Source organism: Eschscholzia californica, unplaced genomic scaffold, assembly GCF_041429995.1.
Source record: "Eschscholzia californica isolate CP2 unplaced genomic scaffold, dmEscCali1.0.p SCAF_4, whole genome shotgun sequence".
NCBI lineage: Eukaryota > Viridiplantae > Streptophyta > Magnoliopsida > Ranunculales > Papaveraceae > Eschscholzia > Eschscholzia californica.
In genome coordinates this window covers 50,788,869-50,930,139 of record NW_028238461.1, presented here as the reverse complement: position 1 = coordinate 50,930,139, position 141,271 = coordinate 50,788,869, and the positions used below count along the sequence as shown (strand labels likewise).

Genomic DNA, 141,271 nt, shown 5'->3' with positions numbered 1-141,271 from the left:
TTTCCATGGCAAGTTATATTAGAAAAGTGTTTCAACAAAAAAAAAAAAAAAATTATATGAGTCTGTATAATGAATTTTAAAAATTGTTTTAAGGGGCAAAAACAACTAAACTGAGATAAAAAGGAAAAAAACCCTACTGCTTTATTCTCATAGTAGGGTTTGAAATTGTCAGTGAGAGAGAGTAATGGATGTCAGAGAGAGAGAAAGTGAGAGAGGAGAAAGATCATGATTGCATAAACGCACCAAATCAATGAAACAGTTGTTGTCTGCTTCTATCACTTCTTCGTTGCTTCTTCTATATAAGAGAGAGAGAGAGAGAACAGTAACCCAGAGCACCCTTTCCTTCAAAATGCATCCTTCCCTGATCTCTTTTTTTGACTTTTGTAAAACCAGGCTTTTCAATCGGAAACCTAACCGAGTTAGTTTCCCCAGACGTGATGCATCTTCTTACCCCTCTCTTCAGATAAGCAAGTTCGACAAGAGACCCAAAGTAGTGTACAAGAAGAAAGTGGAAGAGAGAGAGAGAGAACAGTAACCCAGAGCACCCTTTCCTTCAAAATGCATCCTTCCCTGATCTCTTTTTTGACTTTTGTAAAACCAGGCTTTTCAATCGGAAACCTAACCGAGTGACTTTCCCCAGACGTGATGCATCGTCTTACCCCTCTCTTCAGATAAAAAACACTGACAAAAGACCCAAAGTAGTGTACAAGAAGAAAGTTGAAGAGATAGAGGAAGAAGAAGCTACTGAAATGAGATTGGTGTATGTAGTTGTTATGAAGGATTTAGTAGGTAACCGAAGGATGAACTACTTCCTAAAATCCGACCCGTTAGCAGCTGTTGAAATGAAGAGTTTGGGTGGAGATGTGTGGACATCTCCACCCATCTCACTTCCTGTTGGTGATACGGTGGTAGTGTGCTACATCACGGCGGAAGATGGCAGTCTTGTTTCTAAGTTCGTCGAGTTCATCATCTCCCTAACTGATGAATCAGGTGGCGTATTAATAGCAACCATCTCCGTTTTTGTTTCTCTCTCAAATGCTGACTTCCTTGATATGCCACAAAGTAGGAACTCACCCAATTACTACCCGGGGCGATATTTTTTTTACTTTTTTTTTTCCATGGCAAGTTATATTAGAAAAGTGTTTCAACAAAAAAAAAATTATATGAGTCTGTATAATGAATTTTACAAATTGTTTTAAGGGGCAAAAACAACTAAACTGAGTTAAAAAAGAAAAAAACCCTACTGCTTTATTCTCATAGTAGGGTTTGAAATTGTCAGTGAGAGAGAGTAATGGATGTCAGAGAGAGAGAGAGAGAGAAAGTGAGAGAGGAGAAAGATCATGATTGCATAAACGCACCAAATCAATGAAACAGTTGTTGTCTGCTTCTATCACTTCTTCGTTGCTTCTTCTATATAAGAGAGAACAGTAACCCAGAGCACCCTTTCCTTCAAAATGCATCCTTCCATGATCTCTTTTTTTTACTTTTGTAAAACCAGGCTTTTCAATCGGAAACCTAACCGAGTGACTTTCCCCAGACGTGATGCATCGTCTTACCCCTCTCTTCAGATAAAAAACACTGACAAAAGACCTAAAGTAGTGTACAAGAAGAAAGTTGAAGAGATAGAGGAAGAAGAAGCTACTGAAATGAGATTGGTGTATGTAGTTGTTATGAAGGATTTAGTAGGTAACCGAAGGATGAACTACTTCCTAAAATCCGACCCGTTAGCAGCTGTTGAAATGAAGAGTTTGGGTGGAGATGTGTGGACATCTCCACCCATCTCACTTCCTGTTGGTGATACGGTGGTAGTGTGCTACATCACGGCGGAAGACGGCAGTCTTGTTTCTGAGTTCGTCGAGTTCATCATCTCCCTAACTGATGAATCAGGTGGCGTATTAATCGCAACCATCTCCGTTTTTGTTTCTCTCTCAAATGCTGACTTCCTTGATATGCCACAAAGTAGGAACTCACCCAATTACTACCCTGGGCGATATTTTTTTTACTTTTTTTTTCCATGGCAAGTTATATTAGAAAAGTGTTTCAACAAAAAAAAAATTATATGAGTCTGTATAATGAATTTTAAAAATTGTTTTAAGGGGCAAAAACAACTAAACTGAGTTAAAAAAGAAAAAAACCCTACTGCTTTATTCTCATAGTAGGGTTTGAAATTGTCAGTGAGAGAGAGTAATGGATGTAGGAGAGAGAGAGAGAGAGAGAAAGTGAGAGAGGAGAAAGATCATGATTGCATAAACGCACCAAATCAATGAAACAGTTGTTGTCTGCTTCTATCACTTCTTCGTTGCTTCTTCTATATAAGAGAGAACAGTAACCCAGAGCACCCTTTCCTTCAAAATGCATCCTTCCATGATCTCTTTTTTTTACTTTTGTAAAACCAGGCTTTTCAATCGGAAACCTAACCGAGTGACTTTCCCCAGACGTGATGCATCGTCTTACCCCTCTCTTCAGATAAAAAACACTGACAAAAGACCTAAAGTAGTGTACAAGAAGAAAGTTGAAGAGATAGAGGAAGAAGAAGCTACTGAAATGAGATTGGTGTATGTAGTTGTTATGAAGGATTTAGTAGGTAACCGAAGGATGAACTACTTCCTAAAATCCGACCCGTTAGCAGCTGTTGAAATGAAGAGTTTGGGTGGAGATGTGTGGACATCTCCACCCATCTCACTTCCTGTTGGTGATACGGTGGTAGTGTGCTACATCACGGCGGAAGACGGCAGTCTTGTTTCTGAGTTCGTCGAGTTCATCATCTCCCTAACTGATGAATCAGGTGGCGTATTAATCGCAACCATCTCCGTTTTTGTTTCTCTCTCAAATGCTGACTTCCTTGATATGCCACAAAGTAGGAACTCACCCAATTACTACCCTGGGCGATATTTTTTTTACTTTTTTTTTCCATGGCAAGTTATATTAGAAAAGTGTTTCAACAAAAAAAAAATTATATGAGTCTGTATAATGAATTTTAAAAATTGTTTTAAGGGGCAAAAACAACTAAACTGAGTTAAAAAAGAAAAAAACCCTACTGCTTTATTCTCATAGTAGGGTTTGAAATTGTCAGTGAGAGAGAGTAATGGATGTAGGAGAGAGAGAGAGAGAGAGAGAGAAAGTGAGAGAGGAGAAAGATCATGATTGCATAAACGCACCAAATCAATGAAACAGTTGTTGTCTGCTTCTATCACTTCTTCGTTGCTTCTTCTATATAAGAGAGAACAGTAACCCAGAGCACCCTTTCCTTCAAAATGCATCCTTCCATGATCTCTTTTTTTTACTTTTGTAAAACCAGGCTTTTCAATCGGAAACCTAACCGAGTGACTTTCCCCAGACGTGATGCATCGTCTTACCCCTCTCTTCAGATAAAAAACACTGACAAAAGACCTAAAGTAGTGTACAAGAAGAAAGTTGAAGAGATAGAGGAAGAAGAAGCTACTGAAATGAGATTGGTGTATGTAGTTGTTATGAAGGATTTAGTAGGTAACCGAAGGATGAACTACTTCCTAAAATCCGACCCGTTAGCAGCTGTTGAAATGAAGAGTTTGGGTGGAGATGTGTGGATATCTCCACCCATCTCACTTCCTTTTGGTGATACGGTGGTAGTGTGCTACATCACGGCGGAAGATGGCAGTCTTGTTTCTGAGTTCGTCGAGTTCATCATCTCCCTAACTGATGAATCAGGTGGCGTATTAATCGCAACCATCTCCGTTTTTGTTTCTCTCTCAAATGCTGACTTCCTTGATATGCCACAAAGTAGGAACTCACCCAATTACTACCCTGGGCGTTATTTTTTTACTTTTTTTTTTTCCATGGCAAGTTATATTAGAAAAGTGTTTCAACAAAAAAAAAAAATTATATGAGTCTGTATAATGAATTTTAAAAATTGTTTTAAGGGGCAAAAACAACTAAACTGAGATAAAAAGGAAAAAAACCCTACTGCTTTATTCTCATAGTAGGGTTTGAAATTGTCAGTGAGAGAGAGTAATGGATGTCAGAGAGAGAGAGAGAAAGTGAGAGAGGAGAAAGATCATGATTGCATAAACGCACCAAATCAATTAAACAATTGTTGTCTGCTTCTATCACTTCTTCGTTGCTTCTTCTATATAAGAGAAAGAGAGAGAGAACAGTACCCCAGAGCACCCTTTCCTTCAAAATGCATCCTTCCCTGATCTCTTTTTTTGACTTTTGTAAAACCAGGCTTTTCAATCGGAAACATAACCGAGTTAGTTTCCCCAGACGTGATGCATCTTCTTACCCCTCTCTTCAGATAAGCAAGTTCGACAAGAGACCCAAAGTAGTGTACAAGAAGAAAGTGGAAGAGAGAGAGAGAGAGAGAGAACAGTAACCCAGAGCACCCTTTCCTTCAAAATGCATCCTTCCATGATCTCTTTTTTTGACTTTTGTAAAACCAGGCTTTTCAATCGGAAACCTAACCGAGTGACTTTCCCTAGACGTGATGCATCGTCTTACCCCTCTCTTCAGATAAAAAACACTGACAAAAGACCCAAAGTATTGTACAAGAAGAAAGTTGAAGAGATAGAGGAAGAAGAAGCTACTGAAATGAGATTGGTGTATGTAGTTGTTATGAAGGATTTAGTAGGTAACCGAAGGATGAACTACTTCCTAAAATCCGACCCGTTAGCAGCTGTTGAAATGAAGAGTTTGGGTGGAGATGTGTGGACATCTCCACCCATCTCACTTCCTGTTGGTGATACGGTGGTAGTGTGCTACATCACGGCGGAAGATGGCAGTCTTGTTTCTAAGTTCGTCGAGTTCATCATCTCCCTAACTGATGAATCAGGTGGCGTATTAATCGCAACCATCTCCGTTTTTGTTTCTCTCTCAAATGCTGACTTCCTTGATATGCCACAAAGTAGGAACTCACCCAATTACTACCCTGGGCGATATTTTTTTACTTTTTTTTTTCCATGGCAAGTTATATTAGAAAAGTGTTTCAACAAAAAAAAAATTATATGAGTCTGTATAATGAATTTTAAAAATTGTTTTAAGGGGCAAAAACAACTAAACTGAGTTAAAAAAGAAAAAAACCCTACTGCTTTATTCTCATAGTAGGGTTTGAAATTGTCAGTGAGAGAGAGTAATGGATGTCAGAGAGAGAGAGAGAGAGAGAAAGTGAGAGAGGAGAAAGATCATGATTGCATAAACGCACCAAATCAATGAAACAGTTGTTGTCTGCTTCTATCACTTCTTCGTTGCTTCTTCTATATAAGAGAGAACAGTAACCCAGAGCACCCTTTCCTTCAAAATGCATCCTTCCATGATCTCTTTTTTTTACTTTTGTAAAACCAGGCTTTTCAATCGGAAACCTAACCGAGTGACTTTCCCCAGACGTGATGCATCGTCTTACCCCTCTCTTCAGATAAAAAACACTGACAAAAGACCTAAAGTAGTGTACAAGAAGAAAGTTGAAGAGATAGAGGAAGAAGAAGCTACTGAAATGAGATTGGTGTATGTAGTTGTTATGAAGGATTTAGTAGGTAACCGAAGGATGAACTACTTCCTAAAATCCGACCCGTTAGCAGCTGTTGAAATGAAGAGTTTGGGTGGAGATGTGTGGACATCTCCACCCATCTCACTTCCTGTTGGTGATACGGTGGTAGTGTGCTACATCACGGCGGAAGATGGCAGTCTTGTTTCTGAGTTCGTCGAGTTCATCATCTCCCTAACTGATGAATCAGGTGGCGTATTAATCGCAACCATCTCCGTTTTTGTTTCTCTCTCAAATGCTGACTTCCTTGATATGCCACAAAGTAGGAACTCACCCAATTACTACCCTGGGCGATATTTTTTTACTTTTTTTTTTTCCATGGCAAGTTATATTAGAAAAGTGTTTCAACAAAAAAAAAAATTATATGAGTCTGTATAATGAATTTTAAAAATTGTTTTAAGGGGCAAAAACAACTAAACTGAGATAAAAAGGAAAAAAAACCCTACTGCTTTATTCTCATAGTAGGGTTTGAAATTGTCAGTGGGAGAGAGTAATGGATGTCAGAGAGAGAGAGAGAGAAAGTGAGAGAGGAGAAAGATCATGATTGCATAAACGCACCAAATCAATTAAACAATTGTTGTCTGCTTCTATCACTTCTTCGTTGCTTCTTCTATATAAGAGAAAGATAGAGAGAACAGTACCCCAGAGCACCCTTTCCTTCAAAATGCATCCTTCCCTGATCTCTTTTTTTGACTTTTGTAAAACCAGGCTTTTCAATCGGAAACCTAACCGAGTTAGTTTCCCCAGACGTGATGCATCTTCTTACCCCTCTCTTCAGATAAGCAAGTTCGACAAGAGACCCAAAGTAGTGTACAAGAAGAAAGTGGAAGAGAGAGAGAGAGAGAGAGAGAGAGAGAACAGTAACCCAGAGCACCCTTTCCTTCAAAATGCATCCTTCCATGATCTCTTTTTTTGACTTTTGTAAAACCAGGCTTTTCAATCGGAAACCAAACCGAGTGACTTTCCCCAGACGTGATGCATCGTCTTACCCCTCTCTTCAGATAAAAAACACTGACAAAAGACCCAAAGTAGTGTACAAGAAGAAAGTTGAAGAGATAGAGGAAGAAGAAGCTACTGAAATGAGATTGGTGTATGTAATTGTTATGAAGGATTTAGTAGGTAACCGAAGGATGAACTACTTCCTAAAATCCGACCCGTTAGCAGCTGTTGAAATGAAGAGTTTGGGTGGAGATGTGTGGACATCTCCACCCATCTCACTTCCTGTTGGTGATACGGTGGTAGTGTGCTACATCACGGCGGAAGATGGCAGTCTTGTTTCTGAGTTCGTGGAGTTCATCATCTCCCTAACTGATGAATCAGGTGGCGTATTAATCGCAACCATCTCCGTTTTTGTTTCTCTCTCAAATGCTGACTTCCTTGATATGCCACAAAGTAGGAACTCACCCAATTACTACCCTGGGCGATATTTTTTTACTTTTTTTTTTTCCATGGCAAGTTATATTAGAAAAGTGTTTCAACAAAAAAAAAATTTATATGAGTCTGTATAATGAATTTTAAAAATTGTTTTAAGGGGCAAAAACAACTAACCTGAGATAAAAAGGAAAAAAACCCTACTGCTTTATTCTCATAGTAGGGTTTGAAATTGTCAGTGAGAGAGAGTAATGGATGTCAGAGAGAGAGAGAGAGAGAGAAAGTGAGAGAGGAGAAAGATCATGATTGCATAAACGCACCAAATCAATGAAACAGTTGTTGTCTGCTTCTATCACTTCTTTGTTGCTTCTTCTATATAAGAGAGAGAGAGAGAACAGTAACCCAGAGCACCCTTTCCTTCAAAATGCATCCATCCCTGATCTCCTTTTTTTACTTTTGTAAAACCAGGCTTTTCAATCGGAAACCTAACCGAGTTAGTTTCCCCAGACGTGATGCATCTTCTTACCCCTCTCTTCAGATAAGCAAGTTCGACAAGAGACCCAAAGTAGTGTACAAGAAGAAAGTGGAAGAGAGAGAGAGAGAGAGAGAGAACAGTAACCCAGAGCACCCTTTTCTTCAAAATGCATCCTTCCCTGATCTCTTTTTTTGACTTTTGTAAAACCAGGCTTTTCAATCGGAAATCTAACCGAGTGACTTTCCCCAGACGTGATGCATCGTCTTACCCCTCTCTTCAGATAAAAAACTCTGACAAAAGACCCAAAGTAGTGTCCAAGAAGAAAGTTGAAGAGATAGAGGAAGAAGAAGCTACTGAAATGAGATTGGTGTATGTAGTTGTTATGAAGGATTTAGTAGGTAACCGAAGGATGAACTACTTCCTAAAATCCGACCCGTTAGCAGCTGTTGAAATGAAGAGTTTGGGTGGAGATGTGTGGACATCTCCACCCATCTCACTTCCTGTTGGTGATACGGTGGTAGTGTGCTACATCACGGCGGAAGATGGCAGTCTTGTTTCTGAGTTCGTCGAGTTCATCATCTCCCTAACCGATGAATCAGGTGGCGTATTAATCGCAACCATCTCCATTTTTGTTTCTCTCTCAAATGCTGACTTCCTTGATATACCACAAAGTAGGAACTCACCCAATTACTACCCTGGGCGATATTTTTTTACTTTTTTTTTTTCCATGGCAAGTTATATTAGAAAAGTGTTTCAACAAAAAAAAAAAAAAATTATATGAGTCTGTATAATGAATTTTAAAAATTGTTTTAAGGGGCAAAAACAACTAAACTGAGATAAAAAGGAAAAAAACCCTACTGCTTTATTCTCATAGTAGGGTTTGAAATTGTCAGTGAGAGAGAGTAATGGATGTCAGAGAGAGAGAAAGTGAGAGAGGAGAAAGATCATGATTGCATAAACGCACCAAATCAATGAAACAGTTGTTGTCTGCTTCTATCACTTCTTCGTTGCTTCTTCTATATAAGAGAGAGAGAGAGAGAGAGAGAGAACAGTAACCCAGAGCACCCTTTCCTTCAAAATGCATCCTTCCCTGATCTCTTTTTTTGACTTTTGTAAAACCAGGCTTTTCAATCGGAAACCTAACCGAGTTAGTTTCCCCAGACGTGATGCATCTTCTTACCCCTCTCTTCAGATAAGCAAGTTCGACAAGAGACCCAAAGTAGTGTACAAGAAGAAAGTGGAAGAGAGAGAGAGAGAACAGTAACCCAGAGCACCCTTTCCTTCAAAATGCATCCTTCCCTGATCTCTTTTTTGACTTTTGTAAAACCAGGCTTTTCAATCGGAAACCTAACCGAGTGACTTTCCCCAGACGTGATGCATCGTCTTACCCCTCTCTTCAGATAAAAAACACTGACAAAAGACCCAAAGTAGTGTACAAGAAGAAAGTTGAAGAGATAGAGGAAGAAGAAGCTACTGAAATGAGATTGGTGTATGTAGTTGTTATGAAGGATTTAGTAGGTAACCGAAGGATGAACTACTTCCTAAAATCCGACCCGTTAGCAGCTGTTGAAATGAAGAGTTTGGGTGGAGATGTGTGGACATCTCCACCCATCTCACTTCCTGTTGGTGATACGGTGGTAGTGTGCTACATCACGGCGGAAGATGGCAGTCTTGTTTCTAAGTTCGTCGAGTTCATCATCTCCCTAACTGATGAATCAGGTGGCGTATTAATCGCAACCATCTCCGTTTTTGTTTCTCTCTCAAATGCTGACTTCCTTGATATGCCACAAAGTAGGAACTCACCCAATTACTACCCTGGGCGATATTTTTTTTACTTTTTTTTTTCCATGGCAAGTTATATTAGAAAAGTGTTTCAACAAAAAAAAAATTATATGAGTCTGTATAATGAATTTTAAAAATTGTTTTAAGGGGCAAAAACAACTAAACTGAGTTAAAAAAGAAAAAAACCCTACTGCTTTATTCTCATAGTAGGGTTTGAAATTGTCAGTGAGAGAGAGTAATGGATGTCAGAGAGAGAGAGAGAGAGAGAGAAAGTGAGAGAGGAGAAAGATCATGATTGCATAAACGCACCAAATCAATGAAACAGTTGTTGTCTGCTTCTATCACTTCTTCGTTGCTTCTTCTATATAAGAGAGAACAGTAACCCAGAGCACCCTTTCCTTCAAAATGCATCCTTCCATGATCTCTTTTTTTTACTTTTGTAAAACCAGGCTTTTCAATCGGAAACCTAACCGAGTGACTTTCCCCAGACGTGATGCATCGTCTTACCCCTCTCTTCAGATAAAAAACACTGACAAAAGACCTAAAGTAGTGTACAAGAAGAAAGTTGAAGAGATAGAGGAAGAAGAAGCTACTGAAATGAGATTGGTGTATGTAGTTGTTATGAAGGATTTAGTAGGTAACCGAAGGATGAACTACTTCCTAAAATCCGACCCGTTAGCAGCTGTTGAAATGAAGAGTTTGGGTGGAGATGTGTGGACATCTCCACCCATCTCACTTCCTGTTGGTGATACGGTGGTAGTGTGCTACATCACGGCGGAAGATGGCAGTCTTGTTTCTGAGTTCGTCGAGTTCATCATCTCCCTAACTGATGAATCAGGTGGCGTATTAATCGCAACCATCTCCGTTTTTGTTTCTCTCTCAAATGCTGACTTCCTTGATATGCCACAAAGTAGGAACTCACCCAATTACTACCCTGGGCGATATTTTTTTACTTTTTTTTTTTTCCATGGCAAGTTATATTAGAAAAGTGTTTCAACAAAAAAAAAAATTATATGAGTCTGTATAATGAATTTTAAAAATTGTTTTAAGGGGCAAAAACAACTAAACTGAGATAAAAAGGAAAAAAAACCCTACTGCTTTATTCTCATAGTAGGGTTTGAAATTGTCAGTGAGAGAGAATAATGGATGTCAGAGAGAGAGAGAGAAAGTGAGAGAGGAGATAGATCATGATTGCATAAACGCACCAAATCAATTAAACAATTGTTGTCTGCTTCTATCACTTCTTCGTTGCTTCTTCTATATAAGAGAAAGAGAGAGAGAACAGTACCCCAGAGCACCCTTTCCTTCAAAATGCATCCTTCCCTGATCTCTTTTTTTGACTTTTGTAAAACCAGGCTTTTCAATCGGAAACCTAACCGAGTTAGTTTCCCCAGACGTGATGCATCTTCTTACCCCTCTCTTCAGATAAGCAAGTTCGACAAGAGACCCAAAGTAGTGTACAAGAAGAAAGTGGAAGAGAGAGAGAGAGAGAGAGAACAGTAACCCAGAGCACCCTTTCCTTCAAAATGCATCCTTCCATGATCTCTTTTTTTGACTTTTGTAAAACCAGGCTTTTCAATCGGAAACCTAACCGAGTGACTTTCCCCAGACGTGATGCATCGTCTTACCCCTCTCTTCAGATAAAAAACACTGACAAAAGACCCAAAGTAGTGTACAAGAAGAAAGTTGAAGAGATAGAGGAAGAAGAAGCTACTAAAATGAGATTGGTGTATGTAGTTGTTATGAAGGATTTAGTAGGTAACCGAAGGATGAACTACTTCCTAAAATCCGACCCGTTAGCAGCTGTTGAAATGAAGAGTTTGGGTGGAGATGTGTGGACATCTCCACCCATCTCACTTCCTGTTGGTGATACGGTGGTAGTGTGCTACATCACGGCGGAAGATGGCAGTCTTGTTTCTGAGTTCGTCGAGTTCATCATCTCCCTAACTGATGAATCAGGTGGCGTATTAATCGCAAACATCTCCGTTTTTGTTTCTCTCTCAAATGCTGACTTCCTTGATATGCCACAAAGTAGGAACTCACCCAATTACTACCCTGGGCGATATTTTTTTACTTTTTCTTTTTTCCATGGCAAGTTATATTAGAAAAGTGTTTCAACAAAAAAAAAATTTATATGAGTCTGTATAATGAATTTTAAAAATTGTTTTAAGGGGCAAAAACAACTAAACTGAGATAAAAAGGAAAAGAACCCTACTGTTTTATTCTCATAGTAGGGTTTGAAATTGTCAGTGAGAGAGAGTAATGGATGTCAGAGAGAGAGATAGAGAGAGAGAGAAAGTGAGAGAGGAGAAAGATCATGATTGCATAAACGCACCAAATCAATGAAACAGTTGTTGTCTGCTTCTATCACTTCTTCGTTGCTTCTTCTATATAAGAGAGAGAGAGAGAGAGAACAGTAACCCAGAGCACCCTTTCCTTCAAAATGCATCCTTCCCTGATCTCTTTTTTTGACTTTTGTAAAACCAGGCTTTTCAATCGGAAACCTAACCGAGTGACTTTCCCCAGACGTGATGCATCGTCTTACCCCTCTCTTCAGATAAAAAACACTGACAAAAGACCCAAAGTAGTGTACAAGAAGAAAGTTGAAGAGATAGAGGAAGAAGAAGCTACTGAAATGAGATTGGTGTATGTAGTTGTTATGAAGGATTTAGTAGGTAACCGAAGGATGAACTACTTCCTAAAATCCGACCCGTTAGCAGCTGTTGAAATGAAGAGTTTGGGTGGAGATGTGTGGACATCTCCACCCATCTCACTTCCTGTTGGTGATACGGTGGTAGTGTGCTACATCACGGCGGAAGATGGCAGTATTGTTTCTAAGTTCGTCGAGTTCATCATCTCCCTAACTGATGAATCAGGTGGCGTATTAATCGCAACCATCTCCGTTTTTGTTTCTCTCTCAAATGCTGACTTCCTTGATATGCCACAAAGTAGGAACTCACCCAATTACTACCCTGGGCGATATTTTTTTACTTTTTTTTTTTCCATGGCAAGTTATATTAGAAAAGTGTTTCAAAAAAAAAAAAAAATTATATGAGTCTGTATAATGAATTTTAAAAATTGTTTTAAGGGGCAAAAACAACTAACCTGAGATAAAAAGGAAAAAAACCCTACTGCTTTATTCTCATAGTAGGGTTTGAAATTGTCAGTGAGAGAGAGTAATGGATGTCAGAGAGAGAGAGAGAGAGAGAAAGTGAGAGAGGAGAAAGATCATGATTGCATAAACGCACCAAATCAATGAAACAGTTGTTGTCTGCTTCTATCACTTCTTTGTTGCTTCTTCTATATAAGAGAGAGAGAGAGAACAGTAACCCAGAGCACCCTTTCCTTCAAAATGCATCCATCCCTGATCTCTTTTTTTTACTTTTGTAAAACCAGGCTTTTCAATCGGAAACCTAACCGAGTTAGTTTCCCCAGACGTGATACATCTTCTTACCCCTCTCTTCAGATAAGCAAGTTCGACAAGAGACCCAAAGTAGTGTACAAGAAGAAAGTGGAAGAGAGAGAGAGAGAGAGAGAACAGTAACCCAGAGCACCCTTTTCTTCAAAATGCATCCTTCCCTGATCTCTTTTTTTGACTTTTGTAAAACCAGGCTTTTCAATCGGAAATCTAACCGAGTGACTTTCCCCAGACGTGATGCATCGTCTTACCCCTCTCTTCAGATAAAAAACTCTGACAAAAGACCCAAAGTAGTGTCCAAGAAGAAAGTTGAAGAGATAGAGGAAGAAGAAGCTACTGAAATGAGATTGGTGTATGTAGTTGTTATGAAGGATTTAGTAGGTAACCGAAGGATGAACTACTTCCTAAAATCCGACCCGTTAGCAGCTGTTGAAATGAAGAGTTTGGGTGGAGATGTGTGGCCATCTCCACCCATCTCACTTCCTGTTGGTGATACGGTGGTAGTGTGCTACATCACGGCGGAAGATGGCAGTCTTGATTCTGAGTTCGTCGAGTTCATCATCTCCCTAACCGATGAATCAGGTGGCGTATTAATCGCAACCATCTCCATTTTTGTTTCTCTCTCAAATGCTGACTTCCTTGATATGCCACAAAGTAGGAACTCACCCAATTACTACCCTGGGCGATATTTTTTTACTTTTTTTTTTTCCATGGCAAGTTATATTAGAAAAGTGTTTCAACAAAAAAAAAAAAAAAATTATATGAGTCTGTATAATGAATTTTAAAAATTGTTTTAAGGGGCAAAAACAACTAAACTGAGATAAAAAGGAAAAAAACCCTACTGCTTTATTCTCATAGTAGGGTTTGAAATTGTCAGTGAGAGAGAGTAATGGATGTCAGAGAGAGAGAAAGTGAGAGAGGAGAAAGATCATGATTGCATAAACGCACCAAATCAATGAAACAGTTGTTGTCTGCTTCTATCACTTCTTCGTTGCTTCTTCTATATAAGAGAGAGAGAGAGAGAGAGAGAGAGAACAGTAACCCAGAGCACCCTTTCCTTCAAAATGCATCCTTCCCTGATCTCTTTTTTTGACTTTTGTAAAACCAGGCTTTTCAATCGGAAACCTAACCGAGTTAGTTTCCCCAGACGTGATGCATCTTCTTACCCCTCTCTTCAGATAAGCAAGTTCGACAAGAGACCCAAAGTAGTGTACAAGAAGAAAGTGGAAGAGAGAGAGAGAGAACAGTAACCCAGAGCACCCTTTCCTTCAAAATGCATCCTTCCCTGATCTCTTTTTTGACTTTTGTAAAACCAGGCTTTTCAATCGGAAACCTAACCGAGTGACTTTCCCCAGACGTGATGCATCGTCTTACCCCTCTCTTCAGATAAAAAACACTGACAAAAGACCCAAAGTAGTGTACAAGAAGAAAGTTGAAGAGATAGAGGAAGAAGAAGCTACTGAAATGAGATTGGTGTATGTAGTTGTTATGAAGGATTTAGTAGGTAACCGAAGGATGAACTACTTCCTAAAATCCGACCCGTTAGCAGCTGTTGAAATGAAGAGTTTGGGTGGAGATGTGTGGACATCTCCACCCATCTCACTTCCTGTTGGTGATACGGTGGTAGTGTGCTACATCACGGCGGAAGATGGCAGTCTTGTTTCTAAGTTCGTCGAGTTCATCATCTCCCTAACTGATGAATCAGGTGGCGTATTAATCGCAACCATCTCCGTTTTTGTTTCTCTCTCAAATGCTGACTTCCTTGATATGCCACAAAGTAGGAACTCACCCAATTACTACCCTGGGCGATATTTTTTTTACTTTTTTTTTTCCATGGCAAGTTATATTAGAAAAGTGTTTCAACAAAAAAAAAAATTATATGAGTCTGTATAATGAATTTTAAAAATTGTTTTAAGGGGCAAAAACAACTAAACTGAGTTAAAAAAGAAAAAAACCCTACTGCTTTATTCTCATAGTAGGGTTTGAAATTGTCAGTGAGAGAGAGTAATGGATGTCAGAGAGAGAGAGAGAGAGAGAAAGTGAGAGAGGAGAAAGATCATGATTGCATAAACGCACCAAATCAATGAAACAGTTGTTGTCTGCTTCTATCACTTCTTCGTTGCTTCTTCTATATAAGAGAGAACAGTAACCCAGAGCACCCTTTCCTTCAAAATGCATCCTTCCATGATCTCTTTTTTTTACTTTTGTAAAACCAGGCTTTTCAATCGGAAACCTAACCGAGTGACTTTCCCCAGACGTGATGCATCGTCTTACCCCTCTCTTCAGATAAAAAACACTGACAAAAGACCTAAAGTAGTGTACAAGAAGAAAGTTGAAGAGATAGAGGAAGAAGAAGCTACTGAAATGAGATTGGTGTATGTAGTTGTTATGAAGGATTTAGTAGGTAACCGAAGGATGAACTACTTCCTAAAATCCGACCCGTTAGCAGCTGTTGAAATGAAGAGTTTGGGTGGAGATGTGTGGACATCTCCACCCATCTCACTTCCTGTTGGTGATACGGTGGTAGTGTGCTACATCACGGCGGAAGATGGCAGTCTTGTTTCTGAGTTCGTCGAGTTCATCATCTCCCTAACTGATGAATCAGGTGGCGTATTAATCGCAACCATCTCCGTTTTTGTTTCTCTCTCAAATGCTGACTTCCTTGATATGCCACAAAGTAGGAACTCACCCAATTACTACCCTGGGCGATATTTTTTTACTTTTTTTTTTTTCCATGGCAAGTTATATTAGAAAAGTGTTTCAACAAAAAAAAAAAAATTATATGAGTCTGTATAATGAATTTTAAAAATTGTTTTAAGGGGCAAAAACAACTAAACTGAGATAAAAAGGAAAAAAAACCCTACTGCTTTATTCTCATAGTAGGGTTTGAAATTGTCAGTGAGAGAGAATAATGGATGTCAGAGAGAGAGAGAGAAAGTGAGAGAGGAGAAAGATCATGATTGCATAAACGCACCAAATCAATTAAACAATTGTTGTCTGCTTCTATCACTTCTTCGTTGCTTCTTCTATATAAGAGAAAGAGAGAGAGAACAGTACCCCAGAGCACCCTTTCCTTCAAAATGCATCCTTCCCTGATCTCTTTTTTTGACTTTTGTAAAACCAGGCTTTTCAATCGGAAACCTAACCGAGTTAGTTTCCCCAGACGTGATGCATCTTCTTACCCCTCTCTTCAGATAAGCAAGTTCGACAAGAGACCCAAAGTAGTGTACAAGAAGAAAGTGGAAGAGAGAGAGAGAGAGAGAGAACAGTAACCCAGAGCACCCTTTCCTTCAAAATGCATCCTTCCATGATCTCTTTTTTTGACTTTTGTAAAACCAGGCTTTTCAATCGGAAACCTAACCGAGTGACTTTCCCCAGACGTGATGCATCGTCTTACCCCTCTCTTCAGATAAAAAACACTGACAAAAGACCCAAAGTAGTGTACAAGAAGAAAGTTGAAGAGATAGAGGAAGAAGAAGCTACTGAAATGAGATTGGTGTATGTAGTTGTTATGAAGGATTTAGTAGGTAACCGAAGGATGAACTACTTCCTAAAATCCGACCCGTTAGCAGCTGTTGAAATGAAGAGTTTGGGTGGAGATGTGTGGACATCTCCACCCATCTCACTTCCTGTTGGTGATACGGTGGTAGTGTGCTACATCACGGCGGAAGATGGCAGTCTTGTTTCTAAGTTCGTCGAGTTCATCATCTCCCTAACTGATGAATCAGGTGGCGTATTAATCGCAACCATCTCCGTTTTTGTTTCTTTCTCAAATGCTGACTTCCTTGATATGCCACAAAGTAGGAACTCACCCAATTACTACCCTGGGCGATATTTTTTTACTTTTTTTTTTCCATGGCAAGTTATATTAGAAAAGTGTTTCAACAAAAAAAAAATTATATGAGTCTGTATAATGAATTTTAAAAATTGTTTTAAGGGGCAAAAACAACTAAACTGAGTTAAAAAAGAAAAAAACCCTACTGCTTTATTCTCATAGTAGGGTTTGAAATTGTCAGTGGGAGAGAGTAATGGATGTCAGAGAGAGAGAGAGAGAGAGAAAGTGAGAGAGGAGAAAGATCATGATTGCATAAACGCACCAAATCAATGAAACAGTTGTTGTCTGCTTCTATCACTTCTTCATTGCTTCTTCTATATAAGAGAGAACAGTAACCCAGAGCACCCTTTCCTTCAAAATGCATCCTTCCATGATCTCTTTTTTTTACTTTTGTAAAACCAGGATTTTCAATCGGAAACCTAACCGAGTGACTTTCCCCAGACGTGATGCATCGTCTTACCCCTCTCTTCAGATAAAAAACACTGACAAAAGACCTAAAGTAGTGTACAAGAAGAAAGTTGAAGAGATAGAGGAAGAAGAAGCTACTGAAATGAGATTGGTGTATGTAGTTGTTATGAAGGATTTAGTAGGTAACCGAAGGATGAACTACTTCCTAAAATCCGACCCGTTAGCTGCTGTTGAAATGAAGAGTTTGGGTGGAGATGTGTGGACATCTCCACCCATCTCACTTCCTGTTGGTGATACGGTGGTAGTGTGCTACATCACGGCGGAAGATGGCAGTCTTGTTTCTGAGTTCGTCGAGTTCATCATCTCCCTAACTGATGAATCAGGTGGCGTATTAATCGCAACCATCTCCGTTTTTGTTTCTCTCTCAAATGCTGACTTCCTTGATATGCCACAAAGTAGGAACTCACCCAATTACTACCCTGGGCGATATTTTTTTACTTTTTTTTTTTCCATGGCAAGTTATATTAGAAAAGTGTTTCAACAAAAAAAAAAAATTATATGAGTCTGTATAATGAATTTTAAAAATTGTTTTAAGGGGCAAAAACAACTAAACTGAGATAAAAAGGAAAAAAAACCCTACTGCTTTATTCTCATAGTAGGGTTTGAAATTGTCAGTGGGAGAGAGTAATGGATGTCAGAGAGAGAGAGAGAGAAAGTGAGAGAGGAGAAAGATCATGATTGCATAAACGCACCAAATCAATTAAACAATTGTTGTCTGCTTCTATCACTTCTTCGTTGCTTCTTCTATATAAGAGAAAGAGAGAGAGAACAGTACCCCAGAGCACCCTTTCCTTCAAAATGCATCCTTCCCTGATCTCTTTTTTTGACTTTTGTAAAACCAGGCTTTTCAATCGGAAACCTAACCGAGTTAGTTTCCCCAGACGTGATGCATCTTCTTACCCCTCTCTTCAGATAAGCAAGTTCGACAAGAGACCCAAAGTAGTGTACAAGAAGAAAGTGGAAGAGAGAGAGAGAGAGAGAGAGAGAGAGAGAGAGAACAGTAACCCAGAGCACCCTTTCCTTCAAAATGCATCCTTCCATGATCTCTTTTTTTGACTTTTGTAAAACCAGGCTTTTCAATCGGAAACCTAACCGAGTGACTTTCCCCAGACGTGATGCATCATCTTACCCCTCTCTTCAGATAAAAAACACTGACAAAAGACCCAAAGTAGTGTACAAGAAGAAAGTTGAAGAGATAGAGGAAGAAGAAGCTACTGAAATGAGATTGGTGTATGTAGTTGTTATGAAGGATTTAGTAGGTAACCGAAGGATGAACTACTTCCTAAAATCCGACCCGTTAGCAGCTGTTGAAATGAAGAGTTTGGGTGGAGATGTGTGGACATCTCCACCCATCTCACTTCCTGTTGGTGATACGGTGGTAGTGTGCTACATCACGGCGGAAGATGGCAGTCTTGTTTCTGAGTTCGTCGAGTTCATCATCTCCCTAACTGATGAATCAGGTGGCGTATTAATCGCAAACATCTCCGTTTTTGTTTCTCTCTCAAATGCTGACTTCCTTGATATGCCACAAAGTAGGAACTCACCCAATTACTACCCTGGGCGATATTTTTTTACTTTTTCTTTTTTCCATGGCAAGTTATATTAGAAAAGTGTTTCAACAAAAAAAAAATTTATATGAGTCTGTATAATGAATTTTAAAAATTGTTTTAAGGGGCAAAAACAACTAAACTGAGATAAAAAGGAAAAGAACCCTACTGCTTTATTCTCATAGTAGGGTTTGAAATTGTCAGTGAGAGAGAGTAATGGATGTCAGAGAGAGAGATAGAGAGAGAGAGAAAAAGTGAGAGAGGAGAAAGATCATGATTGCATAAACGCACCAAATCAATGAAACAGTTGTTGTCTGCTTCTATCACTTCTTCGTTGCTTCTTCTATATAAGAGAGAGAGAGAGAGAGAGAACAGTAACCCAGAGCACCCTTTCCTTCAAAATGCATCCTTCCCTGATCTCTTTTTTTGACTTTTGTAAAACCAGGCTTTTCAATCGGAAACCTAACCGAGTTAGTTTCCCCAGACGTGATGCATCTTCTTACCCCTCTCTTCAGATAAGCAAGTTCGACAAGAGACCCAAAGTAGTGTACAAGAAGAAAGTGGAAGAGAGAGAGAGAGAGAGAGAGAACAGTAACCCAGAGCACCCTTTCCTTCAAAATGCATCCTTCCCTGATCTCTTTTTTGACTTTTGTAAAACCAGGCTTTTCAATCGGAAACCTAACCGAGTGACTTTCGCCAGACATGATGCATCGTCTTACCCCTCTCTTCAGATAAAAAACACTGACAAAAGACCCAAAGTAGTGTACAAGAAGAAAGTTGAAGAGATAGAGAAGAAGAAGCTACTGAAATGAGATTGGTGTATGTAGTTGTTATGAAGGATTTAGTAGGTAACCGAAGGATGAACTACTTCCTAAAATCCGACCCGTTAGCAGCTGTTGAAATGAAGAGTTTGGGTGGAGATGTGTGAACATCTCCACCCATCTCACTTCCTGTTGGTGATACGGTGGTAGTGTGCTACATCACGGCGGAAGATGGCAGTCTTGTTTCTAAGTTCGTCGAGTTCATCATCTCCCTAACTGATGAATCAGGTGGCGTATTAATCGCAACCATCTCCGTTTTTGTTTCTCTCTCAAATGCTGACTTCCTTGATATGCCACAAAGTAGGAACTCACCCAATTACTACCCTGGGCGATATTTTTTTACTTTTTTTTTTTCCATGGCAAGTTATATTAGAAAAGTGTTTCAACAAAAAAAAAAATTTATATGAGTCTGTATAATGAATTTTAAAAATTGTTTTAAGGGGCAAAAACAACTAACCTGAGATAAAAAGGAAAAAAACCCTACTGTTTTATTCTCATAGTAGGGTTTGAAATTGTCAGTGAGAGAGAGTAATGGATGTCAGAGAGAGAGAGAAAGTGAGAGAGGAGAAAGATCATGATTGCATAAACGCACCAAATCAATGAAACAGTTGTTGTCTGCTTCTATCACTTCTTTGTTGCTTCTTCTATATAAGAGAGAGAGGGAGAACAGTAACCCAGAGCACCCTTTCCTTCAATATGCATCCATCCCTGATCTCTTTTTTTTACTTTTGTAAAACCAGGCTTTTCAATCGGAAACCTAACCGAGTTAGTTTCCCCAGACGTGATGCATCTTCTTACCCCTCTCTTCAGATAAGCAAGTTCGACAAGAGACCCAAAGTAGTGTACAAGAAGAAAGTGGAAGAGAGAGAGAGAGAGAGAGAGAACAGTAACCCAGAGCACCCTTTTCTTCAAAATGCATCCTTCCCTGATCTCTTTTTTTGACTTTTGTAAAACCAGGCTTTTCAATCGGAAACCTAACCGAGTGACTTTCCCCAGACGTGATGCATCGTCTTACCCCTCTCTTCAGATAAAAAACTCTGACAAAAGACCCAAAGTAGTGTCCAAGAAGAAAGTTGAAGAGATAGAGGAAGAAGAAGCTACTGAAATGAGATTGGTGTATGTAGTTGTTATGAAGGATTTAGTAGGTAACCGAAGGATGAACTACTTCCTAAAATCCGACCCGTTAGCAGCTGTTGAAATGAAGAGTTTGGGTGGAGATGTGTGGACATCTCCACCCATCTCACTTCCTGTTGGTGATACGGTGGTAGTGTGCTACATCACGGCGGAAGATGGCAGTCTTGTTTCTGAGTTCGTCGAGTTCATCATCTCCCTAACTGATGAATCAGGTGGCGTATTAATCGCAAACATCTCCGTTTTTGTTTCTCTCTCAAATGCTGACTTCCTTGATATGCCACAAAGTAGGAACTCACCCAATTACTACCCTGGGCGATATTTTTTTACTTTTTTTTTTTCCATGGCAAGTTATATTAGAAATGTGTTTCAACAAAAAAAAAAAAAAAAATTATATGAGTCTGTATAATGAATTTTAAAAATTGTTTTAAGGGGCAAAAACAACTAAACTGAGATAAAAAGGAAAAAAACCCTACTGCTTTATTCTCATAGTAGGGTTTGAAATTGTCAGTGAGAGAGAGTAATGGATGTCAGAGAGAGAGAAAGTGAGAGAGGAGAAAGATCATGATTGCATAAACGCACCAAATCAATGAAACAGTTGTTGTCTGCTTCTATCACTTCTTCGTTGCTTCTTCTATATAAGAGAGAGAGAGAGAGAGAGAACAGTAACCCAGAGCACCCTTTCCTTCAAAATGCATCCTTCCCTGATCTCTTTTTTTGACTTTTGTAAAACCAGGCTTTTCAATCGGAAACCTAACCGAGTTAGTTTCCCCAGACGTGATGCATCTTCTTACCCCTCTCTTCAGATAAGCAAGTTCGACAAGAGACCCAAAGTAGTGTACAAGAAGAAAGTGGAAGAGAGAGAGAGAGAACAGTAACCCAGAGCACCCTTTCCTTCAAAATGCATCCTTCCCTGATCTCTTTTTTGACTTTTGTAAAACCAGGCTTTTCAATCGGAAACCTAACCGAGTGACTTTCCCCAGACGTGATGCATCGTCTTACCCCTCTCTTCAGATAAAAAACACTGACAAAAGACCCAAAGTAGTGTACAAGAAGAAAGTTGAAGAGATAGAGGAAGAAGAAGCTACTAAAATGAGATTGGTGTATGTAGTTGTTATGAAGGATTTAGTAGGTAACCGAAGGATGAACTACTTCCTAAAATCCGACCCGTTAGCAGCTGTTGAAATGAAGAGTTTGGATGGAGATGTGTGGACATCTCCACCCATCTCACTTCCTGTTGGTGATACGGTGGTAGTGTGCTACATCACGGCGGAAGATGGCAGTCTTGTTTCTAAGTTCGTCGAGTTCATCATCTCCCTAACTGATGAATCAGGTGGCGTATTAATCGCAACCATCTCCGTTTTTGTTTCTCTCTCAAATGCTGACTTCCTTGATATGCCACAAAGTAGGAACTCACCCAATTACTACCCTGGGCGATATTTTTTTACTTTTTTTTTTTCATGGCAAGTTATATTAGAAAAGTGTTTCAACAAAAAAAAAATTATATGAGTCTGTATAATGAATTTTAAAAATTGTTTTAAGGGGCAAAAACAACTAAACTGAGTTAAAAAAGAAAAAAACCCTACTGCTTTATTCTCATAGTAGGGTTTGAAATTGTCAGTGAGAGAGAGTAATGGATGTCAGAGAGAGAGAGAGAGAGAGAAAGTGAGAGAGGAGAAAGATCATGATTGCATAAACGCACCAAATCAATGAAACAGTTGTTGTCTGCATCTATCACTTCTTCGTTGCTTCTTCTATATAAGAGAGAACAGTAACCCAGAGCACCCTTTCCTTCAAAATGCATCCTTCCATGATCTCTTTTTTTTTACTTTTGTAAAACCAGGCTTTTCAATCGGAAACCTAACCGAGTGACTTTCCCCAGACGTGATGCATCGTCATACCCCTCTCTTCAGATAAAAAACACTGACAAAAGACCTAAAGTAGTGTACAAGAAGAAAGTTGAAGAGATAGAGGAAGAAGAAGCTACTGAAATGAGATTGGTGTATGTAGTTGTTATGAAGGATTTAGTAGGTAACCGAAGGATGAATTACTTCCTAAAATCCGACCCGTTAGCAGCTGTTGAAATGAAGAGTTTGGGTGGAGATGTGTGGACATCTCCACCCATCTCACTTCCTGTTGGTGATACGGTGGTAGTGTGCTACATCACGGCGGAAGATGGCAGTCTTGTTTCTAAGTTCGTCGAGTTCATCATCTCCCTAACTGATGAATCAGGTGGCGTATTAATCGCAAACATCTCCGTTTTTGTTTCTCTCTCAAATGCTGACTTCCTTGATATGCCACAAAGTAGGAACTCACCCAATTACTACCCTGGGCGATATTTTTTTACTTTTTCTTTTTTCCATGGCAAGTTATATTAGAAAAGTGTTTCAACAAAAAAAAAATTTATATGAGTCTGTATAATGAATTTTAAAAATTGTTTTAAGGGGCAAAAACAACTAAACTGAGATAAAAAGGAAAAGAACCCTACTGCTTTATTCTCATAGTAGGGTTTGAAATTGTCAGTGAGAGAGAGTAATGGATGTCAGAGAGAGAGATAGAGAGAGAGAGAAAAAGTGAGAGAGGAGAAAGATCATGATTGCATAAACGCACCAAATCAATGAAACAGTTGTTGTCTGCTTCTATCACTTCTTCGTTGCTTCTTCTATATAAGAGAGAGAGAGAGAGAGAGAACAGTAACCCAGAGCACCCTTTCCTTCAAAATGCATCCTTCCCTGATCTCTTTTTTTGACTTTTGTAAAACCAGGCTTTTCAATCGGAAACCTAACCGAGTTAGTTTCCCCAGACGTGATGCATCTTCTTACCCCTCTCTTCAGATAAGCAAGTTCGACAAGAGACCCAAAGTAGTGTACAAGAAGAAAGTGGAAGAGAGAGAGAGAGAGAGAGAGAACAGTAACCCAGAGCACCCTTTCCTTCAAAATGCATCCTTCCCTGATCTCTTTTTTGACTTTTGTAAAACCAGGCTTTTCAATCGGAAACCTAACCGAGTGACTTTCGCCAGACATGATGCATCGTCTTACCCCTCTCTTCAGATAAAAAACACTGACAAAAGACCCAAAGTAGTGTACAAGAAGAAAGTTGAAGAGATAGAGGAAGAAGAAGCTACTGAAATGAGATTGGTGTATGTAGTTGTTATGAAGGATTTAGTAGGTAACCGAAGGATGAACTACTTCCTAAAATCCGACCCGTTAGCAGCTGTTGAAATGAAGAGTTTGGGTGGAGATGTGTGGACATCTCCACCCATCTCACTTCCTGTTGGTGATACGGTGGTAGTGTGCTACATCACGGCGGAAGATGGCAGTCTTGTTTCTAAGTTCGTCGAGTTCATCATCTCCCTAACTGATGAATCAGGTGGCGTATTAATCGCAACCATCTCCGTTTTTGTTTCTCTCTCAAATGCTGACTTCCTTGATATGCCACAAAGTAGGAACTCACCCAATTACTACCCTGGGCGATATTTTTTTACTTTTTTTTTTTCCATGGCAAGTTATATTAGAAAAGTGTTTCAACAAAAAAAAAATTTATATGAGTCTGTATAATGAATTTTAAAAATTGTTTTAAGGGGCAAAAACAACTAACCTGAGATAAAAAGGAAAAAAACCCTACTGTTTTATTCTCATAGTAGGGTTTGAAATTGTCAGTGAGAGAGAGTAATGGATGTCAGAGAGAGAGAGAGAGAGAGAAAGTGAGAGAGGAGAAAGATCATGATTGCATAAACGCACCAAATCAATGAAACAGTTGTTGTCTGCTTCTATCACTTCTTTGTTGCTTCTTCTATATAAGAGAGAGAGGGAGAACAGTAACCCAGAGCACCCTTTCCTTCAAAATGCATCCATCCCTGATCTCTTTTTTTTACTTTTGTAAAACCAGGCTTTTCAATCGGAAACCTAACCGAGTTAGTTTCCCCAGACGTGATGCATCTTCTTACCCCTCTCTTCAGATAAGCAAGTTCGACAAGAGACCCAAAGTAGTGTACAAGAAGAAAGTGGAAGAGAGAGAGAGAGAGAGAGAGAACAGTAACCCAGAGCACCCTTTTCTTCAAAATGCATCCTTCCCTGATCTCTTTTTTTGACTTTTGTAAAACCAGGCTTTTCAATCGGAAACCTAACCGAGTGACTTTCCCCAGACGTGATGCATCGTCTTACCCCTCTCTTCAGATAAAAAACTCTGACAAAAGACCCAAAGTAGTGTCCAAGAAGAAAGTTGAAGAGATAGAGGAAGAAGAAGCTACTGAAATGAGATTGGTGTATGTAGTTGTTATGAAGGATTTAGTAGGTAACCGAAGGATGAACTACTTCCTAAAATCCGACCCGTTAGCAGCTGTTGAAATGAAGAGTTTGGGTGGAGATGTGTGGACATCTCCACCCATCTCACTTCCTGTTGGTGATACGGTGGTAGTGTGCTACATCACGGCGGAAGGTGGCAGTCTTGTTTCTGAGTTCGTCGAGTTCATCATCTCCCTAACTGATGAATCAGGTGGCGTATTAATCGCAAACATCTCCGTTTTTGTTTCTCTCTCAAATGCTGACTTCCTTGATATGCCACAAAGTAGGAACTCACCCAATTACTACCCTGGGCGATATTTTTTTACTTTTTTTTTTTCCATGGCAAGTTATATTAGAAATGTGTTTCAACAAAAAAAAAAAAAAAATTATATGAGTCTGTATAATGAATTTTAAAAATTGTTTTAAGGGGCAAAAACAACTAAACTGAGATAAAAAGGAAAAAAACCCTACTGCTTTATTCTCATAGTAGGGTTTGAAATTGTCAGTGAGAGAGAGTAATGGATGTCAGAGAGAGAGAAAGTGAGAGAGGAGAAAGATCATGATTGCATAAACGCACCAAATCAATGAAACAGTTGTTGTCTGCTTCTATCACTTCTTCGTTGCTTCTTCTATATAAGAGAGAGAGAGAGAGAGAGAACAGTAACCCAGAGCACCCTTTCCTTCAAAATGCATCCTTCCCTGATCTCTTTTTTTGACTTTTGTAAAACCAGGCTTTTCAATCGGAAACCTAACCGAGTTAGTTTCCCCAGACGTGATGCATCTTCTTACCCCTCTCTTCAGATAAGCAAGTTCGACAAGTGACCCAAAGTAGTGTACAAGAAGAAAGTGGAAGAGAGAGAGAGAGAACAGTAACCCAGAGCACCCTTTCCTTCAAAATGCATCCTTCCCTGATCTCTTTTTTGACTTTTGTAAAACCAGGCTTTTCAATCGGAAACCTAACCGAGTGACTTTCCCCAGACGTGATGCATCGTCTTACCCCTCTCTTCAGATAAAAAACACTGACAAAAGACCCAAAGTAGTGTACAAGAAGAAAGTTGAAGAGATAGAGGAAGAAGAAGCTACTAAAATGAGATTGGTGTATGTAGTTGTTATGAAGGATTTAGTAGGTAACCGAAGGATGAACTACTTCCTAAAATCCGACCCGTTAGCAGCTGTTGAAATGAAGAGTTTGGGTGGAGATGTGTGGACATCTCCACCCATCTCACTTCCTGTTGGTGATACGGTGGTAGTGTGCTACATCACGGCGGAAGATGGCAGTCTTGTTTCTAAGTTCGTCGAGTTCATCATCTCCCTAACTGATGAATCAGGTGGCGTATTAATCGCAACCATCTCCGTTTTTGTTTCTCTCTCAAATGCTGACTTCCTTGATATGCCACAAAGTAGGAACTCACCCAATTACTACCCTGGGCGATATTTTTTTACTTTTTTTTTTTCCATGGCAAGTTATATTAGAAAAGTGTTTCAACAAAAAAAAAATTATATGAGTCTGTATAATGAATTTTAAAAATTGTTTTAAGGGGCAAAAACAACTAAACTGAGTTAAAAAAGAAAAAAACCCTACTGCTTTATTCTCATAGTAGGGTTTGAAATTGTCAGTGAGAGAGAGTAATGGATGTCAGAGAGAGAGAGAGAGAGAGAAAGTGAGAGAGGAGAAAGATCATGATTGCATAAACGCACCAAATCAATGAAACAGTTGTTGTCTGCATCTATCACTTCTTCGTTGCTTCTTCTATATAAGAGAGAACAGTAACCCAGAGCACCCTTTCCTTCAAAATGCATCCTTCCATGATCTCTTTTTTTTACTTTTGTAAAACCAGGCTTTTCAATCGGAAACCTAACCGAGTGACTTTCCCCAGACGTGATGCATCGTCATACCCCTCTCTTCAGATAAAAAACACTGACAAAAGACCTAAAGTAGTGTACAAGAAGAAAGTTGAAGAGATAGAGGAAGAAGAAGCTACTGAAATGAGATTGGTGTATGTAGTTGTTATGAAGGATTTAGTAGGTAACCGAAGGATGAACTACTTCCTAAAATCCGACCCGTTAGCAGCTGTTGAAATGAAGAGTTTGGGTGGAGATGTGTGGACATCTCCACCCATCTCACTTCCTGTTGGTGATACGGTGGTAGTGTGCTACATCACGGCGGAAGATGGCAGTCTTGTTTCTGAGTTCGTCGAGTTCATCATCTCCCTAACTGATGAATCAGGTGGCGTATTAATCGCAACCATCTCCGTTTTTGTTTCTCTCTCAAATGCTGACTTCCTTGATATGCCACAAAGTAGGAACTCTACCAATTACTACCCTGGGCGATATTTTTTTACTTTTTTTTTTTCCATGGCAAGTTATATTAGAAAAGTGTTTCAACAAAAAAAAAAATTTATATGAGTCTGTATAATGAATTTTAAAAATTGTTTTAAGGGGCAAAAACAACTAAACTGAGATAAAAAGGAAAAAAAACCCTACTGCTTTATTCTCATAGTAGGGTTTTAAATTGTCAGTGGGAGAGAGTAATGGATGTCAGAGAGAGAGAGAGAGAAAGTGAGAGAGGAGAAAGATCATGATTGCATAAACGCACCAAATCAATTAAACAATTGTTGTCTGCTTCTATCACTTCTTCGTTGCTTCTTCTATATAAGAGAAAGAGAGAGAGAACAGTACCCCAGAGCACCCTTTCCTTCAAAATGCATCCTTCCCTGATCTCTTTTTTTGACTTTTGTAAAACCAGGCTTTTCAATCGGAAACCTAACCGAGTTAGTTTCCCCAGACGTGATGCATCTTCTTACCCCTCTCTTCAGATAAGCAAGTTCGACAAGAGACCCAAAGTAGTGTACAAGAAGAAAGTGGAAGAGAGAGAGAGAGAGAGAGAGAGAGAGAGAGAGAGAGAACAGTAACCCAGAGCACCCTTTCCTTCAAAATGCATCCTTCCATGATCTCTTTTTTTGACTTTTGTAAAACCAGGCTTTTCAATCGGAAACCTAACCGAGTGACTTTCCCCAGACGTGATGCATCGTCTTACCCCTCTCTTCAGATAAAAAACACTGACAAAAGACCCAAAGTAGTGTACAAGAAGAAAGTTGAAGAGATAGAGGAAGAAGAAGCTACTAAAATGAGATTGGTGTATGTAGTTGTTATGAAGGATTTAGTAGGTAACCGAAGGATGAACTACTTCCTAAAATCCGACCCGTTAGCAGCTGTTGAAATGAAGAGTTTGGGTGGAGATGTGTGGACATCTCCACCCATCTCACTTCCTGTTGGTGATACGGTGGTAGTGTGCTACATCACGGCGGAAGATGGCAGTCTTGTTTCTGAGTTCGTCGAGTTCATCATCTCCCTAACTGATGAATCAGGTGGCGTATTAATCGCAAACATCTCCGTTTTTGTTTCTCTCTCAAATGCTGACTTCCTTGATATGCCACAAAGTAGGAACTCACCCAATTACTACCCTGGGCGATATTTTTTTACTTTTTCTTTTTTCCATGGCAAGTTATATTAGAAAAGTGTTTCAACAAAAAAAAATTTATATGAGTCTGTATAATGAATTTTAAAAATTGTTTTAAGGGGCAAAAACAACTAAACTGAGATAAAAAGGAAAAGAACCCTACTGCTTTATTCTCATAGTAGGGTTTGAAATTGTCAGTGAGAGAGAGTAATGGATGTCAGAGAGAGAGATAGAGAGAGAGAGAGAGAGAAAGTGAGAGAGGAGAAAGATCATGATTGCATAAACGCACCAAATCAATGAAACAGTTGTTGTCTGCTTCTATCACTTCTTCGTTGCTTCTTCTATATAAGAGAGAGCGAGAGAGAGAGAGAGAACAGTAACCCAGAGCACCCTTTCCTTCAAAATGCATCCTTCCCTGATCTCTTTTTTTGACTTTTGTAAAACCAGGCTTTTCAATCGGAAACCTAACCGAGTTAGTTTCCCCAGACGTGATGCATCTTCTTACCCCTCTCTTCAGATAAGCAAGTTCGACAAGAGACCCAAAGTAGTGTACAAGAAGAAAGTGGAAGAGAGAGAGAGAGAGAGAGAACAGTAACCCAGAGCACCCTTTCCTTCAAAATGCATCCTTCCCTGATCTCTTTTTTGACTTTTGTAAAACCAGGCTTTTCAATCGGAAACCTAACCGAGTGACTTTCGCCAGACGTGATGCATCGTCTTACCCCTCTCTTCAGATAAAAAACACTGACAAAAGACCCAAAGTAGTGTACAAGAAGAAAGTTGAAGAGATAGAGGAAGAAGAAGCTACTGAAATGAGATTGGTGTATGTAGTTGTTATGAAGGATTTAGTAGGTAACCGAAGGATGAACTACTTCCTAAAATCCGACCCGTTAGCAGCTGTTGAAATGAAGAGTTTGGGTGGAGATGTGTGGACATCTCCACCCATCTCACTTCCTGTTGGTGATACGGTAGTAGTGTGCTACATCACGGCGGAAGATGGCAGTCTTGTTTCTAAGTTCGTCGAGTTCATCATCTCCCTAACTGATGAATCAGGTGGCGTATTAATCGCAACCATCTCCGTTTTTGTTTCTCTCTCAAATGCTGACTTCCTTGATATGCCACAAAGTAGGAACTCACCCAATTACTACCCTGGGCGATATTTTTTTACTTTTTTTTTTTTCCATGGCAAGTTATATTAGAAAAGTGTTTCAACAAAAAAAAAAATTTATATGAGTCTGTATAATGAATTTTAAAAATTGTTTTAAGGGGCAAAAACAACTAACCTGAGATAAAAAGGAAAAAAACCCTACTGCTTTATTCTCATAGTAGGGTTTGAAATTGTCAGTGAGAGAGAGTAATGGATGTCAGAGAGAGAGAGAGAGAGAAAGTGAGAGAGGAGAAAGATCATGATTGCATAAACGCACCAAATCAATGAAACAGTTGTTGTCTGCTTCTATCACTTCTTTGTTGCTTCTTCTATATAAGAGAGAGAGAGAGAACAGTAACCCAGAGCACCCTTTCCTTCAAAATGCATCCATCCCTGATCTCTTTTTTTTACTTTTGTAAAACCAGGCTTTTCAATCGGAAACCTAACCGAGTTAGTTTCCCCAGACGTGATGCATCTTCTTACCCCTCTCTTCAGATAAGCAAGTTCGACAAGAGACCCAAAGTAGTGTACAAGAAGAAAGTGGAAGAGAGAGAGAGAGAGAGAGAGAACAGTAACCCAGAGCACCCTTTTCTTCAAAATGCATCCTTCCCTGATCTCTTTTTTTGACTTTTGTAAAACCAGGCTTTTCAATCGGAAACCTAACCGAGTGACTTTCCCCAGACGTGATGCATCGTCTTACCCCTCTCTTCAGATAAAAAACTCTGACAAAAGACCCAAAGTAGTGTCCAAGAAGAAAGTTGAAGAGATAGAGGAAGAAGAAGCTACTGAAATGAGATTGGTGTATGTAGTTGTTATGAAGGATTTAGTAGGTAACCGAAGGATGAACTACTTCCTAAAATCCGACCTGTTAGCAGCTGTTGAAATGAAGAGTTTGGGTGGAGATGTGTGGACATCTCCACCCATCTCACTTCCTGTTGGTGATACGGTGGTAGTGTGCTACATCACGGCGGAAGATGGCAGTCTTGTTTCTGAGTTCGTCGAGTTCATCATCTCCCTAACTGATGAATCAGGTGGCGTATTAATCGCAAACATCTCCGTTTTTGTTTCTCTCTCAAATGCTGACTTCCTTGATATGCCACAAAGTAGGAACTCACCCAATTACTACCCTGGGCGATATTTTTTTACTTTTTTTTTTTTCCATGGCAAGTTATATTAGAAATGTGTTTCAACAAAAAAAAAAAAAATTATATGAGTCTGTATAATGAATTTTAAAAATTGTTTTAAGGGGCAAAAACAACTAAACTGAGATAAAAAGGAAAAGAACCCTACTGCTTTATTCTCATAGTAGGGTTTGAAATTGTCAGTGAGAGAGAGTAATGGATGTCAGAGAGAGAGATAGAGAGAGAGAGAGAAAGTGAGAGAGGAGAAAGATCATGATTGCATAAACGCACCAAATCAATGAAACAGTTGTTGTCTGCTTCTATCACTTCTTCGTTGCTTCTTCTATATAAGAGAGAGAGAGAGAGAGAACAGTAACCCAGAGCACCCTTTCCTTCAAAATGCATCCTTCCCTGATCTCTTTTTTTGACTTTTGTAAAACCAGGCTTTTCAATCGGAAACCTAACCGAGTTAGTTTCCCCAGACGTGATGCATCTTCTTACCCCTCTCTTCAGATAAGCAAGTTCGACAAGAGACCCAAAGTAGTGTACAAGAAGAAAGTGGAAGAGAGAGAGAGAGAACAGTAACCCAGAGCACCCTTTCCTTCAAAATGCATCCTTCCCTGATCTCTTTTTTGACTTTTGTAAAACCAGGCTTTTCAATCGGAAACCTAACCGAGTGACTTTCCCCAGACGTGATGCATCGTCTTACCCCTCTCTTCAGATAAAAAACACTGACAAAAGACCCAAAGTAGTGTACAAGAAGAAAGTTGAAGAGATAGAGGAAGAAGAAGCTACTGAAATGAGATTGGTGTATGTAGTTGTTATGAAGGATTTAGTAGGTAACCGAAGGATGAACTACTTCCTAAAATCCGACCCGTTAGCAGCTGTTGAAATGAAGAGTTTGGGTGGAGATGTGTGGACATCTCCACCCATCTCACTTCCTGTTGGTGATACGGTGGTAGTGTGCTACATCACGGCGGAAGATGGCAGTCTTGTTTCTAAGTTCGTCGAGTTCATCATCTCCCTAACTGATGAATCAGGTGGCGTATTAATCGCAACCATCTCCGTTTTTGTTTCTCTCTCAAATGCTGACTTCCTTGATATGCCACAAAGTAGGAACTCACCCAATTACTACCCTGGGCGATATTTTTTTACTTTTTTTTTTCCATGGCAAGTTATATTAGAAAAGTGTTTCAACAAAAAAAAAATTATATGAGTCTGTATAATGAATTTTAAAAATTGTTTTAAGGGGCAAAAACAACTAAACTGAGTTAAAAAAAAAAAAAACCCTACTGCTTTATTCTCATAGTAGGGTTTGAAATTGTCAGTGAGAGAGAGTAATGGATGTCAGAGAGAGAGAGAGAGAGAGAAAGTGAGAGAGGAGAAAGATCATGATTGCATAAACGCACCAAATCAATGAAACAGTTGTTGTCTGCTTCTATCACTTCTTCGTTGCTTCTTCTATATAAGAGAGAACAGTAACCCAGAGCACCCTTTCCTTCAAAATGCATCCTTCCATGATCTCTTTTTTTTACTTTTGTAAAACCAGGCTTTTCAATCGGAAACCTAACCGAGTGACTTTCCCCAGACGTGATGCATCGTCTTACCCCTCTCTTCAGATAAAAAACACTGACAAAAGACCTAAAGTAGTGTACAAGAAGAAAGTTGAAGAGATAGAGGAAGAAGAAGCTACTGAAATGAGATTGGTGTATGTAGTTGTTATGAAGGATTTAGTAGGTAACCGAAGGATGAACTACTTCCTAAAATCCGACCCGTTAGCAGCTGTTGAAATGAAGAGTTTGGGTGGAGATGTGTGGACATCTCCACCCATCTCACTTCCTGTTGGTGATACGGTGGTAGTGTGCTACATCACGGCGGAAGATGGCAGTCTTGTTTCTGAGTTCGTCGAGTTCATCATCTCCCTAACTGATGAATCAGGTGGCGTATTAATCGCAACCATCTCCGTTTTTGTTTCTCTCTCAAATGCTGACTTCCTTGATATGCCACAAAGTAGGAACTCACCCAATTACTACCCTGGGCGATATTTTTTTACTTTTTTTTTTTCCATGGCAAGTTATATTAGAAAAGTGTTTCAACAAAAAAAAAATTATATGAGTCTGTATAATGAATTTTAAAAATTGTTTTAAGGGGCAAAAACAACTAAACTGAGATAAAAAGGAAAAAAAACCCTACTGCTTTATTCTCATAGTAGGGTTTGAAATTGTCAGTGAGAGAGAGTAATGGATGTCAGAGAGAGAGAGAGAGAAAGTGAGAGAGGAGAAAGATCATGATTGCATAAACGCACCAAATCAATTAAACAATTGTTGTCTGCTTCTATCACTTCTTCGTTGCTTCTTCTATATAAGAGAAAGAGAGAGAGAACAGTACCCCAGAGCACCCTTTCCTTCAAAATGCATCCTTCCCTGATCTCTTTTTTTGACTTTTGTAAAACCAGGCTTTTCAATCGGAAACCTAACCGAGTTAGTTTCCCCAGACGTGATGCATCTTCTTACCCCTCTCTTCAGATAAGCAAGTTCGACAAGAGACCCAAAGTAGTGTACAAGAAGAAAGTGGAAGAGAGAGAGAGAGAGAGAGAGAACAGTAACCCAGAGCACCCTTTCCTTCAAAATGCATCCTTCCATGATCTCTTTTTTTGACTTTTGTAAAACCAGGCTTTTCAATCGGAAACCTAACCGAGTGACTTTCCCCAGACGTGATGCATCGTCTTACCCCTCTCTTTAGATAAAAAACACTGACAAAAGACCCAAAGTAGTGTACAAGAAGAAAGTTGAAGAGATAGAGGAAGAAGAAGCTACTAAAATGAGATTGGTGTATGTAGTTGTTATGAAGGATTTAGTAGGTAACCGAAGGATGAACTACTTCCTAAAATCCGACCCGTTAGCAGCTGTTGAAATGAAGAGTTTGGGTGGAGATGTGTGGACATCTCCACCCATCTCACTTCCTGTTGGTGATACGGTGGTAGTGTGCTACATCACGGCGGAAGATGGCAGTCTTGTTTCTGAGTTCATCGAGTTCATCATCTCCCTAACTGATGAATCAGGTGGCGTATTAATCGCAAACATCTCCGTTTTTGTTTCTCTCTCAAATGCTGACTTCCTTGATATGCCACAAAGTAGGAACTCACCCAATTACTACCCTGGGCGATATTTTTTTACTTTTTCTTTTTTCCATGGCAAGTTATATTAGAAAAGTGTTTCAACAAAAAAAAAAAAAAAAAAATTTATATGAGTCTGTATAATGAATTTTAAAAATTGTTTTAAGGGGCAAAAACAACTAAACTGAGATAAAAAGGAAAAGAACCCTACTGCTTTATTCTCATAGTAGGGTTTGAAATTGTCAGTGAGAGAGAGTAATGGATGTCAGAGAGAGAGATAGAGAGAGAGAGAGAAAGTGAGAGAGGAGAAAGATCATGATTGCATAAACGCACCAAATCAATGAAACAGTTGTTGTCTGCTTCTATCACTTCTTCGTTGCTTCTTCTATATAAGAGAGAGAGAGAGAGAGAGAGAGAACAGTAACCCAGAGCACCCTTTTCTTCAAAATGCATCCTTCCCTGATCTCTTTTTTTGACTTTTGTAAAACCAGGCTTTTCAATCGAAAACCTAACCGAGTTAGTTTCCCCAGACGTGATGCATCTTCTTACCCCTCTCTTCAGATAAGCAAGTTCGACAAGAGACCCAAAGTAGTGTACAAGAAGAAAGTGGAAGAGAGAGAGAGAGAACAGTAACCCAGAGCACCCTTTCCTTCAAAATGCATCCTTCCCTGATCTCTTTTTTTGACTTTTGTAAAACCAGGCTTTTCAATCGGAAACCTAACCGAGTGACTTTCGCCAGACGTGATGCATCGTCTTACCCCTCTCTTCAGATAAAAAACACTGACAAAAGACCCAAAGTAGTGTACAAGAAGAAAGTTGAAGAGATAGAGGAAGAAGAAGCTACTGAAATGAGATTGGTGTATGTAGTTGTTATGAAGGATTTAGTAGGTAACCGAAGGATGAACTACTTCCTAAAATCCGACCCGTTAGCAGCTGTTGAAATGAAGAGTTTGGGTGGAGATGTGTGGACATCTCCACCCATCTCACTTCCTGTTGGTGATACGGTGGTAGTGTGCTACATCACGGCGGAAGATGGCAGTCTTGTTTCTAAGTTCGTCGAGTTCATCATCTCCCTAACTGATGAATCAGGTGGCGTATTAATCGCAACCATCTCCGTTTTTGTTTCTCTCTCAAATGCTGCCTTCCTTGATATGCCACAAAGTAGGAACTCACCCAATTACTACCCTGGGCGATATTTTTTTACTTTTTTTTTTCCATGGCAAGTTATATTAGAAAAGTGTTTCAACAAAAAAAAAATTTATATGAGTCTGTATAATGAATTTTAAAAATTGTTTTAAGGGGCAAAAACAACTAAACTGAGATAAAAAGGAAAAAAAACCTACTGCTTTATTCTCATAGTAGGGTTTGAAATTGTCAGTGAGAGAGAGTAATGGATGTCAGAGAGAGAGAGAGAGAGAGAAAGTGAGAGAGGAGAAAGATCATGATTGCATAAACGCACCAAATCAATGAAACAGTTGTTGTCTGCTTCTATCACTTCTTCGTTGCTTCTTCTATATAAGAGAGAGAGAGAGAACAGTAACCCAGAGCACCCTTTCCTTCAAAATGCATCCTTCCCTGATCTCTTTTTTTGACTTTTGTAAAACCAGGCTTTTCAATCGGAAACCTAACCGAGTTAGTTTCCCTAGACGTGATGCATCTTCTTACCCCTCTCTTCAGATAAGCAAGTTCGACAAGAGACCCAAAGTAGTGTACAAGAAGAAAGTGGAAGAGAGAGAGAGAGAGAGAGAGAGAACAGTAACCCAGAGCACCCTTTCCTTCAAAATGCATCCTTCCCTGATCTCTTTTTTTGACTTTTGTAAAACCAGGCTTTTCAATCGGAAACCTTACCGAGTGACTTTCCCCAGACGTGATGCATCGTCTTACCCCTCTCTTCAGATAAAAAACACTGACAAAAGACCCAAAGTAGTTTACAAGAAGAAAGTTGAAGAGATAGAGGAAGAAGAAGCTACTGAAATGAGATTGGTGTATGTAGTTGTTATGAAGGATTTAGTAGGTAACCGAAGGATGAACTACTTCCTAAAATCCGACCCGTTAGCAGCTGTTGAAATGAAGAGTTTGGGTGGAGATGTGTGGACATCTCCACCCATCTCACTTCCTGTTGGTGATACGGTGGTAGTGTGCTACATCACGGCGGAAGATGGCAGTCTTGTTTCTAAGTTCGTCGAGTTCATCATCTCCCTAACTGATGAATCAGGTGGCGTATTAATCGCAACCATCTCCGTTTTTGTTTCTCTCTCAAATGCTGACTTCCTTGATATGCCACAAAGTAGGAACTCACCCAATTACTACCCTGGGCGATATTTTTTTACTTTTTTTTTTTCCATGGCAAGTTATATTAGAAAAGTGTTTCAACAAAAAAAAAAAAAAAAAAATTTATATGAGTCTGTATAATGAATTTTAAAAATTGTTTTAAGGGGCAAAAACAACTAAACTGAGATAAAAAGGAAAAAAACCCTACTGCTTTATTCTCATAGTAGGGTTTGAAATTGTCAGTGAGAGAGAGTAATGGATGTCAGAGAGAGAGAGAGAGAGAGTGAGAGAGGAGAAAGATCATGATTGCATAAACGCACCAAATCAATGAAACAGTTGTTGTCTGCTTCTATCACTTCTTCGTTGCTTCTTCTATATAAGAGAGAGAGAGAGAAAACAGTAACCCAGAGCACCCTTTCCTTCAAAATGCATCCTTCCCTGATCTCTTTTTTTGACTTTTGTAAAACCAGGCTTTTCAATCGGAAACCTAACCGAGTGACTTTCCCCAGACGTGATGCATCGTCTTACCCCTCTCTTCAGATAAAAAACACTGACAAAAGACCCAAAGTAGTGTACAAGAAGAAAGTTGAAGAGATAGAGGAAGAAGAAGCTACTGAAATGAGATTGGTGTATGTAGTTGTTATGAAGGATTTAGTAGGTAACCGAAGGATGAACTACTTCCTAAAATCCGACCCGTTAGCAGCTGTTGAAATGAAGAGGTTGGGTGGAGATGTGTGGACATCTCCACCCATCTCACTTCCTCTTGGTGCTACAAAGGTAGTGTGCTACATCACGGCAGAAGATGGCAGTCTTGTTTCTGGGTTCGTCGAGTTCATCATCTCCCTAACTGATGAATCAGGTGGCGTATTAATCGCAACCATCTTCTTTGATGATGGGATTGTACGGATTGAGTAGGTAAGTAGTTTTGGGTTTTAAATCAAACTGAAAGATTATTAGTTACTTGTTTTAGCTAGTTAAGAGATAGTAGTAGTAGTAGTAGTAGTTTTCTGATGAATTAGGCTTTGTTTTTACTAACAACATTCTTGGAAATGTATGTTTGAAAGAAGAGTGAGAAATGGGTTACAACTAGTAATGGCGTTTTCAGCTTCTTCACTTCTTGAAATCTAGAACGTGGTCTTAGTTTATGAAGAATTGTTGATTTGTTTAGGAAATTTTGATGATTGGCTATTGATATTTTAGGAAATGGATATGAGGTTTATTAGTTCTTTCTTATGCTGTTGTTAATTCTTCAAAGTAGTATTTGATGGTGCAAGATTTCTAGGTTTGTTAACTTTAGATTCACAAATTTTATTTGCTTTCCTCTTAACTTTATTGTGAGATTAGCCTCTCTTGTATTTATAAGAAGAAGATGAGTCACCTAAATCAGTCCTCTGAATATAGTAACAGAGATCAATCAAATCTCTTCATAAAGTTTTCTCTAAAATCCCTTTCTGTTACTGGAAGCAAAAAACTGTTATATCTTTCTGATTCTCTCTCTCTCTCTCTAAAAATAACCAGAGAATAGAAATAATTTCTATTTCTCTCTCTAAGAAAAATGTTATATCTTTCTGATTGTTCCAGCCGAGAGCTCCCATCTACTGTCCATAACATCTCTAATTCTCTTTCTTTCCATTTCTGAATTCTTATCCCATCAATCTCTCTCTCTCTCTCTCTCTCTCAATAATCTCTCTCTCTCTAACAACTTACAAAAAAACAACCCTAGAAATTAGGACCAACGATCAACACTTTCATCGAAAATTACCTTCTCACTTATTTTCAAGATATGTTCTCTTACTGATTTTAACTTTGTAGAATCTTTAATGATTTTAGGTAATTTGATGAGATTTTGTGAATTCATCTCACTTATATGTAGGCTTTAGGAAGATATTAATCCAGTTTATTTAATTTTACACCATATGGGATGGCTAGTTGGTTATTATTGATGACACATGGATAGTATGTCACTCGTGTATTATCTTCACAGTAATTTATTCAATAAATGGCTAGTAAAATCCAACTGAAAATGGTACCATTTGCATTAATTGAACCAATTCTTTTGCTTATTAACCATAGGAGTTCACTCTCCTTTACTTGATTCGACCCCGGATATAGGGTTTTAGAGGGGGTTTTCTAGGGCTAGTAGGGATCTCCTAGGAAACTTGTCAAATAGATCTTTGTTGAAGCTTTTATTGGCCGTATGAGACGGGCTAGTTCAGCGTCGTATTACCAGTCACTTGCCCACGCTTTGACGGTTGAGTGTAGCAGTCAAGCTTCTCTCTGCCTTGGCACTAATGGGTATATCCCTGTTCAGCCAGTTATAACAAGGATGTGGACCCAACCCATTCTATGTCCCAAATGGCATATCTGCAACTTCTGGACTCCCATGGATGGTGAAGAGTAACATGACTAGTTGAAGTCATCGACAGACTATTTCCTGACAGAAGCAGCAGCCTCCAAAAAGATGAGGGAGACAGGGTGGATCACCGTGAAGAACTCCATCTGGTCCAGCATCTCTGTGGACATCACCACAGTCGTCAATAATTTTATTCAATAGGAGTGAAAAGCTTAATTATCAGAAGATCATCCATCGCCCATAGAAAGAGAGAGAGAGACATATACATCAGATAAGCTACCGAAAGACAGATCTCTACTGGTTGATAGTTCATAACCAAACAAGAGCACAACCTTCAACGACTAATATGGAAGAAGATTGAAATTCGGAGAAAAGATTAGTGATAATATCAACGTTTAAACTTCATGCAAGATGTAACAAAAGTTCCCAATCTTCACCTTAGCACATAGAGAGAGATAGCAGTAGTTTGTGATATAAAAATTCTCAAGTCAAATGGCATCAACAGAACTTGTTAAAAAAGGAATAGTATGTGAACAACCACCTATATAAGGAGACCAGGAAAAAAATGGGTTTCAAGTTCCATGCTTTCTCCGGATTAAATTTTCAGTTTAAGCGTGTTGTCCTACCTGTGTTAGTTCGCTGCACTTTACGTATGCGTTCTTTCTTTTTCATTCTTCTTCTGAGAAATCCAGAGCCAAGAAGCATATTTGATCCATTGGCATAAATTACGTCGTTGATAACAGAAGTCAGCCATAAAAATACTGTAGATTTACGCCCGCATCTACAATCTATAATATGATGGAGAATTTCAGTAGGATAGACAAAAACAACACGGAACTAGAAACTTGAGATATAAAATGCCAACCTGGATCAGGACACGAAGATATGTATGTGCCAAACAACAGAGAAGTTCATGTTACTGATCTATTCATTATCTGATAACACCAGGCCTTTCACCTTTAATCACCAAAACGACGAAAAGCCCATAAGCATTTCACAACTTTTACTTGCAAATATTAAATAATGCAGACACACAACATACACACATATTTTTTTCCTTAAAAATTCGAATATATCCTAAAGAAGGCAAAAGTGTACAAGTAAAGATCGGCAAAAAACAGGAGTCAAGAACTCGACTCCACAAGACATATATAGATGTAACTATATGTATTTATATCCTTCGGTTTCATTTACTACTACGATTATGCACAATATAGTGTTAATTTTTTCGACTATTCTAAAATTGTACCTTTTAGGACCAGCATTACTGCCGAACACACAATTTAGGCACGCCTTAACCAAATCGATACTAGCTCACGGCTTCACAAGTCAAGGACCAAGCTAGGTGTTTACCCTCCTAATAAAATAATGCAATGCCATGTTGAGCAACACCTCTCAATCCTGACCATGCGGGTATTACATAGTCGATGAATGGCGGCAATATGCCGTTTACCAGTCTTTAACATATTTCAGCAAATCTAAGAAGTGGTAATGTGCCCATGGTTGAATTAGTCTTTTTTGTCTTTTTTGGGTACATGCCAAATCTACCTTATATGTTCTTAATTTCATTTAAATGTGGAAATGGCTATTTGAGAACATAGGTAGCTAATCACAAGATATTTCACACCATCAAGGAAGGAAGTTGAAATATGTTAAAGACTGCAGATAATTATTTTTTGTGGTGCCTTCCTTTGATGGACTACATCAAACTTGAACAAAGATGAAAACTGATCATGACAAAATTTGCATGAAAATAACAGAAAGATAGAGCAAATAGAAGTGGAGAATTAAAAGGTGATGTAAATTGAAAGTGGCGAGTTCATAAACGCACAGCTTATTATATAAGTTGAACACCATTGAAGCGAGTGATAGCTTAAGGTAGTAAATACTCACCCATTTCTCCTAGTGGAATACAAACAGGAGTAAGCAAAACATGCTGCACTAACGCCAAACTGAGACAGTCCTTCGATTTGATGAAATCTGCAACTGGCTACTGGAGAAGATACGAACCATGATTAGATAATGATAACCCAATAAATTATACCATGAATGTAGCTTTCCTTGTCAAACTTAAGAGAAGCAAGAAATGGAAAAACAAAAGCACTTGATAACACCATTTATTATTTGCTTGCTTAAAGTAATATATCTAGTAAGAGCTCCCATACAAACAAGAAAAGGAAAAGGAGAGAAAGGGTCTCCCTGGCTAATGTCTCTAAAAGATTGTAAATGTGTCTGTAGCTTTACCATTTATGAGTACAGAATAAGAAACAGTTGTTTGCTCTACAGAAGTGTTGGTTGTGAATCGCTTGAGTAGTTATACATTATATATCTATTTTATTTGATTTTTAAAGGCCATAATGCAAAGCCTGTTGGTATTGATGGAGTGAGAATGTGAGATTTATCAACTAAGTTTCTATTTTACGAAAAACGCCTATTACGGATTATAAAGGGAATTCATGCGAAGACTAGTATATGCATGCGGTTGACAGAGAACAGCCATATAAAAATAAAACTGCAACGAGTATATCTTTGACGCATTTAAACTCTAGAGCTAGCTAGTGTTTATAAAATACACATAATATGATAAATAAGTAATATTTAGATAACTTTTCTTCAAATTCTTTAGAATTTACACGTTTGATTATGCCATCAACACTTCAGTCCACAATTCCACATATGATGGATTTGGAATGCGAGAAGTCATCGGAAGGAGAACCTTAACTGCTTGAAGTTTACCATCAACAGCAGAAATTTCTACTTGCTTTAGCCCATGCTGGAGTAAGAAGTTGAATTTCCTAAGCAGGATATGAAAAACACATAGTGCATCCTCTCGTATGAGTTGTCTTTTAAATGGTGTCAACTTCAAGAGCATCAGTATTTAAAGGAAATATCATGGAAAACTTAAGAGTAAATTCAAAACCTTTCTGTCTATTTTCCCACTTGGATAATTTACATAATGAGGAGATCATAATCATCAAATGTACTACAATCGGGGCATCTCCTTGTTGGGACAGTAGAGAGGTGTAGGATAGCTCTTAAAACTATTGCAGTGTTATATGATTAAAGAGTTCTTAATAGAAACTTCACAGATTAAAAAAACAAATATGTGGTGAAAGAGTTATTGGGGATAAATTTCAATATTTCTACATTCGGATCCGCACCACCTTTGATTAAAGATCTGACGACATCTGGAAATTGTTTGACAGCAAGTATAAGAGCTGTTATCCCCAATGGTCCAGCATCTGGGTCAACACCTTCCTGAGTATATGGCAAAAGAATAAAAAATAACTTCTTACATGCTATAGAGGCAATGCAGTGAAGAGTGGGGAGAGGTATACAAAAAATTGTACATTAACCTTTATTCAGCTATACACTATCCACGGATTAAGAAGTTCTTTCAACAAAGTTGAGAAATTAAGATTAAAGACACCTTAAATATCATGTCAATTGTGAAAAACACATTAATATCCAAGGTATTTGGCCTCCATAAAGAAGTAAAGTTATTTAACTTCACCATCAAAGACATAATGGAGAAACATCATAGTTGATAACTTATCCAAGCTGTTGGCTCAATACGTCTGCAAATAGTTTACTAGCATTACATATGAAGAGAAGTACTTTCCTGGTTAGTTCATTTTGAATGGCTGTACTTGTGAAGCAATTTACTGTAAGAAAATGTGTCCTCGTAATCATGAAAGTATAAACTTAAATAAACATGAAACTAACACAGATATCCAATGACAAAGTACCGGTTTTCGCTTAGTAATGAAATAGGAAGTAGGTGTAAAGCAAAGATTTGAGTGGTTTGGGGTTCGAAAACGAGCCACAAGTTCAGTGTCAATGTCTCCAAGAACGTCAGGCAGCCCCAGACCATCGGACCTCAATGCAATTTCGATATTGTGGGTTCCAGGGAAGCCAACTTTGCTGACTTCAGATAGTGCTTCAAAACAACTTACGCTTACAAAGTAAGACTAACAAAATGCAGGTCACCAACAACAAAACAGAGGAAGTTTTGCACCTTGTAAAAGCTCTATACATAGCCTCGATGTGGAACAGATAGATGTCTGATGTGGTGCAATATGATGGACCGTTAAATTGGGCTGCAGCGGACAAAGAGGGCAGAATTTAGTGTACTCTAGTACAATTTAATGCATCTAAAGAATATCGATCATGTATTCAAAAGAATAGCAAGCTCATTATGTCGTTTTCCAAATAACTGAGCTCCCTTTTGGAACAGAAAAAACATATATAATGGCATACTAAATTCAGCTAGTACAGAGAACATGATATAAGGTCAAATTAAACAGAGCAGTACCTCACGTTTCCTCTCTGCTCCATCCATAGCAGGATTTAGATTTCCAAAGAAGGCCATCGCAGCAGCGATTCAGTAGAAAAAGCATAAAAGCAAAATCTTCAAAGTAGTATAACACCTCAGTATGATGGTTGTTGCAACATAGACATAAATTTGGAAATATGAACATGGATGTTGTGTTCCGAAAGTATTTGAAGCATCTTGATACCTGCCTTTTCTGCAGGATTCTCAACCCAATGTTTATCAAATGCATGAACCAATGCTTTACAGGTGACATGGTTTGGAATGATACCATTTTTTGCCATCATATTAACCAAGTGGCAAGCCTCGGATATATTCCCTTCCTTACTGAATCCATTTATGAGAGTGTTATATAATATCAAGTCTGGATGTAATTTTGCATCTAGCATTTGATGAAATAGTGTTTTGGCCTCTTCCATACGACGTTTCTTACAACAACCATGAAGAAGAGCACTACATGTCACAACATCATGTTTCATACCGTCTTCAGGCATATCGGACCAAACATGTTTTGCTTCTTCGAAGTTTCCCTTTTTCGATAGCCCATATATAATATTAGTATACGCTAGTACAGGTGAAAAACCCCTTCTATGAAGTTCTTCTAACATCTCTCTCGCCTCGTTTACAAAGCCTCTTGTAGCAAGCCCGTGAATGATAATGTTATATGTTAAAGAATCTGGAGAGATATTGGCAAGCTTCATCATATCTAAAAGCTCATAAGCCTTTTTAACCTGACCTTTTCTTCCATAGCCATCCATTAATGTGTTATATGCAACAACATCGAGCTCCACTCCATCTCTTTTCATCATTTTGAACAAATATTCTGCCATTTCCAAATCCTCAACCTTGCAGTACTGATCTAAAATTACTGTATATGTTACAATTGAGGGGCTGACCCCTCGCTTAAACATTTCACATAAATATTTCAGAGCTTTATCTAGGTTACCATCTTTACAATACCCTTGAATTATAGTAGTGTAAGTACAACAATCAGGATGGATGCTGTCTTTCAGCATCTCATCTAAATGCTTCGTCGCCTCTATCATATTACCCTCTGTACAAAAGAATGAAATAAAGCTGTTATATACAAAAACATTTGGGACAAAACCAGTGACCTTCAAAATATTCTTTGCTTCCGCTAATCTTCTTGCTTTACAAAAACCATCAATAACAGATGTGACTAAAACTGAATCAGGACAAGTACCCGTGTCGATCATTTTGAACAACAAGTAAGTGGCGTCTTCTAGAAGACCCATTTTGCAGAGTGCATCAATTATAATTGTATATGAAACAACATCAGGTTTACAACCATAGTTCCTCATCTTCCGAAGGAAACACCAAGCATCTTCAATGCTACCATCGACACAATGCTGATGGATAAACAAGCTAATTATGGAGGCGTTTACCATTCCCCTACTATGCATATCTTCCAAAAAATCGCACGCTAAATTCATCTGTTTTGACTCCAACAGTTTTCTGATAAGAAAATTACAGACCCCGATAGTGGGGAAGCCGTTAAGTGTCTTCATTTCATCAACTAATTTAAGAGCCATGCTTGTCATATTCTCTTTGATATAAGTGTTAACTAGCATACTGTATATAATAAGCAACACCTTTCTACTCCTACAAGTTTCCTCGAGCACATCAAACAAAGACTGATGCCACGCTTCTGTCCTGTCATTATTTCTAACGAGAGACAGGAGAAGATCCACCGCTCTGTGACTCATGTTTCCAGAAACCAGAAGATGAATCATTACGGAAATTGATGCAACTGTGTGCTTCAATTTGGTGCAGTTCTGAGACCACCTGAAGAAATAGAACGCTGGTGCAGCATTTGAACTGTCATCAAACAAATCGTTCAAAATTCTGATTACATTAATTTCATCAAGCTCAATGGTCAGGCCATTTTCATCTCCCATATCCCAACCACGATTCTGAAGAATCTTTTTTATTCCTCCAATCCTATTGCTCTCCTTTTTCAATGTTTTAGGAATGAAGGATCTACTTGCTGAAAAATCATCAAATTTCTCTGGTCCAATAAAAAATGCAGTATGTTCCACAGGTTTAGTCGACTCTGAAGTAATAGAATCTTCATAAATGAAGTCTTCGTTGTCCGAAAAGTAAGAGCAAGTTAATGCTAGATTCCTAAATGGAAGTAATACAACACTTCTGCTTTTCCTTGAAATCAGCTTCAGATGCCCAATATACCAGTTAATGACTGGAAATAGAGCCCTCATGAACAGCCAGAAATAACCAAATAAGGAAGCTGAAATAAGAACACAGTATGTTAAGTTTTTTTAAGAATCATGATTGCATGAGTATAATAGATAATCATACATCAATTGGTGCGGATACATCACAAGGATGGAATATGCTCATAACTGCTAAATTGTCCTAAATACACTCATACATCCTAAAGGCCATAGAAACTACCCTAATGACCACTATTTATGCCCTTACTATTACTAATACAAAATCAATAAATCATGGATTTCCACTTTCACGGAGTAACAATCATGTGATCTCCGGGTCTTTGGAATTGATGCACTACTGTCGGGCAAAACCCCATGCATCCTTAAGCTTCTTCATGTTCTCTATCAATGACAAGAACATCTGCAGTGTAGGAAAAAAGAAAAAGTAAACGAAGGGTTAATGGAAAGACGAAAAACTAACAAGCTAGAAACAGAGAACCCTTCAATGTGTGTAGTTTCAATTGTTGGTTCTTCCATTTTTCTGATAGGAACAGTATCCCATCTTTGTTAAACACACTATGATTCCGCATTCCCCCCAAAAATGCAACTTTTGATATAACAAGAATTAACTACATTTTCCTTTTCATTCTTAAAATGCTACAATTGCTTATGCATAACACTATTTGACAAATGCAATTTTATGGACCCTCTACTGTTAAACCTCCCTCAGACTTCCCAATGTGATTCGTTGAATTGAAACGGGCATCAATCAGTTAAGACTAATGGTAATTTCCCTCATTAGTCACCCATGGGAGGATATTCCGGTAATCTAAAATGTTAGAAGATTAAAGTTGTATCAAATAAGATAATAAAGTCAAAATTAGTCATTTGTTAGTGAGATAAACAATAGTATTTGATTGTGAATATTAAAGAACCTAAATGAGTAATCATAAACATTTAACCAATCTTACCATTACCCATTACAATGATTTTGGCAAGTTCAAGACTTGATTTTTATAAGACTCTAATATGCAAGAGAAAATTCAGCTACATGGGTTTTTACTCTTGAACATATAGAAACTCAAGGACGACATAAAAAAACAGATTTTGAATTGCCAAGCATAAGTATTTAAGAGGCATTTCTACAAACAACTAATGTGCAAAACGTTTTCTCACAAAATATAGACATTCAAATCTAGAGAGAGAGAGAAAGAACCTGAGAAGATAGTGAGGGACTTGAACTGATTTGAATGCAGTTTGAACTGATGGGGAAGGAAGGAAATCACACGAAACAGTTTATAGCTTCAACTTCGGTTTTGTCTTCTTGGAAAGAAGAAAGAAAGGAGAAGCAAAAAATTAGAGAGAGAAAACTATCTAAGCAGCTGGGTTTCTAACCCTCTTTTAATTTGTTAGATCAAATCTGTACCGTTGACAGAAATAAACGGTCCAGATTAAACATTACGGAGGGACTTTTCTTACAACCAGGGCAAATTCACGGAGCAAACCCTAATATGAATACTAATCTGACTGCCAGGCGTCTCTATCATGAATCAATGGGTGATTGTTTCTTCTTTCTCTTCTTCTCCCTGGTTGCAGATTGTCCGAAACCCTAAAATTCACTTCTCTTTCATCTCTTCCTTATTGACCCAATAATAATCTTGACTCATTAGTGAAAGTGAGGATAAAGGTACGCTTTTTCTCTCTATATGTCTTTCAGTTCTTTTGAGGGGTTTTATTGTTATCTAATTGAGTTAACCAGAGATCAAAAGCTAAAACCCTAGATTTCCAATAAGCCCTGATTTCATCCAACTAGCTATAATGAATAGGAATTTAAATTATCCATTTTGTTAACCTAAATGTTTATACATTAACAAAAGGTATACTTGACTAACCTTGAATTCTAACTCTAGATTTCCAATAAGCTAAAACCCTAGATTTCCAATAAGCTAAAACCCTAGATTTCCAATAAGTCCAGATTTTGTCTATCTAATTTCGAAATTTTGACTAACTATATTTTCTTCCACAAATGCAATAGGAAACTGCCGTATCATCGATAATGATCAAGTTTTGTGTTTCTCGAAGTACAATTTCTTTTGAATGCGTACTTTGGAGGAGGATGTATTCTAATGACTCTGTAAAAGAGGTTTCGGATCCCATGAGAAGAATATGTAAAATTATGATGTCTTGCCCTAAAGTGGGTCTTGAGACTGCCCTTAATGAGAGTGGAATTAGGATATCTGAGGAGTTGGTGGAGGACGTACTCAAGAGGTTTGAGAATGGTGGCATGCAGGCGTATCGTTTCTTTGAATGGGCTCAGAAACAAAGGAATTATGCTCATACTGTTCGAGCTTATCATACCATGATTGGATCTTTAGCCAAGATAAAGCAGTACCCTATCATGTGGGATCTTGTCAATAAGATGCGTGCTAAAGGAACACTAAATGTCGAAACTTTTTGCATAATTATGAGAAAATATGCCAGGACGAAAAAGGTAGATGAAGCAATTTACACTTTCAATGTTATGGATAAGTATGGAGTACCCCCCAATTTAGCGGCATTCAACAGCTTACTAAGTGCCTTCTGCAAGTCCAAGAATGTGAGGAAAGCTCAAGAGATCTTTGATAGTAAGAAGGATCAATTTGTTCCCGATTCAAAAACCTATAGTATATTGTTGGAAGGTTGGGGAAAGGATCCAAACCTACCCAAGGCGAGGGAAATTTTCAATGAGATGGTTGACAAGGGTTGTTATCCTGATATCGTAACTTACGGAATTATGGTTGATGTCCTTTGCAAGGCAGGCAGGGTTGATGAAGCTGTTGCAGTTGTTAGGGATATGGATTCTAGGGGGTGTAAACCGACTTCCTTTATTTACACTGTCTTGGTTCATACTTATGGGATCGAAAACCGAATAGGAGATGCGGTTGAGACATTCCTAGAAATGGAGAGAAATGGAATTAATGCTGATGTTGTGGTGTATAATGCTTTAATTGGTGCTTTCTGTAAAGTGAAGAGACTCAAGAATGTTTTTAGGGTTTTGGATGAGATGGAGCGAAAAGGGGTTTCACCGAATTCTCGAACATCAAATATCATTCTCAATAGCTTGATACACCTTGGAGAGACTGACGAGGCTTATAGGGTCTTTCGAAGGATGATTAAGGTCTGCGATCCTGATGCTGACACTTACACAATGATGATAAAGATGTTTTGTGAAAGTGATAAGTTGGAAATGGCTCTGAAAGTATGGAGGTATATGAGCTTGAAACAGTTTGTTCCAAGTATGCATACTTTTTCGGTTCTGATCAATGGGTTGTGTGAGAAGGGGGAAGTCACGAAGGCTTGTGTTTTCATGGAAGAAATGATAGAAAAGGGAATTCAGCCGTCTGGCTCAACGTTTGGGAAGTTGCGGCAGTTGCTTATAAAGGAAAATAGAGAAGATGTACTCGAATTTCTTATCGAGAAAATGAAACTTTTAATTAAGGAACCTTTATGTGACTGATTGACCACCATTTGAAGTTCAATGCCCAAGGTAGCGCTCCCTAATGTGAAGGGGAAATTTTTCGGATATCCTCCACTTTGGTCATCTGTTGTGAAGGAGAGAAATGGAAGTTCTATGGTAGGATTAGAAAACTTAGTGCAAACTTATAAATGAAGATTGAAACTCCAAAGTATTTGTGGTTTTTCATTCTATAAAGATATGGTGACATGGGGTTCGAGAAATTCATATCTGAAATGCAAAGGCTGGTAGCAGAGGCACAAATTGAGGCGGTTTTACCCTTCCTCGATTACCTTCCTAATCAATCTTTTACTGTCAGCAACATATCATAAGTAGGTATGGCCCTATGAGCATATATTATTGGGGAAAGGGAATCTGTTCAAATGTCTGATAATTCTCCAAACTTTTCTGATATTGATTAAATTTCCTTGTTAATACTGCAGCTTTAAGTTTCATTAATCAGTATCTCTCTGTGTAATGATTCTCGATGACATCTAAGTATCTATTATTATACACGCTTGATTAAAAGTATTGGATATGAGTATATGATTAAATGGAGTTATGTCTGAACTGTCTCTCTTCTTTTCTGTTACATTTTTCAGATCAATCTGGTTAAAACTGGAAGCAAAGGATTGACGGAAGTTCTTAATAGTCTTCTGTTCTAATGTTCATGTAGGTGGTATACTGGTTTGATAATCATGTAAATTTGAATATACATATATATATATATATATATATGTACACCAGCTTTGTTTTCTGTTTGACTCGTCAGAATGGTTACACGAAATGACTATTGTGCCCCTGACCAGAACAAATCCGAATCAGGCGAGTCCGAGACAAGTAAAGAAACGAAAATCACCTTAGTTCCCCTTCTTCCTCTCATATGATAGTTTACTTCTTTGAATGTTTTATATATGTGACAAGGTTCCTAATCGAGAAGTTGTGTAGGCAGTGAACTGTCTTTTCTTTAGCTTTAGAATCCATCCTATACTCCTTTTGTTAATAATGAGTACCATTCTAGGGTTCTCACTGCAACTAGCTGGTACACAAACTAACAAGCTTCTTCAGTATCCCAATTCCCTTTCTCCATTTGATTCCGCGGAGTAGTATTTTCAACTAAAGCTGATTCAGATTTTACTTGTTATATCTAATCTTTTCCGATTTACTCTTCAGGTACTTCCATGTCAAACTTCACTGACAAAACTCACATAAGGATATGTTTCCTGGCAGCGCCCTTCTGGTAAAAAACCTTGATTAACTTTCGGGGTTAGAATTTTCAGAGAAGAGTTTTGACCAATGGCAAATAATCTTTGTAACTATTAGGAAAATTGGAATGCTTTATTTTATTTTCCTGCACCAAATATTCAATATTGTCATGTGATTATCATTTATTATTTTAATTAATTATTTCAGTTATGTATAAATTTATTATTACAATTCATTACAATAACTTTTTATATTGGAGTGCTATTTATTATTTTATTTATTTAGGAATAATTATTTAGGTATTAAAAAAGAAAGATTTTGAAGAGAGAGAAATTGGTAAAGAATAAGCCACACACATTGAAACACCTGTAAAGCAAGAAATAATTTAATGTGAAGTCACAAAAATTGTCTAAGTATAGACACACCCCATATTAGAAATGTGACATTGCTTACATCATTTACTTGCAAGTTTGGGTGGTGGGTATAGACAAACAAAAGGAAAAATGGGAAGAATGAGACGTATGGGGCTTCAATCTTTCATCACCTAAAAACTCTTCTCAAAAGTATAAACTTTTTTTATTATTTATATTTTCACCTTGTCTTTCTTTGGTTAGCTATTTTTTTTTTTTCGTGTTTCAAGCGTTCCGAATCAAATATCCGATTTTAGGTTATCTAAGGACTAAACGGATATACATAATTCTTAAGTGAGATATCTACCAAATGATCATAACTCGTAGCGTGATATTTACCGAATGGTGGGTTTTGAATGTTACTTCGTCCACTTAGGAATTAAGATCATGGAGTATCATGTTTTCGAATTCCATATTATCACAAATATAATTGCTATAACAAGACACGCAAGAAATGGATAATAGTTCATGCATCTTCTTTCTTTCTCGTTCATAAGTTGTCTTTTACTTCCCTTGTCTCTTTTTTCCTTAAAACCCTCAAAAGATAAAAAGATATTATTGATGTGTTCGTATAAATATGTCAAAGTCTTATATTTGAAGTACTAATTTTCCCATTGTATGAACTTTGAACACATGTATTGGGGTATTTTAAGGGGTACTATTGTATTTGTGTATTTTTTAAAGCAATTATTATTAATATTATCAATAATATTTTTATTTTATTTTTTGGAATTTCAAAAATATTATTATTGTAGTGGAAAAGCTCAATGATATTGGAGATGAGGTGATGCCATCATGTGAACCCAAGTTGCCAAAACTAACCTAATTAATATAGAATGGATCCAAAGGAGGTAGACATAGAAGGAACAAAACATGATGTTTGGTGTTTTTACTCTGGTTTTGTGATAAAAAGAAGATTGCTGATGTATTTAATTAATGTGGGCCTCCCCTTATGGGCCCAACCCAGGATTCAAGTTGGACCCACAAGTTCTCTTATTTTACTATTTTGAGGTTGAAATTTTGACCTTTTGTTTTGACTGATAAACAATACAAGGAGTAATATATATTAATTGATTTCAAAGTCAATAAACATAGCTAACTTCTAGCTTTGACATGAAAAGAAAGAAAATACATTTGTAGGAAGTTAGAGGATCGTGTCAAAATTACATCTTTTCAACAAAGGAAAAATGTCAAAATTACATAAATCCACCCGCCAACTCTGAGATTATTATGAAAAAATTGCGTTTATACTAACTTGTGTTTTGTACAATAGAACAAGTAGCACCACCCCACTAATCTAAGCAATAAAGCAAGTTCGTAAAACTATGGTGTCCGTGATTTTTTCATTACCCTTTGATATAAAGGAGTATGTGTTGACATGAAGTTCCAACAAAATGTTGGTTTGTCTTTCTAATAGAAGCTGGGATTGAGCTGCCCCATGAGAAAGAGAAGAAAAGTTTGGCATGTTTATTTGTTAGAAATTAGAGAAATTTTAAAATTTTCCATTAGAAATGTGGATTAAAAAAAATCAGACTCTTTTTTTTTTTGCTTTATTAGTTAAAATGCTAATATTGCCAAGGCAAATTTACTTCATCACTTTTATAGTGAAAGCAAAATAATTTTTAAATTGCCTCCAAACCATTATATGTGCTAATATCAAACACAACACAAGAAGATGCCATCAAGAAACTACTTGTTATTTGGCATAACATACCTGACATCAAACTTCTATTAAAATGACATTTTTCTGCCTAAATTTTTTTAAAATTTGTTTGTAAAGCAATCACATATCAGCGAGAGATTCTCTCGGGGGGGTAAAAGTCTTTTCTAATACATGTTTTGAAGTCGTGAGTCAACATGATAGCCTTTTTCTTTATGTTTGCATTGTAAAGTAATCTCGCATCAGTAAGACGTAAAGTCGAATTACTTCTTGAAAATAAATTAGTACTGCTCTTATTAACTTGTTTTAAATCGTGAGATCCCACGATTTGAAGTCCACATTACTACTAGCAAAGTAGCACCTTGGACAGTTCGCCCTATGAAAAAGTTAAATTCTTTTTTTCAACAAACAAATTGACCAATTTAGAAATCTAATATGTAGCTTGCCTATAAATATCACATTTTAGGCACTTTCATGTAAGTATGGCAGTGTGCCAAACTTATCTCTAGTTTTATATGGTACCTTTCAAGAGAAAAGACCATTAATGCAGTTGATCCTTTTCATCTCTCACCATCAAAAGAGTTAGGAGTTTTCTAGGAGGAGGGTGGTCCTCCTTCCTAATATTGAAAGCTATGTATGTCTGCAAATAGATCTTGAGTTCAAGTTCAAATGGGACACAATGGAAACTAGTAATGAGAGTCAATATATTGTAAAAAGGTAGTGCCTACAAAATGTATTGTCATCTACATGTTAAATATTTATATATTTTTGTGTTTGAAAATAATAAAAAGTTGTTCCAAATTGACTTTTCCCACTAAAAAGTGAAAATACTTTAAAATTTAAGATTGAAGAACTTATTTATATTTTTATATTCATAACTTGTAACACAAAATGATAGGCAAGAAAAACAATTGTTGAAGGTGTGATGCGTAAATTGATTTTTCTTACTTTTAATGTCAATAATATTCTACTATTTTCTTATTTTTTCAATTAAAGTAGATTTTTCTACTCTTTTTTTTTTCGTTGAACCTCATTACTGACTATTCCCTTTAGTGTCAATAACTGGTAGTATAATGGGTGGTACATCTACTTCGCATTATGAATATTTCAGGTTCAATTTTATTGAGTTTAGTTGGATTTGAGACCCATAGTTTAGTTAGATTGTAGACCCATTTCTGTGAAGGATTTAAATTCAGCAATTATCGTGCGTATAATATTTTGTTGATGTACAATATCAAAATTTCTATTATCCTTCCACCAGCCCTCCACTTGATGTGACAACGTCTCACTGAGCCAGGGAGGGACCAAATGGAGGGATGAATAGAATTTCGAGTATAATATTTCGTAATAACAAAAACCGTTATACTATTCTTTTAGTTTGAATTCATTTTTCTTTTGTAGACTTGATCTCATGTTTTAAGCTCACTCTGAATATAGTTAACATGTACATCTCTCTACTAAAAAGATCAGAACTCAAATTTATTTTCCTTATCTAAATAAATATTGAAGATCTTGTTTAAAATAAAATAAAATAAAATAAGGAGGAATCTTGAGAGAGAGAGAGAGGGTCGGATCGGAACCTAGAAAGATAAGGTTCAAAATCGGGTTCGGCACCTGGAGGTTTCATATAGTAAAGATCCTACTTTCGGGTTCCACTTGACAATCACAATTTCTCTCTCTCTCTCTCTCTCTCTCTCTCTCAAATGCGATTCTACTTTCTCTCTCTAAAAAAAACCCCATCATCCCCTTCTTCTCACTACCCTCCTCTATATCTACATTTCTCCGTCTTCTTACCTCTGTCTCTTCACCAAACTAGTTTTTTAGGGTTTCTTTTCTGTGATTCATATAATTGAAGATGAATTCTTGTTTGGTCTAAGGATTCTGTGTTTCTAACTCACAGGTTTTACATGTTCTTTTTACTTCAGTCTTGTGGGCTAGTTTTAGGGTTTTCTTGGTTCCTTCCTTAGTTGATTTTGATTTTCAGTGTGGGCTTAAATACTACTCATTTTGCTTTACTGTTTCTTAGAGCTACTATTTCAATTGATTTGGGTAATTGAGGTTTGGTGTTCAAGTCGGTGTTTGGGTTTTCTTATTTGGATCCTTCTCCACAATTGATCTCATCTCAGGTAAATTTTTATCTATTTGATTTGTTGATTTTGTTGTGTTGTTCTGATTCGCATGAACTTGATTAAATTGTTTGATGGTTGGGTGAAATTTATGATGATTGGTGTTTAATTTATAGCATGATTTGAGCTAATCTTTAAAGATCTTTTAGATCCGAAAAAACAGGGAGTTCAATTTAATGATCTCACGAAGTTACTTTTTATTTCCATAATTGGGAATTGTTTGAATAGATTTACAGTAACTTCATTAATAACCCCAAGGATCTATTAATCAAGTATGTGTTATTTTACTGAAATGGAAACAACTTTCGAAAATTTCTCTGTTCCCTTTTTGTTTTTTCAAACTCCTTCTTTCAATTTTTGATCTTTGTTCACATAAATAATTAATTAATATCACGAGCTTAACGGTTTCGGTCACTCGTTATGTTCATCTTTGTCATTATGTATAAGAAACTGTTTTCCCTCTTTTGATTGGTTTGATGATTTTGTTTTCTTGTTAACCGAAAACCATCATTTAGTTGAGGATATTGCGTTTGATTTTCTCTTCGCTAATATGCGACTATGTTTATATCCTTTGGAATAGTAATCCCAATTACGTCTGTAGCGTGGATACTTAGGAGTGACCGAGTGATCTCTAAAACCCTATTAATTTTCGTTCTTTTAGGAACGTTTTATTGTTTGGGTACCTATAAGTTGCTTATTGCGGCGATTTAGTAGGAGAATTAAGTTCGTTGGAGTCGGCAATTTCCATTCGTTTGTTTTAGTATTCAATGATACTTTTGGGGGTTGTTACATGATTTTTTAAGTGTCTTTGTTTCAGCATATAGCTTTGTCAGGCTTTTACCTTTGTGATTTGGCGCTTCTGAGATATTTGTATGAATTGATTTTTGATTTTGTAACAGATTCAAGGAAATGAGTCATTCAACAAATGAGAGTGACGATGAAATGCTGTCTAAGGATCAGTCGGACTCACAGTCGATTGATGAAGGTAGCTACGGTGGAGGAGGAACTGTCTTGAAGAAAGGGCCGTGGACAACTGCAGAGGACGCAATCTTGGTGGATTACGTTAAGAAGCATGGAGAAGGTAATTGGAATGCTGTTCAAAAACACTCAGGGTTGTCCCGTTGCGGCAAAAGCTGTCGTCTTAGGTGGGCTAATCATCTGAGACCCAATTTGAAGAAGGGAGCTTTTACAGCAGAAGAAGAACGCAAAATAGTTGAACTCCACGCCAAAATGGGGAACAAATGGGCTCGAATGGCCGCAAATGTATGTATAGGGTATCCTGATTTTGATGACCCGAATCTTCTTCATGATTATTATCTCTTAGCTAGTTCCAGTTACAGATTACAGTATCTTCTTATTCCACTAGGGCACTGGTACACCCAATGGCACTTCATTTGTTCAATAGTATTTCATAATCTGTTGAATTAGGTTTGTCCATGTGTTGATACTATAACACAAATACACATCGGTTTGCATGCCAATTAATGTACGTTTCAGGATGACTTGAAAAACTGGTTTTTATCTCGAAAAGGACATTTTAGATCTTACATTGATGCTTAGAAGCAAGGTAACTCAAGATGCTATATGTTTAGGTGATTCGCTAGGTCACTAACTAATTCCCGAAATCAATATTTTGCTGTCCTATTTGTTTACGTTTGTAGTTGTATGAATTTAGTTAACTAAACCGTTCGCGTTGGTTAATATGATAGCAATCTGAAGTTTTGGGAAGTGAATTTATTTTGTCCTTAAAAGTGCCCATTTTTTTTATTACAGTTCAATTTGAGATTTATTACCTTGCATCTGGTGAAATGTGTCTTGATTCTACTATAGTGGGTAGGTTCTGTTGGAGATGGTCACTATATTGGGAAAACTTGCCATTACATTGGCTTGCATTTGATCTGGGAAAAATTGATAAACCAGTGGAAATAATATTTTGTGTTCATTCCGGGATATTAAAGTGCAACGTTTGAAGTTCTTAGTTTTAATCTTCTCTTGATTCTTGTATGTCCTTCGGTTTTTCCCGTCTTCTCTTTATTGCTCCTTATGGATGGTTTATCCCTTCTCTGCAGTTGCCTGGGCGTACTGATAACGAGATCAAGAACTACTGGAACACCCGAATCAAGAGAAAGCAACGTGCAGGTTTACCACTTTACCCTCCTGAGATGTGTTTGCAGAATGTGAATGGGAGTCAGCAGACTCATAACACCAATGAATTCAACAATGCAAACGCGCAGCAGCACGGTCTCTTGCCAGCAAACAACTACGAGATTCCTGATGTCCCATTTGACGGTTTAAAAGCAAATTCAGGGTTTCTACCTTATGAACACTTGCTTCCCGATGTTTCTGTTGGTAACATGCTGTCTCATGGCCTGGGTCCGTCTCTAAGTTACAGGTACTTCCCAACATCAATGCATCGCCAGAAGCGACTCCGAGAACCAGAAAACTTGTTCCCTGGTTTTGGTAGTTACAGCGGTGGAGTCACACCATTTGGCCAGCTTCAGAGTGAAACTCGTCCGAAAATCCATCAACCTTTTGATTTATCATTTCCTTATGATCCCAACAGAAAAATCAAGAAATCTTCACCTTTCGATGCAAGACCTGGCAGCCATGCCTTTTCAAATGGCAACTTCTCTACTTCCAAGCCCATTCCTGGGCCTGTAAAGTCGGAGCTCCCTTCATTCCAATATCCAGAAACTGATATAGGTAGCTGGGAAACATCTCCCCAGAGACCTTCCCTCGATCTTGTTGACAATTATACACTGTCTCCACTTTCAACTACACAGGTACACGAAGATTGTCTTTCAAGACGCAACAGTGGCCTGTTGGATGCACTTCTTCAGGAGTCGCAGACTTTGAATAGTTCGAAAAATCAGTCTTCTGAGAAGAGCTCTTGTTCTTCTGTTACTCCGAGTGATCTAATGGATAGTTCGGCCCTCAATCTGTGTGAGACAGAATGGGAAGAATATGGTGACCCGACATCTCCATTAGGCTGCTCTGCTGCATCAGTTTTTGGTGCTTGTACTCCTATCAGCGGAAGCTCATTGGATGAGCCTGCACCTTTACTTTCCAAGGCTCTACCAGGTACTCTCTCTCACCCCCTCTCTCTCTCTAGGATAGAAATGAAACTATTTTATAGTACCAACGGAATTGACAGTTGCTAGCTACTAGCTGCAGGATCAAATATTAAAAAAGACCCACCTGAACCTATTGCGACGGAAGATGATGAGAAAGAAATATTTACTCAGTTGGATCTTTTGAGGCCAGATGCTTTACTGGGTGCAGGTTGGTTTGATCGAGGTACTGGATGTTCCAAGGATCAGACCAACACCGATACCATAGCAACACTTCTAGGTGAAGATTTATGCAACGACTACACAAATATGCCCGGAGGAACTTCTTCAATAAGCCAAGGATGGGGGATTGGCTCCATTCCATGGAACAACATGCCGGCTGTCTGTCATCAAACGTCCAAACTTCCCTGAGGAAAAAAAGAATCCTGCAGCTTATTCACCTCTCTTAATGTCGACAATGAATGTTCTTGTTTTTCTTTTTCGATTAAGGTCAGTATGTGGATGACAATTTATGGTTAAAAACTCGTAAAAGTCATTGATCCTTTGTTTCCTTTTCGACCGTTAGTTGTGAAGGAGAGTTATTCTGTTCTAGCCAGTAAAAGTACATTTTATCTGTTATATTTGTAGGTTATCTTAGAGTGTCAAAGAACTTTTTTCATAGATTGTAAGAATAACAATGGTTGTGGCATTACATTTTGGATCGATTAGTTTTTATGTAGATTTTTTCCTATTTTGAGATGGTAAAATTCGTAATGGCTTCCAAGGAGTTTTTATGTAGAGTTATTCAATCACCTTAACTTTACAACCCTTGGAAGCTATCTCCACCAACATACACATCTCATGAGCATTTACAGATTGTTAGGGCTCTTACATTGGGAGATCCTCAATCCTTCCCTCTATTTGGGGATCCAAGTCTCCAACCTTAGTCCTTGGCTTACCATCTCAATGAGATTCCTAACAAAATGTTGTCTCTTGGGGCCGCAATTCTTTTGGGACCATCTGCTGGCCCTTCCCAGGACTCTATCTTATCTTGTGGGCCTCCATGGTCTTAGGGTTAAACTCTGGTCCTTTTTGACACCCCATATAAGAGATTATTCTTTAACACATCCTCAGTGCCACAATACGGAGGTTATTCCATGTTAACTTATTTTGCTAGTAGATCCTTTTTCTAGAATATCGAATAGGTTTGATTATAATTAAGCGATTATTTTTACTTGTGCTAGAATTTTTAGACATATAACATATTGAGGATCATTACTATACGAATGTTTATGAACTGATACTCCTTACTCCTGTCCCCTATAATTCTACAATTTCTTCACAAAAAGGAAAAGAAAACAGACATTAGGATTCATCCAACACTCGAAATTATCTATAATGGTTTTACTCGTGTACTATTATTGGGCTATCTCCTATTTCTATCAATCATTTGACAACTATATCCTATATATGTTTCGGGAGGCCTATAGCCACACCAAATTTTTGTGGTAGGCTCCTACTTGTCTTAGCATTTCCTATGGACCCGGGATTGAGCAATTTGAAACCCACATAGAGAGCAACCCGAAGATTCTCGGACTAACAATAATCCAGATTGTTCGACTCAGTACAGATTATGTCCAGTCCAAACGTCGTCTAACTATCGTGTTTGGGGGTACACGCCCTCTCATAACATAAAACAATTGTGACACTTGAAACATACATTTACCCTAGGAACTTAGGGTTGTGTCGAGGTGGAGAATAAGTGGAGTGACGTTATGCTGACAGTACAATATCGTCATAAACAACTGACACGTGGAAAGTCAATAAAGAATATTGTAAATGTCAACATCAAAATCAAAACACGTCAGTCAGCCATAACAACTGCCCGATGCCTGACTTTTTTTTTTTTGTTTTGTTTTGTTCTTTTCAATTCAATATTTTGAAAGTGATAGGTTTACAGTCAACAAACCCTTTCTCTCTCTCTCTCTCTCTACTTTCTTGGAGACTGGATCACAATCACTTCCTCCTTCCTACCCAAAACTTCCCCCACCCCCACCAGTTTCTATTTCTCCCCCCTTGATATTTTCTTTTTATTTGCAGATTGAAACCGTGAGTAAAACGTCTCTCCTTAATAAACTCTTCACTCTTTTATTGTTTAGGTCTCACACTTGGCTCCCTCTACAAGGAACACTTGAACTTCCTAAACCTCCCCCACTTCTACTATATGGGTCAAACTTCATTAAAATTATACCCCACTTATTTCAAACTTTCTCTTATATTATTGACACATCATTATCCTCTTTTCTTTCTCTATATTTAATGGTTTATACCCTACCATTTTTTTGACATAGGAAATTTATATACGCCACAAACACAATAATAAGTTGAGACATAAAAAGACCAGAGTGACAGTACAAGTATAGCCAACGATAGAGATATTAATAGCGATGTCGGTATGAGATGGTATTGGCTCAGTTTATTTGTTGCGTGATTTGCGTCAAAGATTGTTAATTATTGTTATGTCAAATGATTACTTTTAGAGATTATTCATGAGATGAACAAGAGAGATCAGTAGAATTCACCTACCTTATCTTACCAGTAGCAAAACTATTTTGTAATTTAATAAGCTTCGTGATTTGGTATTTTGATCGAATAAGTAGTATATCACTACTGAGACACCCACACTTTTAGCGTAAAATTGTTGTAAAAACAAATTGGACAGACAATTCCACTCGAGAAGCTTTGGTTAACCTAGTAACAGCCAATTGACATAGACAACAAAATTTATAAATTTAAGTGGATCCAAAAGTGAAAGTGTCAGTGTTCTTGACTTGTTATGGGATTGAAGGAGGACAGAGTACACTGTCAAGTACAAAGACCCGCTCTACATTTTTGACTTCTCACACCCATAAAAAACTCTTATCTTAATCTACTCTTTTTGCCCATCATTCTCAAACCTCAATAGTCTTCTATATATCTATCTACCTAAACAACATTCCACTAAAAATCAAGATAAATTAATATTTAGTTGATGGGATAAGAAAATTATAATATGATTGCAACAACCTTCCACTTTCTCTATCTCTGATTAAACTTTGTCACCGAGTCCGTCCATTTTCAGACTCGACGCTGTTCCGATTCAATTTCTCATTAAGTCGGTCCATGTTTTTGATTTGATGTTGTAATAGACCGTTTTGCATTACGCCTCGGCATCTTAATCCCATGATAGTTGAAGAAATATTGCGAAATTGTCATTCACTAAATGTTCAACTAATTTTTTTATATGACTCACTCATTAGATGTTTTCGAAGTTTTTTTTTTCTGTTGAAATGCTTCCAAACTATTTAGCTTTCACATATTTAAAATTGATCACTAATTAGAAACGAATCATTTAGAGCCTAATTTTTGAACCGTAACTAGTGTCTTTTTAGCATGAGATTTAAATATTCATGTTAAAGCATAAATTTCTTATTTTCAATAAGTCGATGTTTAATTTTTCGACTAATTGTGCAGATCCTAAAATCCAAACTTGCAATTATCTATTGTTATATGTGCTGATATCATGTGCCCTCTGAAGATATAACATTATAGGTGTATCCGATTCGATATGGTTTCTAGAAGGTTATATAAAGTCAATGCATAGGTTTGTGGTAAGTTAACATTTAATTGGGATTTTATACTTTAGGATGATTAATTAAGATCCTCATAATATATAGTAGTAGTTAATTAAATAGGTATCAAACCTACTTTTGATGTCACCTAATACATTTTGAAGATTATTAAACCCTACTAAGAACATCATTCATGTTAATGCTTTGTATAGTTCCAAAATCCAAGTTAATACTTGTATTATTTTACTATTTGTTGACTTAAGCTAACCTCTTGATCAAAGATAAACAGAGTCAAAAGTTTAAATAAACCAACTTGCTTAAATATTCTTTCATCTGTCATTTTAGGTCAAGTTGTTTTCTTGGTGAAATTTATTTTAGGGTTTCAAGGTCAAGAAAACAGATCTGTTTTTCTTGATTTGTATGAAATTTTAATAATTGATTTGGAGGAGAAATAGAGAGAATATCCCCACTTGACCATGTGCATTCTTTTGAATGTTTGTCTCTATTTTTGTTATCCACTCATCTAATAAAATGTGTGAAATGAGATGAAGATCTAATGGTTGAACTATAAGCAAATGAAATGAAAAATGTTAGGGTTTTATTCCAAAACTAAAGCTCTGGCAGTTAGTTTTGGCTGAAGGGCAAAAATATTTCAACTCTTCTCGAAAATACCTTTAAACTCCAAAAAAGACTTAATTCCTAAATGATTTAAAAATAATTAAATCCACCTCATATCTATCTATCTCATTTCTTTACCACTAAGGGCCCGTAATTATAAGGCCCAAAATGGGGAAGTTAAAGAGAATCAGGCCCAATACTAAATAATAATGAGGAAAAAACTCAGTAGGTAAAAATACAATTTTACCCTCCAAAATGAAATTTTCCGCTCAAATCAACGTCAAAAACAATTTTGAACATTTCTGAACAATTCTTGATTTGCTCTCGACAATTTTGTAAATTTCTGAACAAATCTTAGTTTGTCTCAACAATTTGTAAATTTTTGAACAAATTCGTTCTTGCTTAGACATTGTTTTGCCAAAATATTTCGCATTTTTTTCTTTTTCATTTTACATAGACAAACTAACACAAACATTTTGGCTACAACATTTTTCGATTTGTCTTGTGAAAAAATAAATGGTTTCTGCATTTTTTGTTTTGCTTTCGACATAAAAACTAAAGCATTTTTTTGTTTGTCCTTTACAAAAATATCCTTTGTATTTAACAAATCCGTTAACGAACAAAGAAATATTTTGACTAATACATTATATATGTTGTTAAGAACCCAATTATATATGACGCCAACATTTTATAATAAGCCGGGACATTATTATAGATATTGTCAACATTTTATAACAACACAATGATATATGTTGTCAACATATAAGGGTAAAAATGGAATTATGAAAAAATATGTTGTCTTGTTAACAACATAATTACTTATGTTGTGAACATTTTGAAAAATGTTTAAAAGATGGGTTTTTTTGACATTATTATTTTTGAGTGAGTTTTTGCTTTATTAGGGTCTAGATTTTTGGGTTTTTCACTCATTCTTTCTTATGAGAGGGAGGGTTCGTAACGCTCCGGAAAATTACCATACTCTCACTCTTAACGCCCTCACTTACTGTTGAGTCCGAGGGCAATTAGAATCTGTGCTGGACTCGAACACATATTTACACCCCTTCAAGTGCCCCCTAATGAAAAAATATGTTGTTTTCTTGTTCTAAGCAATTTTTTAATTTTTTTTTTGTTCCAAACCTAGTAAGTTGTGTTAGATAGCTCAAAAATATGATGTTAGAAAGAAAGAAACTCACTCTGACCGACAACCCATGACCTCGTTGTCGAGTCAAATAACATTTTCCTGAGAAAATATCACTCTGGGTCTGGGGCCCCTAGGCCATGGTATAGCACTCTTAAGTTGTGTTTGATAATAGTAATAATAATTCCTTAAAAGTACTTGATTATGAGTATATTTCTATTCCAGTCCGAAAACTTCACTTGTTCAGTCACCGAATGAAGCTCAATTAGTTTCTTGATGATATTTTTTCAAAATCGATTATCATTAAAGTTAAACTCCATGAAAACAAACAAATAGCTTGTTAAACAGAAAGCAAAAAACTTATAAACAGACTCCATCTGATCCAGTACTACTACTAGTACTACACTAAACTTACTACAAAATACAACACCCAAAAAAGAAAAGCGAGAAAGAAAAGATCGATCCTCGAGATTCTTAATTTCCATCTTTTAGATTACTCCCCAAGATTCAAGAGTTGGGAAACTCTGATAACTATCAAAATCCAAACCTACTACCCCATTTTCACCTCTCTGTGTAAATGTGAAATTACTATCAAGTCCTTGAGATGATGATCCTGTTGTCGTGGAACTCACGATCTGTGGTGGTGATTGTTGCTGTTGTTGTTGTTGGTGTAGCAAAAACTCTGATGTATCTAGTGTTGGCAAAAAGTAATTACTTACCAAGTCACCCGGTCGTTTTGCTTCTGGTTTAACAACTGAAGTAACCGGTAAATGTTCGTTACTATTATTATTGTTACCGATTCGAATACCGGTTACCTGTTGAACCATTTCACGGAAATTAGTTGGATCGGCGGTGATAAAAGTGATCGGAGATCTCTTCGTCGCTCTTGATTTTCTTTTCGTTATCTTACCGTTTGAAATTGATGAATTTCTTCGTTTAGATGTTGTTTCAGGATCTGATCCAGAACGTGTAGGTGTTTGATTTTCAGGAGTAATATTGAAATGATTCTGATTGAAAGAAGAAGTGTTTGTTGTATCAGCTAGGGTTTCAGAATCATCTCTAGAGAGAGATTGTTGAAGTGCTTTTGTTAATGTTTCAGTTTCTCGATGATGAGTAAAAACATCAGAGAATAATGAATCAGTGAATGAAGATGGACAGAATGTTGACCATTTATGAAAACTCGCTAAATTCTCTGAATACGCCATTGAAATTTGTTCCTTAAAAGCTTCAAATTCCCAAAACAAAATTGTAAGAAAAAAAACAGAGGAAATGACTAAAGAGAGAAGATCTATTCCATTTTTTATCAAATCAAAGATCAAATTGATAATTCGAATCAGAAACCCTAGATCAGAATGGATTGAATCGAGATTATGAGTTCTTTTAGGGTTTTAGAGAGAGATAATGGGGGGAATTTAGAGAGAGAAACAGAGGAGGAGGAAAAGATGAGTGAAATGATAGATGGTGAAGAAAGGAGTCCAACTCATTAAATAGAGACGGTGAGAGAAACCGCGTTTTTCGGTACACGTGGCTAACAATGTATAAAAGGTAGTTCAAATAATAAACTAGGGTTAGAGATTTTACTCGGTAGGGTTAACTGAGTGTGGTCTAGTAGAGTTTCTTTAAAAATAGAGAGAGGGGAATATTATGATTATTTGCAAGGGTTGACCGTCAAGGCTCTTGTGTCTTTGGGAAGTCATTAACGCGTAAACTGTCTCACGTCCCGCCGAAACTTTTCGATTTTGTCATCTTTTCCACTATTTTTCCATATTTACCCTTATTCTTTTATCGTATGGTCTATTCAGTTTCTTGTGACATGAGAGCATTATCTCAACTAGAGACAAATTCGGAAGAGTAACCTCGATTCCAAATTCTCAACAAAAAAAAAAAAAAAAAACCTCGATTCCAAAATGTTGGAGGTCTCAAGTTCGATTCTCGTGAAGTGGTTTCTATGGTTATTAAATTTGAGTATTGAGGTATAAATAATGTTATTGGACTTTAGGCTATAGTTTAGTTGGGTTATAGGCAGAGACAGAATCAGGATCCGAAATCGAGAGAAACCGATGGTAAATATTCTTTCAAAAATTGTACTCCAAATAAAGTTTTGGCTTTATAGTTTTACTTGAATCAAGAAAAACATTGTCGAACTATGAAAATTTTGTAACTTTAAGTGGTTCTTTTCATTTGTTTTAGAATTCATTCACGACATAAGATTAATTAATGTCATCAATAAAAAAGTGTTAACAAAAATATCAAAAAAACAAAAATCTCATAAAAAGATGGTCAAGTACGGTTTTGAACTCACGCCTCGCTTGTTGCCAAAGAGGCATAACTACCACCCGGTCATTCCTGCTATCCGTTTACCTTGGATTTTAAAAAATATTTAATTCCACAATAGTACTTCTTAATTGGGGGGCCATGGCCCTTCTTGGCATGGCTGTAGATGCGTCTCTTGTTATAGGCCCGTTCTGTGTAAGAGTTTGTATTCGACAATTTCATGTTTATCACATCTTTGATGTATTAATACCAATGTAGTGACTATCTTCTTAGTTCGTAGTCAATTTCCAAAAACAAATACTCTAAAAAAATACATCCCCACCTTATTACATAGATAGAGTTCAGAATCCTTACCTTCATTCTATGCAGAAGCGGTTCGGTCCAGAATTGTTTTAAAAGCATTGTTTGTGACAATCATTATATAGAGTCTTAACTTTTCACTCCGTTTGAATTTGTGAAAGAGAAATGCTAGAGTTAGGATGACACAATTACGTGAAATTTGAATTCATTTTGCTCGTGCATCATCCATTACAATATCACTAATCAGATATTACAATATCACTCGTTCTACCGATTTTAATATTTTAGAGTGGGAACTGAATATTGTTTGAATCATATCATATGGAGTACTTGTTAAGGGAACCCTTCCATTATTGAACAAATTCTCCTCACATGTCTTGAGGAAATTGTTAAACCATACACCCTTTATATGTTAAAGATCAACTTCTCTTTACCACTGATAAGAAATCCGATATTTTGTGGTGAGAAGAGATGGGAGGATGCAGAAATTTACATTGTGCATTTTTTTTTTTTTTGTTCAGAGTTTCATTGTGCAGTTAGTGTACCCATATTGATATAAACCCTAAATTATATTCAGGCACATCCGTATTTCATTCCGTCTCAATGTTTTTAACACATCATAACCAAGGGCGGAGCCAGGATCCAAATCTTGACCTGGCTAGCGTGGAAAATATAGACAAGTTGGTCTGGTTATTCCAGTCATACTTATAAAACGTTTCAGATTTTGTGAGCCAAAAATATAAAAACACCAAGAGAAGAAAAGAAACAAAGTGTTCTATATTGAAAAAAAGAAAATCATAGTGTTCTATACTTTTTACTGATAATTGTACTTTTCATTTGACTAGTTCTCTATTTAATTGAGCTCCATTCTTTCTCGTCTTCGATAGAAAGACAATAGAAGATGCAAAAAAAAAAAAAAAATTACCGAGGCAATACCGCGTAAGAGACCCAAGAACATGAGCTCCTCCTTAGAGAGGAATTGAAACCCATTCTTAGCCCAATCAACAAACACAAACTTCATTCCGGTGTTTCTTCCTGTTAACTGCACAAAGTCTAAATATTTGCACTTACATTAACACACACATACACTTCATTAACACACCATACAGTGAAAATGCGAAATAAGAGTAGCTTGCTTGCCTCCCCAAAAGTAAAACACACAAAAGGTAAACCAATTACAGTTCATTAACATTACACAGTCGCACGTTATGTTTCAGACAAAACAAAAGCAAATGATGAGAGAATGAAATGGATAAGGGAGAGAATGCAATTTTCCATGGTGTGAGGAGCAAAAAAATTAAAAAACATGATGAGACTCGAACTTTCCACCTCTTAGGCATGAATATGAAGTCAAGACCAACTAAGCTACCGGGCTATAGTTGAAACTTCTAGCCAACTCCCTTAGATATAGATTGAGCTATCCCTGGCTGCAGCCAGGGATAGTCTCTATGTAGCTCCGCCCTTGATCATAACAATAAAATAGGTATATAACCCATAATAGAATATATTTCTGCATAGTAAAATAATTTCATTATAAGATAGTTATAAACAAATTATTTCTGTATAAATTTACGATAAACTATCAACATTTTATGTTAGTTCTTTATGAAGTTATGGGTTTACTTCATATTCTAAACTTATTTTCGGTAAACCAGATTACCAAATTATCATTAAGAAATTAAATTATTTGAAATGAATAAAAATAGAAAAATCGAAAAAACTTATTTTGCGCGATTGGTGCTCAAATTAGTTATCGAAACTGCAACAACATGGAAGTTGAATACTATTTTATCTTCAACTAGGACTAGTACTAAAATCCGAAAGTACATGAAAAATCAGTTTGAGAATGAAATTAAATATAAGACAACAACCACCATTGAGAGTCAACCAAGTCAGGTGCCTTTTCCCCAGTCCTAGTCCCCAATTGCTATTCTTTTTTTTTGTTAAGACCCCAATTGCTATTCAGTCATCCCTCTCTCTCTTATCGTTTTTGTGGGTTGTTTGTTTGTGTGAGTGGCCCTCACTCCATCACTTGTGAGTAATTGTTTTGAAGCCCTCGTCAACCATCACAAATTTTTGTTTATTTGTTAATTCGTCAACTATCTTGATCGCCCCACAAGCTATCTGTTCTTCTAGATGTTCCATGTGACCTTGACTCTTGTTTTATTTTCATTATTTTTCTTGACGCTTCTTTTATGAGATATTTTAGAATATAACATCGAATGACAATAATTAAGAAGATTATAAATTTGAGATCTGATTATTTCACCATGTCAAGATAGTTTCTATATTATTTTTTAACATCATTTCAGATATTTCGTTTTCGACGTGAATTTTTAACCTTATAATTTTCGTAATTTAAAATTACTATTTAAAATGTAAATCAACTGTCTACACGAACAAAAGAAAATTATATAAAAGAATTAGAATTATAAAACTAGTAAAGTATGACACAAAAAATAGGTAGTATAGGAATTGAGGAGAAAGTAAGGGATTGGGGGGGCCATTTGAGATAACTTTTAAAAAGAAGAAAGTAAATAGCCATCCATCCGGATATATGACAAGCCTCCATCTTTTTCTTGCGTGGCATGACGATTTTATGACGCTTTCAGCTTTCTCTCATGTTACCTAGTCCACTCGACCCGATCCGATTTGGGATACCTAATTCAAGTAAGATACTGTGCCCAAATAGTTTTAGGCCAAATATATACTAGTATATATAATTGTTATTGTTATGCACGACCGTCGACCGTCCAACCTAAAGACGATAATACTCCCATTTTTCATTTGTCACGTTATCGTGCCATCAGGAACACTTCAAAATAAATAATAACACTACGTAATACGTACTATAATAAAATTTATATACAAAATAGTTAAATTTATGCATTTTTGTAATTTTTGTATCAGAGTTGGATGTAAAGTAAAACAATTGAACTAAGCCGAAGAGAAACGTCCATCTATTTTTTTTTATTCAGTTAACCCAACAATTCGTGGTTAGAGTTATTCCTAACCCTTGCTCGAGACGAAATCAATTTTGGAAAAAGTCAATTGACAGGATAAAATCATAACAATTGAACCAATAAACTCCTACGTAATACATCCGAAAATGGTATTACGTAGTTATACATCCGAAAATGAGATGAGGAAAAAAGAGAAAAAAAACTAATAGCAAAAGCTCAGGATAAACGGATAAAAAGTGAAAGTGAAGTTAAAATAAATTTGAAATGATAACTCAAAAAAGTTAGTAGAAACAAGATAATATTATTATTATTTTTTCTTTAAAAAAGTTAGTTAAAACAATTGAACTAAGCCGAAGAGAAACATCCATCTATTTTTTTTATTCAGTTAACCCAACAATTTGTGGTTAGAGTTATTCCTAACCCTTGCTCGAGACGAAATCAATTTTGGAAAAAGTCAATTGACACGATAAAATCAAAACAATTGAACCAATGAACTCCTATGTAATATTACAAACACAAAATCAATTTCTTACTAATTTCATTCATTATTTGTATAAATTGAAAGGACCATGTTACGTTTTGTTTTAGAATTATTGCTAAAATTAACTAGACTCTAGGAACACTTGATCCTAAGGAGCTTTTTGTAATGAAGTCTTTTTATGTGAAGGATATATCTTTCATTGGGTCCACACCATTTAAAGAAAAAGTATACCAAAAAAATTAAATGAAACCGCCCCCAAGGCACACATAGAAGAACAATTGATGGACAAGTGTATTATCCCATCCATCTACTTTGCCTGTCTCCATCTTCGATTCCTTTCCCATTAAAAATTTGGATGCCACATTGCTAATCGAATTTGGTGAGGACCCAATTTGTGAACCCCCTTTCTTGATTGAGTCTTGTAGTTTGTATGTTAGCTCGGCATTTTGTGTAATATGTTTCATCTCTATTGATGAGTTTGTGTTATTTCTAAAGGTTAGTAATGTGATGTTAAATATGGCGAAGATTTACCAAGAGTATAGCTCTGGTTCTTGTAGTTCGTAACAAAAAGACCATAGTCAAAGTCCGTCTTTGGAGTAGAGTATATAGATTATTACCGCGAGTTTGGCACACTTTTCGTAACTTTCTGATGTATGGGACAATCTGTGAAACTTGCTTTAGTTGGACAGGGCCATAGGAAATTTTCACTTACATGAGAGTACAAAATTTGTGGGAAAGAAAATAGGGGAAAAATTGTGGTTTTAGATCCATGGTGATGGTGATGATGATGAGTAATGATGGATTTGAGAGGGAGAGGCACCCGTGAGGTTCATAAAAGTGATTGTGCATGTACTTTGGACACGCTTGGAATCATAAAAAAGCTAATGGCTTTATTCTTTTTTCATGATTGAAGTTTTGAACATTTTCTCCTCTAACTAAATCCTAATAAAGAAAAATAAATATAAAAAAATAATATCTCAATTACAAGAAATATCCTCAAATACTCGAGAAATACTGTTCATTATCTAGTTAGAATGATTAGTGAAGAATCTATTCAAATTCATATATGGGTTGGTGGGGTTGTAAAAAAAAACCCCTAAATGAATAAGAGTGTTGTTACAAACTTATGGCGAAAAATTTCTTTTGTTGTAAATATATTTCTCTTAAATATTTTCTTTTTTGCCTTCCAATTTACATCAAATTTCATCTAAGTAAATTTGAACTTACCTCTAACCAAAAGAAAAAAGGGTAGTTATACATCGGAAAATGAGATAAGGAAAAAAGAGAAAAAAAAAAAAAAACTAATAGCAAAAGCTCAGGATAAACGGATAAAAAGTGAAATTAAAATAAATTTGAAATGATAACTCAAAAAAGTTAGTAGAAACAAGATAATAATATTTTTATTATTTTTTCTTTAATTTGGGTATCTCTCCCTATCTTTGCTTTTACGTAAACAAAATGGTAGCTTTGGAGGGAACACGATCAAAACAAAAGAAAAAGTAAATCCCATATCATGATTTATAATTCTTTCAATTCTATATCGAAAAAAAGTAAAATTGAAGTAGGAGGTCCAAAAGAAAAAGAAAGTAGAAATTAAGTATCCACGTGCAATAATAGTAGGGTTGGGATTGGGAAAAGGTTTCCATGGAAAACTCTTTACTGCAGTGACTGTGAGAAAAAGATTTTCAAAATTTCAACAAGATAGATGGTCTTTATGACTTGAAATGAGTAAAATTTAGGGCAAACTAAAGTAGAAGACAGTATTCAATCCTTAACTTCTAGACCATTGTTCATCACTTCTACAAAAAAAACCACTTTAATCCAAATGTCTTGAACACAAATGCTAATTGGTACATGTTAGAGAATTTTTGACCTAATTATGGAATGCCAGAATAACAGTCCAAGGTACCGATTCGATTTCTTTTAGACAAATATTGTTCCCATAGTAGAGCGACATGAGTTTGTAGAAGAATAAGCACTATGGATACCATTAAGTCTACCCGTAAGAGCTGTATTGGTCGATGATGCACAATTTCATAAAACTCGAGAACATTTTTTTGAATAACAACAATTTCAAAAAAGAGCTTCAGTTTTCGAATGGCTAATCAATTGAGTTTTCCAAAAATATCAGCCAACAGCATCTGTATATTGGGGAGGAAGATCTCTGTAATCATTTCATCTATAAATGAAAAGCTTTGTTTACATGAACCACTATACCCGAAGGCCCTTGTTTAAATACGAGAAGAAAATGAAATACATGCAGATTCATCCTCGAGATCTGATCGATATATTTGTAAAAGTATACAGGGGGAATCGAACAAACATGTGTCGACTCAGGGATCCAAATAACGGTATTACCAGTAAGTCAAGGTTCTAATAAGATCAACTACTTACTTGTCTATATAATCCTGCGATTGAATTGTCTTGAAGAGCTCCTTCAGATTAGCCAGTATGTGTCGTGGTCCCAAACTTTCCACGCCTAGAAAATTTAACAGCTGCTCTAAATCCTATAAGAAAACAAAAAGTTGTTAAAAATGTCATTGCGGAAGCATATGGAAACCTGTAGAACCAAGTAACGAGTTATTCCGTATGCATTAGAACTTAGAACTTCAAATGAACGCCGTGATCATAAGCTACCCAAGAGAATGCAAAGTGAATAAATATCTCAGTTTAGCTAAATTACGAGGTCAGAAAGATGTTGGTTAAACTAGACCGCAAACTTTTCCGACCATTATTTGTGTAGTTCCGCTTCCAGAATTCATTACTACTCGAAGTATAAGACTTACTAGTCGATATTCTGACAGGACATTGATCAGATGAAATGCAGAACTATACTGCATCCATTAGGACTGAATGATAGCATCATGTAACATATTTAATAGAACTGAACAACTGTTACCACAAGAATAAGTCGAAAAAAAAATGGATGACTTGTGATAGTGCGCCCAAAGCGAAAGAGAAACACACCTTATTAAGCAAGAAGATGGCATAAGCTGCTCTGGTTGTATCTTGTCCTTCCAAAAAAAGAGGAAACTCGGTGGGCTTCAAATCTGTCAATAGGATTGGGTTTGATGTTGAAGCAGATGCAGTAAGCTCAACAGAAGGTGCGTAGTCATGAATATATGAACGTGAACCTCCCAGGTGTAAAGGGTACCGCAAAGGAACCTCTAGATAAGAAGCAATGAGCAAGACAGCCTGGAAAGTTAACCAAGCTAATGCTTTAGTATAACAGGTGAAGTGTATTGAGACCTAAACAAGGTGAACTGAACGACTCGAAACTACATTTCTAATGTAAAACCAATATCAAAATCAAATTTCACAGGGGCTTTAAAATGCCTCGGGAATCTAAACAAAGGAACAGCAAGAAGGAGCTCACATGGGCAACATATCCTAGCGCAGTTGCAGATTTCTGAACTTCCTTCTTGTCACTGAAAAAACCCATCTTTTTTACAGGAAGTGCAGTCACTGTTAGACCCAAAATGGTCAAAGGTCCTGGTTTAAGAGGTTTAGAGACAGCAGGGTCCTCTGCAGAAAGCATTTTCCTGTTAGCGTACAGTTCCAAAATTTTAAATCAGCATAGCACTGAAAATTCAATTAATGGTGGAATATATATATAATACATATCTTCTTGCTTGTAAATTGTAATCCAGCAGTGAAAGCATTTCCTGGTTCTAAATATACCAACTTATAGGGAGGACCTGAGATTCATAAGGATTGATGTTTTCGAATAGTCCATATGGGAAACACTTGCACAAAGACAAGCTGAAATCATTTGCATTTCCGAGAAATAGAAGTTAAAGATGAAGTTATGGTGTTATTGAAGATTTGCGAATGCATCATCTTGACCACATCTTCAACCCACAAACAATTCCACTAAGTGGTCATACAAAATTCCACCAAAACAAAATACCCAAATAACCAGATCCATTTTGTACTGTCCCAGTCCAAGAATATGCCTAGATCGCAAGGTTAGATGTTGTGTCTTGGTTTACCCTGGCCAGAAAAGTCTTAATCCACATATTCTAAACATCGAAGTCGAACATAGATGAAAGAAGAGAAAGGTACGTTTCTTCACTTAATTACTTCTCGAAACAATAGTTAAGGATGGTGTACCAGATTCAAGTATAAAGCACACTGTTATTTAATCCTTTGTATCCGTAAATAGTGAAAGAAAAGGAGAGCCGAGTCATAAACATTACCAAATCTACTACTATTAGAGGAAGAGTCGAGCTTTTCCCCATTTGTCAACGCAGCTGATGCTTTTACAGGATATAGAGCTGAAACTTGTGCTACCATATACTGTAATCTAAAATGTAACATTTTCTGCAATTTCCTTAAACGGACATGACCCCTTTCTCCATCCAGTAGCCTATTTTGTTTCTGCAGTGAAATCACGATAAGAGTCAACCAAAAAAAAAATTCAGCTAATTATATACTATATGTTCAAAGTGTCCTGGCAAACCACATCCCTTTCAATGGTAAGCTAACAAATACACAGTAATCAGTAATCACCAGAGCAGTTGGGGGTTATATAACTAGAATAACTTGCCCACAAGAAATTGAAAGAGCAAGATACAAGTGCTCACTAAATTGGCTCTACCCCAGATTTTTTACTTAGCAATAACAAATTCAAACTGCACTTAATTACACTCGTCATATGTTAGGGCCTTCCCAATAAGTGTTTCCTAATAAGTAATTAACTTTTATATGGACAACAAGAGTGATCCACATCCTCATAATATGGAAAGCTTTTATCTACCGTTTACACCCCGTTTTTCGTCACTTTTTAAGCAATTAACATCTGTTACGCTCCTAACCAATTACAGGCGGTATCTGTATCCCATGGGTCTAAATGGTGGAAGATCTACTGTAGTTGCATCTGAAATATATAATTATCAGTTTCAAAGATCTACTGTATTGATATTTGAAAAGTTGTAACACTAGGTCGAAGTAGACACATATGTCATATCTAGATATGGCCTTACAATTTGACAAAAAATGTAATTTTGACCTCTACAAGTAAGATTTTACGCATAAAAGTTTGTTGGGGTTTAGGCCTCTTTATTATGTTGTTGGCCTTTAGGCCTCTTTCATTTGTAGTCTAACTTCGGCGGTTATCGTGCTTATCCCATCTTGATGACGTATCAATGCTATGTAATGACTGACGTAGAACGTAGTCCGTTTCAAAAGAAAAGTCAAGAAAATTTCAAACAATCCCGTAACTAATTACGCAAACTAAAACGTAATGAATACGAGACAAGATTCTGATATGGTATACCTAAGAAACCGAGAACCACATTCTAATCTCATACGTATCATTCAACTTCTATATTCATCATTCACAAGAAACGCCTACTAACAGTTACCCGTTCATATTTTGGACAAATCAAACTCGAAAACAGTTCAAAATGACACATTTTAACGAGAAATACCTGCAAATGCTTGCCAGATACAGAAAGAGCTTTTCCGGAAACCAAAAGTGATCTAATTGAAACAAGAAGATGCTCCTCTTGGTTCCTCTTATCCTCGGCTACTATATTTGACCTCGCTAACAAATTTCCCATCACCAACTTTCTTCCCTCCAATTTTTGTTTCATTACTTCTATCTCATTATAACGATTCAATGACTCAGTTCTTACCTGTTATTCATCAATCAAAAATTTCAACAGAACTAAAGAAATAGATACATATGATTAGTATAAACCCTAATTTGTCATGAAATTTTGAGTTCGATCAAAGTAGTGAACTAGTATTACCTCTATGAGTGATTCAAGTTTCTTATTAAGAGATTCCTTCTTTTCTTTAGCTTCTTTTAGGGCAGAAGAAAGACTCCATAAACGAGCAAGCTCTTGTTCGAAATCCTCCCATTCTATAACTTTAACTACATCTCCTTCTGATGAATATACTATTCCCTTGTTCTTCTTCTGCTCTAATTCCATTGATGAGATCTAAATGATGTTGTAAATTCAATCTAAAATGATCGATCGCAGACCTCATCTCTCTCCCCCAAATCACAATTAGGGTTTCCAGATCATCGGATCATTTGGTTTGAACTTTGAAATTCGAAAGTAATTAAGAAATTGGGTAGTTAATTTCTTCAATTAGAGAAAGAAAAAGGGTACCAGGAATTCTATAAACCCTAACGGAAAGATCAAATCTTGTTATTCTCCATTTTTGTAATATTTGTTCAGAATTAGCAGTTGTGGTGTGTATTTGGGGAAGAATATGGGAGGGGGCCTAACTTCCAGTGAAGGGGTATTTTGGTACTTCTCATAAGTTCTCCACCCAGCAGAACAGCACGAGTTCTGGAGATAACAATTAGGCGTATCAATTGTTGAAAGATTATGAATGGGTCTAGCAACAAAAGAAAAGTATCACAATCGGTCTTCAATATCAAATGGATACCGATATTAGAAAGCTTTTCAATACATATCTTTTGACCCATCACTATCTAATTGAATATGGTGCCGATGTGTGGACAAATAAAATATAGATAGAAAAGAATGTTCAATTTGTGTAAGATGTCAATTGGTAATTTATCTCTAATCACATATCTCGATCAAAATTTCGTCAGGATGGTAGTTCGATAGAATGTCTTAGACACGTAAAAATGGTGAACTTGACTTTGAATGTTAGGTGTGTCCCAACTAGAAAAGAATAGAGTTCAAGCTTACTGTACAAGAGTAAAAGATAAGCTAAGCATGTATAGCTTAAGCTAAAATAAAAGTTACAATATTGTGTAAAAAATAAATATTGACTCGCGCCTCGGAAGACAATCAAAAGTCATTTAGGAAACATAAGACTTTCGGGAAAATTTTTTTTTACTTATAAATCCAATTTGACTTAATTGACTTTATTAAGTTTAGACACATGACTTTAAAGACTCAAAAACAAATTTCACTTATTTTTCTCTCTTTTCTACCTCATGTTCATCTTCTTCGCCATCATCACAACCTACAATCCCACCAAATGGTTGTCGTGACGAGATGAAAATACGAAATAGGGATGGAAAGAGTCTTTCTGCAATCGAAAGATAGCTGGAAGAAAAATGGTTATCGTAGGAAATTTGACAACATAAGCAATAAGAAACTCAGATGAGATTATTATTTCTAATGCTATAGGCTTGAGTTGCTAATGTTTCAAAGTCGTTTTTTTTTTTATTTTTACTCTTCATAACATTTATGTAATTATAATATGTTTATCCATTGCCGTCGTATCTTTTCCTCTCTTCCGCTTCATCTCACTCTATCATCTACCTCACTTTCTTTCTTTAATCTAAGGTTCCCCGCCCCACTGCTTGCGATTTTGATTTTTGAACTCTTTTACATCATTTTTCTTCCACTACCACTGCCACTACCACTACCTTGCCCACCGACACATAGTCTTCTCTCTCTCACACACACACCCTCTCTCCCACACTCTCTATTATGCGCGAAGGAGATAACCCTTTCGGCGGAATTTTGTCTTTGTATGGGAACTTCAGATCCAGACAGAGAACTGTCGACTCTGTTTGAATTTGGGTCCCCTAAGTTCTGCAGATACATAAACTACTTGAATAGAAGCTATCATTTGAAAAATGAAGATAAAAACTAACATATTAATTCTTCTTATTTTCAACAAAAAAAACATATCAATTCTTATACATATATTCATTGTTGCACAGGGAGAATATGAAGTGCCTCTAGAGTCTCTAAAAGTTGATTTTTCGTTTTCATCATTTGCGAGTTGCGAGCTTGGATAATGGGCCTAGGGTTGGACATAAAAGTGTAGGGACTAGTTGGTCATTTAGAGGAAAGATGAATGAATGATTGTAATTTAGAGAAGTAAAACTCAGACACTTATAAGTTGCTCGTCTATAGCTTCTCTCACTCTAGGGTTTGGGTAAGGGTTTTGTGTTAGACCTCTTTTGTACTAGTAGTAGTATTTCGTTTCTCTTTCATCCTTTCGAACACCATGACTGCCGCTCAAACCCAAGAAGAACTCCTCGCCGCCCATCTTGAACAGCAAAAGATCGATGTGAGCTTTCTTCTCTCTCTCACTTTATCTGTCTCTCTCTAGGGTTTGTGGTATTTTCAACCAGAAACCATGAAAACTAAATATATATAGATTAATTAGAGTATACATGCCATGTTTAATTAATCGGGTTAAATATTCAACTACCCATTATTCTACTTTGTTTCAAGGCGTTCCCTTTTTCTTGTTATCTGAAAGAAAAAAACCCTTTTTAAGCTTGATTTGGGAATTTGAAATGTCTATTTCATTAAAACCTCATTTCCCCATTTTCCGGGTTCTATAGTTTTGAGTTTAAGGAAGAATTCATAACTAACAACTATATTCTAGACTTATGCAGCTGGTTTATATTTGATATTTGTTTGAATCTGTGTTCACATTTAGATCCTTGATTCACGCCTAGTTTGTGAGTTGATTAGTTTGATGATATGTGCATAACTAGATATCGTTTTATCGAATGCGTTGGTTTAGCATTTCTGATTTCTTATTTGGGTATGTTCGCTTTTGGCGATAACATTATTTAATCAGGAGTTAAATCTCGTGTTTGCAGCTTGACGAGCCTGTTGTTGAAGATGAAGAAGATGACGACGAGGAGGACGATGATGAAGATGAAGAAGGTAAGCTAACTATTTCATACACGATGAACATATTGATGTTGAAGTTTTGTATTATACGTATTTTTAGAAAATGCATATGTATTTTTCATTACATTTTTATGAATTGGGTATATATACTGAGTATCTATGGTTTCGAAAATCTAGCAATTTATGGATTAACTAATTTCGGGGATTTTAAAATCTAGGAACCTAACGTCACAAGTTCAATTAAATATCTCGTGCTTTTGGTTATATCGAGTCTTTTGGCATGGTTTTGTGGTATGATTCTGAAGTCTGACTAGTGCTAAAATAGGTTAAATTAGAGTATTCATGGTTAGCAGATGGAAGTTTGCAGTAAAAGTCTATATTCGAGTAATATGAGATAGAAACAGGCAAACAGCGTCTAGGAGTTTGACTCATCATGACACAATAGAACCATTAATTCAATCGAGGGAAAAAGAAACTGAAACTGAAACCACAAAAGTATTTAAAAATTTCGGACTTGGTATTTTCTATATAACCAACCCTTATTTTGGGATTTCTTGTGTCGGGTCACTTTATTTGTTTAGAATAGTGCATCTAAGCCACTGGTCTTAATGAGATAGGAACAGCTGATTAATAGTCTAAGTTAAGAGAAATTGATTAATTTCTTTCTTGCTTATACCGCCGTTTTCTATTTCTTTTTTTCCGTTCTATCGTTATGAAACCTTGTTTATGTTTTGCAGAACATCAAGGAGAGGCAAGTGGTAGGTCAAAGCAGAGTAGAAGTGAGAAGAAAAGCCGAAAGGCCATGTTGAAGCTCGGAATGAAACCAATCCTTGGTGTCAGCCGTGTAACTGTCAAGAAGAGCAAAACTGTAAGCATTATATATATAGATAAAGTATTCGTCATTGTTGTTAATATACGTATATTTAACTTTATCATGTTTACTTCGATCTTTACAGGTTTTATTTGTCATCTCAAAACCCGATGTTTTCAAGAGCCCAACATCGGACACATATGTTATATTTGGAGAAGCAAAGATCGAGGATTTGAGCTCACAATTGCAGACTCAAGCTGCGGAGCAGTTCAAGGCCCCTGATCTCAGCCATGTGATATCCAAACCTGAATCATCTGCCGTGGTTCAAGACGATGAAGATGTGGATGACAATGGGGTTGAACCTAAGGACATAGAGTTGGTGATGACTCAGGCTGGAGTCTCAAGAGGAAAGGCTGTGAATGCTCTCAAGGCAGCTAACGGAGACATTGTTTCTGCTATCATGGAGCTTACAAACTAATATGGATTTTTGCCTTCAATCTTTTACAAAAGAAATTTGAACTTAAAATGTTTCAGTTTTGAGTGACAGAAGTTATCTGTGTTTGGATTTTTCGTTCTGAGTATCAGACAGGATATATGTCTTCCAATCATTTTATCTAGCCCTTGATTGTTTCTATTGTTTGTTTGCATGGTTTGCTGTATTTGTGTACCTTGGATCCTTGAGCTGGAGGATAATGTAAACATGGAGGAAGAAGACGAACGTCTTGGTAAAATGTTCAAATTCAGTCTATGGATTTTTAGAAGCTCATATATTTTTCATGAGCCCCTCAAATTCTTCTGTTAGCAATATGACAGTTTTTGTCACCTATTTGGGCAGGTGAACAAAGCAACTAAAGCCCTATGATTGAAAGTGCTCGTATTATTTTTCATGAGCCCCTCAAATTCTTCTAGTTATATATTTGTAGTCCCTTTCTTTATTCAACTTCTTCACCACCGTTGCCATAGCAGCCATCACCATCTCTTGCTCATCTCTTGCACCTCCACCACCCACCATCTCCTCTGTGTTTGTGAGGAGTGGGAGACGGTGATGGTGATAGATGCGTGGGGGGGAGAGAGAAAAGAGTCCTTTTCTTGAGATGACTTTTTCCACTTTAAGAAAAAGCAGGTTCAGATCGAAAACGTTCCCCAGAAAAAGAGTATAACTGAACAATATCGCTGTCAAGAAGATCGAAGAATGTAAGATTTTACCATAAACCAGAATAAACAAATGCCAGAGTGGTGCTGGTGAAGGAGAAAAGAAGTCTTATTTTTCGGTCACTCAAGCTACCCGATCTGCACTCTTTCATGGACCGAGGACTTGGAAACGCTATCAAAGATGGAACTTTGTAGGAAATCATGTTTTGATGTCGCAACTTACAAGGAATCGTGAACATAAAAAAGAAACACGAACGTTAATTTAGTTCTCTGTTTGGAGGGTAAGCTGAACATTGTAAGCATCAGTAACCCTAACCCTTTTGTTTGTCAAATCTAGAAATTCAAAGCTGATGATCTAAGATTCTGCAATTCAAATTCCTGTTCACGATTCAGCTCATCCTTGCAAGAGTAATAGGTTTGAGTGGGCAAGATATGACTGTCCATAGGCAACACTCAGACCTGCTCATGAACAGGGTTCTGCCAATATAAACGAAAATGCCCATGTATTATATTTGTTTTATCCTTACGGAAAGGCTAATTTTCTAATCATTTTTGCGGATTATAGTAGTTGTACACAGCAACGGCAAGGACAACATGTTATCAATGGCCTGCCACTTCTGTGACTTCGACCTGAAAAACATATCTGCTTTCACAGAATTATAATCATATATTTACAACACCACCACAAATTAAAAGATTACCCGCTTTCGGTTATTGTGAGATCGCCCTTTTGCGTTTGTTCCCACTATATGATGCTTTCTCCTCTCTTTGGTTTCCACTTGTTTTATACTTCAAACATCCTACTACTGATCAAGAACACCTCATCCCACCTTGTCCACACAAACATAAGCGCCTAATCTTGATTCCTAATTAGAAAATCTTATCTTTTACCCATATGTTAATAAACGAGCTACAAGAAGAGGAAGAAGCACAGCTAATGACCATCGAACATAAGAAATGTGACCTCCAGTGGAAACTGCAAGAAAAACAAGTTGGATTATATCATAAGCAGAGGAAGTGGACTTTGTTTGGCAAATGGGAAGCAATCAAAATGAAGGTTGTCTCAATAAAGATGAATTGGTAAAGAAATTTACGCGCCACTAGACTGAGCAACAAAAAGAGAGATTTTTATTCGTGGACAGGAAGCTGTCAAATAGTATAATCTCACATTTGTAATTTTCCCATGGATACTGGCAGCTAATACATGATATGTATTCTACAGCTCGTAGTTAAGGAGAACAATCTTCCATACGTGAAAATTCATATTCATGGAAAACAAGGCCAGTCTAAAACTTGAAAATCTAAATAAGTATTAGTTAAAACTTCAATGGCGAGTGGTGAGACTTGAGAGAAACAATTGCACTTCATTTTTAGTCGATTTAGGGGGTCCTGAAACAGGAATGTCTTCCTTTTAGATGATTTTCTATGAAGATAAAGGGTTCCTTGTAAAGTTATAAACGTAATGGACTTATGGTCTCTATGCTCTTCTGACTTATAAAAAACGATTTGTGCTCCCATATGCAAGCTTAAATAGTTCATTTCAATAAATAGGATACGGTCACAATTTTTTTAAAATAGAACAAAGGATGACTTAACTGATATGCAAAAAGACGACATATAACTAACTAAAAAAGTAGAAGTAAAGCAAAGTGATGAGAGAACTCACTTGGAGATGGCATTGGTGAGACAGATGGTGTTACGTCGGTAGATCTTATATTCGGTTTATTCTCACTTGATTGAGGAACAGGAGCAAAAACCACAGCAGGCACAGGAGAAGATGCAGGAACAAATTGTGGAGCTGGAGCAGGTGGTTGTACATTTGGACTTGGCGAGGCACCATGGTAACGAGGCGACACTGTTGGAGAAACAGTAGGAGGTAAATTACAATGCTTGTTTTTCCCAAGGCATCCCACTTGGCAACCCGGTGGTGGTTTCGCACTAGGAGCTTGCTGCGGTGCTGGTGCAGGTGCTTCTGGGAGCTCATGGTGGTTTTCAGGGGGGTGAGAATGGTGGTTGTGGTGATGGTGGTGATGGTGATGAAGGTGATGTTGTCTGCCACTTGGAAGAGGCATAGGAGCTGGACTAGGAGAAGGGGAACTACCCCCACCGTTGAGGGGGTGCTCCACAATGGATGAGAGAGTCACCTGCTTAACTTTGCCAAATACAGTGTTATTGAGACCGAGGTTGTTCCTGTCATGAGAACCTTTGATTGTTTGAGCTAACTGCTTCAATCTCGGAAGTGGAGGAGGGTTGTTCCCCACTGTCAGCAAAACTGTAGTCTGAATAGTAGTATTATGAGCCACTGTTGATCCCTTCTCATTTGTCAAGCTAATATACAAGTTCTGCATGCCAGGAATATAATCAAATTCTAGATGTTAGATTTTTTTTAAATGTTTTCTAATAATTTTCTCTATTGAGAAAAGTTGCACGAGAGGAAAATTCAAACCAAATCTACTATATAAATGATTTTTCAAACACAAAGCAATCACCAAAACCCATGGTGAAACAATGACAGGATCCGGGAGTTACATATACTGCCAGGTGAAAGACATCTAAATGTTTCAGCAATGCTGCACGATTGAGGCTACCAAATGCATTGATTATTTTGTACGAGGATCCATAGTATTTCATGACTATGCTAATGTTGATATCTTTTTCTTTTATTTCCATATGATATCAACTGAAAAGTAATTCTGGACGGATGGTGAGAGCATTTTCTTATGCAATAACTATATTTGAATAAAATTCCCATTATACTTCTGAATATTTTCAAGATGTCTTATCCATCAGGAGCATCTTTGGTACTTCTCCATTGAGGAACCTTGGATGGATTGAGGCAGCTTGCGTCAAAAATCTACAACAAGATCCGTATGTCCTTAGCTAGGAGTGGTTCTGTCTTCGACCATTGTGCCCCCTCATAGAACAGAAATGGGGGAAGCAAAGTTAATTAGGAAAATTATGGGTTATGCTTTCTCAGATATTGGCAAATTGTTGACGAGAAACATTTGAGTGACACAAAGCAGCGCTAACAGCAGAAAAAACTTAAAAGTGTAGATCAAACAACTGGAAGCATGGGTTAGATGACTATACCTCGTGCGAGTTTAGATGCAACCCTGACTTCAGTTGGTCCTTCAACTCATCGAAGTTTTGTTGGATTTGATGAATAGAGAAGTTTAGGGTGAAATTGAAAAGGCTCTGCACTTTTTGGAGAAGAAATGCTCGCTGCAAAGGGACTACTGTAATTCCTCCTTCAAATTTTAGAACCTCAAAGGAGCTAGCATCATCAAAGAGTGACGGACTCAAATGGAGATATTGTTGTTGGGTCACCAATGATACGAAGGTGGACTTTAACAAGCTTAAGCTAGCTGAAGATATATGTGTGTAGTTCATGTTTGGGTCAACAGCAAACATCACGTTTGTGGAGTTCGATTCATCCAAAGGTTCTAGAGATAAAACATTTACCTGTTTGGTGAAAATGTAATATTAGACAAGAGAGACAGATACTATATATATATATATAGAGAGAGAGAGAGAGAGAGAGAGAGAGAGAGAGAGAGAGAGAGAGAGAGAGAGAGAGAGAGAGAGAGAGAGAGAGAGAGAGAGAGAGAGAGAGAGAGAGATTATGTACCGTAGAGCTAGAAACACCTATCACTTCAAAGATATCATACTCAAGCAGCTGAATATTTGCATTCAGCAGTGAGACTGGCTTTTGCAGTTTGAACACTGCCACTACATCGTGACCTGAAGCGTCCATCATAGTTAGCACTTAAAGTGTCAAATGATAACATTATTGACTGAATTAGATCTATAGTTACAGTAAATGGTCAAATGAAAGCCTTGCATCTATTGCTACAAGAAAATTATTAGGTAAAATGAAAAATCAAGCTGAAAGTCAAATGGTATAGAGCGCATGGGCATTCTTCCTTCTTCCTCGTATTGAGAATAGGATGTTGTCAACTCGTGGTCACAAATTAAAGTAGCTACCACGTGACTTTAATGTTTACTAATGCTAAAACATACGAAGAGCTTCAGTAAAAAATCAGAAGAGATCTTTAGTTGTTCTTAAGCATGACTTGAGAAATAAAAAATCGATCTTCCTATAATTAAACATCCCTTGAGTAGATGTTGCTAAAAAGACTTATTACTGTTATTTGATGCACGGGAAACCTAACAATAGTTAGGAAACGCAATCATGAAGAACCAGTGTGTCAATACAATTACTTATTGTTACCTTTCTCTTTGGCGTACAAACCAAATCACTTTGATCGTTATTCACTGATGTATAGGGTTAACTTTGTTGTAAGAGACAGAAAATGAAAATCTAACTTCCCACTCAACTACATTTTTTGTTAAGGTACACCGAAGCACCAAAGAAATTTTTGCACTTCTGTTAGTAATCATTCAAGTGCAAAAGCCAAGAAGGCATGCCATTTCCCAGAGAAACCGAATGATCACTCATCCGGATAGATATGTGATTGCTTGTCGTAATTGCCCAGATATTTGTGGGGAATCCTGTCTCAAACCCGAATCTATAGCAAAATAAGATATACTCTGATCTATGAATTACATGGCATCAGAGAATTCAGAGCCATGAACACCAAACGCTAATCCGTATTTGTTTTATATTAGCGATTTTTGTAAATATATACGAAATCAGAGACTAGGGTATATGTAAGTGAGCTAAGTGATTCCAGAAACATCCAAACACAAGCAATTTTCAAATAAGCATGAGAACATAAAACTATTTCAGTTTTGAAACAAAAGTTTAGACCTTAAAACAAACATCAAGACACTGAATTGCAAAACTACTGAAGTTCATAATCTCCTTTACTTTCTTACCCGAATAAAAAACCCCAAACTAGGTTTTTTTTAACCTCATGGTTCTCCAAATACCGGTCAATAGATCCTATAAATCAGCTAAAAACCCTAAATTTGGTAAATTGAGAAATGTAAAACAACCACCCACAAAAAAAACACCCCATTACTTCATTCAAATTTTACAGTATCAACTAAAAATCTTATAATTAGATAATTTCAAAATTTAAACAACACACAATAAAGAATGTCCTAACCTAATTCAATTTATAAGAAAAATTTGACAGTAATCATGAATTTCTCACCTTCAAGTAACGAGTTTGGATCCAGATGAGTTCGATCTCTGTAATGATATAACGGCGGCACCCAAAATATAACAGAAAGAAAAACAGCAGCACTGAAAAGAAGAGCAATTACACATCTAAAATGAACGAACTTGGAAATATTTCGACATGGATTATTAGTATCCGCATTTTGATCTAATACCGAAATTCTAGCTATATCTGAAGAAGAAAGTGAAGATTCTTCTTCTTCAAATTTACCCATAATGGATAATAGTCTTATAAGTAGTTAAATTTCATCTCCCCTTTTAGTTGCCCTAATTTTAGTGAAAAGGAATCGCCATTTTTGTATAATAGTGAATTGAGAGCTTTAATTTTCTCAGTTGTTTCGAGAGAGAGAGAGAGAGATAAAGTGAGAGTGCGTGAGTTACTCCTTTGTTCAAAAAAGAGTAAGGTAATTAAAATAGGCACACGGGTCACGGCGCATTTAACTAATAAGACAAACCCCACCGAAGTTTATCCAAATAGTCCCCAATTTTGTGACCGGTTTCCTGCCTAGCCCTCTACTTTGTCAAAAATACTCAGATGGTCTCCTTTTTGAGTTACCGTTATAACACCGTTAACCAGTCATCAATTCTCTCTCTTCCATCTCATCATCTCTCTCTGGCACCTCATATTCTCGCCACCTCATCGTCTTCACCGGCGAAGGTCGCCGATCAGAAAATTTTCCGGTCGGCGACCTTCAAATATTAAATTTTTTTTTATTTTCTCTCTCCTCTCTCTCTCTCTAAACTTTTTTTTAGAGAGAGAGAGGAGGGAATAATTTTAAAAAATAAATCATATTTTTTTAATGTTTGAAGGTCATCGGTGAAGACGATGAGGTAGCTAGAATATGAGGTAGCAGAGAGAGATGATGAGATGGAGGAGAGAGAATTGATGATTGGTTAACGGTGTCATAACGGTAACTCAAAAAGGGAGCCATCTGGATATTTTTGACAAAATAGGGGGTCAGGCAGGAAATCAGTTACAAAGTTGGGGGCTATTTGAAAAATAACCCTAAAATAAACTCATGCCCATCTACCTTTTATTTTATTTGTCAAATATTATTGTCTATCTTTTATTGTTGATTCAATTATGTATCTATAGTCATATGTAAAGGATGACGATTTACAGAGAAATACAATCGTGATTGTACAACTGATTATTGGTACATATCGAGCGAAGTTGTGAGAAGTGGCTACGTGGTTGGAGCTCACAGGGTGAAGTATTTAAAATCTACCTCTATCTCTTTTTAAATCCTAACAACACTTAGTATTTTGCGTTAGGTCTTTTTTTCTTTTTCTTATTTGTTAACTATGATTCTCTATTTGTTCAGATTATTTGTTTTCGGATTATATGTTGAGCTCAGTATTGACCCGTATACACAAAACGGTATCCATTACTTTTATTTCAATTTTTATCGAATTAAAGATTTCGCATTTTTACAAATTATGTGAAAAAAAGTAGTCATTGACTTCACAAATGCTAAAAATAATCATTTACTTTTATTATGCTCTCTAGTTTTGAAAATATATAGATGGCACCTCTTATTTTCCTCAAGATTTACAGTATTGCGCATTAGCTAACCACGTAACAGTAGCGTATAATGTAATATACCCACCAAGTAGAATCTCGTGTGCACTTAACTTTGGTTGATTTTGTCTCTCAAAACAACTCACTACTATGTCATATTTTCGAGTTTTAAGATACGTTTGTTCCATTGAGTTTCTATTAAACATTGTGAGACTTTTGACAAGGATATGCATGTGTGCCTCTATTATGCATGTCCTTAACAATTTTAACCAGCTATATGTTTATATTGAGTTATCTCTAGAGAACAAATTAATGAACATTGTCTTTTTTCCTTGTGTATTTTTTCCATTTGTTATGGCGAAGGCAACTCTAGTATTAAAGTTACAACTGAGTTGAGATGATTTCCACGCCGCCCCGGTTCCCCACTCAAAAGGAACATCGCCCTGTCTCTATTAATTATATATGGTATAAATTTATAGTTTGACATATTAGGATGAACCGTTTTATATTATTGATAGCTTTGTATATTATCTTCCTTTATTCCAAAATGAGAAGGTATATGAATACAATATAATGTATGATGGGGTAAGATTTGTTGTGCCGAAAATCAATCTTGATTTATGGAGTGAAAAATTGGGATCCCAGAAATCTCTCATGTTATCTTTATTACATGTCAATGTGGTCATGTACTCGTGTTAAACATAATTTCAATTTTCTACATCATCGTCTCCATGTCTTTCTTATGAACTAAATCTCTTCATATACATTTTTTTTAGTTTCTCTTTAACTAAATCACTTTTATCAAATGCGAAATATGTGAAGTTCATTTTGGTTTTGAGTCACATTTTGACACTCTCCTTCAAGAATACAGGGTTTTGATCTTTTATCACAGTTCGGTCACGAAATAACCTAGTAAAGACTTAGAATACGTCCAATGCGAGATCTTATTATTACTAATGATCTAGAAACTAGAGTATTATTAGTAATAATAAGATCTTCTATCTGGTCACAAAATAACTTAGCTCATTTTGATTTCGTCAATATACTCCACTATTCTGTTACGATATTCAATTTTATCACTATTCACGAAAATTATTCAATTGGGTTAGAAAATGACCCATTTTCTCCAAAAGACACGTGTATATATACGTATCTCCATTGCTAAATATATTTTTCTTGTTATATATGACTTGAGGATAATTCGATATAATTATAATTACACACTTTTACTGATTAATGACCTAAATTTTTAGTAAGAGTTGCAAGACTATGAATCGGTTCCGATTCTGAACCGGTTCACTGGAGCCGAACTGCATTTCAGGACAACCGGTTACTCAATTTCCTTATATAAAGGAAGAAATACTCCTGCCCGAAGGCCATTAGTCTTCGTTCCATTTACACACCCTTCTCACTCACTCCCTCCCTCTATCTCATTTTCTCATAACTATCAGATTTCTAGGGTTAGGGTTCGTATTGTCTCTCAAATTTGTTTCAGTTTTATCATTCGCCGTTTCGTCTTTGTTAGGGCAAAGTTCATTTGCACCAATTTTCTTCCATTCCAAGCATGGGGGGAAGAACAGTCGTATCTGATGAAGAAGGTAAAAGAGAGAGATTATGAAATTGTTTTCGATCTATTTCTCGTAGATTTATGATTTTCTTTGCTTGACTGTTTTTTTTTTTCGTTTCATACAGATGAGATCGACGAGGGGGTTGAGAGAGAAGCTCCGGAAGATGATGCTGTCGATGCTCGCGAGAGGGATGACGACGAAGATGAGGAAGACGATGGTACGTATTACTGTGTTTCTTGTTCAATTTTTAAGATCAATGTGTTTTATCGGCAGAATTTTAGGGTTTAGTGTTGTATTACTTGGCTAGGGTTAGGCTTTCCGGAGCTATTTTGGGATTTTATTGGTTTAACAAAGTTTGTGTGATTGTTTTTTGAGCAGAAGAGGGCCAGGATGAGTACGAGAAGGATGGTTTTATAGTAGATGATGCTGATGAGGAGGACGAGCAGGATGAAGAAGATAGAGCAAGCAGTGATGACGGGAGGCAAAAGAAGAAGAAAAGGAAAAAGAGGTACTTTTACTATATTTGAAAACCCACTTTTCGCGCAAGGTTGTTACCTTGCAAACGAATACTTATTGCTTTATCATTGCATGATTTTAGGGAGTCTGAGAAGAATTACGTCCTGGATGAAGATGATTATGAGTTACTTCAGGACAACAATGTGGGCTTTCATCGTCCCAAACCAGTGAGTCTCCTGCTCCACCTGTATAATTTTGCAGCTGAGTTCATTTGCATCTTAATCTAATAGTTGGTATTATGAATGTGATTAGGGTGCCAAAAAATTCAAGCGACTGAAGAAAGCTGGGAGGGACAATGGGGAGGAAGAGCATACTGGGTTTTCTGACGATGAGGAGGTCGATAAAAGTGGCCGGAGTGGACGAACTGCAGAGGAAAAACTCAAACGCAGTTTGTTTGGCGACGATGAAGGTAAATTTAAGTTACATATCATTAGTTATGTTGGGAACATTGTTTATGTGTTATGCCCTTTTCTCGAGGTTTAGAGATTCTTGCATACTTAGATATGCTATCTCTGCCCAGGACCACATATGGAGGATATTGCTGAAGAAGAAGAACAGCAGGAGGAAGAGGAGGATGTAGATGACGGTGAGGAGGATGAGATGGCTGATTTTATCGTGGAAGAAGATGAGAATGGAGCTCCTTTGAGGTATATATTATTCGTTGTATGTGAGAAATCTTGTTTTGTGTATGTTGATCATGTTATTTAGTAGTTTGAGTTCCTATTCTAGACGGAGGAAGCCAAACAGAAAGAAATTAAGGCAGACTCCTGGAGTTTCATCATCAGCGTTGCAAGAAGCTCATGACATATTTGGTGATGTTGATGAGCTTTTGATGCTCCGAAGGCAAGGCTTTGCAAAGGGTGGCAGATATGGTGATTCTGAGGAGTGGAAGGAAAAGAGAATCGAAGATGAATTTGAACCCTTTATTCTCTCTGAGAAGTATATGACTGAGAAGGATGACAGGATTCGAGATATTGACGTGCCCGAAAGGATTCAGGTATCAATGAATGTTTGAGTATTTCGAGTTTCCCTTGAACAACATAACTCGGTATAAATGAACTTTTATGCTTTCATTTTTTTTTATTAATTGTAGATATCCGAAGAAAGCACAGGGCCAGCTCCTACAGATTCCATGAGTATAGAAGATGAGAGTGCGTGGATTCTTAATCAGCTTAATGCTAATTTGGAATCAGTTTTTGGCAATACGAGGTTTGTTGAATTGACTGACGAGGAAAAAGTGGAGGAGTTCAAAAAAATAAAGGAGGATATTGCAAGCTTGTTGGATTTGATGCATGATCAGAAGCTTGATGTAAGTACTCTAAAGTTTAGCTTTAGGATGTGTTTTAATAGTCTTAATCTGCGGGAATCACACTCTGTTTTTTTTACCTTGTGATAGATTCCCTTTATTGCTATGTACCGGAGGGAGTTATGTTCTACACTGTTGAAAGACCCAGAAGATGAAGCTAGTGGTGAAGATATGGAAAAACGTAAACTAAGGTGGCATAAGGTAATAAATGCAATGTTTGCAATTTGAGATTTATCATTTACCTTCTTTTTTTGCTTAGTGCAAATGGTTCTTCTCTTGCAGGCGCTTTGGGCGATCAAGGATTTGGACAAAAAGTGGTTGCTACTTCAGAAGCGGAAGAATGCTCTTCAGTTGTACTATAACAAACGTTTTGAAGAAGAATCTAGAAGGGTTTATGATGAAACAAGATTGAGCTTGAATCAGCAGCTCTTTGAATCAATCACCGAGTCCCTAAAGAATGCTGAATCAGAGAGAGAAGTAGATGACGTTGATGCCAAATTTAATTTGCATTTCCCCCCTGGTGAAATAGGTGTGGAGGAAGGTCAATTTAAGAGGCCTAAGAGGAAATCACAGTATAGCATCTGCAGTAAGGCTGGCCTATGGGAGGTAGCAAGTAAGATCGGTTGTAGCTCCGAGAAATTTGGATTGTACATCTCACTAGAAGAGATGGTAAGTATTAATTCTTTTTGTCATGCTCGTTTTTGTTGTTTGCGCATCCGGATAACCATAACAACTTTACTTTATTATAGAGAGTTGGAGAGTTGGAGGATGCCAAGGAAACTCCTGAGGAAATAGCTTCAAACTTCACATGTGCCATGTTTGAGAGTCCTCATGCTGTGCTGAGAGGCGCCAGACACATGGTCTGCATTCTTGTCTCATTATTTTAAGCTTAAGATCTTTGTGTTTATGAAGCTCGATTTATTCTGTGTTAAACATTGTAATTTGCAACAGGCGGTGGTGGAGATTAGCTGTGAGCCACGTGTAAGGAAACATGTCCGCAATATTTTCTTAGACAACGCTGTAGTTTCGACAAGTCCTACTGCTAATGGAAACATGGCAATTGATTCTTTTCATCAATTTGCGGACGTAAAGTGGTTAAGTGAAAAGCCATTGAGGAAATTTGAGGACGCTCAATGGCTTTTGGTCCAAAAAGCTGAAGAAGAGAAACTAATTCAAGTTACTATAAAGTTGCCACAACAAGTTTTGGACAAGTTAGTAGGAGAGTGCAACGAAAATTATCTCAGTGATGGTGTTAGTAAACCCGCTAAACTTTGGAATGAACAGCGCAAGTTAATATTGCAGGACACTCTTTTCAATTTCCTTCTTCCTTCAATGGAAAAAGAAGCGCGATCTGTACTAACTGCTAGAGCAAAGAGTTGGCTTCTTATGGAGTACGGTAAGCACTTGTGGGACAAGGTATCTATGGCACCTTATCAACGTAAAGAAGCTGACATTGGCTCCGATGATGAAGCCGCTCCAAAAGTCCTTGCATGTTGTTGGGGCCCTGGAAAGCCGGCAACCACTTTCGTTATGCTGGATTCATCTGGTGAAGTGCTGGACGTGTTATATGCTGGTTCTCTTAGCCTTCGTTCTCAGAGTGTGAATGACCAGCAACGGAAAAAAAATGATCAGCAACGTGTTCTAAAGTTCATGACTGACCACCAGCCACACGTTGTGGTTCTAGGTGCTGTGAACTTATCTTGCACCAGTTTGAAGGAAAATATTTTTGAGGTGGGAATCCTAGTACTTCGGTTGGAAATTTATATTGTTCTCCTTTTTGTTGGTCTTGCGTATTTATATTAGTTTATTATTCTGTTATGACTTCAAAGACAATTTTGTTAATTTCTTGAAATAACTGTGTATCCTGACTGTGTTGATCATGGATCTGGTAAGAGTTTTTCCTTGTGAACTGTTTTCGAAGCATAAGAATCCAGTGAAAAGAAAATAAGGCATTGGTATCTAATTGTTGGACAAGTTAATAAGACAAGCACATGCATTCACCCGAAGTGTTGTTTTTAACTTCTGATTTATATATTTTCAAATAGATCATATTCAAGGTGATTGAGGAACATCCTAGAGACATGGGACAAGAGATGGAAGAATTAAATGTCGTTTATGCGGATGAGTCCCTTCCTCGTCTCTATGAGAACTCACGGATCTCTTCAGACCAGCTACCTGGGCAACCAGGTTAGTGAATTTTTTATTTATTGTGGTCCTTGTATGCTTGCTTTTCTTACTGTTAATGTTTTACCTCTCGTTCACAGGGATTGTTAGGCGTGCAGTTGCACTTGGTCGTTACCTTCAGAACCCATTGTCAATGGTATCAACTCTTTGTGGACCGGGAAGGGAGATACTCTCTTGGAAGCTCTGCTCCTTGGAGCATTTTCTGACTCCTGATGAGAAATATGATATGGTTGAACAAGTCATGGTAGATGTTACGAATCAAGTAGGCGTTGACATTAACTTAGCTGCCAGCCATGAATGGCTGTTTTCTCCTTTGCAATTTGTTTCTGGGCTTGGGCCACGAAAAGCAGCCTCCTTGCAGAGGACATTAGTAAGAAATGGAACTGTTACTAGTCGCAGGGAAATAGCACCTTGGCTCAAAAGGAGAGTGTTCATAAATGCTGTTGGTTTCATACGTGTACGTCGAAGCGGGCTAGCAACTAACAGCAGTCAAATTATGGATTTGTTGGATGATACAAGAATTCATCCCGAGTCGTATGAGCTTGCTACTCGGTTGGCCAAAGTGGTCTTTGATGAGGATGGTCAAGATGATTTGAATGATGCAGATGAAGAAGCACAGGAGATGGCAATCGAACATGTGAGGGAGAAGCCGCATTTTTTAAAAGCACTGGATATTGATGCGTATGCCAAAGATGCTGCTGCGGATAAGAAGGAAACTCTGTTATCGATTAAAATGGAGCTACTACATGGCTTCCGAGATTGGCGTAATCCATATAAAGAACTTGATCAAGACGAGGAATTCTATATGATCTCTGGTGAAACTAAGGATACCATTGCCGAAGGGAGAATTGTGCAGGCAACGGTGCGAAGGGTGCAACCTCAACGAGTGAACTGTGTTCTTGATTCTGGTTTGACAGGGTGGGTTATGAGTGAAGATTATGCGGATTATAATAGACAGGTTGACTTGACAGAAGAATTGCATGAAGGCGATATTCTTACCTGCAAAATTAAATCCATTCAGAAAAACAGATACCAGGTCTATTTAACTTGCAAAGAAAGTGAAATGAAACGAGACCGGTATCAACATTCTCGAAACCGTGATCCCTACTACAAGCCAGATGAGAGCAGTTTACACAGTGCACAAGAGAAGGCACGTAAAGAAAAGGAGCTTGCGAAGAAACATTTCAAACCAAGAATGATTGTGCACCCCCGTTTCCAAAATATCACTGCTGATGAAGCAATTGAGGTACACCGTCTAGAATTTTTTTCATTGTAAATTCTTGTTTTAGTTACCTTCTTCTGATCATGCCATCGCCATTTGACAGTTTCTTTCAGACAAGGAAGCAGGAGAAAGTATTGTCCGTCCTAGTTCCAGAGGACCATCTTTTTTGACTCTTACCCTGAAAGTCTACGATGGAGTTTATGCCCATAAAGACATAGTTGAAGGTGGAAAGGATCACAAGGACATTACGAGCTTGCTTCGTCTTGGAAAAACCCTAAAAATAGGGGAAGACACTTTTGAGGATTTAGATGAGGTTTGTACTCTACTAATATATCTAGACACTTGTATATAAATAGCTCATTTTCTGTTCACATGTTGAGAACTTTTGACCGTGTTGTGAACATGAAGAGTATTCAAATGTTAGTGGTCCACTTTTGAACTGTTGTTCCTGATAGTGTTTAAAGTGACGAGTTAGTTATTACAAAGTAACATTTGTTTATGGATGTTGAGATGTTTAACTCTAACTTGCTGTTGTTTTTGTGACAGTGATTGTTTATAGGTATAATTTATTGTAAGGATTTTGCTTTTGCATAATGAGTATGTGCATGCTTGCTGGTGCATTACATTCCTCCTAACTGCTTTGCCTTCTCCATTGTAGGTTATGGATCGATATGTTGACCCGTTAGTAACTCACCTAAAGGCTATGTTGGACTACCGTAAATTTAGAAGGGGCTCAAAAGCTGAAGTTGATGATCTACTAAGGGTAGAGAAATCCGAAAGCCCTAACAGGATAGTTTACTGTTTTGGGATTTCTCACGAACATCCTGGTACTTTTATTTTATCTTATATAAGGAGTACAAACCCACACCACGAGTACATTGGCTTGTATCCCAAGGGCTTCAAATTCCGCAAAAGGTCATTTGAGGACATCGATCGTCTTGTGGCATATTTTCAGAAACATATTGATGATTTGCAGCATGAGTCTGGTCCATCAATCCGGTCAGTTGCTGCAATGGTTCCTATGAAAAGTCCTGGAAATGGGGGTTCCTCTGGAGGCTGGGGTGGTTCATCCAACAACAATGATGGTGGTTGGAGAGGCCATTCAAATTCGGATAGAGACCGATCTTCTACTCCGGGTTCGAGAACAGGTTAGCTTGCACATTGTTGGTACTTTGGTAGTAAATTTATTCCATCTGTTTTCTAATTAATATTAGTGGTTGGTTGTTTGCATGATAACCGAGGTCAATGTTAGAAAAATGGTCTTCTGCCTTAGGCTTAAGCATTAATTTGGTAAAAAAGAAACACCTGATTAGTTTCGAAAGGGAGCATGATATTGTTCCACTTCTTTACAATAATCTAAGTGTGTGCAACAATAAAATAAACCAATGTTGTTAGTGACTTAGTGTTGCATTTTCTCCTAGTTTGAGAGAAAATACTACATAAATAGCTAAATCGTAATATTCCAAAGAGTGAGTGTCCTTTCTTGGTACACTTAAACAGCTTGATGTCGTGAATCGATGTATAAACCTCAATCCTCCTCCCAAACTTAGGTTTCCTTTCCACTTTTTTCCCTCAGTATGATCCCATGAACGTGTGGCTGCCTTGTACACCATGAGACATTCTGTTCAGAGGTGTATGTCTCACATACAAGTCAGAAACTTTACTTGTTCCCTTTGATGTGCAAGGGTTGTGATGGAAATCCACCGAATCCAGTTTTACACCTTAGTGATTTCTCAAACCTGAATCTGTGTCATATAAGGTCAACATTTCATTTTAACTGAACTGTTATATTGATCTCCTTGCATAGATTGAGTCTCATTCTTAATTTTGTTTCGGCATGTTCATGCCTCTTGCTTTTTAACTAATACACATTTGCTAACACTTTCATTGTTTCTTTTTGTTTTATGACCTTATTGGATAAACAGGTAGAAATGATTACAGAAATGGGGGAGGAAACAGAGATCACCCAAGTGGGTTGCCAAGGCCGTATGGTGGTGGACGTGGACGAGGCCGTGGGGGTGGTGGATCATACGATGGTGGTAGTAGAGGAAATGACCGTGACAGTGAAAGACAGGACTCAGGCTATGGTTCATCCAAGTGGGGAGGCTCAAGTTCAAAGGAAGGAGGTGATGATGGGTGGGGCAGTTTCCCTGGTGCTAAAGTTCAGAACTCACCTGGTAAAGAAGCTTTCCCTGGTGGTTGGGGTGGTGGTGGATGGGATACAGCTGGCGCGAAAGGTGATGATGATGGTGGTAGTAAGTCTGGCTGGGGTGGAGGGTCATCTAAGAAAGATGAAGGCGGAAATGGGTGGTCAGGAAGTGGCGGTGACGGGGGTGGTGGTGGTGGTGGTGGTGGTGGTGGTGGATGGTGTTAAAACTTAAGAGGGGTGATGTTTTGTTTTTTGATGAATTAGAAGGATAACTTCTCTCCCCAAGTAGTGTGGGTTTTCTATTACAACTTGCTGACTTTTGTATATATACATATGTAATGACAGACCTAGTCGGTATTATGTATGACTCTTAAAATCTTTTGTCGTTATTATGTTCGACTCTAGTCAATCCTATCTTACTCCATGGTTCAATTTAGTTCTGAATTTTGTGATGAGGAATGGGGTGAAAGCTTAGCTGGTGGTTGGTTACAGGCTATTTATGAGTATGATATTTTGGATGGTTCAGACATGTGTTCAAGTTAACCTAGTTTAGCTATATTACAAGTAAAAACAGTTATTTTCTGTTACAAATATTTAGGGCAAGCCTAAATTTACGTAAGGTTAAAGAACAAGGTTTTGGTAGGAGGATTTGGGATATAAAAGGGAGAAAGGAAGAGAATGGAATTTGTGGTTTTTTCCTCTTTTAAGGAGGAAGTAATATTAGTGTGGGGTGACATCTTTGTTTTTGGTTTCTCTCTCGCTTCCTTCGTGTGTTCTCCTGAATGCCTCGACCGTGTTTAGGGTACTCTGCTCTCTTTCGTACACTTTTTCTTTTCATCTCTAACACATTCTATCTGGCTAAATTTGATACCAAATAGTACTATTCTACAAGTAATTTCACTCCTCTAGATCACGGTTTAGATTTTTTCAGAACAATTATTTAAGAAAACAATATAATACAGAGATTGCGAATTTTTTTTAGGATCATGTTCTTTGATCTTAATTTTCTTAAACTCTTTTTCGGAAGTCTATTCCAATTATTTAAGAAAACAATTACTCATCTGTTACGTTTTTCTTGTTTTAAATTCTTACCTTTTTTTTTTTGTCAACAGCAATATGTGATGTTGAGGGGGAGGTGTGAGGGCTTTAGGTAAATTGTGCTCCATTAATCATCGTCATTCCTCGTTGTGATTAATTTTGTTCATCGAATTCATTCATTCATTCATAAATGTATTTCATTTTTGTTATCTTTTCAGGAATTTCTAACGAAGTATTTGCTCAATGAAGTAAGGCAATAAAAATAACTTCAAATATATATCTCTTCTTCGTTAGGAATGGTAAGAACTTGTGAAAATAAAATTTTGTTTTGGGCAGGTCTAGTTTGTGATGATGGGGCTATCTTCTCCATATAAAAGTAAGTATTCAAATTGAATAAAGCACCTAGAGGTTGCCCTTGCAATAATTGTACCAAGTCCTTTCAAATTAAATTCGATTCGATGGCTATAGCGGTTGATCTTCACAATGGATTCAAACCACCTTTGGTTGCCCGAATACTTCAACACCGATCCTTCGCTCAACTGAACTCATCTCTTTCCTTTTTTGAGTCGCTCGATTCAACATTTCTTGCTCACTCGTTGAAACAAGCGGTTGTGGCTGCCTCTAACATTTATCGTAGTTTCTCTACGCCTTGTTTATCAGAACGAATAGAAGAAAATAACACCGTTGCAGCAAATACCGGTCAAGGTATTGAGCTTGTTGCGGGTCGTGGGTCCCCAGCTATCCTCTCTCTCGTAATTGAAACTTCCATAGCTATGGCTTCTGGTGTTGACCCGGTTCCAGTTTTAAGTGGACTAGGTGGTGCTTATTACTTGTGTAATAAAACAGGAGATAAAATTGCAGTGGCAAAACCATTTGATCCAAAAGGTTTCCCCGGTCGGGTCAGTTCTCAACTCGGATTTAGAAACTCAGTTAGAGATGATGAAACCGGGTTTCGTGAAGTAGCCGCTTACTTGCTCGATCATAACGCGTTTGCTGGAGTGCCTCCTACTGCACTCGTAAGAATTTCACATGTCGCATTCAATGGTTTAAAGACATTGAAAACCCCTAAAATTGCTTCGGTCCAACGTTTTGTGGATCATGACTTTGATGGGGGTGACTTGGGCCCGTCCGGGTTTTCAGTATCTTCGGTTCATCGGATCGGAATCCTTGATGTAAGGCTTCTAAACCTCGATAGGCACGCAGGAAATATCTTAGTCAAGAAAAACAGGAAAGAAGAATATAGTAATTATTCGAGTGAAAGCAATTATGTGGTTGGGTCGGTCGATCTTGTCCCAATAGATCATGGGCTCTGCTTACCCGAATTGCTTGATGACCCATATTTCGAATGGCTACACTGGCCTCAAGCATCCCTACCATTTTCGGAGTCAGAAGTTGAGTATATAAGCCAACTCGACCCATTTAAGGATGCAGAGATCCTACGATCCGAATTGCCTTCATTAAGAGAATCATCAATTCGGGTACTTGTTATCTGTACTATTTTTTTGAAATTTGCTGCCTGCGTAGCCCGACTTTGTCTTGCAGATATCGGGGGAATGATGACCAGGGAATACATAGGTACGAAGCAAGAACCTAGTGTACTAGAAACCTTGTGTATTATGGCCAAGGCTAATGTGAAAAAGATAAGATGCAAGTCCCCTCAGAGAATGGCGACGTTATCAGGTAAGCCTCCAAAAATTCCCCTCATTGACTTCTCGTCTGCACATTTGGCGGGTGGATTTCCTCAAAACTTATTGTCGTTGGTTCGTGAAAAATACAATAATAAGTACTATAACATGGAACGAGAACAAGAAGAAAATGATAATGAAGATCATGAGGGAGTTTCATTTAAGGGGATGAGTGAAAAGGAGTTTAGGTTGTTTTTGGAGAATTTTGAGAAGCTTTTGCCAAAGGCTTTTGAGGAAAGGAAGAATATGGGATTAAAGAAAAGATTGGGAACTTGAAACAAGTTTGGGTCATGAGACACATCAAAAAACAAAAAGTGAGAAAGCTAAACTATATAATATGAATGAGTGAGTGAATTAAGGTGATTGGGTTAAATTTTGTATTTGCTGCAGCATGTAAAGATATACTACATATTATATAGTTTTACTTAGCCAAAGGAACCACCCTCTTTTTATGAAGGGTAGAGACACTAAAGATTGGCTTCTTTACAATATTTTATATATTCTTTTGTATATATTTTACATGTAAAGTATTTTTTTCATCTTCATTATGAGAGAATTGCTAGAGTATGTGTACATACTAGAAATTAGGGCGCAGATAAGAAGTGCTATGGATGGCGATAAGATAAGTACGAGGCAACTACAAGCTACAGTTGGAAAGGATAAAAAGAAACATTTATTTTGTAATTATTGGCGTTTCGCAACGATGGCTAAATGTATTAGTCCACATTAGATTGTATATAATCATCTATGTTCGAGTTCCTTTGCTACAGAAATGAATACAAAGTCTGAGTATTGCCACACACTTTATCATTTCAGTATGTTGATATAAAGTACATTTGGTTATTGCACATTGTATAACTGTAAATGAGTAAAAATATCACCTTTCATCTGCTTTCGATGGTTATTCCCTCGCTTTTTTGTTTGTTTAGTTGCAAAATTATTTTTATAACTTCATTTGTTTTTCAATCTAAATCTTTGTTTTGAAGTTTTATTTCCCAAAAGTAAAGTGGCTGTCGAGTGGGAAATACTTATTACTAACAAAAATAGTTTTTATAGTAGTTTTTGTGTGACGTGTGAAGCCTTAGTAGTTACTGATATTGTTCCATTTTAAACACGCAGACCAAAACCCAACATGTACAAAGTTTTGTTCTTGGGAAGGTTACACGAACTCACCCAAAAAGGCCTTGCCACTTACCAAGCTTGAGCGTACACTTATAGCTTAAGTTCCCTACTCTTCCAAGTTATGTGGGGTTATAACACCTTTAGCGACTAACCGTCTTCAACTCTGTTACCATGTGTGACGTCGCAAACCTTAGCAACTACCATTGTCCTCACTTTAGAGACCCATGCCGAAGTCCAACATGTATGAATCTTGTGCGAAGACTTCACGGGCTCACCTAAACATACACCTATAACCCAGGCTACAAGCTCTCTTCCAAGTGATGTGGGACCCTCACAATCTCAGCGTTACAAAGTACAACAAAAATGCAACTCTCCGTCATGAAAGGAAAAACAATTACTCAAAAAAGAAAGAAACAACCATCGTAATAGTCTTCTATTAAAAAAAGCCAAAAAAATAAAATAATCATTGTATACAATATTGAATTGAAACAACATTCGCTATAACACTACGACAACTGAGAAAACAATAAGATTTCATATAAAATGATAAGAAAAACTGCAAAAGTAGACCTACTGCAGACCTAAACATGAATCAAACTGTCCATAAATCTATAGAGAGAGATAGAGATTTGACTTGTACCCTCCCTCCTCTCCTAACATTTCCCTGTCCTTATTTCCAGTTGGAGTCATGGGCCTTTATCCATTGAAGCCCAAAATTTGAGTATAGTGGGCCACTAAAAGCCCCGTTCTTATCGAATTTAGTACCCCTACTCCAACTAACCCAATGAACTTGCCTCAAGACAAAAACTGCAGCAAACAAAATCCCTTTCCAAAAGAGAGGAGATTGATTCCCTTCTCTTCTATTCATTTTTATCAAATTTTACTTCACCAATCCATGCACATAATTGGTTTATAACAAGTAAAAATCTTACTAATTTCATTCATGGCTTCCTTTAATCTCCTCTGCAACTTGAACCTCAATCCTGTGTCTAAATCTAATGGGATGAATTCAAGAAATCTCTGCATAAAACCCAGTTTCTCTGCATTTTGGGGTCTGGGTAACTCTAATTTCCATCAAAAACTTCGATATCGAAATACCCATTTTGTTAAAGCCATGGGTTCTGATTCTAAAACTGGTAAAAAACAAGTAGAGGTATGGTGAACTATTAGTTATACAAATTTCTTGTTCTTTTCTACAAGTTATTCTCTGATTGTTAGGTTAATTTTTCAATAATTTTTTGTTGGTTTAAGATAGTTTATGATCCAGATGAAAGATTAAATAAGTTAGCAGATGAAGTTGATAAGAATGCTGGCCTCTCAAGGCTCAATCTCTTTTCACCTTGCAAGGTATTCCATTAAATTTTCTCTTTCCTCATGTGGGTGATTTTTTTTTTGCTTGACTCAGTTCAGTAATTTGTGCTGAATTTGGTTGTTCTTTCTTTACAGATTAATGTTTTTTTGAGAATTACTAGAAAGAGGGAAGATGGGTTTCATGATTTGGCTTCTCTTTTTCATGTAAGTTCATCACCCAACTATTTCTTCTTTTTGTTTGGTTTGATTTTTTTGCTGAAATTGAAACATGGGTTCTTGAGTTCAGATATCAATTATGTTATCCAGCACTTTACATTGAATCTCAGTCACATTTAATGTAGCAAAGATATGAAACTGAAAAAAATTGGATTGGGTTTCTTGAAGGCCAAATGACCTTATTTCATCTAGTTTAAAAACAAAACCATTTAGTTTAGAACTGATAATGTTAACCCATTTCAACTCTATCATGATCAAACACTGTTAGCCTTCTAAATCTCTGATGAAATGGGTTAAAAGATCTCGGCTAGCCACATTCTAATTCACTGCTCTATCACTATCACTACCTTGCATGGACTTTTTTCCACGACCCTTTTAACATCTCTTGGACAATGCCGAGCAATGTGGAGAACTTAGTTGCTCCACTGGACTTATGTGAAGGTGCCCTCCAAAGGAAAAGAATTATGAAGGAGCATTGCACACACTACTTTTTGGAGTAGTTGGTCCGCGAGAAATAAAGCAGCATGCAAGAAGAAGCAGATGTCGATGGAGTCAAGTATTCCTTCACTTGGTCTAAACGACCCCTTTTGCTTGGAGTAGGGCAAGGAGTGGGCAAAATTTCTTAAGATGGATGACTTTACAGTGTCTTGGGAGGCTTCGATACGCATATTGTAATTTTTTGCTTTTTTTTGTGCTCAACTTTTATTGCCCTCATTCAGCTACGGGATTTTGCTGTCCAAATGAAAACCATTCTATTGTTTCAGTGGATTATGTAAATACTTTTTCTTTCTATACAACTCACTCAAAGTTCACGATAAAAAAAAGATGGGTTGATATCATAGATTTTATTTTTGACAAAGAAATTGATATTAGTTATCAAATGTTCTTCAAAACTGTTAACTTGGGCAAAGAAGCCATAACATTTCATGTTTGCTCTGCATTTTATCATCTCCTCTTCATTTCATTAGAGATTAGCTTCATATTACTAACTTGAGCAGTTGCACTGTGTGGCAATTACTCCGAAATCGTTAGCCCGTAGAATACATTCTTGTCTTAGTTTAAACAAATTGCAATTGGTTTTTCCTTTGTATTGGTTCTTATATTCTGAAAGGAAATGAGCTTTTCATGGTTTCATTTCATAATTGTAATTCATTTCCTATTACCCTCTTCAGGTCATAAGTCTAGGAGACAAAATTAAGTTCTCATTATCACCATCAAAAACCAAAGATCGCCTTTCGACTAACGTGCCAGGAGTCCCACTTGACGACAGCAATTTGGTAAGAGTGTACTAATAATGTTTACACTGCTTGAAGATTTTTCATTGTGGTTCTTTGAAACTAATGGATTTGAATTTCCCTGCAGATTATTAAAGCCCTTAATCTTTACAGGAAAAAGACTGGTAGTGACAACTTCTTCTGGGTAAAGTTTAAGTAGAAGTAATCACTCAATTATAAGCTATTGGAAAATCATCAATTTATGTATGATTTCTCATTTGACTATTTTCCATTATAAATTTTTTTTGTCAGATTCATCTTGATAAAAAGGTGCCCACTGGTGCTGGGCTTGGTGGTGGAAGCAGTAATGCTGCAACTGCACTTTGGGCAGCTAATCAGTTCAACAATTGTGTTGCTTCAGAAAAGGAACTTCAAGAGTGGTCGAGTGAGATTGGTTCTGACATTCCTTTCTTTTTTTCTCGTGGAGCAGCTTATTGTACCGGTAGAGGTGAGGTAGGTTTATGGTTGATGTATAGTGCATCTCAATGTGAAACTTTACTTTTGGATCACATGGCCATCCAAAATTTTGTATTCAGAGTTGTAGAACCGACTTGGTTGAGTTAACTTTTTGTTGTCTAGCATTTCTCTTGCCACGTGGGAGTCGAAGTCAGGATGGCTGATAAGGCAAATATATTGGCTCCTCTTGGTTATAAACTTATAAGAAATTTATTAATCCCATATACTTCAAACATATAGTACAAATAAGTGGTCTTTTTTCTTCATCGAGGTGGATGTTGTAATTCTTTAGAACAAATCTCCTATTTACATGTTACTTAATCATCTGTGTGTTCAAGCATTGACCATGAGGAAAAAACTATCATATAGAGGAGACGATTTCCCCAAACATTGGTCAAGAGAAGTTCTTTTAGTTCATAAAAAAGTTGACCTCGGCAATTTGACTTAATATGTTTCAGGTTGTTCAAGATATTCCACCACCAATGCCCTTGGACATGTCGATGGTTCTCATAAAGCCACAAGAAGCTTGCTCGACAGCAGAAGTTTACAAGGCACATAAACTCAGTAAATTTGTTTTTTCATATTTCAGTTTTTCAGTTCCTTATGCAGTAAAGAAGTTTTATTGGGTTACTTTTCAAGATCTTCCTGAGACTAGCTTTTGTTCTTGCAGCGTCTTCGGCTGGATCAAACAAGTAAGGTAGATCCTCTAACCTTGTTGGAGAAGATCTCGGAGAACGGAATATCTCAAGATGTTTGTATTAATGATTTGGGTATGGGAGATTCGGAAAGCAACTAATTTCTTGTTCTTCTTTTGCATCAATTCCGAGTCAATAGCTTGATATATTTCCGTTGTGGTTATTGCAGAGCCTTCGGCATTTGAAGTTCTCCCCTCTTTGAAGAGGTTGAAACAACGGGTTCTTGCAGCTGGTCGAGGCCAGTATGATGCTGTTTTCATGTCGGGAAGGTATTTCATCCATTTCTTATCTTGAACCACTTCCGTTCAATGGAATTTTAAGGCTTCCATACCAATGCAAGAAACTCTTCGTCAATAATGAATTCCTTATCCCATTTTTTGCTGAGGGCCTCAACCAGGCTCGACTAAGTATTGGACTCTCACAGTAAAAAGAACCTATACTTCACTTCCATTTTTGTTCTATTCATTTTAACCTAAGTTTTATATATCATGTAGCGGAAGCACGATTGTTGGAATTGGGTCTCCGGATCCCCCACAGTTTGTTTATGACGACGACGAATACCAAAATGTGTTTTTATCAGGTGAGCTTGATATAGCTCTTAATGAACTGGTTCCGGATCGATTCCAAATCAAATAAAAATAGTTGCAAATGTGAATGAACTTAACTAGTATTTACAAGTTTGTTACAAGATATCAAATTGGACACGAGTGTATTTTGATATTTTACTGATTATCCTAACTGGCAGAGGCATGTTTTCTGACTCGGGAAGAGAACCAGTGGTATGCAGAACCCGGTACAACAATGACTTCTGAAGAATCTCCTGAAGATCTTTCTTCCAAGATGGGGTGATTAAATGAGATGTATATATATATATATATACACATATGAAATGATAGATCAGTTTGTTGCAAGGGAAAGAGTTTGTACTTCAATCTTTTATTTACCCAAGCTCTCCTTTTGGCGTGCTGAATCGCTCCATTTGGTGTCAGAGTATAGTATTTTTTTTTGGGTAGGTCGATTTGTGTTCAGGCTGTGTTTAATTTAGTATCGGATCAACCATATGAAAAATAGGGTAATCTTTGTATATCCGTGTTTGAAACTAAAATTATCACTTACCCATTTCGAAATAGTCGTTAGGATGGTAAGGGAAAACTTGCAACAAAGATCGTAATAAGTTAATAATTGGACGGATAAAAACAGAGCAAAGAAAACAGAGAGAGGGGGAGATAACTGGTTATTAAAACGCATCTGTCTTTCATTTAGAGAAGAAGGAACTACACACCATTTCAGACACAAGTTCAACCAACCATTTTTCTTTTTCTTTTTTCCTTTCCAATTTAAAGTTCTCTTCTTTACTCAAGCTGTCTTATGCAGAAGGGGAAGTAACAAATTGCCTGGGTAAAGTAAACAGATCCTGCCCGGCAAAAGGAGATGTCCACTCTTGTGATCCTGCCGCCGTTGACCCCCCTTGTTGCTGTTGAGACGACTGCTGCTGCTGCGGCTGGTGGTGGTGGTGGTGAGTCTCTGTCATTGTTCTTGGAACTCCCTCTTGATGAAACCCTGAAGCCAAAGATGCGCCACCTCCCCCATTAGAGCTCACTGAACTCATAGCTGTATGTTGTTTTGATAGGCCTCCTGGTGTATACGAGTCATACATCCTACTGTATGCTTGGTCATAGCTCCATCCTTTCGAAGATTTCGGGGATGAGGTTGCTCCCAAGGTCCAGTCGATGTTCATGTAATCACAGTGCTTCATTGATCCTCCTGAGCTCCAATCAACATGTGAATTTGATCCAGATGCTCCTGTCGTTCCCCACCTAGAAAACAAGCCTAATGAGGAAGGAGCAGCAAGTGAAGAATTCGGGGAATGAATTCCCGTCCCCATTCCTGTTGTGCTCCATGAATTTCCCCAAATGTCTCCAACAGAAGAATCCATTACTGGCTTAGACATGAGTTGTTGTTGCTGATAATGGAGATTTTGATTATAATATTTTTGAGCACTCAAGTTGTTGGGGCTGAGGCCTCTTGTGCTTGGAGAATAAGATGGAATCCCACCATTTGATTTCAACATATCAAGACCTGAGATACTGTTCAATTGTTGGTACAGTCCAGTGGTCGTTCCTGGGGGGGAGGCACTGATATTTGTTGCTGGCAGCGGACTGGTCTGCTTGGAGTTTATTGATTGCGGACGCTGCATCATGATCACTGGTTCCTTCACTGTTCTTGTCTGAAGATTCTTCAATTCACTTCCAGCACCAGCATACCTACTCTCCACCTTCACAGGGGGTGGTGCCAAACTACGCAGAGGCTGAGCAACACTATATGAAACCGAGGAACTTGATCCCCCAGCGACTGGCCAGCTCTTCTCTGCCGGTGATGCTATTTGCAGAGGCCTTGGCCACTCTGACTTTGGCTGACTCTTCTTCAATGGCTGCAAGTTTCTGTTCGTAGATTCTGGAGTTTCTGCAGCAGTAGCTGGTGGTGCTGCCTTTGTGTAGTTGAAATCTCTTTTATCTCTTCTCTGTTGTATTGTTATTGCAGGTGTCGCGGCTGTGGGCGGTTTATTTATGAACTGAGGAGGAACCTGATCGCCAACAGTTCTAGTTTCTATCTTTTGTGGAATAGGAACTGCTTCTTGCTGCTTCTGTACTCTCAAGTTTTCAGATGCCTTCTCTAAATCTCCTTCACATGCTACAACTGCTCTTTCGACGTCCTGCTTTGAGCAATTATACTTCTTCTGCAACTCTGAGATTTGAGAAAGTTCTTCACTTATATCAATTTTTAGGTTTTTATCCCCACTGTCAAGTTTAGAATTCTTCTGATGAGCTGCTTCTTCACCTCCTTCTAGTAACCAGACAACTGAATCCTCTATTCGACCGTCTTTCAAGATTAAAGCCATTGTTGCACGCTCGGAAGAGAACCCCATCGATACAAGCTGCTGAGAAAGAGATTCCAGTTTCCTGGACATGAGGTACCCGCTGCACTTGTCATGCAACTCTTGTGCCCTTTTCTCTCTCTGACGCTGGTGCTTCTTCTCATTCTTCTGCCGAATCTTTTCGCGTCTGTCATTGTCAGAACCAGGTACAGACTCTTGACGGATAGCGGAGGTGGAGATCTTGTCTTTGTGGTCTTCGGATTCGCCAGAGCAACTGTCATTGTTCGAAACAGAATCGTACTCAGCCCCAGTCCCAACAGAACTACCTGACTGACCATCTGTCTCGTCTATATTCCGGAAACGACCATTGCCATGAGGTGGAGAAGATATAGATGGAACTGTATCCAGGGTATGAAACGTCCCCAAAAGTGGATTATATCCACTTGCAGGAGCACCATTTCCTACGGTTCCAGGTACAGTAGCTTTGGAAGAAGACTTCTGTTGTTCCTTAATTGCCTTTCCAGATGACTTATCCTTTGTCTTGGATTTAGAAGCAGGAGACATATCTGCGTCAACGGATATATAATATCTTCCTGCAACAATGATAAGTTCTTGAGCAAAACACGCAAGAAAATATAACAAAATATTACACCTACTGTTTCCTATTGAAGTGGCAAGGAGAACAAACAGATTCTACATAATGATTCTAAAGTTTAAAAAACACTACACACTATTATCGATTAAATATCGAATTCAGATATCTGTGATCACAAGGACTTCAGTGTGTGTGGGAATAAAATGAAACATAACTCGCAACCATCCAGAAAAGTCCCATTCCAGTCATAAGAAATACACGTGAAAAAAATAAACCAGTTCCTGTGAACCAATATAGGAAATACGCAAGTAGCTTACTAACTGTGAATCAATCAACCAATATCAAAGGTGCAACATTATAGCGTAGGTAGCTTTGATGATTCGAACTGCAGCACAAACTCTGTTCAGCACGTATTGGTTGACCTGACCCAAAATATGACGTGAACAGAAATTTCGAAGAGAAACAATAGGGAGGTCCTGTCAAAGCTCCGAATTAAACGGGTAATAAAGAAAGGGTCCTAGGAACAGCTTTAATTGAAGCTCTATACCATTTTAAACACCTCTACAACAAATTCCTACAACTTTATACAGATGACCGCCACAATATACTTCAACCCTGATATGCCTATATCAAGCTTGGACAATTTCTCGAGAGCCATGAAGCCAAATCAAGAGATTTTGTCTATCAGACGAAGTGACGGTGGGACAAAAGAACATCAAAATTAACTGCTCTTCTATCTTCATAATGATTCAAAAAAGAAAGAAAAAAAAAAACGAAGTTACAAATCCTTTAAGGAAACCCTAGGCTGGAAGAAGAAGAAGAAGAAAGGACTTCAGCGAATCATTTTACCAACCAAATTCGAAAACAAACAATGCCGTCCTTCACCTCACCAAACGATAATCATCAACAAACGATCAGTAATTGACCTAATATCCTCGCAAGACATCTACCATACAAGATCTACGTTTCCAATCACAATCAGAATCACAAAACACATAAACACCAAAATCGGAACAGGAATCAACATGTAAATCATAAAATTCAATATATAATCCAAAGACATAAACAGATCTACAAAACAAAATCATGAATGAATGAAATGACAAATGAATAGATGAAGCTAGATTAATCAAAAGGAAGGAAAATCAGATTATAAAATTAGAGATAGAGAAGAATTAAGAAAATGAATTAGAGAAGATCAAATCAACCAGACCTTTTGCTTGAACGGAGATCGAAAGACGAGAGATGGAAATTTCTATGAGGAAAGACGGATCGAGCTAGGGTTTCGAAGAAACGAAATCGGTTCTCTTTTGTACGTACACTTTTTTTCTCTCTCTATTTATGTTTTATAACTTTCTCTCTCTTCGTGTGCGGAACTAAAATTTATGTCCGAATTAAATGGTGTTTGAGGTCCGTCGATTTACCTAAATTAGACGACTCTTCCGACGTGGAAATTACCCAATAAATTGTTACCGAGAAAAAGAAAATTACCCAATAAAAGTTACTGGGAGAAAAAATTACCCATAAAATTATGGCAAAAACATAAAATCGGCCAATAAAAAATATTAAAATATGGGAATTTTTGTATGGTTTTGTTTTGTTTTTTGGCCTCCAATTTGTGACTATTTTGTCAATTTAACTTACTGTATTGGTGTTCGATTTGCCTAGGATGGTAATGCATTTGTTTTGGAATGCGGAGGTCTCTTGTGCGAATCAATTGAAGTGCATTCCGTAATTGAAAAATGATTTCTTCCTCTCCTTCGTCACAACATAACCACCGTACATTCCATCATTGAAAAATGATTTCTTCCTTTCCTTCGTCACAACATCACCACCGCCATCTTCGTAGCCCTCGATATCTTTTTTCTTGTCTCTCTTCTTCTCTTTTTCTCTCTCTCCATCCTTTTTTTTGAAGTTTTTAATCCCTCCTTTCTTTCTTTCTCGTTCTCTTTTTTCCTCAGTTACCCTTCACTAGAAGTTTGCGGTGGTGGTGGTGGTGGTGTTGGTTGGATAAGAGGAAGTATAAAGAGAATTCTTTTTCTTGAAAGTCGTTGGAGACCTCATGACAGAACCGCAGGGAACATGAAGAAGATGACAGGTGGAAGAGAGAAAACAAGGTGACGTGAATATATTTTAAAATTAAAAAATGTAATATAATATTACAGGGATATTATTAAAAAACACAAAATTTGAATTTTGCGAATCAAAACTAAATGTTTGTCACTTAAGGGACTCAAAATGACAGATTGACTTCAAATTAGAAGCCAAAAGGAACTAACCTCTTTTCTAATTAGATCAATAAAATTATATCAAGAGCACCCACACTTCTATTTATTTAAATGTACCACAACAAAACATAAACTAAGTTGTGCTAGTTTTCTTTCAACAAAAAAAAAAAAAGTTGTGCTAGTTTTACTAATGAACTTCGTTTCTTGTAGTTTAAATCCGTCTTCATTAGAGACTAAATATTGTCTTGAGTGATGACTTTTGAAACTACGAAACTCCAAAATATCAAAACAGACAGTATCACTAATCAAAACAAACATGATCACTATTAGTCCAGAGGTATAGTGGGCAACATGTGTTGGTATTCTGAAACTTAGTTGCAAAATACAATGTGTAGCCTATGACGGGGGCTCAAAATGGAAACTAATTCACGTTTTGGTACCCGTTTGAAATGGAAGTAACATAAGATTAATAGACAACCCCACGTGAAGACGACGAGTTAACAACAAGTTTCATTCATTAACTACTACTACTATTTGTACATATAAAACGTTTCTAGAGAGAGAGAGAAAGAGAGAAGAAAGTAAACAACACAACACAAGGGAAGAGATAGATAGAGTCATAGAGAGCACTTCGATGCATAAATAAATAAAGGTGGAACCCTTTTTTTTTTTCATTTTATTACTTAAAACTTTCCCTTCTTCTTTTCAGATTCAGATATCGTTTACCAAATTCAACTTTTTAATCTCAATTCTCCCCTTTTCTATTTCTAACCACAATTAACAGAAATTGAATCTTCAATTTCACTAGCTACTTCCTCTAGATCTTCTTCTTCTTCTTCTTCTTCTTCTTCTTCTTTCTTTGATTGTTCTTCTTCTCTGTTATTTTCTGGAAACCCTAATGAGATCTCTTCGTGGTCGTCTTCTCCTATGATTGATGTAGTAGTTATTGCTCCAAATGCCCCTAAATCTTGCTCCAATAGATGGAAAGATCCGAATTTTGGTGTGGATTCAGTACTACTAGGTCCAGCACTTGTGATTTTCGTGTCGAATGAGAACGAAAGACTCCTCCGATTTGATGATTGAAAATCTCCAAATTTTTCCAAAGCCGATGGACATTTTTTTCTTCTCTTTGGCTCCCGAACTTCCTCTGATTCTTCTTCGCCTGGTTTTTCTTCCGGTTGAGGATCGGCCGGAATTTTGTTCTCCGGTAGACCTAGGGTTAGGTTATCTGAATTTTCTTCTACTCTCTTCTCCGCCATTTAGAGCTCTACAACTACAGTGAGGAACTGGTAATGTTGTAGAGAGAGAAACTGAGAGAGAGAGAGAGGATTAATCAGGTGTGTGTGGTTGGGCTGGGCATATAACTTTATATGACGTAATTACTTTGAAGTCTTTACTTTCTCCAAATTTTCCATAAAACCCTCAGCATATTACAAATAGATGATGGCATCCCTCGACAATTTTCTTTTGACATTGCCACTATAAAATATAACAAAAGATATAGCACGAGTTGAAGAAGCACGTTAACTGTCAGTTAAGACGCCGTTAAGAGATATCCACTGAGATTCGATCTCACGAATAAAAAATAATAATAATTGCCAATTAAGACGCTGCTAAAGGATAAATTTTGATGATAAATTGCTTCTGTGGAGATTTGATGTCAGGACCCCATGGACTTAAAATGAGATGTCCAGATGAGGACCCTTGGACAAGTTCTTACTTTCATTGTTAAGACGGGTTACAAAACTAATTGAGTAAACATATCGGCTAAACTTCTCTAGTGTTTCCAATTGTGATCATCTTAGACTATAGTTTCTTATTTAGTTAAGGTTCAAATACACCTTATTACGTAAAAACAATACGTAATAAAAATTAGAGTAATTTTAAAGGCGCCCCTCCAAATTGTCTTGCACTCCTTCTCCTCACAATCTTCTCTTGGTTAGGATTTGCTAGAGTTTCATCTTGGCAAAGATAACATTTTGGTTAGAGTTTTTCTGTTGATTAAGGAATTGTCCATCTTTGCTAGAGTTTTACCTTACTTCGTCTTTATCATTACTTTGTTTTATCTTATGCATCACTTGTTTGTCAATTTTATATGTTGAACCTTCATGTTATGTGTTGTTGAGTTGTCAACCCTGGCTAGGGATTTATCTTATTCTTATTTATTAGTTGATAGTGTTTTACAATGTTCACTATGTGTTTGTCAATGATCCTCAATGACTACCATTTTCTTATGTTATGTTTGTTAGTATTTTACAATGCCTAACAAGCGTTCGTAATTAATCTTCAACTTTTAAAAAATAAAATTAATCTTTAATGTATTGGTATTATATACGTAACTTCTAAATCTATGTTTTCTTTGTTGATGTTTGACGTTCTTCTTGTGTTCGTAAATAATATTCAATTATAAAATCCACCATTTGCCTATTCCTTCTAGATTAGCTTGATTTTGAGGCACATATTGAGAAGGTTGATAACACTTTTAATGCGCACAAAAATGATTCTATCTTTATTTGTAAGGTAATTCGTAATGGAATCTGTGAGCATTTGATTATTCAATGGTGGTAGATTGAAAAAATGTGAATAACGATATTAAGTATATTAGTGGTAAACAAACATGAGTAGTTTTATCAGATGAGACTACACTTAGAGAACTTTGTAAAGTTGTCAATGAAATAGTATGTGAAGGAAGATCGGATGACTTGTTTGAGAAAATTGAATTTCACGGTTTTTGAGACCATTCAAAGTGCTTCACCTATGCAAATTCTGGTTGAGCGTGACTTCAAATTTTTGGGACACTTGTGAAAGGTAATTTTCCTAAGTATATCTCATTGTACGTTACTTTGGAAGGTGGTTCACGCTCTGCAATTGTAGAAAAATGAATACTTTATCACTAAAAAATTTCCTCAAGAAAGGAACTATGCTCTTTTCCCCACACTGGTTATCTGATTACATCACCCAACAAAACAGTTAAGGAAGAACCTATTATCCGAGAAAGTGTTGAGTCAGGTTGAAAAGCATATACAGAAGAGTTCAAACATGTGCTTGTTTTGCCTATGAAGAAGATTATGTGGTAGATTTGCGTTGTTATAGTACCAAAGAAGAATAAATTATCCGCAAACGTGATGAGTTTGTTGTAAATATAGAAACAAGTGTTGATACTAGACCCTAATTCTGCAGAACAAAAAGATTTTTTTTATTTGAGGTGTTATGAGATTTGAGTTGTTATGAGATTTGAGTTGTTATGAGATTTGACAATATTTTGATGAAGTTGATTTAGACATAAGGGTAGACCATCTGATGATGATATTGAAATAATTGGTGAAAACAAATTTGGTGGAGGTGGTTGTGAATAAGATAAAGATAAAGAGCCGAAAGAAGAGTTTGTATCTCCCTCATACTTTGCGGCGCACAAAAATAGGAAAAAGGACTTTGTTAGGGAAGATGTTTGTGTGCCTACCACCACTTCAAAATCATTTTCAGTCTATGCGCCACATGAATGAAGATGATGACGAAGGATTAGGTTCAGGAAAGCAAGACTTAGGTGTCAGAATCCATGAGACATTTCAATACATGAGTGCACCAAAAGATAGGTTAAGTTTACGGGCTCTTACCAACAAATTCGAGTTTACAATAAAGAAATCTACGAAGAGTTTGTAGTCAATAGCTTTTGCAGTTGAAGGATGCAATTGAAGTTTACGGAGAATTAAAATCAATGAATCTTCTTTCTTTAGGGTGTCTAAGTGTTACGACATTTATACTTATAGCAAGTTTGGAAACCTCATTTGTGTGCATAGACACACAACTTCTCGAGTTATTGGAGGGATGATGATGCACACGTTTGAAGGAGCGAATCGTAAACACAAACCAAAAGACATTATGTAGGACACGCGAAAATATCCGCGACGGTTAAAAGAACATGCAATTGAGCTGGTAATGGGGGTCTCTTGATGAAACTTATGTTATATTGAGTAACTACTCAGATGAGTTGTATTGGAGAAATGCAGATACTATACGTCACATTAAGATGATTCATTTATTAGACCCTCAAATACAAGACATCGCTGAGGTAGACCAATGATAGCAGAAGAGAGTAACATGGGTAGTCTCTACGCAAGCAAAGGACGACGAGCAATAGATGCCATGAAGTATGACATTATCAGAAGACTTGTAGTTCGAATGAAACAGATCCCTCATTTTGCCAATCTCTTTAACGATCGAAGTGTAACATAAGTTTCTTTGTTTATTAAGTTTTTAACCACGTTACTTTCTAAGTTGTATGTTGTGCTTGTGGGTATCACAAGTTTTATGAACTTAAATTTGTAGGTTCTAACACTGAAGTTTTTTGATCAACTCTTTTGGAGTGAAATTACTACTTTTTGATATTATGTCACGATTTTCCTTACATGTTAAATTTGGTTGTATGTATGGTTTGCAATTTTAGATAACTTCAACTTATTTTACTTTGTCTATTACAATGTAGTAATATTTATCTGAATATTTAAATTTCCTGTGAATATGGTGTTACTTGAATACTTAATTATTAATGTGAAAATGTCACTCAATAAAGTCCGAGTTAGACCTGTCAATGGATATCCGAATATTCGACATCCGATCCGCATCTGTATTCGAATTTTACAAGAATATTCGAAATTTCGCATATCGGATACGGATATTCTTTATCGGATATCTGCTTATTGGATACGGATACACTAATATTCGATCCGATAAATATCCGTATCTGATAAGTAATATAAAAAATTAGATTTATTCATAATAATATATAAAATGTATGGTTGAGATTTATCATTTAGATCTAATGGTTAAAATTTAAAACAAAAATTTGATATTTTGTTAAAATTTACAGGCCTATCTGAGTAGACACTCCTCATGTCCTAGTCTAGACTCCTATAATCTGAGTGTAAACGTACATTTTTTTTGTCTTTTCTTCACCTTATACTTAATACTGTAAGAGTGTTCTAGACTAAATATTATAAAATAAACTATTGTTATATTGAAGTGACCAGTATAGATTGCTTTATAAACTTAGTTTTAGTATTGTTTAATCGAAGTATTTGAGATGTTTTGTGTAAATACAGTGTCTACACTGAGTCTAGACTTCTACAAAAGTTGTCGAGATTAATTAATTTTGGTGGCCAATACGTGGACAACCGTTTTTCTTATATGGACAACTATCTTATGTGGACAACCAAAATAATTAATTTTTTTATATGGACACCAGGGACAACTCTCTATTAGTTTCACTCAAGTCCTCTTAGAATTAGATGTGTTATTTTAACACCTCCCTCTTTTCTCATAAACCCTAAGTAAGTGTGGTCTTCTTCCACTACTTCATCTTCATCATCAACCCAAAATTCTACAGAGAGAAATTTTTTGGAAAAAATTATGACATCAAATAAAGGGAAGGGAATTGTTAAAGGATATTCCTAACCAGAAAGATCAGATCTAAAAATCCTAAAACCCGTTAAACTTTTAAAACTTAGAAATCAAAAATCTCAAAACCCTAGATTTTTTTTACAAACAAGTAGAGTTGCTCGTGCTTCGTGAAAAATCGACAAAACACGAGAGATCTTAATTTCTGAGTTTTTGTTAAAAAAAAAAAAAAAAAAATCTGACTTGCCAATTTCGTAGATTTTCTACGAAAATTTGGCAAGACAGAAGGAAACTTGCCACGAAAATCTAGCATATTTTCGTAGATTTCCCACGAAATTCTGGGAATTTCTTCTTCACTTCGATTTTTTGCCTTGAAATCGTTTTGTATTCTTTCAAACTACCAAAACGAAAATACAAAATAAAATTAAAAAAGTTAGAGTTTTACCTCATCAATGTAGGGTTTGATTAAAACCCATCTAGAGTTTGATAAAAAACAAAGGGAAGTAGTAGAAACTATAGTTCACTAAAAAACAAAGATAAGTGGTAGAAACTATAGTTTACTAAAAAATAAGGGAAGTGGAGATTGATGAGTTTTATCTTCTTCATTCATCTAGGGTTTGATAAAAAAACAAAAGGAAGTGGTAGAAACTATAGTTCACTTTTAGTAGCAGTACAAGAATAAGAATAAGACTAAGAAGAAGGAAGAAGAAGAAGACGATGAAGAAGAAGACAACTTAGGTTTTCAATTTTGAACTATTATTTTGTGAATGGTCCACAAGTTAGTAACTGTTAGTATTTAAGACTTTATGGAGTTGTCCCCTTATTAAATCAAAGTCAACTAAGTCAAGCATAATTGACTCGCATCGGGCCCGAAAATAGTTGTCCATATAAAAATAACAGTTGTCCACGTATTGGCCACCTTAATTTTAATATTTCAACATTGTCATTCATTATATGACAATAATGATATTATCAACTGAATACTGTGTAAATCAATTGATAGAATTTGATTGAGGGAAGTGTTTAAGTTGTCTTGTGACTTGCGTTCAGACTGAGTCTAGACTACTATAAAAACTATCTAGACTATATCATATGTAAAATTAGTTTCAATATTTCATCATTATCATTCATTGTATCACCATATTGAAAGTGTTTATATCCTTAACAAAAAAAAAAAAAATATTGAAAGTGTTTATTGAATAGCGTGTTATTCCCGTCTGGACACCTTATTTACAAGTCACAGATTCACACGCAATTCGTTATACAATCGCAATATTGTGATATATCGAATGACAATGATGAAATATCAAAATAGATTTTATATACAATATAGTTTAGACAATTTCTATAGTAATCTACATTCAGTCTGAACACCTTATTTGCAAGTCACGAGACAACTCAAACACTTCCACCGATCAAATATTTACTCAATAGATTCACACACAGTTTAATAAACAATACTAACATTGTGATATAATTAATGGTAATGACGAAATATTGAAATTAATTTTATATAATCTAGACAATTTCTATAGTAGTCTAGACTCAGTTTGGACACTACATTTCACAATACAACTCAAACTACATTTCACAATACAACTCAAACGCTTCTATCAATCAAATTTTCTCAATCGATTCGCCCTCTATTCAATCAACAGAGACAATACCAATATTTCCATATAGAATGATAATGATGAAACATTGAAACTAATCTTATATGGGATATATTCTAAACAACTCAAGTACTTCAATCTAACAATAGTTTATTTCATAACTAGGTGAAAAACACTCCCATAATATTACAAAATCAAGAGTGAGAAAAATGTCACTACAAAAAGAGAACGAAGAACTTCAAAAAAAAAAAACAGAGAACTAAGAAAAGAAGTTTCTGATTAAGGTGAAGTAAAGACAAAAAAGTACACCCTTACAATGATACTGCAAGAGTCTTGACTCGGACTGCAGAAGTCTAGTCTAGACTGAGACTGCAGGAGTCTAGACGCAGACTCTATTGAATGGCATTTCCATTAATTCAAGTAACATCATACTCATAAGAAATTTAAATGTTTAAACAAATACTACTGAATTGTTATACATGTTCAAATACAAGAAGTCAAAGTTTTCAAAAATTGCAAATCACACATACACATAAATTCAACATGTATCAAGAATTATGGAATAATATCAGAAAATAATACTTTCACTCCAAAAAAATTGATCAAAAGTTTCCTTTTAAGTGTTGAAACCTACAAATTTAAGTTCATGAACCTTTTTTTTTGAGAAATCACTAAGATGTAGTTCATAAAACTTCTGTCATACATGAAATCTGGACACTCAAGATGAACAATACTTCGGTCAACAGGATAACCTTAGCCAAAATAAAATCTCAACGAAGATGAAACCCTAGCAAACCCTAGGCAAAATGAAAACCTGCACACGTAAGAAACCAATACTTAAGTAGAGATTTACTAAGGTCACAAGAATGACACCAAGTCACACAACCTTCTTTTATCAATGTATCTGCCATTATTGAATTTCAGTTATGGTGAGGCGAGTATTGCTCCAATTGATTGCAAGACTAGACAACGAGGTGAGTACTGCTCCAATTGATTGCAAAACTAGACAAGTGCAAAGATCAAAGATGGACTAAGGGATTGAGAGCAAATCTTTGTATTTCTTAGTTCAAAGAGGGAACAGCTCTCGGTTCTGGAGTTGTGAGGTCAAGATTTTCTGGACTCCATTTTATAAAAGCTAATGGTGGGAGAAAAAGGAAAAATTAGATCATTCCGGCAATTTCCACAAAACTAAGGTCATTTGGCCAAAGTCAACACGGGATTGGTTCATTTGATCCAATTACCCTTCTAACATTACACTTCCAGAAAAGCCCTAAATTTGTTACTTTCACCAGATCCTGTAGAAATAATGTAACAGAAACATCTTATTTATAAGAGAAGCTCAAAACAAGATAGCTCAGTCAGTAAGTATTTAAAGACTACAATATCACTCAGTTTTTTCCAAATAGCAAATTCAAACTTCAATCTTCAATTTCAAGAAACAAAAATTGTAAACAGCTGACACCATTTAACAAAATACTACTTCAAATTGTCAAACTATGACAATGGTTCTAACTTCAAAAACACAAAACCGGAATCGAACTTATAAATATCAAGTATCATATAACATACAGAAATGTATGTAACCTCATCGAAGCCTCCTTGCTTCTCTTTCAGACTCGAGGAGTGTGAGAATGTCACCTTCTCGAACCGGCCCTTTAACATTCCTCATGATCAAACGGTTCTGATCATCCAAAAACTTCACTCTAACTTGGGTCACCTGTCCTCTTGATCCAGTACGTCCCATAATCTTCACAACAATGGCTAGCTTCACTTGTGAATCCATCTTTTCTCTGATCGAAACAATTAGAATTGTGAAAATAAGTAGATTACATACAAACATTCATGACTTAAATAATACCCATAAAGCAAGAACATTATTCACATATTATCATATGGCATTTCGAACAACCACATGCATACTACATAAAACAACGAAATTTTATTAATAGCCACAACAATTTTTACCCTAAAACTCGTCGGTAATTATAAGATCCAAGAATGAACACAATAACCAACTTTCTTCGTTGTGAATGTGTCTGCATTCCAATTTCATTAATCCGAACAAATTAAGCTCACCCGCCATGTTATTCTAACCAGACATCGATAATTTAATCAAAGTCTAGTAGATTACTAAGAAATCTTCTCCAAGATCATCAAGGTTTAATGATTGGTCAAGTAAAAAAAATCAAAATATACCAATTGTATGAAACATGAAATTAGTCCCCCATAAAATCAACATCTTTAATGAATCATCTTCTTGTTGATCACCACATGAATAATTTTTTCTAAGAAAACCCTAAGAAATTGAATTGGCATTTACCCTCTTTCCTATACCTCATCTAGAAGTAGGGCTTTAGTCAGTTCACTAAATTAATGCCATCAAAACCCACAAACTTCAAGTATTGATAGGGTTTCAATTACCATACCAAAACAACATGTAATAAAAAAAGTTCAGATCATCCAATATGACAAATAAGAATCATACACGAAATTCTTAGAAACAGATATATATAATCAGTAATTCATTGATATTTTAGTTAAAATGTAAAATCGATCGAAGAAATAACAGAAGTTCGTCAAAGATTTCATTTGGACAGATAGAAACCCTAGAAACAGATCAAAGGTAAGTGAGAAAGAAGAGAAGATGATTCACCTAGAAAGCTTCTATCTGAAATGAAGAAACAAGCTTGAGCGGCTCCTCGCTACACTTGGCTTTCTAGTTTGTGCTTTAAAACCCTAACTCTGTGAGATACGGAATTTATAAGAGCAAATAAATAAAAGGGCCGGGCCTGAGAAACGTAGTGGCCCAACGGGTTTACCTGTTTGGTTCATATACTATGGGGACACAACACTCCACTATATGGACGCCGGGACATTTTCTTTAAAATCCAGTGGAAAAAATTGATATTTGGGGTTAGTTCAATTTTAATCCCCTAAATATGGCCAACTCACCAAAATAGCCCCTTAAAGATGACCAACTTCTAATTTAGTCATTTTTTCATTTTTTTAGTCTTCGGCACACGTTAGTGACATGTCATTTTCTTACCAAATTGTCCGATGACCATTTCTTCCTTGTCAGACAATTTTTAGGTACCAAAACTCATTATTACTCGTCCAATCAATTTTCAAAATATCTTTTACTTTTTAATCTCTCCCTTAACATCAACACATTTAATTTCTACAAAACTTTTTCTCCCTCCACTCTCTGTTGAAACCCCGAGACTTCCATTAAAGACACCAAAACCTTTACAGTAGTAGTTCTTCACACCTCCATCAGGCCTCCATTAAGAACACCAAAACCTTCACGAAGTCCACCCACCGCGCACGAACTCCAAGTTATCAAGAGGCTTCCTTTTATCCACTTATTTACTTCAATATGACAAAATCACAAGAGAAATATCAAAAGTACATATAACCCTAAATCAGTGACTTGTAGCACTGAAGGATTAAGAATAAATTAGTCAGAAGGGGTAAAAAAAAACCTAAATCTCCATATATTTCAAGAAAAAGACCTAAAAATTAATATAACCATAATATCACCACAGGGGCAACTCAGTTTTGCCCTGCAACAAAAAAAAAAGAAACTCTGTTTTGCCCTAGTATCATTATCATCAATAGAGCTAGACAACCAGTCTGGATAACCCATTTTGTGGCTTTTTCGAGTTAGACATAAAGTGTATTTTCTCCTCGATAGCTTTCGTTTCTAACGAAAACTTGCTTTTAATTACATGTCTGCAGCATATTCAATACATTTAGGTATGAGGAACACTTCCCCTATGTTATGACATCTGAAAGGCTGGGCAAACTGGACAAAGTAGGTGCCGGATTTGGCACTTGGTCAATTGAGGGCCACATTGAAATTAACCCTTATTTCTGTCTTCCTGACAAGAAAAAGAAAGCACAAAATATCTAAAATTAGAACAGAAGGCTCATTTCTCTCAACCAAAGGCCTGTAAAGAACTGCAACACCGAACACCAGCCTACCATTTAGACAGAAACAAATACTATAACAGATGTTTTATGCAAGGCCCAAAATCATAACTATATAAAGCGTAATTTACGATGTTCGATTACAGTGGTGGTACAAATCTAGCAAACAATCATTCATGGAGCTAGGAAGGTAAGCAGTATTTGCATAGCTACTGTCATGGAATATATATATATAATCTTAAAGAGGAATTCATTTTCATGAAGAAGAATCTGCAAGCTATGGCAAGGCCATTATTTGATCAAGCAGCACTGACGCAACTCCCCCAAGTACCATATCTGGAGCTGAAGGTTCCCCCTCCTCTTTTCTGGACATAATCAGATATCACGGCTCGAGCACAGACATCCCAAGTCTTGACCATCTCCTCTAAAGACATAGGCTGTGTAAGGTTACGCATGGATATACTGAACCTCGACCTTGCCTTGGCTGATAAATCTTCATCGTCTTTGCTGTCATGTCATTAACAATAAATATGCCACAGTTTCCAAGTCAGGAGAATTGTTGACATGGGCAGTTATTATACTAGAAGAAAAAGTAGGGCATTAATACGAATTCTACATGCAATTTTTTCATTGATCATAGATCTGGTTCAGCCTAATAAAGCAAGCTATATGTCAATAGAGCTATCCACAGATTACACCATATCCATGAAACACTATTTAACAAGCATTGACCTGCGGCCCAAATAGACAAATTCTTGAGTCCTCATTTGTACTTCGCTGGGCTCGCAAATAACTAATAACTCGATCTCAACAAGTTTGGGGTACTTGGGTGAAAAACAACACCCCCCCTTTCCTGTCGTTACACTGTTTCTCTTCATTTTCTTGTATATTTTGCTTATATTTAGCAATTTAGTCATATCAGTGTGTGTATACAATTATACATTGTCTGTATTTAGCATATCAATGTGCGTGCGCGCGTAAACAAATATATAAATTAATGGGCGAAGTTTTTAGGGAAGTGACTCGTCACTCTTGATTCACTCGGCTAGGCCAGTGATCAGGCCTGACTGGACCAGGTCTGGCATCAAGCTGGGCTCTATAGTTTGTCATGATGCTTTCTCGCTGTTAATCATCCTTACGACTCAGACCACTCGCACTTAGTCTTGAAGTCACCACTATCAGTATCTGACCACTATCAGTATCTACAAAATTAGAACCCAACATAATCGAAGAAAGGGAGCTATAGGCTGTTGTTTGAGAATGTCCGAACAATGTCAACAACGACGCAGTTGAAAGGGTGAGATGGAAATGGAATAAGATTCTAAAGAGAGGCCTGCAGATCTTTTTCGCATGAGACGCCATCTATGTTATTCAGTCTAGATATGCAACTACAATTTTTATAAAAAGTACCAAAATGGAAGATTTTCGTTTACCTCAATTCAACAGGGAACTTGTCTAAGAGTATGGGGGAACTCTGAGGATAATTTCTGGGAACAAGCAACCTTAAGGGTTGAATTGGCGACTGCACAAAAATCAACAGAGAAATGTCAAACAAATACTTAAGAAATAATAATAACAATAATAATCAAATCTATAGATTATGCAGAAAATAAGTTACTCTCTAACATCAAAGAATTAGGAAACAATACCATTTGTGCTGAAGCATATAGTGCCTTCAAGTTCGGACTGAGAGCTACAGCATTAAAGGAGCACTTAACAATGGTTCCTTCACCACCTTCAGCTGCACCTGTAGCTCCAGTTGGTTGAACATCCTCGTCACTAATACCCACAACAGTATCTATCAGGTGCTGGTTTATATCCCTGATTTCTTCTAAAAGTGCATGATTGGCCTGTAAAGATACACGAATTACTGTGCCATACAAGTAGAAAGTTCAAGGTTAAGAGGATCATGTGAATAAGTAACATACGGAAAACTGCCAACAACCCTTGGTTCGAGGGGTAAGAAGTTTAGTCTTCCACTTTAGAGGTCAAGGGTTCGAGGCACGCTGACCATTAAAAAAAACATATGGAAAAATGTGGGCTTCTTTATCTTACACTTCGTGAAGTAAATGGTTGACCAACTCTTGAAAGGAAACTCTGAAATGGGATACTCTTTAACACATGTTAGGATTCCATTGTGTTAACGGTCTATGCCGACATAAAATGATTTTTGTTTCCCTTAATAATGTATTAAGTTCTCGAAATTTAGTCCAATTGACTTTCTTTTGTCTCTTTTGGGGATCGAAATACTCCTCTTTCCCTTGTCTAAGTAGTGCTCAATAATCTGGGAATCTGCTACTAGAAAGTCTCTTAAGCACAAATGCTACCTTGTAAATTGTAATGATGATTGATGAAAGTATAATAGATGATTTACTAATCCTATTTCCAAATGAATGAAGTAGAAATAGACACAAAACTGCACAGGAAATTGACACACCATAACTAACTTCGAGATATTTTAGCGACATCTGGTTAGAGAAAAATCACTTAGAGTTAAATATTAACAAGGTGTTAAGTCATCAGGTCACTGTAAAACTCGTCAACCACCTCAATAAAATTTAAACTGAACAACAATGTAAGACCAATGGGCAGCTGAGTACTCTATCTCCTCAAATGTCAACCCTTTTTTTTAATAATTTGAATTAATATTAAGAAAACGTATGTGTCTGAGAGCACACGTTACATTATATGTATAGATTATATGTCATGTTAAGATACTCTCCCAAGTGAACGAGAAATCATAGAAAAATAAAGATGATGTCTTCTTTAGCTTCCGGCTCCAGTGGTATAGCATTCCTTTTACGTCTTCCTCCTGCAGTGGGTTCTCAAGACTAACTTCTTTAAATACCTTATCATTTGTGTCCTTCCACACACACCATATATCAGCTGCTGGTATCATGTTCCATACTTTTCTTCCTCTTTCTGGTCATTCCCCATTGTTTCAAAAGCTTCCTGGTCAACTGTCAACCCCTCTAAATGGAATTATTTGAATGTCACTGTGCAAAAGAAAACCATCGACAGAAACTACAGGCGAGCAAGCCTAGTAACCCCTAATAAGATTGGAAGAGAAAACAAGCCTAAAACATGAACCTTTTCCACTACTTTAAACATCTTTGAGAGATAAACGCAAGCAACTGTTCTGCCGTATCACTGACACTCGTAATGTGCTCGTCTATCTGGCTCACTCTTTGTTTCTTTACAAGTTTTTCCTTATGATATATTGTTAGATTGTTAGTCCCTTTAATTTAAGACATGCACATGTAAAGATAAAATGAGAAATGGAAGAACAAAGATTGATGTTTGAAACCTTAAGCAAAATACAAGGGCATGATGCTATACATATTCACAACATGTTTCTAGGTGCGGAAGCCATTCACGAGGATGTGTAGATTCAGCATTTAGATTCTAGAATTACAACAAGAAATTATTGCCTAAACTATGCTTTCTATAAAAAATCCAGAATGAGACTACATAAAGAAATTTTAATTATACCCACATACCTCAACTCTAGGCCTCCTCATCCTAGACGTCGCAGTCGATTCCAGGTCAGATGATTCAAGACCAAGCAACTGCTTAAAACTATCATTAACACTGCCAACTGAAGACATTGTGTTTAAGGGCATTGCACTAGTGTGCCGCCGCATTTTCTTTGTTGAACTTCCTTCTTGTGTGATAAAGTTTCTTGCTTGCATACGACATTTTGTCATAGCTACCAAATCCTCACCAACAGCAGCTCTGGATCCATTACCGGGTGCCGATCCTGCTATCCTGTCAATCATACTAATAACTGAACCAATATCACTGACAGATGCAGTCAAGGCTTTAGATGATGCTGATTTCACCTGAACAAAGATATAGTGACAACAATCAGTTACCAATTCCAAGTTAACTGCAAAAAATTTAAAATGTGTGACACACCACATATTCCTTATTATGTTTCTTCCTAGCAGTTACACATTTCAGTTCTGTCACATCTGAAGCAAATTATACGTTTTTTTGTCCTCAAATCTTGTACTAAACTCTCATGTTTTCTCAAGATGGAATAAAATTCAAACGAGTAAAAATATGTATATAAGCATATATGACACACACACACATGTACATATACAGAACTCTTATTCAACATTATGTTAGATGATCTTTTTCAGTGTAAATGGGGTATTCAAGGACAAACATATGGTGACTATGATTTAGACCATTCACTGAAAACATTCTTAAACTTAGTTCCCTGGCAAAGGTTCATTTGTTTAGAGAGCCATTCATTATATTGAAGACTTCAAACAAATTTTGGTTGGAGTCGGAAGCTTTAGAACAATGGTTTATATATATATATATATATATATATATGCACACACAATTGAGAAAATTCCCAAGTACTTTTATGCCATCTCCCACAAAAATTCTTGTGAACTATGATTAATTTTATCTGGACTCCGACTCTAAACGTGTTAATTGTTACTCTTTTAAATGAGACGGTATAAATGGCTAATACCAAAACCATTTAACCCCATGTATGGTGTAAACATGATGCTTTTCTTGTCACACATCTAAAGTGCACAGACCCAACAAAACAACAAAAGTGACTGTGTCACGTACACGTATATTATTTACTACATATACTGTAGATTGTGCGTGTGCGTGTGTGCGTATGCAATCAAGGTTTCCTTGACAAGACCATCCCTTACTAACCCCATAAAGGTTATTCCAAGATCGACAAAGAAAAACACATTTTTGAACTATCGATTTTTTATGAACTATAATTACCCGAGCGGGGTTAGAGATTTTTGAATGGCATGATCATAAATGACGATGATTTTCATATTGACAAGAACACCCCAGATGGGTTTTGAGATTCAGAGAGCCTGTAAAAGAACATGAATGAGTCGGGAAAGTGGAAATGTATTCAGTTTATCTATATAATCATATAATGTTTATATTAATGTTTTGCGGTATTTAACCAACTTTTCTTGTACTGTACCATTGTTGCATGCCTAGTTGACAATAAGTTTGTGCTATCCACTAATAGTAAATAAATGACGATGGAAGAATCAACTTACTGCTTTAAGCAAGCGCTCTAGAGGCTGCTCTTCCCCACTTGACTTAACTGCTGTGGTGGCAGTGACTTGATTGCCTTCAGGACCAGTGAATTCTGCAAGCAGTGGGGACGCTGATATACCAGGTGTACCAATAGCAAGTGATTGAACTTGAGCATGTGCAGCAGTGTTATGTGGCTGTCCAATATTTCCTGCATTTGAAAGCGAGGAAACTCCAAATGTCTGCCTCTCATGATCCCCCGGTATAGGTGATGGCGCCAGCGGAGTGGAAGGAGAAGGAGCAAAGGTTGAAATTGCAGACTGCAAAGTCGTTCCGCTCTTGGTAATGGACGGTACGAGGTTTTTCTGGTCAATCTGCGAGGATGCATGCTGAGGAATCTGGGGAGATGTAACTTGAAAGAGTTGTGGAGAAGAAATAGGAAATGAGGAACCTACCTGTAGTTGATGATTATATGGTGTTCGAAGTCCTGAGGAGAGATGTGGCTGAGCCATTCCTGGCTTAAACCCCATGCCCTGTCTGTACTTCAAATCTTCACTCATGTGATGAATTTGTGGCATTTGATTGCCTTGTAACTGAGTAGAGTGCTGTGGCTTCTGCGATTGGTGAGCCAACTGTTGCTGAAATTGCTGCTGCAATTGAGGGTGCTGCTGCAACAATTGCTGCTTTTGCTGCTGCTGCTGCAACATCTGGTGCTGCATCTGACGCTGCTGGTGGAAATGTTGTTTCAGGTGCTGCTGTTGGAGCATATTTGGATTTATTGGTAGTGAATTAACATTAGGCTGTAAGCCATTCACGCCACTTTGAGACAAAGTGTTAATGTTTGCCTGCTGGGATGCATTTACAGAATTTTGCTGTAGGGATCCCACACCAACCTGCTGCAATGAACTTGACATGTTCCCTTGACCTGGCTCAGAAGTAGAACCAGCTTGCAGGGAATTCATCATGTTTGCTGGTTCTGTTGAAACGCCCAAATGGTTTGATACCAAAGGAGGCATCGCGCCATGACTCATGTTTGTTACACCAGTAGATTGCATTGATGATACCGCGTTTTGCCCAACCAGTGACTGCATCTGGGAGTTTATCTGGTTTTCATGCTGCTGCACCTGAGGAATTTGGGATTGTAACTGCTGTTGTTGCTGCTGCTTTTGCTGTTGCTGTTGCTGTTGCTGCTGCTGTTGCTGTTGTTGTTGCTGCTGCTGCTGTTGCTGCTGCTGTTGCTGAACTGTGAGTGGGTGAACTCCAGGTTGCTGGATCTGCTGCTGGTGTGAAGGAAGAAGCTTCTTCGGCTTATTTGAGTTAAGCATACCTATGATTTGCTTCTCATAGGAAGGCAACTTGTCCTTGTAACTAAGTGGTATGTTTTCTTTCGACAAATTCAAAAATGCCATTGTGCGGTCCAACATGCTCCTAAACATCTTTAGTCTTTCAATCTGTTCCGACTTTGGTGCCTGTGGAATAGCATCATGCTGGCATACAGATAACTTACAATAAGTAACGAAAGAATATCACTTAAATAAATAAAAAAAAATCCATAATGAATATATTGTTAAAAACATTTTTATACTAACTGTATGATTATTAATGAGAAGGAAAGTGGATATACATTATACAGTAACAAGAATCAACTACCTGTTGGCATTTTAGAAAGATCTTCTGGTGCAAATCACTCAGTTCTGGTAAGTACATTTCTTTCATCGACTTAATCTGCAATTATAAAGTGGTAATAGTAAGCAAGGTAGTTGGATTAACCCGATTACTTGTAGACATCAATCTATTAATAAGAAAGTCAAACGATATTGACCAATATAAGAGTCATCTAACAAGAAAATGACAAAAACCTAACGAAGCCCCCATAGACAAATCCAGAAGTCTTAACTACAGCAATTCAGACTGAATTGCAAGAAAGAAATAACAAGTAGAGGCGACAGAGATGAGTAGAATTAAACCGAGATAAAAGTGATAAGAAGTTACGAACTAAACCTTTTGATAAACTTCTTCCTGCCAATCGCTCGTACTATTTCCTGTCTGAGCTGTAGAATCTATTGATGCTAAAACAGAGATAATGTATAAGTAATTTATCGGACAATTCTGCGAACGCAAAAGCAAGAGACCATAAGAGAGAACAGTAAAACTTCCGGCGAAACTCTAAAGTATCGCAGCAGAACAAGAAGTCGTGGTACAGGGTAAGATCTGAGATCATCTGAGGAGATCTGATTCTTGGATGAGAGCAAACCTGACCCCGATCTAACAGAGATGAGAAAATGGTAGGGGCTAGGACAACCTTCATAAGATATTAAAGATGCAAGACAGCCTTTCATTTTCAGTTTATTAGTGACAGGATAGATACAGTTAATACTTGATACCTCACTATTAACTTCTTTCTTGTCTATCTATCGGTGATTGACTTTTTAGGTATTCAAGTGCGTTAGTTGATTCTCATCTCACAACAGAAAAAGCAACCTTTTTTGCTGCTTCAAGAAAACTGAATATGTTTCTTCACAAGTCTAATAAAATGACCGACTATAAAACCTCTGCAAAAATCAGATAATAGGCAATCCAGACAGGCCTTCAGGAGGAAAAAGGTCACTGGATGAGCATAAACATACTATGCTATTTGACTCATAACGATCGAGAGTTAAATAACAAAAAAGGAAAAGAAGTATAGCAAATAAGAGCTTGTTTCTGATATGACATACTTGGCGATGCTTCTGGTAATGGCCTTTGTGAGTTAAATACTGGCTTCTGGTCTACTAGATTCTGAGGGTTAAGAATCGAACTACCAGATGGCGGAATTCTTTGCTGCATATCTCTTTGCAAAGAATTTGACTGCTGTTGCAACCCAAATTGTTGTTGCATTTGTATTGGTGGAGATTGATGCTGAGACATCATTTGCTGCTGTGCTGGTTGTGACTGTGAATGTTGCCCTTGCATTTGTAACAAATTCGAAGATGTCTGTGGATTTTGTTGTTGCTGTTGCAACATATGCATTGGTTGCTGAAGCGATTGCATATTCGGAACACCAGACTGGGCTCCACTCCCAAGCAACTGCTGCTGCTGCAACCCAGACATGCTATTTTGTTGACCCAATTGTTGTTGATGCAAATTTGAGCTATTGTTTGACTGACCCAGTAACTGCTGCTGCTGCATGTTTCCGAGATTGTTCTGCTGGCTTAGCAACCTTTGCTGCAACTGCTGTTGTTGTTTTTGTTGCAGTTGTTGTTGTTGTTGTTGTTGTTGTTGTTGTTGATGCTGCTGCTGCATCTCGGGAACACTGTTTTGCTGCACAAGCATTTGATTATGTAAGTTTGTTGTGTTTGTCTGCTGTGGAACTGATGATGTCTGCAGTTGCTGCACAGACTGTTGAGATTGCTGTTGCTGTTGTCTCAGTAACGACTGAGGATGTTGTTGTTGTAGAACAGATGGTGTCGATTGTGCAGCTGTAGGTTGGTCTTGTTGAAGACCAGAGTGTGGAGCTGATTGCATTGCAGAAGGCTGATTCTGTTGAAGTGTGGGCTGACTTGACTGGAGACCGGATGGCATTTGAATAAGAGTTTGTTTAGAGGATTGCTGCTGAGTTGGCTGCATTAAGTTTTGCTGCTGCTGCTGTTGTGGCTGCTGCTGCTGTTGTGTCTGCTGCTGCTGTTGGAAATGTTGCTGTGTGAGAGAGGGCATATTTCCCTGAGCTTTTTGCTTCATATACTGTTGCTGTAATTGTTGCTGCTGATATATGAACTGCTGAGAGTTCTGAGGCTGTTGTTGTTGCTGCTGTTGGGGAACTGCCTGCTGCGGATGCTGCCTATTCATCTGTCTTGCATTGGCAAAAACATTTGATGATCCGCCTTGTCCCACTGAACCAATGACAGAATTGTGTGTCATTCCAGATTGCAAGTTGGAACTCTGGCTAACTGTATTCGGAATTTGTGACTGAGTAAGATTGGTTACAGATGGCAAACTGGAAGAAACTTGAACTCCAGGGTTTGGCATTTTATTCTGAATATTCTGGGTTAAAAGCTGCTGGCGCGATAAAGACTGATTAGGTAAAGGAATTTGTGACTGCCCTTGAAGTCGTACTTGGGACTGCATATTCTGGGATGCTATCAGAAACATGACCAAACAACACAATAAAATCAGCTGCATAATTATATGATAACAGATTCATATGTATTTGAAAATTGAAAATGTAACATAAAGAAAATGATGACTTTCTTTGGCTTCTCTTTTTTATTGTGAGATATTGGGAGAAAAAATCATATTACCAAGTAGCAACAATGGATTGCCCTTTTTCTTATCTTGGCACGAGAGGAAATAGAAGAAAAATCATGTTATTACCTGGATCTTGTGGATTTTGGCTAGTACCAGCAGAGTTTGAAGGTAAGGGGTTAGGAACACCAGGTGTCTGAGATTTTGTCTCCATTGTCAGCATTTTCAAAGATATTTTTCGTAGATAATCCGACTGGCGAGTGCAAAATATATAGTTGTTAATATATAGGTAGAGCAAGCGAAGACGAATGAAAATAAGCAATACTACCGATACAAGAATCATATAGTTGATGTCAATGAGAAGATGGAAAATTGAATTCGCAGAAAAACTAAATCAAAAGAAAGAATGCTCGCGAAGTCAATAACAAAATAACTAAACAATTAAAGATTCCCAGTCACCTTATTTAACAACAGCAGCAACTGTACGTCTGTACCTATCCATGTTTCTACAATTTACTTCCCATACTTTCCTCAGTTCAATCTTAATGATTTCTCTCAATTTCAGATTTACTAGTTACCAACATAAGTTCATCGTGGCTAGTTTAACAAATAAATAGGAACATATACAGATATACTTAAGCCAATACATCCCTCTAGCAAGGCCTTCTAAGACAATGGGTTGTTGTTATAGAGGGGCCATAATAGCACAGACCATAAATACTCTTTCCACGTTTCAAAAACTAATGCTGTCAACAAGTTTTCACCAATACGAGCATCTTCACCTCCATCATTTTCGAATGCAAAAGGTGACACCATAATGACATTTTACTTCAACTGTGCATAAGTATACCAAGAGAATTGCTAAATAACAGTCATATGGTGGATGAACCTCATAAGAGTACTACAAAATGAAACGGTATGTTTTCTCATGGAAATAATGAAAAGAGATGGCACTTGCAAGTCTTACAGAAAGCCAATAGCTTGTGACTCGATTGATCCTGGTAGAAAACCTCCAGAATGAATAATGAAAATGATAAAAGTATAAGCATAGCCATCACAGAAATATTGAATGACACCTAAGCACCTCATGTTACGTCTAAAGTAATCTAGTCTATATGTAAGGACATTGACATCTTAGGCTAAATGTTGGCATATGCATCAAGGTTCACTTCACAAAATTCTGCAGGGATATGGGTGTCATAAAGAGAAGTTATTACCAATATCATACTGATCTCTTTTCTACAAGGGTCTGACTCGATTTAGGATTCACTAACTGCCGCACTTATCAGCAAAGTGACCTACATTAAGTCTGTAAGCACATAGGCGGATGATATTGAGACATCATATCGCCCTCCATAATGTTAATCTGTTAATTCCGCTGAGAATTATTACAATTTACAACTTTTCACTTTAAAACTGAAGTCTTTTTTTTTCCTTTTTTTTAGTCTTTCACTAGGCAAAATGCATAAATGTCAATTTATCTGTCCGCGGTAAACATTATGTTTTGAGGGTATTGTTTTTTCTGCATATGCGTGAAGCACTTGCTTTTGTTGTCGCAACAGGGTGATTATGGATCTTTAAACATTGACTACCTCGCTCCCAAGCTGGTTACTACCTCTTCTTATCAGTTCAAGAGTATTAGAATCTTATCAATGATTATATACTCTGTTCATGGATATACCTGACTTGTGGCAGCAGTGAATATCTTTTCCTCAAACCTTACAGCAATTTTATTTAGTTCGACCAGTCCTTCTGGGCCAGAGATTGGAAGGTGTCTCTTTAATGTCTCCATTCTACACATATCAAACAGTTACGTGAAAACAGAGAGAAACTGTAAGTGATTTCATAATCAAGTAGTGAAATAGATGAAACTTTACATGGAATGTTGACATTAATAAAGGTCATTATCATCATCATCATCAGATAATAATACATAGCAAGGACTTTCTTGTAATCGGATTTTCTAAACAAACTCGGTACTAATTTACATACCAATTTTGCTCTTTTATCCTAAACATTTGGAGATCGCATCAAAAAAATATATGTACAAGTACAATATTCACAGTTAAAAATTAATAGTGTGCAGATTGCAGCAGATATGTAACAAAAATGTTCATAAAAGTATCCACTTTTCTCATTTCTCCATTCTATTCATCTCCTCCACTTGTTTTTTTTTTGTTCTTATTTATTCGCCTAAATTTCCTATTAAACCTAGCTCACCAACAAGAAATTGCACTTCAATATTCCTAGGCTTCAGATAAATTCTATGAAAGCTAGAAACTAGGACTAAATCAATATTTTCAAAACTTGATCTTGAACTATATATATATAAAGTGAAAATTGATGTACTGAACAATTTATTGAAGCTCAAAATTGAAAATTGTTGATTAGCTAAAGAAGTTCAGTAAAATTACACAAATGGAGAAATGAACAAACATAAATTAATCTTACATCTTAGTTACAATCCTTTGACGAGAATCGGGTTGAAGTTGAGTTCTCCAGTCAGTAGATTCCATGTTTGATTCAGATTGAGCTGGTCTCCAATTGTTATCCATCTACCAACTAAAGTTTCTTCTGATTTGGAAACAAAATCAAATTATCAGATCTGAAGACTACATGAAGAAATTGAATTGAGAAAGTGAAATGAAACCCTAAAGACCCTCAAACAGAAAACACGGAAAGAAGAAATGATCCCCAAGAAATGTTTTTAGAGAGAGAGAGAAAGAGGGATAAGACTAGACTTGAGTTTGACTCAATACATCCTCTCTTGATTATGATCTCGCGTCCCAGATTCTTTAGTTCACAGGGGGTATCAATTGGTACTCGTTTACCCGTTAACTGGAATAGGACTAGCACCGTTTATATCAATACCCGGTCAATATTTTGTACCCGATGGATCTCATCCAATTAATATCTTATTCTAATTAATATTTAATACTAGCAAATCTCTTTGTTATTTGTTTCTAATTTTTTGATTATCAAAATATTTAAAATCAAAATTTACAGCAATTATTGATAGTATATAATTAAAATAAAAATGATAGTAGATTCGTGTAATGGAATTTTTGAATTAAATCATTTGTTTCAATTAGGAGGAGATAATAAAGATTTCCTAACACAGTTGTGAATGTTAAATGTTTACCCTTGCCTGTTATTTGGTTTTAAATAGATTAACAAAATATTTAATAATAAATTTTACAATAATTATTGATATATAACAAAAAGAAATAACCGTTGATTGTAACATAGATTCTCATTTTTAATGAGATTTGAGTTAACAATTTTAAAAAAGTGTTTTTGAGTTTAAGGTCCAAAAATAGGGAGGGTAATGAGTTATATATCCACTCCTAAATCAATAAATAAAATAAAACCAAAAATGTAAAATAAGTCTAAAAATTAACTATTTAGTGGGCCCCAGACATCAATCCTTTAATTTTCTCTCATTTTTGCCCTTTCATAAATATTTTTTAACCATTGGTAAACCAAAGGTTTATACTGGTTAAGTTAATAACTCTTTCCATAAATTTCATAAAAGAATATTTATGTTGGATACCAATCTTTATTTCCATAAACTCCATAAATATTTAACCAAATCAGTGGATATTTAACAAAAACGAGTTGCCGTCTAAAAAAACGAGTTTCTATCTATCTAACTCTATATTCTTTGAATTCAAGAAAGTATATTATTTCTAAAACTGTTGTATTTGATTAAAGTAACCTACCAAATCAATGGATATTTACCTACAACGAGATGCTCAATCCCAAAAACGAATTTCTCTCTCTATAACTCTTTGTTCTTTGAACTTCAAGAAAGTATGAAGTTGTGAATTACGTTTTATCTCTACCTCGATCTAATTAGACATCTACAAATTCGTTTGTGAGGTATGTCCAACTTAAATTGATCGTTAGAATTTATAAATCTCTATTACTACAATCTTCTTAAAAAAAATTATTTATTCTAACAAAAAATTTATATGTAACATTTTTTATCACTTTTTGGTAAAAAGTGAATGTTGAAATCTCTATCAATTCAATATTTTTTCATAAAAAAATTTTATAAAGTGAAATTGTGTTTGCTACATTTTCTGTATTCTACTAGCATTTTGTACATTCTATTAGCATCCGTTACGAATTTGTTACAATAGGTTAAAAAGCAAATATTATTTGTTAGCATCTTATTGATTCTAATAACATTTTTACATTTTATTAGCATCTGTTGAATGTATTTATTACAGTAGGTTAAAATGCAAATAATATTTTCTAGCATCCTATTGATTCTACTAGCATATTCTACATTCTATCAGTATCTGTTGAATGAATTTGTTACAGTAGGTTAACAAATACTTTTTAGTAATTAAAATGTATAAGGTGAAATTGTTTTTGTTACATTTTCCGTATTCTACTAACATTTTATCGATTCTAGTGACATCTATTATGAATTTGTTACAGTAGCTTGTGTATAAGGTATGCTCATTTCCTACTCACTCGGTCAATCTCATTGATCTCACATGTAGTTGCGGTAGGTGGTCGATAGACGGTATCCCTTGTTAACATGCCATGTCGTGCATCAAGAATTATGATGGTGATACGACAAGTTTTTTTGATCCAATTTTCACCAAACAAGCGTTCGACAACACTTATCAATATTATGTCTACCCAATACCAAATTATGATGAACCAATGGAGTACATCGATGAAACAAGAACACTACCTCCGTTAATAAAGAGAAAACCGGGAAGACCAAGGACAGTAAGAAGAGAGAGCTCAGGAAACATACCCAAAAAAATGAGGGTTTGCGGTCGGTGTAAAAAACCGGCTTATCACAATAGTGCCTCATGCACGACAGCAATATAGTAACTAACTTAAATTATGCAGGTTTACTTATTCTGCTAGAAACATAAATATTCTACTTATGTCTTTTATATGTTTAAAGAATTTGATCAATGTTACCAGATTATCGTATTTAAATAAGAGGATTTTCCTATTTCCTATCAAATTTTATCAATGTTTACGATATTATCGTATTTATACTCATATGTATTTGGATCAATGTTTCAGTTGGTATTATGATTTGGCTAGAGTAAGTTACAAAATGTCGAAAAACTGAAAAAATGCTGGTAGTGTTGGAGAAATTTTGTCAACATCTTACTGGTATCTTTATACCCATTGGACCATGCTAGAAAAATTTGTTTGATGTTTCTAGCAATTTAGGAATTTTCAATACAATCAAAGCAGGTTGGTTTTAGCCTTCGTTATACTTTAATCAAAATGTTCAGATTTTTGATATATTTTTGTACAAACTATTTGTTTCCTTAGCTATAAGTTTATGTTATCAATGGATTCAGCATTAAGTGTTTCAGTTCATCATGCCTTTGCCCTACCACGTAATATAATTGTATAAATTTCAGTAGTGTCCAAGAAATTTGAGTAACATCTTTATCGTATCTATAAACCTGTTGAACGACATCTAAAATATAATATAATTGTGGTATTACAGAACATTGATAAATAATCCCATAACTTCTCAAGATGTTATTCAAACTTAAAACATAAACATGTTTGCTACGTTTTATCACATAGCCCGTTACAAAATACAAGTTAAAGTACTTACACATTTTTTCTCCATATATCATTCGATTCATTCAGCAACAACCAAGTTAGTTCACCCCTCTTCCTTTGCGCTAGTTTTGTCCAATCATCTTTTGTCATCTCGTTATACAGTTCTTCCATGTGCAAAATCATATACAACCCACAATCAGGACTGTCAAAGTTCAAACAACAAACCAATTCAACATCTTTGGGTCGTAACCGTTTATGCGTTCCTATAAGAAACTAAAAAATGCTAGTCAAACAAGACATTTTTCTTATGAAACCAGTTTTGAACAGTAACCATTTCAGGGTTCTATTAAAACTTCAAAAATGCTAGACAAAAAAATGACATTGTTTTTACAATCCGATTTATTCTCTCATTTTTCCCCCATATTACACCATATAATGTTCTATGGTTGTAAAAAAATCAGGTTTGACAGGTAACCATTGATACAGTTTTATAAGAAACTTAATAATGCTAGACAAAATATTAAGCTTTTATTGAAAGTAACTATATTCTGGATCTAACACTATGCTTTAAAGTCTAGAATGGAAAACCCTAAATTAGATAGAACCCTAAATTGTCGGTCTAAAATAAAAAATTTAAGCAGAAGATATAGTAGTAACTACAATTCATAAAGAGATCAAGCTTCATATGTTATTTCTTCAAAGAAATCACACAACAACAGAAACAAGGTAACCATACAAATTTTTTGTTGCATGCAAAAAAGAAAACATACTCTTCACTTTGAACTGATTTAGGGTTTTGAAAATAACTTCCATTAAACCACTTCGAAACAACTAAACCCTAGAAATTTCTTATTAGCAAATCAATTTCAGAAAAATAAATCATAGTTAAAGTTGTAAAAATCAAAACCTAATTCGTTTTGTGTTGTAGAAATCAATCTAAATCATAAACAAAGTTGAAGGAACAACAAAAATGATGAAAACCAAAATAACTTACTCTTTACTGTTGATGATGATGAACGGAACCAACAATGGATTCTCCCTCTCTCCTACTCGATGCTCTCTCTCTCTGTTAGGTTTATTTTGGGCGTGTTTTAAGATAAGAGTTTCCCTCTCTCTCACTCTCTCTTCGGTTTGATATTTGAGGAAAAGACAATTTTTTTTTGGGTTATTTTTTTGAAACAGAAAAGGCTACTTTTTTTGGTATGCTAAACAGAAAAGACAAATTTTTCCGGAGAAAGAAAGTTTGTTTTGTAAGAAATAATTTAATGAATCTTTATATATTATGGTATCTTTTATTTTGGGTTGTTTTTTTTAACTTAGGATAGGTTAGGCAGTAAAAGAGAATAAGAGGATAGACATGTAATTTACTTTGAGTGGATTTATTTTCTATTTCAGATTATCCTTGGTCTCTCGACTTGTTGATCATGCGATTTTGGACTTAAATCTCATCCCCTTTAAAAAAAATAATAAAAATAATAAGAAATTAAGTAATGGGACTTTTGAATTAAGTACCTTTTTTCAATTACGAGTATACAATAAAGATTTACTAAGACAGTTGTGAATGTTTAAATGTCCTGGCTTACTACTTGTTATTTAGTTATAGATTGATTAATAACTCATTCACATCAAGTGTCATTTTTTTTTTATTGAGGTTGTCATCAGGTGTCATTTTATTATCTCTTGATGGGGAGAATGCAAATGATGGCATACCCAAATAATTGAACAATGAGATATAGATAAAACTCACTACCCATTTGGTGTCAAAAACTTTTGACAATTGTAGGTTGATAATTGGTTTATGGAAAATTACATAAATTACATAATACATACACGCAAGGGTGTAATTCGTGGTAGTGGGCTATAGACAGTTTTCAAACCATTACAGATCAAGAAAACTATGTGAATAAACATAAATAAAAACTGGATGATTGTTTTTATATTTATTCGTCGTGTTGGTTCACTTTTTATCTACTTCACCAACAAATTCTAATAAGAAGCACTTACAATGTAAGTTTTAGTGTAAAAATAGTTTTAAACTAATAAGTTCAAACATCTGACATCCTAATCCGAATGTTGTAACACCTGATTGTAAATGTAACGTAACATCTAAAATGTAAAAAACATCTTTAGTTTTTTTTTTTAATGAAGAAGAACTATAATTTACAAGAGATTCTGTTGAGAAACAAAGAGAAAAAGGGGGAAGACATTGAACTTAAAAATACCTGAGCCAAAATTCAGTCAGACATTTCTTTAAATACCTTAAACACTCTTGCAATAAAAATAAACGAAGCAAAATACAGTCAGACATTTTTCAAAAATCTTAAACATAAATGACACCCAAAAGAAAAACAAAAGTGACATTGAAAGTCTACATCTAACGAGAAAGAAGACCTATTCAATTCAAAATATTTTTGAATCCTTAGATAATGACAAAGAAGACAAAGAAGACAAATTCAAACCAAATATTAGCTTATCAATGTGATTTGCATGGAGTGAGAAATTTGAAGCTTCAAACACCTATAAACAAAGTAAAATTTAACGAGCCACTTTTTAAAACACCTTCAAAACATAACCATTAACATCAAACAACTAAAAATGTTACAATCAAAACATTTTTGATCCGCATCCAATGCAAGAGAAGACGAGTTCATATCAATACGTTAACTCACCAAAACATTTTTGAATCCATATCCAATGAGAAAAAAGACAGATTCAAACCAGAACATTAAACTACCAATCTGATTTGCAGGGAGTGAAAAATTTCTATTCTAATGTATAATTTCTGCATTAAAATAAAGTAAATAATGTAATAAATTAGTCGGGCTTTAAGCTTCTTTCATGTTGTCGGACTTTAGACTTCTTTCATTCATGGTTTAAATTAGGCGGTTATCGTGCGTATCACATCTTCATGATGTATCAATGCCTTGTAACGACTAACGTAGATTGTAGTCCGATTCTCAAAAAAAAAAAGACTTACAATAAAACATCAGTGTCAACAAGCGATATGCAATGGTTAAACAAAAAAAACAAAAAAAAAACAAGCGATATGCATTGACAGATAGGCACATAAGTATTGTGAAAGACATATACAAGAGGTATTTATCTAAGATAATCCAATATATATTTCACCCTAGTCTATCATAAAAATCAACTGTTAAAATATTTCTGCATGAATTTCAAATTAAACACGATAGCAAGCTCATAAACAGACTACCATGTTTTTTGTTGTTGTTGAAGAACTACCATATATCTTCAACAAGAAAAAAAACTAACATAGGGAAATGACGTGCTGATATCTCCGGATTATAGTCCAATTCTGAAAAAAATATATCTGTAAAAATGAGTCAAGATGTCATCCTTTAAGTAGTCGTAGCATCTCTCTATATATACAAGAGAGGGGTTGGAGTTTCCTAACAAAAAGAAACGGTAATGAATTATTATCCAATATTAACTTAAATGAGAAACTACTTTATTGTGCAAATGAACCTTAATTTGTTCAAAAATGATTCAGGACTTCGCCATGTATTTTTGGTGAGGTGGTTAATAAGACAAAAATACTTTGATCTTTTAACAATCTAGTAAGAATGCGAAAAGACTAAAATACCTCTGATCCTGTTAGAGGAAGTGCACCAAGGTGTAAATAGGGAAGTCCCCTGTCAGGGTTGTAATTTGTTGACAAACTAATCACGAAAACAATGTAGAAAAAAACTAATCAAAAAAATACTTGGTCAACAGTTAGTAGTCCAAATGGTTCCAATGGTGTTGGACAAGATTATCTACCGCGAAGTTCTAAGATCTCGAGGAAATCCTTATTTCCAACCTGGCATCTTTTTGTGTATTAAAATGAAAATATCATTACTACTACTAGTAATTACTAGCTTTATACTCTATACTAACTAGTACTAATAGTATTATTATTTTTATTATTATTATTATTAGTAGTAGTAGTAGTAATATACGGAGAGAGAATTTCAACAAAAAAAAAAAAAAAAAAGGAGAGAGAGAGAGAGTGGAAAAGAAGAAGAAGAAGTGTACCTAGGCCCTAGCTAGCTAACAGACAAGAGAGGGGATTTCTTCATCTTTATATGTTTCCTTTTTTTTTTATGTAAAAGAAAGATGCATGGCATTGGCATTTAAGAAGTAAGTGGTTTCTTTCCCTTAACTAGTAGTCTCTCTCAGAGTTCTAACAGAAAAAAAAAATAGTAGTCTCTCTCAGAAAAAGAAACAAAAAGCAAAAAACAAAACAAGAGCTAGCATGTGGCTAGGGGAATTAGAGAGATAGGGGGCTTGTGGTTTTTTTTTGGGTCAAAGTAAGAATGAAATTAATTGAAATGCTGCTACTTGTTCTTTTTTTCTATGTAAAAAGATTTCAACCCAAAATGAACAAGGGAAAAGAAAACAAATAGAGGTGGTCCTTGGTTGTTCTTCCCTCCCTCCTCTATTAAACAAGTGTCAAGTGAGAGAATATAGTAGTTTTAGTGAGAGAGAGAGTTTTAGTGAGAGAAGGCACCAAAAAGTTAAAACGAAATCAGTAAGGTAGTAGTTGTTGTCAGTATGAATGTCAGACAGAGAGTATAGTAGTTTGATTACACAAAAGAGACACCAAATTGTTCATGAAATGACATAGTCGGTCTGCCCTATTGAAATGATTTTCAGGATTAATATCAGCTGGGGGGGTTTTCTTCATCATCTCTACAGAGAGATTGTTGAAGTGTTTGTGTAACAGGGACGGATCTACAGCCAGGCCAAGAGGGGCCATGGCCCCCTTGGCTGGCTGTAAATTCATTTAATTGTGTTGCTGCTCACTGGTTCAAAAGAACCTGCAAATCAAAACAAGACAACAATGTGATAATGGCGAGATGGTAGTGGTGGGGGTTGTGAGCATGGGGGACCTGAGTTCGAATCTTGTTAGGCTTAGGTTTTTCCCAAGGTTTTTGGTTCAGCACCAAATAAAGGCAATTCTTGTTAGTACTTTTTTTTGTTAATGTAGTACTTATTAATTAAAGGAATTAATTTATTTTAGAATCAATTCTAAAATAAATGAAAATTCATATAAAGACTTAAGTTTTTTATACTTCGATTATGTTTTTTTATCAAGTGAAAAATTTAGACACAAGATTTCTTTTTTTTCCAAGTTTTCTGAAAAGACAACTGAAATATAACCAAAAGTTATATATTTTAGTTCATTAGAGCGATTGCACTTTACCAACAAGTTGTGAATAAAATTGTGTTTAAAACTTAAATCATCAATGTTCTCGTATAACTCCATGATTGTTAAGAAACAAGGCTTAATATCGGCCCCCTTGATTTTTGATTCTGGTTCCGTCCATGTTTGTGTTAATGTTTCTATTTAATGAGTTGGACTCCTTTCTTCATCATCTATGAAGTTTTCTGAACTTGTGGGTAATCAGTCTTCTAGCTTTACACTCAATATTAACTAGTACTATTATTATTATTATTATTATTATTATTAGTCTAGTAGTAATAGTAGTAGTAGTACTAATAGTATTATTGTTATTATTGTTATTATTATTATTATTTATTATTAGTAGTAGTAGTAAGTCAGATTGGTGCTACTAAAATTTTGTTAGATGAATATTATGTAGTAAATCATAAAAAAGCGAGAAAGGAGAAATCGATAGTAGTTTTCTCATGGTTTTACACATGTTGCTTAATGCTTATAGTACTAGAACGAACTACTCTACGTCTCTACATAATCAGATCAAAATAGAAGTGTATCTCTAATGAAACAAAATATTAAGTTTGAACTCTTGACACTGAATAGAAGATTAGAAGGCCAACCCCCTCATAATAATACTGTAACAATAATATATTAATAATAACAACAATGTGTGCAACTAAAATAGTTAATGGGTATGAAAGATTTTGTATCTAGTTTCGAACGCATAATTTATATGTTCACATATGTATATGTATTGATTTTTATTTTTATTTTCTTTTCGACATTACCCTTAACATTTATTGCGTTCATATGGTCACGGTATAACGTGAATAAAAGAGTGAGGAATCATCTCGTGAACATGTCCTATAAGTACCACCATCAAAGACATTTTAGACTTTAAAAGACACATAAAAACCGTTAGTTGAGGCTATCTCAGAAACCTAAAACCAACTTACATTTTCACTTTATTTATAGCTTTTAACACATGTACAAACGACGAAACTTGTATCTGAATGGAAAATATGACCTCAGGATGTTTTAAATCTTCGATATACATATTATTAATATATAGAGATAGATGAAGATTAATAATGGAAGACAAATAAGATAGATTTGATTATAGGAAAATGAGACGTGTGGACGGTCCGGATCAGAGCGAAGAGAGAGAAAGAGAGAAAAAAAAAGGAGAAAGAATAAAGTCACGGAGTCATGAGCGGATCAGTTACCATTTGGCAGAGGCCCACTCTTTAACAAATACAGAAATGGGTTACCATTCGAGAGGAACCCACTCTTTAAGCAATAAAGAAATGGGACCACCATTGCGTTCTATTTCTAATTAGTGATTGCCTTTATTACTTTCTCGATTGCCTTTATTACTTTCTCTTGTGTTACTCAACTACCGGGCCTCTAGTTTCAGCTAAAACTAAACGAGCTCTACAGGCGCCTCACCAAAATGGAGGCCCTTGAATTTTGGTGGCCCAAAGCGCAGGGCCGGTTCTGCGTTTAATTAAGATTAATTTAAACTTTAAAATAAGCTAAAACCCAGCTTTGATCATATATTTAATAGTGTCATTTTGCTTCTCTCTGTGTTCAAAAGGTGAAAATGATCTAATTATTCCTATATTTATTTACAATTAACTCTCTAATCAACCCTTTTGACCTTGGAGAAAATTTGCTAACATATTATTGGCTATTTGTAGTAGTCTCAAGTTCTTATAAAGTGTCTTCTTCAACTGAATTGACCTTAAAGCCATCTTTGGCTGCATAACCAACTCAAATTGTTTAAGGGCCGGTAATTATAAGGCCCAAAATGGGGAAGTTAAAGAGAATCAGGCCTAATACTAAATAATAATGAGGAAAAAACCCAGTTGGTAAAAATACAATTTTACCCTCTAAAATGAAATTTTCCGCCCAAATCAATGTCAAAAAAATTTTTGAACATTTCTGAACAATTATTGGTTTGCTCTCGATAATTTTGTAAATTTCTGAACAAATCTTAGTTTGTCTCAACAATTTGTAAATTTGTGAACAAATTCGTTTTTGCTTAGACATTGTTTTGCCAAAATATTTCGCATTTTTTTCTTTTGCATTTTACATAGACAAACTAACACAAACATTTTGGCTACAACATTTTTCAATTTGTCTTGTGAAAAAATAAATGGTTACCGCATTTTTTGTTTTGCTTTCGACATAAATATAAAGACTAAACCATTTTTTTTATTTGACTTTTACAAAAATTAAAATGTTATGCATATTATCCTTTGTATTTAACAAAGGATGCTACTATATGCAACTTCAGTTTTGCTAAGGACAACTATTAGACAAAAATAACTAAATAAAATTAACTAAAATTGTGTCCTAAATTGCTAACCAACACCAACACCAACACCAACACCAAAAATCAAGTATAACCGAATCTCTCCTCCATTCTATAAACAACTCTAAAAAAATTATTACACAAAATAACTAAATAAAATTAATTGAATTTTGTCTAAAATTGCTAAACCCAACGGATATTCATTCATAAAATCATACATAAAATCACCAAGTATCTTCTATAACCCTAACTACTATGACTTAGTCAAGCTTAGTTTAAACCTTAATAGTGTATATTTCATTTAATCAAACCGTGTTTATAGATGAGAATTTTGGTTTATCAAGTCGAACGGGTATCTATAGATTAGAATTTTAGTTTATCAAGTCCAATG

General features: G+C 36.5%; 12 protein-coding genes and 1 pseudogene across 41 annotated transcripts; 6 read left to right on the top strand and 7 right to left on the bottom strand.

The window, feature by feature from the left end:
• Positions 1-37,775: 37,775 nt before the first annotated feature.
• Positions 37,776-46,260, bottom strand: LOC147545795 (Pentatricopeptide repeat (PPR) superfamily protein). Of its 20 annotated transcripts, none has more exons than XM_086673678.1 (8): positions 45,852-46,187; positions 42,426-45,056; positions 41,860-42,210; positions 41,258-41,368; positions 40,004-40,103; positions 38,976-39,067; positions 38,737-38,898; positions 37,776-38,270 (listed from the first exon to the last, which is right to left on the bottom strand). In XM_086673678.1, exon 2 carries the CDS (start codon positions 44,678-44,680, stop codon positions 42,542-42,544), a length of 2,139 nt encoding a protein of 712 aa, XP_086529804.1. In that variant the 5' UTR covers positions 44,681-45,056; positions 45,852-46,187; the 3' UTR covers positions 37,776-38,270; positions 38,737-38,898; positions 38,976-39,067; positions 40,004-40,103; positions 41,258-41,368; positions 41,860-42,210; positions 42,426-42,541. The 20 variants fall into 20 exon arrangements, with proteins under 20 accessions (XP_086529804.1, XP_086529811.1, XP_086529802.1 ...); XM_086673685.1 differs by having other exon boundaries at positions 41,275-41,368; XM_086673676.1 differs by having other exon boundaries at positions 42,129-42,210.
• Positions 46,183-49,552, top strand: APPR6 (Tetratricopeptide repeat (TPR)-like superfamily protein). Of its 2 annotated transcripts, none has more exons than XM_086673700.1 (4): positions 46,183-46,322; positions 46,671-48,460; positions 48,731-48,800; positions 49,302-49,552. In XM_086673700.1, exon 2 carries the CDS (start codon positions 46,692-46,694, stop codon positions 48,129-48,131), a length of 1,440 nt encoding a protein of 479 aa, XP_086529826.1. In that variant the 5' UTR covers positions 46,183-46,322; positions 46,671-46,691; the 3' UTR covers positions 48,132-48,460; positions 48,731-48,800; positions 49,302-49,552. The 2 variants fall into 2 exon arrangements, with proteins under 2 accessions (XP_086529826.1, XP_086529827.1); XM_086673701.1 differs by having other exon boundaries at positions 46,671-48,464.
• A 3,232-nt stretch (positions 49,553-52,784) lies between these two features.
• Positions 52,785-57,292, top strand: LOC147545793 (transcription factor GAMYB-like). 3 transcript variants are annotated; one of them, XM_086673696.1, is made up of 5 exons: positions 52,873-53,304; positions 53,431-53,530; positions 54,430-54,793; positions 55,600-56,611; positions 56,699-57,292. In XM_086673696.1, exons 3-5 carry the CDS (start codon positions 54,440-54,442, stop codon positions 57,010-57,012), a joined length of 1,680 nt encoding a protein of 559 aa, XP_086529822.1. In that variant the 5' UTR covers positions 52,873-53,304; positions 53,431-53,530; positions 54,430-54,439; the 3' UTR covers positions 57,013-57,292. The 3 variants fall into 3 exon arrangements, with proteins under 3 accessions (XP_086529823.1, XP_086529822.1, XP_086529825.1); XM_086673699.1 differs by having other exon boundaries at positions 53,063-53,304; positions 56,705-57,292; XM_086673697.1 differs by having other exon boundaries at positions 52,785-53,530; positions 56,705-57,292.
• Positions 57,293-62,268: 4,976 nt separating this feature from the next.
• On the bottom strand, positions 62,269-63,401 carry LOC147545792 (calmodulin-binding protein 25-like). Its single transcript, XM_086638003.1, has one exon. It carries the CDS (start codon positions 63,150-63,152, stop codon positions 62,436-62,438), a length of 717 nt encoding a protein of 238 aa, XP_086494129.1. The 5' UTR covers positions 63,153-63,401; the 3' UTR covers positions 62,269-62,435.
• A 6,712-nt stretch (positions 63,402-70,113) lies between these two features.
• Positions 70,114-74,521, bottom strand: LOC147545791 (UV radiation resistance-associated protein). The gene is made up of 6 exons (XM_086672911.1): positions 73,722-74,521; positions 73,398-73,604; positions 72,165-72,345; positions 71,342-71,490; positions 70,933-71,160; positions 70,114-70,472 (listed from the first exon to the last, which is right to left on the bottom strand). The coding sequence occupies exons 1-6, from the start codon at positions 73,902-73,904 to the stop codon at positions 70,356-70,358; spliced, it is 1,065 nt and encodes a 354-aa protein (XP_086529037.1). The 5' UTR covers positions 73,905-74,521; the 3' UTR covers positions 70,114-70,355.
• Positions 74,522-75,637: 1,116 nt separating this feature from the next.
• On the top strand, positions 75,638-78,002 carry LOC147545790 (nascent polypeptide-associated complex subunit alpha-like protein 1). Its single transcript, XM_086672910.1, has 4 exons — positions 75,638-75,981; positions 76,526-76,592; positions 77,297-77,427; positions 77,516-78,002. The coding sequence occupies exons 1-4, from the start codon at positions 75,919-75,921 to the stop codon at positions 77,846-77,848; spliced, it is 594 nt and encodes a 197-aa protein (XP_086529036.1). The 5' UTR covers positions 75,638-75,918; the 3' UTR covers positions 77,849-78,002.
• A 1,031-nt stretch (positions 78,003-79,033) lies between these two features.
• Positions 79,034-84,074, bottom strand: LOC147545789 (uncharacterized). Its single transcript, XM_086672908.1, has 5 exons — positions 83,643-84,074; positions 82,151-82,263; positions 81,613-81,984; positions 80,189-80,864; positions 79,034-79,498 (listed from the first exon to the last, which is right to left on the bottom strand). Exons 1-5 carry the CDS (start codon positions 83,881-83,883, stop codon positions 79,410-79,412), a joined length of 1,491 nt encoding a protein of 496 aa, XP_086529034.1. The 5' UTR covers positions 83,884-84,074; the 3' UTR covers positions 79,034-79,409.
• Positions 84,075-86,507: 2,433 nt separating this feature from the next.
• GTB1 (global transcription factor group B1) lies at positions 86,508-94,544 on the top strand. The gene is made up of 17 exons (XM_086672905.1): positions 86,508-86,788; positions 86,883-86,975; positions 87,137-87,266; positions 87,357-87,441; positions 87,527-87,683; positions 87,795-87,921; positions 88,004-88,271; positions 88,368-88,583; positions 88,671-88,781; positions 88,863-89,249; positions 89,330-89,440; positions 89,532-90,311; positions 90,626-90,767; positions 90,845-92,010; positions 92,090-92,299; positions 92,645-93,134; positions 93,912-94,544. The coding sequence occupies exons 1-17, from the start codon at positions 86,755-86,757 to the stop codon at positions 94,358-94,360; spliced, it is 4,956 nt and encodes a 1,651-aa protein (XP_086529031.1). The 5' UTR covers positions 86,508-86,754; the 3' UTR covers positions 94,361-94,544.
• A 235-nt stretch (positions 94,545-94,779) lies between these two features.
• Positions 94,780-97,750, top strand: LOC147545787 (phosphatidylinositol 4-kinase gamma 8-like). Of its 2 annotated transcripts, none has more exons than XM_086672906.1 (4): positions 94,780-94,937; positions 95,248-95,285; positions 95,392-95,421; positions 95,510-97,750. In XM_086672906.1, exon 4 carries the CDS (start codon positions 95,632-95,634, stop codon positions 97,132-97,134), a length of 1,503 nt encoding a protein of 500 aa, XP_086529032.1. In that variant the 5' UTR covers positions 94,780-94,937; positions 95,248-95,285; positions 95,392-95,421; positions 95,510-95,631; the 3' UTR covers positions 97,135-97,750. The 2 variants fall into 2 exon arrangements, with proteins under 2 accessions (XP_086529032.1, XP_086529033.1); XM_086672907.1 differs by having other exon boundaries at positions 94,822-94,937; positions 95,392-95,426.
• A 1,008-nt stretch (positions 97,751-98,758) lies between these two features.
• On the top strand, positions 98,759-102,908 carry CDPMEK (4-(cytidine 5'-phospho)-2-C-methyl-D-erithritol kinase). Its single transcript, XM_086672904.1, has 11 exons — positions 98,759-99,133; positions 99,232-99,327; positions 99,427-99,495; positions 100,680-100,784; positions 100,870-100,926; positions 101,034-101,234; positions 101,696-101,788; positions 101,908-102,007; positions 102,102-102,201; positions 102,427-102,512; positions 102,678-102,908. The coding sequence occupies exons 1-11, from the start codon at positions 98,924-98,926 to the stop codon at positions 102,779-102,781; spliced, it is 1,221 nt and encodes a 406-aa protein (XP_086529030.1). The 5' UTR covers positions 98,759-98,923; the 3' UTR covers positions 102,782-102,908.
• A 258-nt stretch (positions 102,909-103,166) lies between these two features.
• LOC147545785 (Ubiquitin-associated/translation elongation factor EF1B protein) lies at positions 103,167-106,840 on the bottom strand. Its single transcript, XM_086672903.1, has 2 exons — positions 106,616-106,840; positions 103,167-105,400 (listed from the first exon to the last, which is right to left on the bottom strand). Exon 2 carries the CDS (start codon positions 105,369-105,371, stop codon positions 103,299-103,301), a length of 2,073 nt encoding a protein of 690 aa, XP_086529029.1. The 5' UTR covers positions 105,372-105,400; positions 106,616-106,840; the 3' UTR covers positions 103,167-103,298.
• Positions 106,841-115,941: 9,101 nt separating this feature from the next.
• LOC147545784 (small ribosomal subunit protein eS28 pseudogene) lies at positions 115,942-117,374 on the bottom strand (annotated as a pseudogene). Its single transcript, XR_015223787.1, has 2 exons — positions 117,291-117,374; positions 115,942-116,427 (listed from the first exon to the last, which is right to left on the bottom strand). The product of XR_015223787.1 is annotated as a small ribosomal subunit protein eS28 pseudogene (transcript).
• Positions 117,375-118,653: 1,279 nt separating this feature from the next.
• NRB4 (mediator of RNA polymerase II transcription subunit 15a-like protein) lies at positions 118,654-130,702 on the bottom strand. 6 transcript variants are annotated; one of them, XM_086672898.1, is made up of 12 exons: positions 130,274-130,702; positions 129,504-129,615; positions 127,952-128,075; positions 126,319-127,716; positions 125,603-125,670; positions 125,252-125,326; positions 124,057-125,088; positions 123,625-123,975; positions 122,068-122,409; positions 120,217-120,417; positions 120,001-120,089; positions 118,654-119,074 (listed from the first exon to the last, which is right to left on the bottom strand). In XM_086672898.1, exons 1-12 carry the CDS (start codon positions 130,375-130,377, stop codon positions 118,867-118,869), a joined length of 4,104 nt encoding a protein of 1,367 aa, XP_086529024.1. In that variant the 5' UTR covers positions 130,378-130,702; the 3' UTR covers positions 118,654-118,866. The 6 variants fall into 6 exon arrangements, with proteins under 6 accessions (XP_086529024.1, XP_086529026.1, XP_086529025.1 ...); XM_086672900.1 differs by having other exon boundaries at positions 124,057-125,070; XM_086672899.1 differs by having other exon boundaries at positions 125,603-125,661.
• Positions 130,703-141,271: the final 10,569 nt, after the last annotated feature.

Excerpts from the sequence above, each read along its gene's own strand:
- NRB4 (XM_086672896.1), bottom strand. The coding sequence starts at position 130,377 with ATGGATAACAATTGGAGACCAGCTCAATCTGAATCAAACATGGAATCT. Across the intron at positions 125,089-125,251 it reads TCTTTCTAAAATGCCAACAG|CATGATGCTATTCCACAGGC; the intron begins GTAGTTGATTCT and ends TCTGTATGCCAG. Across the intron at positions 120,418-122,067 it reads TGAGGAGGCCTAGAGTTGAG|GCCAATCATGCACTTTTAGA; the intron begins GTATGTGGGTAT and ends GTATCTTTACAG.
- APPR6 (XM_086673700.1), top strand. The coding sequence starts at position 46,692 with ATGATCAAGTTTTGTGTTTCTCGAAGTACAATTTCTTTTGAATGCGTA.
- LOC147545789 (XM_086672908.1), bottom strand. The coding sequence starts at position 83,883 with ATGGGTAAATTTGAAGAAGAAGAATCTTCACTTTCTTCTTCAGATATA. Across the intron at positions 81,985-82,150 it reads TAGGTGTTTCTAGCTCTACG|GTAAATGTTTTATCTCTAGA; the intron begins GTACATAATCTC and ends TTCACCAAACAG. Across the intron at positions 80,865-81,612 it reads TGCATCTAAACTCGCACGAG|AACTTGTATATTAGCTTGAC; the intron begins GTATAGTCATCT and ends CCTGGCATGCAG.
- LOC147545787 (XM_086672906.1), top strand. The coding sequence starts at position 95,632 with ATGGCTATAGCGGTTGATCTTCACAATGGATTCAAACCACCTTTGGTT.
- LOC147545792 (XM_086638003.1), bottom strand. The coding sequence starts at position 63,152 with ATGGCGTATTCAGAGAATTTAGCGAGTTTTCATAAATGGTCAACATTC.
- LOC147545790 (XM_086672910.1), top strand. The coding sequence starts at position 75,919 with ATGACTGCCGCTCAAACCCAAGAAGAACTCCTCGCCGCCCATCTTGAA. Across the intron at positions 75,982-76,525 it reads TTGAACAGCAAAAGATCGAT|CTTGACGAGCCTGTTGTTGA; the intron begins GTGAGCTTTCTT and ends TCGTGTTTGCAG. Across the intron at positions 76,593-77,296 it reads CGATGATGAAGATGAAGAAG|AACATCAAGGAGAGGCAAGT; the intron begins GTAAGCTAACTA and ends TATGTTTTGCAG.
- GTB1 (XM_086672905.1), top strand. The coding sequence starts at position 86,755 with ATGGGGGGAAGAACAGTCGTATCTGATGAAGAAG. Across the intron at positions 88,782-88,862 it reads GTAAACTAAGGTGGCATAAG|GCGCTTTGGGCGATCAAGGA; the intron begins GTAATAAATGCA and ends CTTCTCTTGCAG. Across the intron at positions 92,011-92,089 it reads CTGCTGATGAAGCAATTGAG|TTTCTTTCAGACAAGGAAGC; the intron begins GTACACCGTCTA and ends GCCATTTGACAG.
- LOC147545793 (XM_086673696.1), top strand. The coding sequence starts at position 54,440 with ATGAGTCATTCAACAAATGAGAGTGACGATGAAATGCTGTCTAAGGAT. Across the intron at positions 54,794-55,599 it reads GGGCTCGAATGGCCGCAAAT|TTGCCTGGGCGTACTGATAA; the intron begins GTATGTATAGGG and ends CCTTCTCTGCAG. Across the intron at positions 56,612-56,698 it reads ACTTTCCAAGGCTCTACCAG|CTGCAGGATCAAATATTAAA; the intron begins GTACTCTCTCTC and ends GCTAGCTACTAG.
- LOC147545791 (XM_086672911.1), bottom strand. The coding sequence starts at position 73,904 with ATGGAATTAGAGCAGAAGAAGAACAAGGGAATAGTATATTCATCAGAA. Across the intron at positions 73,605-73,721 it reads AACTTGAATCACTCATAGAG|GTAAGAACTGAGTCATTGAA; the intron begins GTAATACTAGTT and ends GATGAATAACAG. Across the intron at positions 72,346-73,397 it reads TATCTGGCAAGCATTTGCAG|AAACAAAATAGGCTACTGGA; the intron begins GTATTTCTCGTT and ends ATTTCACTGCAG.
- CDPMEK (XM_086672904.1), top strand. The coding sequence starts at position 98,924 with ATGGCTTCCTTTAATCTCCTCTGCAACTTGAACCTCAATCCTGTGTCT. Across the intron at positions 102,008-102,101 it reads TGTTTGTATTAATGATTTGG|AGCCTTCGGCATTTGAAGTT; the intron begins GTATGGGAGATT and ends TGGTTATTGCAG. Across the intron at positions 102,513-102,677 it reads CCAAAATGTGTTTTTATCAG|AGGCATGTTTTCTGACTCGG; the intron begins GTGAGCTTGATA and ends CCTAACTGGCAG.
- LOC147545795 (XM_086673687.1), bottom strand. The coding sequence starts at position 44,680 with ATGAGGGCTCTATTTCCAGTCATTAACTGGTATATTGGGCATCTGAAG.
- LOC147545785 (XM_086672903.1), bottom strand. The coding sequence starts at position 105,371 with ATGTCTCCTGCTTCTAAATCCAAGACAAAGGATAAGTCATCTGGAAAG.